The sequence below is a fragment of the Erpetoichthys calabaricus genome, chromosome 8 (assembly GCF_900747795.2).
Source record: "Erpetoichthys calabaricus chromosome 8, fErpCal1.3, whole genome shotgun sequence".
In the NCBI taxonomy this organism is placed as follows: domain Eukaryota; kingdom Metazoa; phylum Chordata; class Cladistia; order Polypteriformes; family Polypteridae; genus Erpetoichthys; species Erpetoichthys calabaricus.
Window position 1 is genome coordinate 53,761,315 of NC_041401.2, and position 144,179 is coordinate 53,905,493.

The window sequence follows — 144,179 nt, forward strand, 5'->3', positions numbered from 1 at the left end:
AGGCTTTGCATCTTGATGCTCCCACAATCTCCTGGATCACAGACTACTTGACTAACAGACATCAGTTTGTGAGGCTGAGGGACTGTGTGTCAGAAATGGTGGTGTGTAATACTGGAGCACCTTAGGGAACTATCCTGTCTCCCTTCCTATTTAACCTCAACACAATGAACTTTCACTATAATGCCTGTGGTCGCCAACTACAGAAACTGTCAGATGATTCCTCCATCATAGGCTGCATTAATAATGGAGATGAGTCAGGGTACAGGAAGGTTGTGGAGGACTTCATCTTGTGGTACAGGATGCAGAGCAGCAAGTACTTCGGGGTTAAGATAAACAATAAACTGGATTGGTCTGACAACACAGTGGCACTTTACAAGCAGGGCCAGAGCCGACGGTATTTTCTAAGGTGACTCAGGTTTGTTAATGTGTGCAGCAAGGTGCTTGTGTTATAGCAGGTCTGCGGCTCACTACTATTTGTTAACCTAAAGTATAGATAGATAGATAGATAGATAGATAGATAGATAGATAGATAGATAGATAGATAGATAGATAGATAGATAGATAGATAGATAGATAGATAGATAGATAGATAGATAGATAGATAGATAGATAGATAGATAGATAGATAGATATTTTATTAATCCCCAAGGGGAAAGTCACAGTAGTAAATTCTTCCAAAAATCTAAAAATAGTGAATTCCACAAATGAAGTAGATCTCATTTTGAAATCAATTAAAACATGATATGCTGTAAACATTTCTATTTAAAAAATATAGTTTTATAATCATATTTAACAATGTACAAAATATCAAATTCCAGAAATCCCTCAATCCATCTTCTAACCCGCTGAATCTAAACACAGGGTCACAGGGGTCTGCTAGAGCCAATCCCAGCCAACACAGGATGTATTACAAAAATTATCATTATAGCATGGGCCGCACAGTAAGGAGATCAGGGTTCATCTCCCAGTGCTGCCTGTATTCTCCCCATGTCTGCGTGGTTAATCCGATTTTCTCCCACCATTCAAACAAATGCAGGTTAGATGAGTTAGGGATGCTAATTTGGCCCATAAATTTGCTCTCTATGTTAGCTGAGATAGACTCCAGTACCCATAACCCTAGTCTGGATTAAGCAGGTTAGAAAATAACATGATATTACTATGATATTGTGGAATTATACTTTGTTGTTTTTTCTTTTTAATTTTGAAAATTTTAGTCTGTTTAAATTAAGGATGTTATACATCTTCTAATAATAACTGAATCACATATCTGACATGTTACTGTAATAGTCTCTTTTTGCATCATAAATATTATATGACATTTTCTGCATTTTTATTATTTATTTTGTAATAAAAGACTGGGATACACTTGTCTTTCTAACTTTCACATTTACAAGCTAAATATTGATTATAACGGATTAGCACTGAAGCTAAGTAATGTATAAATAGTTTCAGTATGTTACTCATTACATTAAGTGGACTCTTCTGTGGTCTTGGAACTGACAAAATGGATACATAAAATATTAATAATTCTGACTGGAATACTTCAGTATTTTTTACAAAGCAACATAAGTAAACATGCCCCGCTATGCATTGTATCTTAAAATAGGCATTTCAGTCAAACAATGCATCATACATTATACTGTAGTAGTGTAATCACTGACTCCGTATGTTTGTTCTTTGGGTAAACAGCTATAGTACAAAATATTAATAGGGAACAACTACAACAATCCTGTTGTCTGTTAAGAGAGGAGGGTCACGTAAGAGCACATATAACTTATTTGATTACCTGAAATGAGTATCATGCTAAAGAATACACTGCTTAGAAAACAAAGAAGAGAATTTGTGATTTACATTTACATTTACATCATTTAGCAGATGCTCTTATCCAGAGCGACTTACAACAGTGCTTAGTAGTCTATGACTGTTGTTCAGTCTTTAAGGCTAGGATTAAATCTACTGTCATTAAACAAGTTACCGCTGACCAAGTTGTACACAACCATGCTAGAAGAAAATAGTAAGTTGTTAAAAAAAAAAAAAAGTATGGGGACTTTAGTCCCCCAAGTGCTGTTTAAAGAAGTGTGTCTTCAGACGACGTTTGAAGACAGTGAGGGTCTCCGCTGTTCGTACAGCAAGAGGAAGTTCGTTCCACCACTGAGGAGCCAACACTGCAAAGAGTCTTGATGCATGTCGTCCTCTTCTTTTAAGTAAGGGTGGTTCGAGACGAGCAGTGCTTGATGTTCTGAGAGAGCGAGAAGTGACACGCTGCTTAACCAGTGCTGATATGTAAGGTGGTGCAGTTCCAGTTTTGGCCTTAAAGGCAAGGGTTAGGGTTTTGAACCTGATGCGGGCAGCCACAGGGAGCCAGTGCAGGTTCCGCAGCAGAGGTGTAGTGTGTGAGAATTTGGGAATATTAAAAATGAGTCTTGCAGCTGCATTCTGGATCAATTGAAGTGGTCGTGTTGCCTTTAGTGAAAGTCCAGACATCAGAGAGTTGCAGTAGTCCAGCTTAGAGATTACCAAGGTCTGGACGAGAAGCTGAGTAGCCTCTATAGTGAGAAAGGGGCGGATTCTCCTGATGTTGTAAAGAAGATATCTGCAGGACCTGGAGAGGTTGCTGATGTGTGGAGAAAAAGACAATTCTTCATCTAGAGTGACACCAAGACTTCTTGCCGTTTTTGAGGGGACGATAACCGAGTTGTCAAAAGAGATTGCAAGGTCAAGATTGGGAGATTTGGATTCGGAGATGAGTGATAAAGCCAATTGTGTATATAAAGATAGATGATAGACTTTAGTAATGTAGTTATTCCTTTTCCTCACTAAATGAAGTTTAGTGAAGTGTACAGCCCCCTACAATTGGTTGAGGCACAATGCTATGTTTGGGTAAGAAAAAACATATATTCTTTTTTAAGTACTAAAACTATTTAATATAGAGTTAACAACACAAAAAAAACGAGATACATATCTGTCAACACAAAGAATACAGGCTCGTAAAAGGGTGGCTTGGGATTGCGTTTCAAATTGAACGAGGCATTGGCACAACTAGAATTTGATGGGTCTTTGTGTTAAAAGTTTAATTAGGCTCCCCCTTGTATGAAATGAAATCAAATCCAATTCAAAATGACCAAATCCAGTTATGGCTTAACAACTAATGAATGAGACAAAGGAGATCTTAAATTCAATACCTCAGTCCCGTCTGAATGCATCTCCTGGACAAGAGCACTTTCTCAAAGTGGCTTATTTGACAATATTTTAGCCAAAATACATGTGTTTGGGATGGGTGGTGAGCATACAACTGAAAATCTGGCATTTCAGTTAGGTGACGAAAGTCTTTTTTTTTTGGATGTTTTGATATGGTTTTATGAGGTTTAGGTGGGGTCTCCATTGATATTCGTTGTATCAGGAATTTTGGGATCTTTATTCACCCTGCCATCACTACAAACAAGCCAGAGTAAGTACCATATATTAAAATTATACTTTTTGGATGGATTATTTCTTTAAAAAAAATAAAGATTTCCACATTTTCTCTATTTCAATTAATTTTGAAATACTTTTGCATTTCATACTCTAGTCTTACTGGTTTAAATCAATTATAGTATGTCGCAGGGTGGCACAGTGGTAGCCCTAATTTCTTGCACTAAAGAGACCAGACTTTGTATCCCAGGTGTTCCCTGTGTGCATTTGCTTGTTCTCCCCATGTCTGTGTGGGTTTCCTCCATGTGCTATAGCTGTGTCCAAAAGATATGTAGGGTTAGATGAGTTGGCATTGCTAAAATGGCCCAAGGGTGTGTGTGTGTTTGTGATGCAAAGGACTCTCCCTGGCGTCCACATGTTTTGCACGTGTCTTGTGCCCGATACTTGCTGAGATAGGCTCCAGTTACCCTGTGACCCTGCCTTGGATAAATGGATATTCTGCTCTAATACTTTGTTTTTAAATAAATGAAAAAATATTTCTAGTGTAGGTTTCTGCCTATGACTTTTGGAGGAGAGTACTGTTTTGGACTTGTAAATTTCTGGTGCTAAAATACCTGGACTTTGCTTTTTTCTTTCAAAAGATCATTACACTATGTATATGGAAAAAGTCACATTTTTGCACATCAACGCATGTACATTTTCCATGGCATTGATTATTTGAAAGTGTATAAGTTTATGTGTTTTAATTTTCTGTTTAGCACGTGCCTAACCATCATCTCTGTTAGAAATGACGTTCTCTAAAGAAAAAAGAAAACACTGGAGTCATTTTCTGCTACGTGCAGATGTTTTGTTAAACTCTTTGAGGTGTGTTGTGATGTAGTTGTTCTGCTACTACAGTATGATGTCTGATTTAGCTTTGTGGCATCAGTGTAACCAAAGGCATCCCTACACACAGCAGTGCTGTTACTGACATCAGTGACACAGAATTATGCTACTTGAAAAATAAACATTAACAGAAAATGTGCACATAAACCAAGCCACATATGGTCACAAAATTTGTTTTCCATTGTTGGTTTGTGAAAGCCTATTAACTTGCTCTTCTATTCAAGGAACTCATGGGAAAGAACTCTAGTCTTAGCTTGGGCTTCTCTGAGGTGGCATGAATGGGTTTGTGAAGAAGTACGGTTGTGAATAAAGCCATGAATAAAAAATAGTACCAAAATATCCTCCGGGAGCAACTTCTCCCAACCATCCAAGAACAGTTAGGTGATGAACAATGCCTTTCCTAGCAAGATGGAGCACCATGCCATAACGCACAAGTGATAACTAAGTGGCTCGGGGAACAAAACATCGAAATTTTGGGTCCATGGCCAGGAAACACCCCAGACCTTAATCACATTGAGAACTTGTGGTCAATCCTCAAGAGGTGAGTGGACAAATAAAAACCCACAAATTCTGACAAACTCCTAGCATTGATTATGCAAAAATGGGCTGCCATCAATTAGGATTTGGCCCAGAAGTTGATTGACAGCATGCCAGGGCAAACTGCAGAAGTCTTGAAAAAGAAGGGCCAACACTGCAAATACTGACTCTTTGCATGCACTTAATGTAATTGTCAAAAAAAGCCTTTGAAACTTATGAAATGCTTGTAATTATACTTTAGTTTACCATAGAAAAATCTGACAAAAAGATCTAAAAACAATGAAGCAGCAAACTTTGTGAAAACCAATACTTTTGTCATTCTCAAACCTTTTAGTCATGACTGTACTTCACAGCTTTGTTTGGTTTTGCTTTTCCTTAGCAGATTATTAAAGTCTCCTTTAGAAAGACATACATTTAAAATACTTTCTGGGCTTGTGGTCACCTTGCAGGAGTACACGGGAATGAGCTGTGGATTTTGTGTGCTCCTGTTCTTCTCCTGTTTGCGTGTCTTCAGGCAGCAAAGATTTTGGGGAATGCATGAACTGTCATTTCTGGAGCCTGTCTCTTCATACTGTAACACTGGTCTTTAGTCCCATTACTTGATGTCAGTGTCTCAGTGTCCCTATCCTCTGAGACACGTGTGACTTTGATAATGTCTGAGATATGCAGCTGCTGAAATATCTCAGGGAACTGCAGCAGTATGAATGTAGCCTGAGATTTATGAAGTACCATCTCTCCATCCCGGGATGGCTTCTGCCCTGGCCTGATGTTCCTGGGGTAAGTGTTTAATAGTCTTCAGTAAATGGATGAGAGCAGTTTGTGTTTTTGAATGTTGAACATTATAAGCTTTCCTTTTTAGCCCTCTCTTGTCTCACCAACCACACTAAATGCTGTAAGAGTTGCAGAATTATAATTAAGGCTGCATGATGAACGACCGCTAAGGAGGATATTATCAAGCTGTGACTCCCTGTGACCCTGAATTATTGGATTAAGCAAGACTGAAAATGTAAATGTAAATAAGTAAATGAATATATACTTTTTTATGAGTTACCTTTGTACTTTATACAAAGACATATTTCATCATCAAATATTACTCTCAAAGATAGCAATGCTCTCGGTTTAAAAGAGAAGAATATTTTGCATCAGATGAAAGGTTTCTGTCAAGCAAGATATACAGCTTTCTTCTTCTTGATCATTTTCTCAGGCACGATGCTACATTAAAAACTGCATTTTCTTCAGATTATCTTACTTAAATGTTACTGGTAAGCTATTTAAAATTCAAGAGGTAAGACAAAGTGACAGAATCCTAATTCCTACTGCAAAATGTATCTGATGTTTCTGAGCTTGTCATAGGTAAAATAAAATAAAAATTCCTTATACTGCATTTAAATTCTTCACATAATCAAGGAGAGGTTCAAAACTGTCAAGCATATATCACAAAAATACCTTATGAAAGCTGTTTCCCTTACTGTACATGCTTTGTATATATGTAATCTTTAAGCTGTCAAAGTACATATTCTGATCAATGAGGTAGAATGAGTGTGAAAAGAGATTATATTAATGAAAATATTGAGAAATATACATTGTAAAAGACGTTGCAAGGCCCACTGTCCAAAACTAGATAGATAGATAGATAGATAGATAGATAGATAGATAGATAGATAGATAGATAGATAGATAGATAGATAGATAGATAGATAGATAGATAGATAGATAGATAGATACTTTATTAATCCCAAGAGGAAATTCACATACTTCAGCAGCAGCGTACTGATACAAAAAACAATATTAAATTAAAGAGTAATAAAAATGAAGGTAAGCTAAACTAAAATAATATTTATGTTTAAAAAGGTCTGATGAAATTCAACTAGCAACGGTTTAGGTTCATATTCCTTTATTTGGTATATTTTGTGTAATTTCTTACAAAATTCTTTGATTGATTCCTTGTTAAAACTTTTTTCAAATGCTTTTACTCTATACAGTATTTCTTAGTTTAATGTCATGCCGAACCCTTTCCACTATTTTTTCCACCACATGATTTCATGTTTACTTATCTTTCACATTTTTTTCAGGGAATCTACCTCATATATATTTTTTTTTGTATTTGCTTTCTCATTTTCATATGTTTGACTGTTGTTTATTTGGAATTTTTGTAGAAATGTGATTGATAAAATTAATTAATCTAACCAAGAAACTGAAGAAGTGAAGACTGTAGGGTAGATTAAACAAAATAGTTGTTAAACAAAGATAAATCTAATTAGTCAATTTCATTTTGCATCAGATTGGTTTATAAAATGGGTGAATTGGTCTGGCTAAGACAGATTCAAGAAGCCTGAATGGTTTAACACAGGGTCCCAAGCAGAATGGTTGAAAAACTTGAGACTGAGAAATGAATGGAATGTCGAGTGATGATAACTGATTGAATGAAAGAATATGAGTTGTAGAATGTTGTTCTAATTTGTAAATATACCACACTTTAAGAGACATTTTTTAGTTATTTACATTATATTAAATGTTTGCCTATATATTAGTGCATAGTTTATGGGAGGTTTTTATAACCCCCACAAGCTGAATTGAATTGATATATTCTAACTATTTCTTGTCCCTCTGACCATAGATTATTCTCAGTTAGTGACCTGCCTTGCCGTGTGTAAGGCATGGAGGGCACACAGTTTCAAACTGGGCCTTAACGTGCTCAGTTGTATGTGCAGAGCTATACGTTTAGAACGTTCTGAATGTGAAGTAAAGCATAGTGAAATAATTCATCCATGAGTATAAAAACAATTGAAGTTTAACAAGAAGAAACATTTTTACTTTTTTTGCCTTTTTTTATGTGTCTAACAACTCATCTCTATTCTTGTGGGGACTGTTTCCTTGAATTTTCACTAAACCTTTTTAAAACAAACCTTTTTGGACTGAGAGACTTCTTTTGGCATGTGTCTGACCCATGCTTGATCCCACCTTACTTACCAGCAGCTACACATACCATACTATTTTCATAGCCTGAACAATTTAACATTTGTGATTTTTTGTTCTGTTATTAGTTTTTCCAGTTATGCTATTATTAACAATTGTGCATCTACACATGCTTTAGTAAGATGTGGCGTACTACCATCAGTTTAATTCCTATATGTATTTGCTGAGAAAGATGAGATCCTGTTTCCCTTTCTTTAATTTAAAGACAGTAGAACTGCAGCTTTATGGCAACTGCATAGTGTCTGTGTCTTTAAATTCTTTTCCCTTTTGCTTCTCTGCATTCCTAAAAACTTGATCAAGCTAATTTAAAAAAATAGATGGATAGATTGTTTGTAGGATGATTAGATGGATTAATAGTATAGTGAGCTGAATATTTAAAGAAATGTGTGGTACAATTAGCTTCAGTAGGATAAACACATTTTACAGAACTCTGTCCAGTTCTAAGTGAATGTTGAAGACAGCTCAGGAAAGAATCATGAAAATATGTATTTAAGGGCAAGTGAAGAGTTATGTCTGTATGCCTGTAATGGCAACATGGTCTACCAGATATCTGTCAAAGTATAATAAAGTTTACGTGCTAAGTGACAAGAAATTATTCTACACATATTCCATTTTGGCTAATATAAATAACATACCTCCACCCATTTCATTAGCCACTTATCAAGCTCAAGGTCCATAAGAAGCTGGAGCCAGAAGAGGCAGGTATTGAACTCTTTTTGTGGTGTCTTTGTCCAAGAGGGAACCAAACTGAAAACAGATAATGGGACACACAATTCAAAATTTTGGTGGCTATAAATCTTTTTTGTAAGTAATTATTTTTGCAGTTTGCATTAACATGAAGAATTTTCTTGAGTTTACAACTTCCTAAGTCATACATTATAAAAGATGCAAAAAAGAAAACATAAATAATGACATGATGTATACCAGAACATACAATTCCAGCACATGGTATACACATGGACTTGTGCTGTATCCATAAATAATTAAATTTGACAGTAGGAAACACGTACATATTTTACAACCACAAATAATAAAACAATAACTGTATTTCATTATATCCATAAACATCATTAAATAGAAGGAAGGTCATCCTGATGTAAATAATAATCATTGTGCAGGTTGATGAATGAATGAAAAGAAACACAGAACAGCAATTCTCTCACTACTTAACTGTTCAGTACAAGATCGATTCTTTGCTCAAAGTAAAGCGTTTGCATCAAATGCTGATGAATTTTTCCACAGCTACTTCAGCTGCCATTATTGATTTGTGTGGTTTCCCTGGATTTGTTTTCTGATTTTGGCACAGTATTTATTATTTTGCAGCTTTGGGTCTATTCCACATGCAAAAAATCAAAGCTGTTGCTGATGATCTACTGTTCTTAAATAAACTGTTTACTCTCAAACAGTAACTTCATGCCCAAAGAAAAAATGGCTGTGATGTGTTTTCTAGATCCATTACTACCAGATGCAAGTATCTTATCATTTGAGTAACAAAAGATGAAAGCATTGTTTACCATATCAGAAAATTGCAATCAAATTGTTTGTAAAGTATTAAAAAGACTGTGACAGAAGAAGAACCCGTGAGAAGAAGTAATTGTTTCAGGTACTTTGTTGAGGAAGTCTTCTAAATCAATATTAAAATGAACCTTTATATAGTTCCTAGGTTCAAACCTCATTGCTAACCATTGACATTTATGTGGAGTTTGTTCTCCCTTTCTTAGTTTGAGGTTTTCTCTCTAGGGTTTCCCATTTTTATCCCAAAGACTACTATTAGGTTATTGATGATTTTAAATTAGATCAACAATAACATTGATTAGCAAAATTCCCTCAAGATTTTTTTGCAGCATTATACGTTGTTTGCTAGTGACCTCATCGCCAATTATTTTCCTGGAAATTTGCCGTCCAGCTGGCTTACATTAAATTTTTTTTCTCAGTAACGTTTGATGCTATGCAAAGCCAGTAGCAACCATGCACAGAACTTCCATGCATCCTCTAAGGTCACTGCCTGATCTGCTTTGCACATACATGGTGCTTTTAAAAAAATCATATTGATTTGAAGGATACATTAGCTCAGTGCTTCTCAACCTTTATGGTGTCGCAACCTAGTTTTACTTCTGTATATTTATTCTGGTATATTTTGGCCTGTTAAGGCCTTTTAGCCTGCTGCATAAGTTGGGGGCCAGGTTGATTTTTGCTACTATGCTATATCTGGCCTAGCTTTTGATTAAAAAATTGGGTCTTGAGTTTCTGGAGGCCAGGAAGCATTGTGTTATAGTGTTATGTCATCATCATAATTTTTTTCAGGAAGCGCATGTCAAATTTTTAAGACTAAAGAACATTTAATCGCTTTGAAGGTTGTTCTCTACTTTGTTTCAAAAAAGCCTCTCAGCTTCTTTAATTCTTTATAAACCATCATTTGGCTTTTATTATGAATTGACTTTTGTTTTCAACAACATTATTTTGTCTGGCTTTGTTTTCAATAAAAATAGTCATTAGCATAAATGGAGTCTTGGCAAATACTGCAAGGCATTATGTGGTAGCCCATGGAGAATGCTGCACCTCTGTAGATGGCATTCTGTAGTCTGTCTATTATAAATCTTCTGAAGGTGGCTGTGACTGTAATAAATGTGTAAAGATAACTGTTTTCCTACCAGTCTTAGAAGATCTCACATCAAGATTGTTTTAGATCTGTTTTTTATTAAATTACAGTAGTTTTTATTTGTATACTATTTTAGTTTCATTTTACTTTTATGAACTTTTGACCATTTCTATTTTAGTTCATATTTTTGGTGACTGACCTCAATGAGTTTTTAATCTGAGGGAATCATTTAAGGTCAGTTTCTGTTTTAGTTTCCAAAATGGCTGTTCGTTGAAGATTAAGACATGCTCACTGTGTAAACAACAAAGGGATTGGTGCAGCATACAGATGTGCCAGTAAAGGACTCACTGCAGACAATTACCTTCGAAATGTTTTATAAAGTGGTTCCTCACTTGCGTTATAGCCATATCCATCTTTCTGTTAAAGTTTTACTTTAGTAGCACTGGCCATTTTAAACTTCGGATAAGGTACTTCACAGTATGCTCTGAAAGCAAGTAATTCACACAACCTCCCGTACTTTCAATAAATAGATGTGACAGCACACTTTCTCTCTTTTTATGTTTAATTGACTGAGATCACCAAATGGCAGCTTTCAGCAGTGGTAAAGTTAAAGTTTGTGGACCAGCACAGCCCATCATTTTACCTTCTTCAGTAGATCTGTACATTTCCTGCAGTTCACAGTCCTCAACTGCTATATATAAACTTCTTTATAAAAAAGGGTTCTCATTACTGTTAGTTTTGTACTTGAAGTACTCCCAAACATTACCTTCTAATTTAAAACAATTATTTTCTATGTATCCATGTTCAGAGAAACATTTTCTCTAGCCAGGTTACCCATCGTGCTCATCGGGCTACATTGCCATATAGTGTATAGCCATTTAGTGAAAAAGGAAGGACAAACAAGGTCTGTCTAAGAAGAGACTTGATTTGAGCAGAAAATGTTCAGTTCCATTACTTGGTAAGCATTACATGCTATTATACTGTATAATGATCTACTTATCCAGTACGTAATATTTGGAATTGTTTAATAAATACTTTTTCAGGTGCATGCTATAATTCAAAGCTACGAGGTGTGATCAAAAAATACAGTGAATGTTTTAAAAAAGAAACGTTTATTACAGTAAAAGATTTACAACTACTAGTCACCCTCAAAATACTCTCCTCCACTTTGAATGCACTTATCCCAATGCTCCTGCCACTTTGCGAGCAGTTCTGGAAGTTTTCTTTCGAGACTGTGTTTAGTTGGGCTGTCGTGGCTGCCTGGATGTCCTCAATGGATTGAAATTGTTTGCCTTTCATGGTCATTTTCAATTTAGGGAACAGCTAGAAGGCGCACGGTGCCAGATACGGCAAATAAGGTGAATGCGGATACATTATAATGTTTATATTCAACAAAAATTGTCGTACCAGAAGGGATGTGTGACAAGGAGCATTGTCATGATGAAGAATGAAACCGTTTCAACATTTTCCTCGATTATTGATGTTGAAGGACATCCTGATATTTTCTCATCTTCAACCGAGTCAGATCCATTACAAAATCGATCAAACCACTTGTAAATAGTATTAACTGTCAGTGCAGTGTCACCATAAACCGATTTTAACATCTGATGGGTTTCCTGAGCTTTTTGCAATTTGAAACAAAATTTCATGTTAATGCGTTGCTTGATATCCATTATTAACGACAAACTTGAAAAATATACTTTATCTCAACAGTGGCTCACAAACGACTGACAGTATCAAACAAGTCGAAACTTGTTACAAACTAGGCTCTAGGATGGACATGTCAGAACCTGCATTGAATTGTTTTGCATTGCTCTTGGATGGTGTTCTGCATCAACATTCACCGTACTTTTTGATCACACCTAGTATAATTCAACTATTTAGGCATAAAATTATTTGTTCATTCATCAAGCTGAACAGACACACTGAATGAATCTTAACTGTATAACTTTTTATTGGCAACATACACCAAGACTAATAAACATCATTTAGGTTTAAAAATTCTACAAATCACAACTCTGTTTACGTATCAGAGTTTAATATCAGAGTCAAATTGTGGAGTTGCAAAAATACTACCAGCAATGAAAAAAATATGTATATCTATTTGTTAGTAATGTTTTCCATCCATCTAATCATTCACGATCAGATCTGTATACAGTAGGTCACCTGCACTTAACCTGATGGTATCAGACACAAGACCAAAATCAAAATCAGACACAAAAAAGTTAGTTGTCAAAAAGGCAAACATAATACAGGAAACTAAGAAAAAAATTTATAGCAAAGAGCATTGGTAAGAAGATGTACAAGCTTACCAGAAACTGAATCTGATGAAGAGAACTTGAATTGGTGTACTGGTCATAATTAAGCAAGACTCATTGGTCACATTAATTAACACTAGAACTGCCATTGATGATGACTGTTTATTATTATTATTATCATTATTATTATTATTATTATTATTATTATTATTATTATTATTATTATTATTATTATTATTTAATTGTTGTGCATGTCATGCTTCTCTCTTCCTTGACTTTTCCTAAACAGCTATAATGCAAATACCCATGTTGTTGTAATACTAAAATTATTTTCAGAAAATGTGACTAATGATATTTTCTTTGTTTTTTCAAATGAAAGACCTCTATTAACTACCGTAAGCCATCTAATTGAATACTAGTACCCAGATGTGAAGCTAAGTCTACAGACATCGAGAAAATGATTACCAAAAGTGTTACACTTATGATCACTCATATTTTTCACTACGCATAATAAAGAAAATAATAGACAAATCTGAAAAAATGTTGGTGCTGCAGTTATTTCAGTTACATAAAAATGTAATGCAAACTCAGTTGACATGGAATCACATTTTTTTTTTCCTCAACTTGGAATGCAAAGTACAAAGACAGCATCAATGTGATGTAGGGCAAGGATAACACGCAAAATGGAAAAATATGGATTGAGGAAGCTATGAATAAAGAGTACAGTGGCTCATTCACATCATTTTCACAGACAGGGCAAACCGGACAATGTATGCAAATTTGAGTATAACCTGGTGAGTTTTTGCTTGTGCTACATGAAGATGCTGACAAACATCTGAGATTGAACCGGTCTGAAGCTGGAAGGTCTGAGGCACCATTATGAAAAAACAATCATCAAGTACAACTGTACTGGAATTGCACCACTTGTGTTGAATCACATACACACATAATGCGTTGACGTGTACTTACCATATGATTTTGCTTTATCTGACAATAAAGTACTTAATGTATTATTTTAACTTATTATTTTATGTTTTCAAATGATTATTTTTCTGCCTTTCATGATTAAACACTTAATTGGTGTTATGCTGAGATGCACTTTGAGTTTGGAAAGCTGCTTGTGTCATAACATCTCTTCAGGTTCCTCTTGCTCCTGGTAGAAGGATGCATTGGCAATTGGTAAGACACACATCCAATAAAAAGTTAAGAAAACTGTGTACAGTGTCACTATAAATATGCAAAAAATGTGTACTGACTGCAGATGCAATCTGCTTTGTAACAGGCCTACATGCCAAATTTTGTGTATCCATTGAAACAGAAGTATTTCTACACATGCGAGTAGGAGGCAGCTAAAGGGTCTGATTAATTGTAATAAAACATCCAACCAGGGGGCTGTGGACTGCACTGACTGTCTCAGTTCCCTACAGACCTTTCCTGGGAAATCCTGCAAGGTTCTGGCGCCTCAGAAGACATCACTTCCAGTGTTGACCCCTTTGCTGATGTCATTTCTGGACCAAAAGACATCACTTCCAATTCCGGCACTTCTTATGATGTCACTTCTATTACGGGCCTTTAAAGTCTCCATCTTTGTCTGTAATGATCAGTTCTGCTTTGAACTCTGTTCTATGCACATCATGCTTCAAAAACTCAACTTTTGCAGCCAGGAAAACAATATACGGGTGGCTGCCCCAAATCTTTATGATGTCTGTGTTGTATTATTATCACACGACATACATATGTTTCTACTTTGTTATTTTATGTGTCCAGTTGATTGGAACATGTTACTTTGCCTTTCACTAAGCAATAGAGACAAATACTGAAGTAGTTTTATTGCTGAGTAGCAGCACAATTCTGGAAGATGAGGCTAAAAGTTATTTCTAAACTGAAAGGGAAAGAAGATTAAAGATACAATATTTCATTCTCTCCTTTTCATCATGGAAATAGAATGTAACCATTTCTTCCTTTACAGATGCATGCTAAATCAGCCCTTTACTAAATCCTGGAAAGTACTTTTTATTGAAATTATTTTGTATAATTTAAAATGAAAATATATCCAAGCAATATTGGCTGAAATCATTTTTACACCCATTTAAGCTGTTTTAGGTTATGTATGTTTTTTGTGGGGATAGAACAATAGGGATGTGATTTCACAATGTTGAGCTAATGGACATTTTATAAGAACTAATGGATTTAAATGCCACGTGGAATAGTCTTGGTGACTAAAGTACTGAACATGTGTGGCAATTCTAGTGCTAGCATACTTAACACGTGAATGTGTATTTATTTAACAGAAAGCATCCCTTCCTGCTAACTTCAAACCAGTTACAGTTCACATATCCCTGCAAATAAAATCAGCACAATTTTTCAGAATATTCTGTTACAAATTTTTTCAGCTGGATACTGGCTCTAATTTACCATAAACCACTGTCTCTAGGGCTGTTCTCTAAGTTAATGGTTTAAACTTAGATCAGAACGTACAGGTTTCTTCTTCTGTTTGATGCAGTATTTGATCATTCAGTTTTGCTTCTCAGAGATTTACAAACTAAGTTGTTTCAAAATGAAAGGCCAAACTGTGCATAGATAACTTTCACTATTGGTATGCATAAGTCAAACTAATTGGGTCACTTTAGTGTCAATTTTTATAGGATTCGCCTATGAGCTTTCCATGCCAAATTTTAAACACTGATTGCAGGAGGTGGGCTATTGTGCCATCTTTTCTTTGCAAAATTACAGCAAGGAGATTTAATGACTCTTTTCTTTGCTGCACTAATGAAAAATATTATGCATGCACCTCAGAGGGAACATTAGTCAAGAATAGGCTACTGGCAACTGGTTTTAAAAATAGAAACAACAGAAAAGCAGACACAGAGTGGAAAGTGAGAGCTAAACAAAACACAAATATAAGGAAAAGAGATATGTCTCATTTTCAACAAAATAATTTAAGCAAGAAATATTACAAATTACATACTAATATAATAAAAAAAATGAAGTGTGTCCAAAGGGAGTGTGCACATTAATGTTATTTAAATTGGTTACTTAGAGGACACCATGCAGACAAGTAATGTGATGGGTTTGTGCTTTCTATTTATATTTTTTTCCTCCTAGACTTCCTTACAAAATTATAATGATTTAATGTAAGTTTATATTATATGGGTAGGGGTAGTCTTGGATTGGAGTTTAAGAGAACAATGGCAACAGCAAAAATTTGGAAGCTTTTTAAAACACCATTCCAATCCCCTTTTTGTGTTTAGGGGTGAGTTCTCTATCATTCACTTGAACATTTATGGGCTACGTGGGCCACAGACAAGCAGCTGATTGAAAAAACTTGGTATAAACATTGTATACTGTCAAGTAATACTTGTTTGTTTGCTGTTTGCCATTTATTAATACTGCTGTTTTATTACAATATATATGCATGTAATGTAAAGGATTGCCTAAAAATTGAGGTATTACTAAGACAAAAACTGGCTTTTGTAGGGTATGACGTTTACATTATCCCTCAAACTAACTGCAGTTGAAATGTATTACTGAAGCTCAACATCAGCATAATGTTCGCAATACTTCTGTACTGCAGATCATAATTAACCATATTCTTTAGTTAAAAAGGAGTGCTTTCCCTGTATGACCATGGTAATACATTGACCAGACTATCAAGTTAGAAATAGACCAAAGCCTCTCAACTGGCTTTGCCAATGTAATAGCAGTGCAGAAGATGAGACTTTCATTGTGGATTTTATCTCTCATGTTATTGAGGCCATCTTTTAAAATCAACTTGTGAAATGGGGAGGAGGGCATTAGTGGTGATATTTTATATTTTCAAAATGATTGTGCTTCATGATCATTGCTACTTTTTCACCCAAATGTAGATAGATAGATAGATAGATAGATAGATAGATAGATAGATAGATAGATAGATAGATAGATAGATAGATAGATAGATAGATAGATAGATAGATAGATAGATAGATAGATAGATAGATAGATAGATAGATAGATAGATAGATAGATAGATAGATACTTTATTAATCCCAAGGGGAAATTCACATACTCCAGCAGCAACATACTGATACAAAAAACAATATTAAATTAAAGATTGATAATAATGCAGGTAAAAACAGACAATAACTTTGTATAATGTTAACGTTTACCCCCCCGGGTGGAATTGAAGAGTCGCAAAGTTTGGGGGAGGAACGATCTTCTCAGTCTGTCAGTGGAGCAGGACAGTGACAGCAGTCTGTCGCTGAAGCTGCTCTTCTGTCTGGAGATGACACTGTTTAGTGGATGCAGTGGATTCTCCATAATTGATAGGAGCCTGCTGAGCGCCCGTCGCTCTGCTACAGATGTCAAACTGTCCAGCTCCATGCCAACAATAGAGCCTGCCTTCCTCACCAGTTTGTCCAGGCATGAGGTGTCCTTCTTCTTAATGCTGCCTCCCCAGCACACCACCGCGTAGAAGAGGGCGCTCGCCACAACCGTCTGATAGACCATCTGGAGTATCTTATTGCAGATGTTGAAGGACGCCAGCCTTCTAAGGAAGTATAACCGGCTCTGTCCTTTCTTACACAGAGCATCAGTATTGGCAGTCCAGTCTAATTTATCATCCAGCTGCACTCCCAGGTATTTATAGGTCTGCACCATCTGCACACAATCACCTCTGATGATCACTGGGTCCATGAGGGGTCTGGGCCTCCTAAAATCCACCACCAGCTCCTTGGTTTTGCTGGTGTTCAGGTGTAGGTGGTTTGAGTCGCACTATTTAACAAAGTCATTGATTAGGTCCCTATACTTCTCCTCCTGCCCACTCCTGATGCAGCCCACAATAGCAGTGTCGTCAGCGAACTTTTGCATGTGGCAGGACTCCGAGTTGTGTTGGAAGTCCGATGTATATGGGCTGAACAGGACCGGAGAAAGTACAGTCCCTTGTGGCACTCCTGTGTTGCTGACCACAATGTCAGACGTGCAGTTCCCAAGACACACATACTGAGGTCTGTCTTTAAGATAGTCCACGATCCATGCCACCAGGTATGAATCTACTCCCATCTCTGTCAGCTTGTCCCTAAAGAGCAGAGTTTGGATTGTGTTGAAGGCGCTAGAGAAGTCTAGAAACATAATTCTTACAGCACCACTGCCTCTGTCCAAGTGGGAGAGGGATTGGTGTAGCATATAGATGATGGCATCCTCCGCTCCCTCCTTCTCCTGATATGCAAACTGCAGAGGGTCGAGGGCGTGTTGAACCTGTGGCCTCAGGTGGTGAAGCAGCAGCCTCTCCATGGTCTTCATCACATGTGATGTCAGAGCAACAGGCCGAAAGTCATTCAGCTCACTAGGACGTGATACCTTTGGGACTGGGGTGATGCAAGATGTTTTCCAAAGCCTCGGGACTCTCCCCTGTTCCAGGCTCAGGTTGAAGATGCGCTGTAGAGGACCCCCCAGCTCCGATGCACAGACCTTCAGCAGTCGTGGCAATACTCCATCTGGACCCGCTGCTTTGCTGGCACGAAGTCTCCTCAGCTCTCTGCTCACCTGCGCTGTTGTAATTATGGATGGGGATGTCTCTCCTATGCTGGTATCAGCAGAAGGATGTGTGGACGGTGCAGTACTCTGAGGTGAGAGTGGGTTAGGGTGGTCAAACCTGTTAAAGAAGTTGTTCATTTGGTTTGCTCTCTTCACGTCTCTCTCGATGGTGGCACCCCGCTTTGAGTTGCAGCCAGTGATGATCTTCATCCCATCCCACACTTCCTTCATGCTGTTATTCTGCAAATTCTGCTCCAGCTTTCTCCTGTACTGCTCCTTCGCCTCCCTGAGCTGAACTCGGAGTTCCTTCTGCACGCGCTTGAGCTCATGCTGATCACCGCCTTTAAAAGCCCTTTACTTCTGGTTCAAAAGGCCCTCGATGTCACTTGTAATCCATGGCTTGTTGTTAGCATAGCAGTGTATAGTTCTTACTGGAACTACAATGTCCATACAGAAGCTGATGTAGTCAGTAGTGCAGTCAACAACCTCCTCAATGTTCTCACTATGTGATCCCTGCAGGATATCCCAGTCTGTAGTTCCAAAGCAGTCTCTCAGAGCCTGCTCTGCCTCAGGGGACCACTTCCTGAATGAGCATGTGGTTGTAGGTAGGACCCTCACTCTTGGTTTGTAGTGAGGCTGAAGCAGAACCAGGTTATGATCTGCTTTCCCAAGTGCAGGTAGCGGGGTGGCGCTGTATGTGTCTTTAACGTTTGCATACAGTAAATCAATAGTCTTATTTCCCCGGGTGTTACAGTCCACATACTGGGAGAAGGCAGGTAATGTTTTGTCCAGCGTCACATGGTTAAAGTCTCCAGCAATTAGCACAAGCGCCTCAGGATGCTGCGTTTGTAACTTAGCAACAGCAGAATGGATGATGTCACTCGCTATCTCCACATCCGCCCGAGGAGGGATGTAAACAATAACAACAATGACGTGTCCAAACTCTCTGGGCAAGTAATAGGGGCACAAACTTACGGCCAACAGTTCGATGTCCCTGCAGCAAGTGGAGACTTTGACGTTAACATGTCCAGAGTTACAACACCGTGTATTAACATAGAGAGCGAGTCCTCCTCCTTTGTGCTTCCCACAGGTACTTGCGTCTCTGTCCGCTCTAACTGTGCTAAACCCGGGTAGCTCCACATTAGCATCTGGGATGGTGGTAGTTAGCCACGTTTCGCAAAAGTACAACAAACTGCATTCTCTGTATGTTCTGACATTTTTCACCAGCGCAGCCAGTTCGTCGATCTTATTTGAGATTGAGTTCACATTTCCCAGAATCACAGAAGGCACCGAAGGCTTAAAACGCCATTTTTTCGCTAGCCGCTTCATTTTTAGCTTAGTGACAGCTCTGCTGCCACGATACCACCTTCTAACCTCGTCGGGTAAATAGGGAACCACACTGGCACTGGCATTTGTTCTCAGCGCTCGAAGTTGAGTACTTGAATAGATGAGTCTCGGCGTGTAAAAATCCATGCCCACACTGTAAAAGTAAGTGTGTCCAGGGAACGAATCCACATAAAATAAAGTGATAGGAGTGATCAATAAAAAAGAGAAAAATAAAAGTAGAAAAATAAAGTCGTACACGGAGCTGCTGAAAAGGCTGCCACTCTCGGGGCGCCTGAGTCAAAATGTATAGTAACCTGTCCAAAAATAACCTAAATCGGAGATGTAAAAAGTCCATTACTAACAAACCTTGTACAGTGGAATGACTAGGAAATATTTCCAATGGGTTACCAAATGGTATTCCCAATTTAATAGGCTGTGCTATGAAAAGATTATTGAATAAATGTTGAGTCTGGCCACGCCAGTGTGCCATTATGGTGTTTAAATTACAACATTTTCTTGTTACAGTGTAGTTTTAGGTGTATTTAACTGGAAGAAGTGGGATTAAAAAGGAATTCATGGTGGGGTCAAGGTTGTTCATCTGGATCATGGCCTTGTGGCTCGAGAACAGAAGAATGTGTAACATGCAAATTTCATACCAGGAAATCAACCCCCATAAAAGGCCCACTGTACTCACACATTTGACCGGGCCAATGTACAAATGAATAGCAGGGTTTCTTCACTGTAAAGCAATATTAGCCTAATTACTAATGCAATAACTACATCACTGATGTGCTTTTGTGTGCCCTGAAAAAGGCTGACAGTGTCTCATCAAGTGTGTTGTTTTATGTGAAGACTTATGGTGTAGAAAATTGATAACACTTTAAGCACTGAAAAAATGCATGCATTACTCACATACTGTTGTGTAACAAGACTTAAACAATAGTTTCTTTTGCTGTTAGTAAGATTTCAGTAAAGTGATAAGTAAGGTGGAGCAGTGTTAGCTCTGCTGCCTTGCTATAAGGAGACCAGGGTTGTTGTTCCCGGGTCCTCCCTGTGTAGAGTTTGCACGTTCAACCAGTATCTGCATGGGTTTTTTGGGGGGCTCTTAGGTGATTTGGCAATTCTAAATTGGCCCTAGTATGTTTTCGGGGTGTGTGTCAGTGTGTAAGTGTGTTTGCTCTATGATGGACTAGCACCCTGTCCAGGATTTGTTCCTGCCTTGCACCCTATGCTAGCTGGGATAGGCTCTTGCAGACCCCCGTGGCCCTTTTCAGGACTAAGCAGGTTAGAAGATGACTGACTCACAGTAAGGTGGTTGTTCACCTTTGTGCTGTGTGGCATATTAACATGGTGGTGAAATGAATTGTGAATATGAAGGATTCACATTTCGTATACTCAAATATGCAGTAGCAACAGAAACATGTCCCAGTTAAGCCATGGCAAACCATTCCAAAGTGAAGTTATTGTAGTAGACTGCATTGCAAAGATGAATAAACACTTAATTGATGCTTTGTAAGTGTTATCAAGACCAAAAAAGGTTTTTGGTTATGCTTTTATTACATAATAGTAAATGAGTAATATGCGTATTTGTACAATATCTAAGCTAATGTTATTATAAAATTTTGTCAAATCCTTAGGATATAATTGTCATTGGAAAAAACTACATGAAGATCTCTTAGTTTAACAGTGTCTTTATATTATGTGTATTGTCATTAATTTAACCGCCAACTCCCTAAATATTCCCCACGCCAGGCGAAATCTGAACAATTTTCGTTTTTTTACTTTTTTACTGTAAGTGGCCCTTCCACAACAATAAACTTTCATCAGCTGCAACTGACGGTCCTGGCATGTAGGGCAACTGAAATGCTTCAAATAAATGATCAATCAAAGGACGTAGCTTGAACAAGCGGTCGCGGTTTGGATCTTTCTTATCTGGCTCATTTCTGTTGTCATTCAAATGAAAGAATTTCAGCAGCAAAGAGAATCAGTTACGTGTCATGACAGCTGCAAAAATAGGTGTTGCATACATAGGATCTATAGACCAGTACATCTCAATATCTGGTTTTCTGATTATTCCCATCAACATCAAAATCCCAATGAATTTTTTCATTTCGTTTTCATCAATGTCAAACCAAGCACGAACACGGGAATGTGGAGGTAAATTGGGATTTTTCTCAATAAACTGTGCTGCATACAGATTTGTCTGATGAACAAAATGTCTGATCAAATCAGGTGACACAAACAGATCATAAAACTGCTCAGCAGTGTAATTGTTTACATCAACAATAAAGCCAGACGTTGCCTCAGACGGATGCAGAAAAGGTAGTTCACCTCGGGCAGCAGTCCAGCTGAGGTGCTGGGGATACACCCACTCAGCGCCGTCATCCGATGCGTCTTCATTCACAGTATCATGCAGCGCACGTTGCTGCTCATCATTGTCGCTAAAATCTTCTTCAGAACTGCTACAATCATGATCAGAATTGTCCAAAATCGCCTGCAAAGCCTCACTTGAAGTCAGTTTACGTTTCGCCATATTCACAGCTGTCACATGCGAATCACGTCACATGACCGGCCAAAACAACCACAGACTTGTCGAAATGCAATGTAGTAATAATACCCACGCCAAACCGTCAGTTATACTACTTGCCAGGCATTCATATAACCACAGGCAAATGTGCCGGATAATTCCGGCAGTATGGCGTTAGCAATAAAACAACGGTGCCGGATATATCCGGCAGAGAGCGGTTAAGGGGTTAACACCATTATGTGCAAATGTATTTATGTGTTGGGAAACTGGTTAGTCATTAATTCATTCAAATATGGTTTAAAAAGTAGACAATGGCAATCTTTGCTGTAGATGACAGCTTTAATTCTGAGCTGTCATTAGGCTTAGTGGAACACTGACTCTTTCACAATGTTCATCTGATTAAAATGACTTGAAATTTGAGAGTTCTTTTAATAGTGTGTGGTTATTTGTGGATGATACAGTATGAATTCATGCCACAACGAAGCACAAAAATGGTTTTAGGCCACCACAAAACACACATAAAGGTCAGACCTGTCCTATTTGCAAGACTGTGCCCACTGAATTGCCCACACACCAAGTGGCCAGGCTTCTACTCAGGCTTGCCTAGGCCTAAAATGAGGTACTGACTTTAGAAGTTCAAAAATACCTTAAAATGTTATTGAGAAAGGCACAAGGATCATATCAAATATCAGGCCCTCAATACCAGAACATAGTTTATTTATAATTAAAGGCTATATTTAAAGATTCAAAAGAAAGGGTCACAAAAGGCAAGGTAGGAAGGAAGGAGCAAAAAATAGGATTTACCTTTCAAGTCCAATATCACTAAACAAAGAGAGTACCTGTAACAAGAGCAGTTATCAGAAATCCAATAAATCCAAAGACCAAAACCAGGAACACAAAACCAGCAGTAAAAATCAAAACACAATGCCAAAACCTCAGAAGAAGCTGATGCTTTCTTTTAATACACCTGGGGCCACACCCCCAGCTGCTCTATCATTAGGCCCCGCCTCCCTGACCTTCACTTCAAGGAGACAAGGCAGATAACCAAAACTGAAACTTGCAGTATTAGCAAATTTCAAAATGGCAAAGTAATATGACCGTACTTAGCTGGCAGTACAGTGATTGCTACTACCAAAGGAGCTCTGTTACACTTTATTAGAGGCTTGTCTGAAGATGGAAAAGGGCAAAGATCTGAAGCAAGAATAAAAGTAAGATAGAAAAGTTACAGATTTGGTCTGTCTCTATATAAATAGAAATGTTCGATTACTTTTAAATAGGTTGAATGAACTGTCGCATTTCATGGTGAGCCATGGCGAGTTCAGGTACTGAGGAGAACTGGATTAAACTTCTTATACCAGAGTTTCATCTGGTACAATCGGATATCTGTTTGAATGAGCAATGGTGTAAAAATGATCACATTACAAATAGAACTCAAATGTATAATCCAGATTTGAAGTACTAATTGAATCCGTCCACGTTAGCCATCTATAGAGATAAGATACATCATCGTTATTAATGTTTATTAACTCAGCAACAGAAATGATTCAATCTGTTACCAAGTGTTGTGACTTGGAGTGCCAAAGCAAAAATTCCACTGAAAGGGGATTTAAGGGCAAACACATGATCTTTATAAAATAAAAGGTTTATTTTTTCAAAAATGTTCTGTAACAAAAGAAAGCTCCATAGAGCACAAAAGGCAAATGGAGTTGCAAGTAGCAAAGGCAATCCGGTAGCAAGCAAAGTCCTCACAGGTGGCGCAGTGGTAGTGCTGCTGCTTTGCAGTAAGGAGACTGTGGAAGATTGTGGGTTCACTTCCTGGTTCCTCCCTGTGTGGATAGTGCTTTGAGTACTGAGAAAAGCCCTATATAAATGTAATGAATTATTATTATTATTATTAAAATCCCAATATGGTAATGTAATGCTGAAGTCCAAAATAGAGTAGAAGGACAAAAATCCATAAAATCACAAGAACCACAAAGCACAGCAAAACACATAAGAACTCACCCACTCCAAAGCACATTCACATTGATCCACAAAGTACAGTGGAATACCATCCACCTTTATGGGCTAAGAACAGAACCTTAAAGTGATGGGCAGGTGGTCCCACCTCTTGGGGAACCACATATTAAAACAAATGGAACGTAACACAGACATATACACGTAGACATTAACAAAAACAAAAAAACGCATGTAATATAGAGAAATATTAACACAAACAATAGAATCGATAATGAACACAGACGACACAATAAAGGCAGTTGAACTCCAGCTTGGGGGGGATCTTGGCTGACACATAACACCAACACTCTAATAATGAATCATTCTGTCCCTAAAATGTTGATTAATTAAGCCAAGTGAACTTATAAGGAGCAAACTTCTATCAGCATGTTCCTTTGACACAATAGGCTGCACCTTCTGTCTCCAAAACCTTTGTCACAACTGGGAAGATCTTACCATATCTGGCTCGCACCTACAAACCTTTTATCAACTCTCTTATTATCCAAGCCAGACGTTCTTGTGTGTATATTGGGATCGAGGTTTGTTTCTATTTTTTACGTCTCATGAACATCTGTAAGATTTTAATTTCCAATTGGGAACAAATAAAGTGCTATCTATCTATCTATCTATCTATCTATCTATCTATCTATCTATCTATCTATCTATCTATCTATCTATCTATCTATCTATCTATCTATCTATCTATCTATCTATCTATCTATCTAATAGATACAAGCCTTATGATGATTTCCCCAAAAACCAATCATTAAAGTGAGTAAGAGGAAAGTAAATCACTTTCTTCTATGGTCCAAATGTTCAGGAATATTCTCCATAAAGTGATTTTAAACTACGCATTTATTTCATCTGTTTAAAGTAATTAAATACAACACAAAATAGTTCTTCAAGCCACAGTACAGGGCAAGGCGCTTTTGACTGTTTAATATGGATAAAATTGAATCACCACATTTTTGCTGCACTAAGCTATTGGTAATATGAGTTTAGTTATTAAATTGTATTCCACATTTAAAAAACTGCATTAATTTATCAGTTTCTTTGCTTCCTAAACAATTTATGAATGTATGCAGTGAATATGAGATGCTAGGTTTATCGATTCTTGGAGAACAGAAGCGAGGGTATGCAGTGACACGATTACTTGAAACCAGCAAAGTTTATTTATCCTGGGTCACATGAACTATAAATTCTGTAAGACAAAATTTTATTGTGATTATAAGAAAAACTTTAAAATTTACAATTGAACTCTTAAGAAATTATGGAACGATATTTTGCCCAATTTATGCACTTTAACATCTTAATTTGCAGAGAGAGATTAATTGACTGTGCTGTAAAATAAAAAAATAATTTTTTAGGTCATATGTTTAAATGATATAATGAGCATTTTTCTCCATTACTGCACTATCTAGTCTTTCAAAGTCAGACCCTGTCCTCATATTTCAAGTCTTTTCCTATCATGTTTGGCTCTGTGCTGCATGAATCACACAGTCAAAGCACACAGTCTTATGTAAATGTAAGCATTCTTCTAGTTTCATTAAACAACGCCACTGCTCTTCCCATATTGTACACATTCTTTCAGTACTCTTACTGAGTATCAATGAGGGTAAGAGAAATGTAATTTTTGCAACTAAATTGCCAGAATATATTCACTTAGATATTTGTGATTTTTTTCTGTTCCTGTAAGCCAATGTAGTGTCTTTATTTGAAGCTGCTAAGATTTAAATGCAGAGACCTTTGGTGATTTTACCAACAGGTAAACAGAGCATCTTTATATGCTAAATATCTCTGAAGCATCTAATATACTTAACAAAAAATGAAAAACATAAAACATGGAGTGTAATGTGCACCCAATATACAAGATCTATATTGCGATTTGTGATTTCATCTGTCACGTAATTCATTCAAAAACAACAAGCCTGCTACAAATAAGGTCTTATTGTCTGCTGAGATTCAAAGCTTGAGAAGAACCTTGATTCCTGACAAGAGAAGTCACTGCACACTCTAATATTATTTCTTTTATTTTCTGGGTCTGATGGCTTAGAGGGTTATGCGCCTGCCGCATACCCCCAGGGACCTTGGTTTGGACCTCACTCTGTCATTGTCTGAGTGGAAGTTGCAAGTCTTCCCTCTGTTTAATGGGTTTACCTTTAAATATTTCATTTTACCTCATGGCTTTTGTCAGCTGAGGTTAGATTTATCAAGCTTTAGGACTTGCAAATGACTAATTAGTTTTGTCTTAATATGTAAACCATGGAAAAAAGAAGGCTTATTGTTACTTTTTCCCATAACTGTATGATGGCTACAGGATTCGTAGCAAACTAAAGGATGAGACTAGCAAAGATACTTTCATTTCAAGACAGGCTGGAAGTTTTATTACTTTTCCTTAATAACTTTTTTTTCCCCAACATGATGTATGTCCTCTTAGCTTTAAATATTCAGACTGAGAGCTCTCTTGAAAAATAATTACCCCACAGGCAAAATAAGTATGAAGTTGTCTGCCTCCCTTTAACTCTCTTGGAATAAGTTGCCTGGAGCATTCTCTCAGGCTACATTCCTCTTTGAAGGAAGACGTGAATTGACCTCCTCTTCCATCACCAATTTTATACTCTTCTGGGGCCATATGACAAGGGAGGCGATCTTCTGTTTTCTTTCCAACCTCTCTGGACTGAGCTGAGTTTCTAGTAAACCCTCTGGGCTGTGCCCTATGTGAAGAACTCCAAGACAGCTACCGCTCTCAATTCCCCTTGAAGTATTACTCTTGTATGCAGGGTATTACTCATGCAGAATATATAAACATGGTCAACTGCTGTGTACAATCTAGTATATTTTGCAGTGCTTTTCAACAATCATATTTGGAACAAAGTTTGCAAGTACTGTAATGATGTTTACACCTGGCATTGACATGTTTTTGGTGATCGCATTAAGACTGGACAGAACCTGACACAATAAAAAAAAAGATGTATATGCATGGCTGATCAGATTGTAATTGGATCAGGTCAGTCATGGATAGTGACCCTTTTTAACACAAGTGTAAAGGCAAAGGTGCTTTCTGTCATATACAACAATCAAATAAGGAGACAAAAAACAAAGCGATCACATAGGGCAGTGGTAACAGACAAGGATGGCCAACATTGACAGCTGTGCAGCTTTAAAAAATGTGAATGGAATGGTAGCTCCACTTACCATTCTTGTGCGTATGTCCACTACATCTGTTCCGTTATCCTACAGCACTTAAGTTATCTAGGGAAATATGGTGCCCTTTTTCACTTTTGTGTTGGGTCATTAGTATCTGCAGTGTGCTGATCTGCATTGATCAAAGCAAGGAACCACCAAACCTCCAAATCTTGCACAACAACAGTACTGCGCAAGGGTGGAAAGTCCACTCCATTCATTCACACTCCAGACATGAAGCCAACCTTGGAGGTGCATTTTAATGCAAAGTGGAAATGTAATCCAACTAAATTACTATATACAGATATAATCCACGTTATGAGGTGGTTGTTAGTCTCAAGAGTAAATCATCAAAAAGCCGCAGAAGATCAACAGTCCACTCCATCTACAGTATAATTATAGGTATTTACTTTTATTTAAAAAAATCACTCAACAAACATTCATTGTTGTGCTAAGGTATTTGCACTTCTATTCTCAGGTATCTAACAAAATATACTGTCATAATAACCTGGGTAGTTCGGTTTTTGTTAGTGTTCCATGTTGTAGGAACATGGATTACTGTATATAATTATGGAGATTGACTGGCACATCCATTGTTGATATACAGGAACTGCTAAGGTGTGGTATACTCTTTCACAATAAAAATTGACTCAAAGGTGAAACCTTCAAGGGGTCCAAAGAGAGTATGCCACTATAGAGCAGGGGTCCTCGATCACAGTTTTCTCTAATATGCTGCAGGTTTTTATTCCAACTAGTTTGCTAATTAGAAAGCAGTCCATGCTGATAATGAAACGTGGTATTGAACTATTTAGCTTCTTAATGCTTGCATTCATCCAAGAGCAATTTTAATTGCACTGTACAGTTTCCTTCTCTGAGAACATTATCCATGTGTTTTGTGGACCAGAATAGATATAAACCTAATGGTCCTTCCAATTCCCCTCTCATTCATTTCTAAACATTTTTTATCACAGATACTTCATGGTAAGCACGTGTGCTGGAGAGCTGCTGGTTTAGTGGTTATCTGCATCTCATTATTAACTAATGTCTGATTAAGAAAACAGGCAACTATTACAACTTAAATGCAGTTGCTAAAATCTAAAATAGGTAATTAAGGGTTCTGAATGGTAACAGGCAAAAGAACTAAAATTAAGCCCAAAAAATGTATTGCTTTGGAAGTAAATAAAAGGGTTCTAATTAAGAAATTGGTTAAAGTGAAAACCTGCAGCCATAGCAGACCTCCAGGACTGTAACTGAGGACCTCTGATCTACAAAGTAACTAAAATTTGTCTTTGATAAATAAAGGCACTAACAAGGCATAGAATTAAACACCAGCTTTCATTATCAGCAAGGATTGAGTTCTAATTAGGACACTGGCTGGAATGAAAACCTATAGCCACTGCGGCCCTCTAGCACCGTAATTGAGGACCCCTGCCATAGAGGATCTGCAAGATTTCATATAACTTTTCCTTAGTACCAGATATTTAGTTCACAGCTGAGAAATGAAGGTTTTAAATCTTATTCTTCTTTGATTTTGAGAGATTCTGTGGGTATCTCCCCATATCAACTAGTAGGATCACCACACCAGTTCCAGAATTTGCTCAGAGATAAAGATCAATAATTGAAGTCGAAGTAATATTTCTACAGAACTAATCCTGCTTGTCAGGCAACTGCATCAGAATGTCCAACTGCCATTTCTCCAGAAACTGTGCTGAGACTTGATGACCAGGAAAGGCCACAGAAACCCTTACTACCTATAAAACTAAAGCTCTGATCAAAATCACTGATTGACACATCCTGTATGGCATGGGTGTTGAACTCCGGGCCTGAAGGGCCACAGTGGCTGCAGGGTTTCATTCTAACAATTAACCAGTTTTCACTGCTAATTAACTTATTTTCACTTCATTCTAATAGCCCTGTTATTAAGGATTTAGTCCTCTGAATTTAGTCCTTTCTTCATTAAATGGCAGCCAAACAGAAATGAGACGTGAAATAAGGCAACAGATGACCAGCTAAACTGGGGCTTCAAACTCCAACGAATTTCACTCCAACCAGTTCCTTAAAGAGAAGCCGATTCTTGTTGCTAATTAAGCCCGTTATTTATTTCCATGGCTCTTTGCTGCCGCTCTCATTCTGCTGCAGCAGACATTTCCAAAACTGTTGATTTTCTGTTTTTTCTAAGAACATCATCAAACTATTTTGGTGATCTGAGAGACCAACCTTACCGAGACCCTCACCTTTCTTTATGTTCAGATAATGTGGTTAGCTGGTCACATGGCAGCTCGTTTTGTGTCTCATTATTGTTTGGTTCCTAATTAAGGAAAAAGAAAGAACTAAGGGGTCTGAGTCGAGTTAATTAAAACTAAGGCAAAAGAAGTTATTTATAAAACAGGTCACATATTAGGAAGGTGGTTAGAATGAAAACCTGCCGCCATTGCAGCCCTCCTGGACCGGTGTTCGACACCACTGCTCTATGGCATTACTTGATTCATTAAGGACTTCACTTTGAGACTATGTAAAGTACAGTCCTTAAGAAACACCTACTTTAAATCTACAATAAAAGACATTTTTTCAGTAGGACAACCAGCAGCAGCGAGCACATAACACCCATCCTGCTCCATCTCCACTGGCTCCCTGTGTCATACAGAATCGAATATAAAATCCTACTAATAACTTACAAAGCCTTAAATAACCTTGCGCCAAACTACATCAGTGACCTTCTCCATCACTATGTGCCTGCCCACCCACTAAGGTCCTCTGATTCTGGCAATCTTGTTGTGCCCCTCACTAATCTACACTCCATGGGTGACAGGGCCTTCAGCTGTATAGCGCCCAGACTCTGGAATGACCTACCAAAATTAATCAGGTCAGCTGACTCCATGAATTCTTTTAAAAAACAACTCAAAACTCATCTGTTCAGGAAGGCTTTTAGCTCTACTTGACTTTATTACCCTTCTCTCAGTTTACTTCTCTGTCAAGATGCTAATGTAACCTGTGTGTGTGTGTGTGCTAGACCATCAATTATGTTGTCTGTTTCTTTTTTTTTTCAGAATTCACTGTCTTAATTTTCTTTATTTATTTATCTGGTTTGTACAATGCTATATACTGTATATGCTGCTGTTCTTTATTATATTCTGTAAGTGCCTTGAGCATGGGAAAGGCACTATATAAATAAAATGTATTATTATTATTATTATTATTATTGAAGTTCCTCACTGGCTCCATATTTTAAAGGTACCCCAGTGCTACACCAAACAGTCTGATAATGAAAGAGACAGAAAAAGACAATGCTACTCTCAGAATAAGAGAAAATATCTTGGATTACGGATTGTGCAGTAGAAACTACTAAGTGTGTTCTTTTGTGCTTTTACAAGCCTGATACAAAGACATAAATAGGGAGTCCTGGTAGATCCCAACATGTCAATTCTGCTTATTCTGCTTACTTACAAAGAAGCAATAATGATTAAGTTCATCTGCAGAGCAAGTAGGATGACTGATGGCAAAGTTAAACTTCTGCAAGAAACCCCACCCTTTTTGGTAGTATTTTTAAGTTCCATCTTGTCTGTGTAGAATGGTGGTTGCCCCTTTGACAGGATACAATTGGAGTTCCAGTGTATGTAAGTGACAAGCTCAGTTTAGCTTAGAGTGATGAGAGAACCTGAAAGCAAATCCAATATCAGTTAACCTGAAAACACAGCAGACTTTCATTTCCATTATGAAGTGAAGTGTTAATATTTAATAAAGCAGAAAATGTTGCCACAGTTATCAGACAAAGCAGTGCACATTTTCTTCAAGTGTAAATTATTTAGACTTCAGAGACTTAGCCTGGATTCTCCTTATACTGTTGTTTTATTGCATTTCGCCTCTAAGGCTCAACATTAAAATATATGCAGTTCTGATTTTGGCTAAGAAAGGCAGCAGCAAAAGTCTACTGACAGCCCAAAGAAAGGCGAATCTAGTCTGAATCAACAATGTCAGGAATAATTGAAGATATCTTCAAAAGGAGGCAATAAAATGAAAGAATCCACAAAGAAATCCTCTTGGGGTGAAACTAATTGGTGAGCGATGTCTGCACTGCCAAGCTAACCACCCCAAGCGGGCTTTTCATTTAAGAATAGCCTCTCTAGTGGGAGGCAGTGCATGATGTTCTACTTCTACCTGTACCTATGCAATTCGTAAGTAGAAAGTCACTTGAGTGTGTTACAGAAATACAGTAAGTGTGTATTGATGCTCAATTATTGTCACAGAACACAAGAAGATGAGAAAGGAGCCTTTTAGAGTTTTCTATTTTCCTCAGCTGGTGTTCCTTGTATAACAGGCCTCCAAACTTGACAGGCAGGACTATTAAAGCCAAACAAAAATAGTCTGCATTATCTCCCTTGAGGCCTAATTGTGAGAGAAGAAAAAAAAAACATTTTCTGGGGGATTGTTCTGTTCTTTTTCCATTTTTTTGACACTTTTTTACAAAAATAAAACATAGAATAGATTGTTAAAAAATGCTATGAAGTAAAAGCATTTTTTCTAAGAGTGGATTTTCTCATTCAGCACTCCTCTGCAGTGAACATCCTGTCCCCCAACTTGTCCATTTGTTTCATTGTTCAGAGTAGATCTCATATTTTTTAGGGTTTCTGAAGGGGATAGTAATGCTGATTGGTTGAAGGTGAATTATAGTTCTGGAACAGCTTCTAAGCTTAACATGCATCATGGGTATACAGTATTAAATGAAGGAATTATATAGAAGAAGATGGAGCAGCACATGGCAAGTTCAGAAGGGAGAGGCCGTGTTTTACTAATATTTTGGAATTCTATGAAGAAGCAACAAAAGTATACAATCAGGGAGGTGTATTTGATATTACTTATCTTCATTTTCAGAAAACATTTGATAAAATTCAAGACTATTCATTTGTCAAATGTGCACACTCGACGGTACAGTATATAGTAAAATGCAACTCAGTGAGCAGCCTGTACTGTGCAATCAAATATAAAAGTATATATTAAAAGTGATATAAAAGATTAATAGGCGCAGAAAGAGGTATAATAATTGAGCAGTTTTGAAGAATGCCTAACAAGATGACCATTAGTTATTTTTATCATCTGGGAAAATTAAGATCTTTCTCAGTCTTCCTGTTCTTGATTTGACGCAATGCAGATGCCTGCCAGATCTTAGCCATTTAAACTGGATGTAGTAAGGATGGGAATAGTCCTTCATAATCCTAGCTACCTTGGTAGTGCACCTTTTTGTATATACAGTAGGTCCTGTAGGGATGGTAATGATATCCCCATGATGCATTCAGCCAAGTTCACAACTTTCTGCAACATGGTGTAGTCCTTTTCTGGAGTCACCTCCATACCAGACAGTGACGATTTCTGCCAGTATGTTTTTGACAGCCACATGATAGAAGCACCTCTGGCCTCTTTTTGACACTCTGAATTTCTTAATTTGTCTGATATGATAAAGGCACTACATTGTCTTTCTCACCAGAACATCTGTGTGTGTGGACCATGTTAAGTTATTCCTGATGTTGATTCCCAGATATTTAGAACACTCAGTCCTCTCCACTGCAATACCATTAATGAACAGAGGTGAGCACTCAGTTCTTCACATCTTCCTACTGAAATCCACAATGAGCTCTTTTTGATGGACAGACACTTTTATTCACACCATTGTGGCTTCAATAGGGCTTCTTGTTGATGCTACTAATGAGGCCTACCACAGCTGTATTGTATTGTCAGGAATTGTTACAATGGTATTTCTGCTGTATATGGCTACACAATCATTTGTGTATAGTGAATTCAGTAGGGGGCTAAAAACACATCCTGGGGCAGGGTGATGATGTTCAGGATAATGGAGCTGGAGGTATGTTTTTGCACATGAGAGGATGAGCAACAAAGTAAAAGAAGCCGGAGTTCGGGGCATACTGTGTAAATGGATGCCACCAAATTTGATAAAACTCAGAAATCAAAGGTTTATGAAGTGGGAAATCTTATATCATAATTAAGTGTTAAAAATGGTGTCCCTCAGGGATCAATGCTGGGGTGCTTCAATATGTGTTGTCATTATCTAACCTGTTTAATCCAAACCAGGGTCACTGGATAAATGATTTAGATAGAAGTATAAATATAAAGCTTGTTAAGTTTGCAAATTATACCAATCAGTTGAATCATTACAGAGAGACTTGGACAGAATTCAAGCTTAATGTAAGTAAAAAAAATGTTTGATTTAAGGCATGAAACTTGAAAGTGCCCCTTATTCACTTGTCTCTATCAACATCTAGACAGTATACTGAAGCCGTTAAGAACTCTAACAGAACTTCAGGTTATGATGTGTGGACTACAAGTCAAAGGAGGTTATGCTTTAATCTTTATGACATACTGGTGAGGCCTCACCTGGAGTACTGTGTGCAGCAGCAATAGAAAAAGTCCAGAGAGGAGTGACTAGGCTGATTCCAGGACTGAGAGGTAGGAGCTACGAGGAGAGATTGAAGATGTTGAACCTTTTCAGTTTAATCAAATGGAGATTAAGAGGTGACATGATTGAAGTCTGTAAAATTATGAAAGGAATTAGTAAAGTGGATCCAGGTTGTAACTTTGAAATGTGTTTAACAGGAACGCAGGGAAACAGGTGGAAGCTTGTTAAGGGTAATTTTCACACAAACATTACAATTTTTTTCTTCATACAGAGAACTGGATGGATGGAGAACTGTCCATCCATCCATCCATTATCCAATCTGCTATATCCTAACTACATGGTCACGGGCGTCTGCTGGAGCCAATCCCAGCCAACACAGGGAGCAAGGAAGGAAACAAAATCCAAGCAGGGTGCCAACCCACCGCAGACAGAGAACTAGAGAAACATAAAATAGGTTACCAAGTAGTATGGTAAAGATTAAGACTTTAGGGAGCTTGAAATCTCAACTTAATATTATTTTGGAAAAATTCCCACAGCAACAATTACAACAACATTAATTTCTTTAGCACATTTTCATATACAGGATGTAGCTGAAAGTGCTTTACAAAATGTCAAAGATATAATTGCAAGAAAAAGAAAAAATTAATTAGTTAAGAACAATCATAAATAAATGATACAAAATAAATCAACAGCAGTTTACATAAAATAGATTCATAATTAATAGAAAGGTAGAGTCCATATATATCATATCGTATTGTATTCTAAATTTCTGACGTATGTATGATGGTCAGGTCAGACGGCCAGTAGGACAGGAAAAAATAAAAACAAAAACTTCTGATAAGCTAGAGAAGAAACAAAATCTGCAGAAGTGCCCAGGCCAAAAGACCATCCAGCACCAACAGGTCATTCTATCAAACTTAAATGTTCCTTATTCTTTCCAGGCTTCATCCCAGAGGATTTCATGCAGTAAGTGTTGTGCAAAGCTGGAGCAACCAGCATTCGAGCATCACAGGTGGCTACACAGAGCTTTGATCAGATGGTGGTGCAGTTAAACAACCAACACCACAGAAAAACTGGAAAAGAAAGTAGACAAAGGTAGAGATTAGTAATGTTTGCAAATTCATGGAGAATAGGATAATTCTGTGCAATTATAGTCTATAAGGAGTACAACTAAAATTTTGCTATGAAAAAGACAAATTATAAAAGACGTGTTTTTGGAAGTTTTTAAAATGTTCCACTGTGTTAGCCTGGTGCATCTCTATTAGTATTATAAGCACTTTGAGTTACAATTTTTGTATGAAAATGTGCTATATAAATAAATGTTGTTGTCCATCCATCCATCCATTGTCTCCCGCTTATCCGAGGTCGGGTCGCGGGGGCAGCAGCTTGAGCAGAGATGCCCAGACTTCCCTCTCCCCGGCCACTTCTTCTAGCTCTTCCGGGAGAATCCCAAGGCGTTCCCAGGCCAGTCAAGAGACATAGTCCCTCCAACATGTCCTGGGTCTTCCCCGGGGCCTCCTCCCGGTTAGACGTGCCTGGAACACCTCACCAGGGAGGCGTCCAGGAGGCATCCTGATCAGATGCCCGAGCCACCTCATCTGACTCCTCTCGATGCGGAGGAGCAGCGGCTCTACTCTGAGCCCCTCCCGGATGACTGAGCTTCTCACCCTATCTTTAAGGGAAAGCCCAGACACCCTGCGGAGGAAACTCATTTCAGCCGCTTGTATTCGCGATCTCGTTCTTTCGGTCACTACCCATAGCTCATGACCATAGGTGAGGGTAGGAACATAGATCGACTGGTAAATTGAGAGCTTCGCCTTGCGGCTCAGCTCCTTTTTCACCACGACAGACCGATGCAGAGCCCGCATTACTGCGGATGCCGCACCGATCCGCCTGTCGATCTCACGCTCCATTCTTCCCTCACTCGTGAACAAGACCCCAAGATACTTGAACTCCTCCACTTGGGGCAGGATCTCGCTACCAACCCTGAGAGGGCACTCCACCCTTTTCCGGCTGAGGACCATGGTCTCGGATTTGGAGGTACTGATTCTCATCCCAGCCGCTTCACACTCGGCTGCAAACCGATCCAGAGAGAGCTGAAGATCACGGCCTGATGAAGCAAACAGGACAACATCATCTGCAAAAAGCAGTGACCCAATCCTGAGCCCACCAAACCGGACCCCCTCAACGCCCTGGCTGCGCCTAGAAATTCTGTCCATAAAAGTTATGAACAGAATCGGTGACAAAGGGCAGCCCTGGCGGAGTCCAACTCTCACTGGAAACGAGTTCGACTTACTGCCGGCAATGCGGACCAGGCTCTGGCAATGATCGTACAGGGACCGAACAGCCCTTATCAAGGGGGCCGGTACCCCATACTCTCGGAGTACCCCCCACAGGATTCCCCGAGGGACACGGTCGAATGCCTTTTCCAAGTCCACAAAACACATGTAGACTGGTTGGGCAAACTCCCATGCACCCTCCAGGACCCTGCTAAGGGTGTAGAGCTGGTCCACTTTTCCGCGACCAGGACGAAAACCCCACTGTTCCTCCTGAATCCGAGGCTCGACTATCCGACGGACCCTCCTCTCCAGGACCCCTGAATAGACTTTTCCAGGGAGGCTGAGGAGTGTGATCCCTCTGTAGTTGGAACAAACCCTCCGATCCCCCTTCTTAAAGAGGTGGACCACCACCCCGGTCTGCCAATCCAGAGGCACTGTTCCTGATGTCCATGCGATGTTGCAGAGGCGTGTCAACCAAGACAGTCCTACAACATCCAGAGCCTTGAGGAACTCCGGGCGTATCTCATCCATCCCCGGGGCCCTGCCACCAAGGAGTTTTTTGACCACCTCGGTGACCTCAGTCCCAGAGATGGGGGAGCCCACCTCTGAGTCCCCAGGCTCTGCTTCCTCATTGGAAGGCATGTTAATGGGATTGAGGAGGTCTTCGAAGTACTCCCCCCACCGACCCACAACGTCCCGAGTCGAGGTCAGCAGTGCACCATCCCCACCATATACAGTGTTGACACTGCACTGCTTCCCCTTCCTGAGATGCCGGATGGTGGACCAGAATCTCCTCGAAGCCGTCTGAAAGTCGTTCTCCATGGCCTCCCCAAACTCCTCCCACGCCCGAGTTTTTGCCTCAGCAACCACCAAAGCCGCATTCCGCTTGGCCTGCCGGTACCTATTAGCTGCCTCCAGGGTCCCACAGGACAAAAGGGTCCTGTAGGACTCCTTCTTCAGCTTGACGGCATCCTTCACCGCCGGTGTCCACCAACGGGTTCGGGGATTGCCGCCACGACAGGCACCGACCACCTTACGGCCACAGCTCCGGTCAGCTGCCTCAACAATAGAGGCACAGAACATGGCCCATTCGGACTCAATGTCCCCCACCTCCCTCGGGATGTGGTCGAAGTTCTGCCGGAGGTGGGAGTTGAAGCTACTTCTGACAGGGGGCTCTGCCAGACGTTCCCAGCAGACCCTCACAACACGTTTGGGCCTACCACGCCTGACCGGCAATGTTGTTGTTGTTAGTAAAATTTTTGGTGCAGCAAAAGGCCACCTCACTACTTTTGTGCTTAGCTTTTGGAATAATAGGCAGACTGCTCTTAGATGATCTATGGTTACAACTTGCAGCATAGGGGGACAGGCATTCCAAAATATAGGAATGAGCAATGTTCTGCATCTCTCTTGGGACACCCTGAAAGGGTCTCAGATCCATCAGAATCAACATACAGTACATATTAGAGAAACCTCTAAAGACAAACCACCCTATACCTAAGAGCAGCTTCATACCACAAATGTTTAAGGAAAACACTTACCACATATTACTTTGCAAAGTTCTGAAACGTGTCTTTTTTCAAGACTCACATAACAACACAAATTTAGTAATTACCACTTAGAACAGTGAATTTCCAAGATTTAATTACTCAGGTGGCTTGGATAATGTGACATAGGATTCAAAAGGTTAAATCATTTACTTCCAAAGCCTGCAGAATGTTAAAAGTAGCTATATGTCAGAGGTTGACAATAAATCATTGTTAATATGAAAATTAACCAACGCATCAGTGTTGCCTTTTAACCTTGTAACCCAGCATTCAAGTGAGATTAATGGGTAAAAATGAATGATGCAGCAAACTGGAGAATTTGAACAGCAAGCTATAAGTCATTCTAGAAACTATTGTATAGTTAGGCTTCAAATGTATCTTACCTTCCATGCACAGTTTATCAGTTATATACAGTACCTGTAGAGCTTAAGTGATGGAATAGGATCCAGGACCCCATTGAATTTTGGATGGTTCACTAAATATTAATAAATACCCTTTCTTTCTTTCTTTCTTTCTTTCTTTCTTTCTTTCTTTCTTTCTTTCTTTCTTTCTTTCTTTCTTTCTTTCTTTCTTCAGTGATTTCAAAGCATGCTCAAAAGTAAACGTGTCCAGAGCATGTGAAAATAACAAACAGAAAACATGCAATTCAGACCAGAACTACTCAAGTTGTGAATTCTGTAGATTACTTTATTATTTTTTACTGTTATCTTTTTGATGAGGTGATTTTTTTTAAAGTGGCCATCTTGGTTGTGGCTTGATCAGTCACTCGTGACTCACGAGGTCATGGCTGCAGGTGTATAAAAGATGATGACATAGCACTCTGGTTATCCATGTTAGAAGATATTTCTTATGGCTGCTTTGCTCTTGTTTGGCCCCAAGATCCTACTAGTGATCTTTCCCACTCACTTTATCAGAGTGGCATGCACATTTAAGCAGAGCAAAACCCTTTTCTGATACCAGATCTTTGTGCCCTTACAGTCCTTGAGAAAGTTAGCTTTCTCTGCTTCTCATTTGCTTGCCTCTAATTTTAGACCATTGCCTCTTGTTTTGAAGTTATATTTTTGCATTCACTTATCCCAGCCTCCCAGTCGTCAGGTAAATTGTCATTAGGCTGTTTCTTTCCAAATTTCTTTATATAAATCATAAACCCATTATATTTGTTGCTGTGTTTTCTAATACACCTACATGAACCGCTGAGGAAACACCAGATCCATGACAAAATGGCTTTGATTTTCACCACAAGCTCAAATTTACTTCCTCTTTAAATCTCCATACCGCCGCTTTAAAACAGTAACTCTTTTTTACGTTTTATGAGAGTACTCTTTATTAATTTTTTCATTTAAGCTTTTTGCCATGGTTTTGTACAATTCTGTTTTTTTCATATTCATATTTGAAGTCAGATAGATAGATAGATAGATAGATAGATAGATAGATAGATAGATAGATAGATAGATAGATAGATAGATAGATAGATAGATAGATAGATAGATAGATAGATAGATAGATAGATAGATACTTTATTAATTCCAAGGGGAAATTCACATACTCCAGCAGCAGCATACTGATATAGAAACAATATTAAAGAGTGATAAAAATGCAGGTATAACAGACAATAACTTTGTATAATGTTAACATTTACCCCCCCGGGTGGAATTGAAGAGTCGCATAGTGTGGGGGAGGAACGATCTCCTCAGTCTGTCATTGGAGCAGGACATTGACAGCAGTCTGTCACTGAAGCTGCTCCATTGTCTGGAGATGATACTGTTTAGTGGATGCAGTGGATTCTCCATGATTGACAGGAGCCTGCTCAGCACCCGTCGCTCTGTCACAGATGTCAAACTGTCCAGCTCCATGCCTACAATAGAACCCGCCTTCCTCACCATTGACATTCAGTGCTTATTTAAATGTTCTGTTCCTGACACCATTTTGTTTTCATATAGAACTGTGATGCCCTGGGTTGCCTGCACCTTTGGCATCTTCTTAAAACTGGGACCTCGATATTAATGATTGAGATTGACTGGTGCAATGAGAACACAAAATAGCAAGTATGGTGCAAAGTGCTTTTTTAATTAACAACAATGTGTCCAAAAAGTGCGGTGCAGTTCAAAGTCTTTTGATAAATAAATTCCATAAAAACAGTGAAGTGAAGAGATAAAAGTAATAAATAAATCCAATAATCAAGAGCTAAAATCAGGAATAAAGAAAAGTGTAAGAATCAATTCTCTGTCATCTCATCTCTAGTGCTTCTCCCTTTCTTTCCTCACCTACCCTGCACACCTACGGGGTCTTTTCAGCAGGAGCTGAGGTCTCCCTTCTGGCTCCCATCCCAGCCAGTCAGTTATCTACTGGGATCCACTGAGTCTGGCTCCCTCTTCCTTCTACCTCAATCAGTCAGAGCCCATGATCGCCCCTGCTTGGTAAATGCTCAGCATCTTCAACTTCTAGCTTGATCATCCGATTCTACTTGTTCTCTCTCTCTCTCTTTCTCCCTCTTCCTTCTTTATTATTTCTTGTTGTTCTTTCTTCCTTTGTCTCCTTTTCCTATCCTGCTCAGACTCCTTTAATACCTTTGTGGGTGCAGGTGCTTAGCTTAACGACTGTCAGTGAGAAACAGCTGAGCCAATCACGTCTGCACGTTAAGAAGCAATCTGCAAGACGGCTTTCCAGCAGCATCCACCTAACACCCACAACCCTGAGCTACGTTGTTTTTATTTAAAAATCACGTCATGTCACAGACCCCTAATGTGTATCATCACAAGGGCACAGCCATTTGCTATTAAGGTGCTGCTCCAAGTTGCTGGAAGCTTGGACTTCTGACATCATTGACACAAAGGGAACGTATTTACTAGACACAACCTTTTCCAACTGAGATTGTAATGTAGATAACACAACTCTCTGCGATGGTATTATTTCTAAAATTTTTTTAGGTTTTTTCACCCTGAATTTTTACTTTGTTTTTTGTTTAACATTTTGGCCTTGACAACACTTAGTTTTGGCTACCCAGGTTTTTGGCTTATGTGTCTCTTATTCTGGTCTTTCTCCTTTAATTTTGCCAGCAGCTCATCTTTAGCATAATATCCAAAGATACCTTTTGAAATAAATAACACAAAATTCAATCATAGCTTAGAAGTCTAAAACCAAAGCCAAACCCATATGAAAAACCCTAAAAAACATTTTCCAGAAATGATTTCCTTGAATCAAATCCTTTCCCTTTATTTTTTTTTTATGTTTGGTACCAAGCTGCAGTGTATGGCCATTTTTATACCACAGCTGCCATGATGTCATGGGTCACATGGCACACACACACATCATGTGCCTAGCAACCATGCAACATCATAGTAACCAGATACACATAATGGGGACATCCTTGGGGTAACAGACCCACAAAAATGCCAATGTGATGATTTACCTTTCCCCCAAAAAAATTAGTAATTGAAATTGTTTTCACCAAATGAAGCAAACCTGGTACATAAATAAAATAAAATAAAAAAACTTTTGTAACGGTTGCACTTTTACTTTGAACGAGTCAAAATCAAACTTGGCAAGTAACTGTGCCCTTTCACCTTGTCTATTGCTTTGAAATGAATAACAACATTTACACATCCGATTAACACTATAGTGTATCAGTGGGTGGTAGTGGAGAGGGGAAGTAGTGGTATTGGTGTCTAAGCTACTTACAATGCATGCTCTGTCAGACTGAGCGGATTGAGTACATAGCCTCTGGAGCTCAAGGCTAAAGACCTGGCAACTGGCAAGAGATTACAACACCCCTGCTGCTCTAATATTGATATACAAGAAGATATGCACAGTACAGAAGAAAACCCAATAAAATGCTAGCTTGCAGTGTATCCTTTTAATTAAATAAGTCCTGCTTTAAAAGTGCATTTCAACCAGTGATTTTTCAATAAGGATATTAAACAGTCAAAACCATAGCCAACATGCAATTATATCACTCCTAGACAGCATTTCTAAAAGACATAAATGGGAATATTTTTCAAGCTGGAGGAATTTTGCCCTAGGAAGAGCTACAGCTGAATCTTTAGCATTAGGTGCAGAAATCTGGGCCAATTAAAAACAGTTTAAGTGTGCTACAATGAAATTAGTGTGAAGTCGGCGAGACTCAGGGTCATTCCTGTACAGTTCAAGCAGAAGGCTTAGCCCACAGAATACGGATCTGTCACTCTCTGGAGATTTTGTGGAAAAAAAATAAGTGACAGCTACACTGATGTGTCCTTAGGGACCATAATTGTCACTCTGGGCAGTTTCATGCCCATTTGGGCTATTTATAAATCTGTTGGGTAAGAAAAAGGGCTTGGGTGTGACTCTTCATTTTGGGCTCTATTTCCTCAAATTGTGCACAATTTTGTAAAAACTAAAAATGTCTGTTTGCACCTACAAGCCCCTTTAGCCTATGAAAGAGTCTCTGTTTCTTTCCAACCTATGACAGTGAAATGTCATACAAACCCCTTCATTTAAAGTTTAAAAACTGTCAATTTCAGCTCGTTCAACCAATAACTTTGCAGTCACAGCTCTTCCTTCCCAATTATCAATAAATCGGGTAATGCAGTAGGTGTCAACCAATTACAGCTGATAAAACAGAAGAGTATACATGCGTGTCCAAATCAGGAATGCAGAGGTAGAATAACTACAGAACAGAAATTATTTTTGCTGTAACTCTGCTTACTGTCAGAGAATGTTTTGTAAAATAGAAAGTATGGGAAGATTATCCTGACCTAAAACAATTGGTCACTTGGATTATTTGAAACAGTACAAAGGTTAAACCCTGCAGCATAGTTGGCAAGTAACTATTTCTTATTTTACTACAACATTTACAATAAACCTGCTTTCATTTGAATGTAAATTTTAAAAAAATAAGATGTTTTTAATTGTTTTGCTTGACTTTTTGTGTCATTTTTAGTGCCAGGGTGAGCTGGATTCTAATTATGCCTGTCAATTCCACAGGCTTTAGATGTTTTACATCTTTCTGTTCAGAATCTTAGTAGCAGATGTAGTCGATATGGCAATCGTGGTTGTATTAACATTATGATCTACTTCTGCTGTAAATGTTTAATTAGGAATTTGTTGCCCACCGTCACATAGAGGTGCAGCATGAAACATGAGTTAGAAGTCGTAGGTAAGTCATGAGTACTGCATAAAAATAGTTGTCTGTGCAAGTATTCATGAATAGATGATATTTCTTCTTTAAATGAGTGTGTTAATAAAGAAAAACTACTTAAAGGTTAAATCCACATTGAAGAAGAAAAGGAAATAAGTGATGCAACAATCTAGTGACACACCTGAAAATAGCGATACAGTTGAAACATTGTTTTTGAGCTTCTTCCCTTCCCAATACAGTGCAGAGATAATCTTTTATCTTTTTACTTTCTTGTATACAAAGTATAGGGAAAGTATTGTAATTGTCCAAAAATTCGACCTTGAGATTTTGATGAATCTCGATGTTTTAGACCTCCCTGAGTCCACTTTACTTTCTCGTAGGGAAAGTATTGTAATCGTCTAAAAATTTGATTTCAAGATATTGAAAATTTTTGAGTCAGAAAATACAATTTTTGGAATTATGCTTGTGTGTTTGTCTAATCCAGGCCTTTAATGACCTCTTGGGCACAGCCATCAGCAGTGTGTTTGTTTGCGGAGAGAATGTCGACCTTGTCGAGAGGTTTACTTCCCTTGGCAGTGACATTCATGTCTCTGGTGACTCTTCCTATGAAGTCAGTAGACAAATTGGGAGAGCATGGGGGGGTCATGAGGTCACTGGAAAGGGATGTGTGGCTCTCCCGATATCTATGCAAAAGGACAAAGGTCCAAGTCTTTAGAGTCCTGGTACTTCCTGTCTTGCTATATGGTTGCTAGACATGGACACTATCCAGTGACCTCAGATGAAGACTGGACTCTGGTACTGTGTCTCTCTGGAAAATCCTTGGGTACCGCTGGTTTGAATTTGTGTCAAATGAGCGGTTGCTCATGGAGTCCCGAATGAGGCACATTACCTGCATTGTGAGGGAGTGTCAGTTATGGCACTACGGCCATGTGGCGCATTTCCCTGAGGGTGATCCGGCTGGTAGGATCCTCATTGTTGGGGACCCGAATGGCTGGACCAGGCCAAGGGGTCGCCCACGTAACACCTGGCTGTGGCAGATAGAGGGTCATTTCTGTCTGTGTGTGTGTGTATGTAAACACGATAACTTGAGTACGTTTTCACTTAGGTCAACCAAACTTTGCATGCAAGTATGAGGTACAAAACGTAGATTTCTGTCAACATTTGACCTGTTTCCGCTAACCGGAAGTGGTACTTTTTTATTCATGCAGCCAATTTATTCCAATTTATTCAACTCCATTTTTGTAATAATTGTTCAATATATTATTCATTTGATTTGATTTGTTGTTGATGGTTCTTTATGGTATATAATATAAAAATATAATCATTGTCTTGTGGTTTATTCCTGAAATATCCATCCCCATATCTGAGTATATGAGAATGTCTATGGGAAACCACTCCCATTTTCTTTATTAGAAAACTGTCTTTTATGTTATGTTATTTCACCTGAAAGAAAACAAAAATGCAACACACATAGCCATTTGGGCTGTATTAATTTTTTTTCTGACCGTTCATCATATCTATTTAAAGAAATCAGTTTAAAGGCTTCACTCTGTTAGTTGCCATCCTAGGACCTTAGCCAAAAATGCTAAAAATGTAAAAATCCGACCCCACCTGCACATGCAAATGAAAGGCCAGTTTCCCAATCGGTGGAAGTTTGCTTGCTTGAAATGGACTAATAAATATTGGACTAGCGTTTGTAGGATTGGGTGAAATTTTGACTGTGATTGTGCTGTTAAGTGCCTGTCAAATATGGAAACCCTTTTTAGGACATGGCTTGTGTACAGTGTCCACTTCTGTTTGTACTTGAGTTTATTTGGTGGCGATTCATAAACCACTGGATGCTTTTTGGTATTGTATCGCATATAATTCATTTTAATTGTACCAATTACATTTAGATTAATGAGTGCAAAAAAGCCATGCAGAAGCTTTCATGTAATGCATGAAATTAATTTTGGTTGCAGTCGTAAAATTCAAAAGTTAACAAAAGAAATGTTGCCGAGTGTCATTATTACTTCCCATTGTGGACATCACATAGGGAGAGGGCATCTACTGCATCTACAGTAATAAGCTCCCAGTTGAGCTCCTTGCAGGCTTTGGAGTGCCTCCTTATTGTCTAAATTAAAGTTTATAGCTATGTGCTGCCTTATGAAAGCTTGCAAGCAATCTAATGTATGTGTGTGTATTATCCTTGTGGCATAGCTGGCATTATTGTCCTTATTAACTTATCATCCTAGGCTTTTAAATCTTTAGTCATCCAGTTTGCAGTTAATTGAGGTCTGGAGTTGTAAATGTAAAAGCTATCAATGGAATAAAGTAGAGGGACAGCACAAGTGGGCTGGCCAGTGGTATGTATGCTACTGTCTAATTTCTCGAAGGCCTTTGAGTGTTATTATGTAATACAACGTGTGTGAAGGTTTGTATAAACTTTCAATTTAAGTTAGATTCATGACCACTGGTCAGAAAGCACTTGTTTATGTAGTTGGGACAAAATCAAATAGTCCAAGGTCCCTGAGTCTGCTGTCACACATCATCAACTAAACTAAAGACAGTGTCGGAAAATCAGAGTTTTCAAATTAGTGTTGGAGACGTGCCTTGACTTCGTTGAGCTTGATTAATGTTCATATCAATGTTATGTATGCTAGGCCTGAAACTGAGGATCCAGTTTAAAATCTTAATCTCTTTGCTCTGTGAAATGTGTGCTTCAAAAGTTGTCAGAAGAAAAATTGTCCAGTGATAGTATCCTTCTGTTGCAAACATGCAACTGGAGTTCATTAAGCTTTCCTTGAATCATCCGAAAGCTTCAGTTTCACATTTGGTTTTAGGAATCTTTAGGAAACAAAAACATAATACAAACTAACTAGCAATCAGGTTTAGCTTGGCTTTTTCTAATTATTAGCACTCACAGAAAAGCAGAAAAAGCCTCAGATCGTACAAATGAGGTCATATCAAATATCATAAGGCTAATCCATATTTGTGAATTGCAAGTTCAAGAAGTGAACCTGTTACCACACTGAAGGCGCTAAAGGTTACACTGTGTCATCACACTGATTAAACACATTACATCAAAATGTTCTGGATTTTTAAATAGTCATGACAAATTAGCTATACAGTCACAGTTTCTCAAGCGCTATCTGTCTGATAATACCGTCAATCAGAAGGGACGCAAAGAATCCCCTCTGAGTGATTGCATTAATAATTATGAAATTAATTAAAGATCAGCCATACATAACAAAGAGAGCACATCCATTGGTGCCACTCTAATCTAACAAAGCAGTCACTACACATTTAAGATTTTGCAGATAATTTTTATTTGACTGAGCAACCTAAGCACAAATAGGCAAGGGAAAGCCATTAAATGAAAAAAACAAACATAAAGGATTATAACAATATATGGTTAGCAGATCTGCTTAAATAGCGTTACTAAAGGACACAGATGTTTCTCCTGCAGACACAGGTCTGAGAATGAATGCTTTCTTCCAGTTGGCTCTGGATTTATATGACTTACATGGCAGAGGAGTGGGGGTCTTCCAGGAGTAATGGGATGTGACATCAGAGACCCCCAGTATTTTCCTCATTGAGTCTAAAACCAGTAAAGGACTGTAAAGTAAAGTGAGCGACTGTGTCAAACCCGACTCAGTCCTACTTTTATTTACCTCAAAAGAGCCCACCAATTGCTCCCACAGTGTAAATGCTTGATGTTGCAAGTTTCTAACTTATTGTATATATCCATGGAAAAATATTTTGCACTGAATGGTGTAAGTAATACATTTGGGGGAATTGTTATAATGAATATATACGAATCTTAGAATTTCCATTTTGGTGTACCTTGTAATTTTGTGAACCTTGTTTGATAATAATCATTGATTGTGGTCAGGCTGTACACAACAGTCTAGGTGTAAATTATCTTTATCTACGTTATCCATTCATTTTCTTTAACCACTGGCTGTGCTACCGGTCTAAGGCGGGTTGAAATCTAAGTAATCAGCATAGACCATAGCATTAATATTTCCAGGGCACCATGTAATACCTATATCTCTGTTATATGCCATTTTTGTGTGGGATTCATAAAAGCAGTGTTAATGTATGTGATGTGGCATCTATTATAATGTCAAAAGCAGCGCATTTTCTTGCTAAAATTGTTTGTGATGTGCCAGACAGACACACAGATATTTACCCTTTCATTAATGTGGATTTTTCTTGATCACGATTGCTGGATGTACAGCTTTTTGTCACCTCTGTATTCCAAACTGAATACCAGAACATTACTCCCAGAACTAGCTATTTAAAATAGACAATTGTCTTAAGAGTTTTGTTAAGGTACAGGCCACTCCAAAGCAAATTCATATAAACACGGGAGAGAAAGCAAACCAGATATTTATTGAGTACATGCAGCCCATTGTGCCCCCCATACCAAATTTAATTAAACAAATAATTAAATTCAATGCTTCCCTTACATATTTGGTAGAAGAGTGTAGAGCTACTGTAATTCAATTTCACTTCTGATACTAGGAATAAACTAGCCACACAATGCAGAATTATTAAAAAGAGCTAATCTCAAAATGCTTTCATCCATCCACCTAACCAACTTCAAAACCTCTTTGACATCTAAAGAAAGAAATCCTCTCAGCGTTTTCTTGCAAATCTCACAGCTATTGAAGACATACGTATAGCTGTGTGTTCTTATTATAACTAAGCATTATCATCTTAAAGCAGTAATACTACAAAAATTCTGTTTGTTTGTGTCTGATATTTCATGCATGTCTACCCTTTTTCTTAAGCTGATAGTCCATGAAAAATGCTGATACCCACCTACTGCTTCTTATTATCCACTGTACTGTCAGAAGAGTTGAGATGCTGAGGAAAAACTAAGAGACGCTGAAATACCTGCTGCCAATGCTGGCGTCAAAATTTGAGAAGATAACCAAACCAGATTTTCATTAGTCTGTGCACTCACTTCAGAAACTATTTTTCTGTTCAGATTATATCTTAGCACCACATGTAATTTTTGTATTATCATTGTTATTGCGCAAAAAACAAATAATAGACTTTTAAGATCCTCAGGCATCCCAAAAACCCTCATGTCAAATTATTTTTGTACTTTTAATAAGAAAGATGGAAAAACATTTTTAAAAGCAATTAAGTTTTTAAAAAGCAAAGAATGCTTGCTGGCAGTTTGACAAAGAGCAATAGAGAATTGACACCATGGTATGCTAGGTCATCACATTTTAGCCTGTATAATGCTGACAGGAAATCTGATCCTGGATCAGGCCTTGTAGGCACAATCTATTCAGACTGAAGAGGATTGAAATAAAGCTCCTTATGTCACAATGTAATGACACCCCTCCAGGCGATTGTGGGCATGCTGGACAGACACTAAAAGCCTCCTTAGCTACAATATGGAAGCCATACTACTTATAGAAAGACCTTTGTGTTATATACACCATAGAAATATTTTACATTTATTTAAACACTGTTACGAAGTGTTAGAGAATCCAGGCACAACTAGAAATAAGATAGAAGACTAGTGGGCACAAGGCAACACAGATCATTAATGTTTATGAAATAATTGTACACATAACATTAAAGTCTCCAATCCACTTGATATGATTCAGGTTTGCAAGAGTCAAAGCGTATCCTAGAAGCACTAGATCTCAAGGCTCAAAACAACCATGGACAGGATACCAGTTCATCATCAGTGCTGAGGGTTACATACGTTAAAAGTAACGAGGGTTACATAGTCAGATTGCTTCTTAAAGGAATGAGTACCGCAATACAATTCTTACCTTAAAGAAGTAAAAATACCCACATTGCTTAAAATAAAAGCTTTTCTGTGTTACTACAGAAGTTTATTCCCAACACTCCAAAAAAAAATGCTATCAGAATAGATGTAATTCTGAATGTACTAAGGGGTAAATTTAATACGCCCAGTTTAGAATCACGGGGAGCCAGTGGTTATCACAGCAGCTCTGGCAAGATGTTGTGGATGGTATGGGCCTTTTCCCAGCTCAATTGCAGAAAAGAGTGTGCTGCATGCAATCCTGTAACCGAAACCTATTAATAAAGTGTTAGCTTAGCTTTCGCCCAGCTATTTGTTAAAGATACGTTGAAATAGTGTGATCTACTGACACAGAGGCCAGTGTTCAAACCGTGAACCTTTTAGAGCTTAAGTTGGGAATGGAAAAAGGAGATGAATGTTATTTAATTCTCATCTCATGAAGGATTAAGCATATTTATAAAACACAAGAAGGTTCATGTCTGGGCTTAGGATTTAATCAGTGCCTAAAGTGGAAGCATATAAGTGGTGGTAATTTCTGTTTTTGTCAGCTTCTTGGTTCTTTGTCCTTCTCGCAATGCATTTAAAAAGTTTAAGTGATTTGTTAATTACATGGGGTTGTTTACCCCCTCAGAGTTTCATGATAACATATGTAGATGTAATTGGAGGACAGAACAGGGTGGTGGGAGTTGTTCCCTCTTGGTGTGTCAATCGGGATGTTTTTCATAAATTAGATTGGAGAGCACAGGTGTGGATGGTTAGATGTTGTCCCATTAAAGGTCTGAGCAGGATATGCTGATACTCAACCACCACTGCTGGTGGGCTGACACAAAAAATGGAATAATGCCGGTATGCCGTATGCCTACTTCAAGTACTGGATTTAATAACAAATGCTGGCCAATAAGATGTGCAGTTTTTCATACAAAAAAGGAAAAAGTAATTCAAAGTAACAGTTTATAATGCATTACATTTTATTATCTGTATCAACTGTATATAACATACTTAGTTCTGTTTTGTATGAAATGAGTACTGTAACTAAGTTAATGTAACTAGAACTGCAGGGGACACATGCAACCACCCACTCTGGGAAAAAATCCAGATTCTCCAGTTAACCTAATGTCAAATCCATGGGATACTGTATGACAGAAAACCTAGCGTACCTGGAGGAAAGAGAATGTGAAGTCCATATAAACAACAGCTTGGTATTGGATGAATTCCAGGATACTGAATCTGTGAAGATAGACTGTTAATCACAACAACATTGTGCCATCCATACAGTATCTCTCGCTTCACTCGCCAACCCCCAGGCCTGCGCTACACGCTAGCCTCTTTACGGTTCTACTGCTCGTGTATAGGAGATGCGGATGTACAATTTAAACAGATTGTTATTTTCATGGGAATTCTTACATACCGTATGCATAATAGAACTATTTTACATTACAGTGAGTAATTAACCATATTAAAAAATAGTAAAATGTAATAATTTGAAAGTAAATTCTGTTTTATGTTACGTTAGAGTTATTTGTTGCGTAATAGAATTTTGTTCTGTTTGGCTTTGAAATTAACACCCAAATACTTTTTAAATGTACACTTTTACTGTAAAACTTCAGTAAAAACAATTTTTTGAATTAAATTTTCGTCAAAATTGCATTGAATTTTGATTCTGTGTTTTGACTTTCATTGTGACAACACAACAAATAACTGCCCGTGATTGAATTTTGTTTTTTTCTCTCTATTAAATAAAATGACTTATTTGAATGTTTGGCTCTGAGATCAGTTAATTGTCTTTGCAAAAGCTATTCTAACAGGAAACTGTTAATGTTTTAATACGAATGGCATATCAAGATCTCCTTTGTTGTCTAATGTTATCTGTGGAAGATGTACTACATTACCTTTCTTGGATAACTTCCTTCTTTCTACAGTAATTTTTGCGGTGGATGACCGGACGATATTAACAGTTACAGATATTCTTCAGGATATTATAAGTTGATGTTTTCATCTTCCGCATGATCACCACCAACTGTTTCAGCATAGTCTATTGATACGCATTTAACCAATTTGCTGTGTAATCGATCGTCATTTTTGGCGTTAATTCTTTTGACTTCATCATTTCTCAGTACTAGGACTGCCCGTGTACTCATTTTTTCTGTTGGTAACCCTTTGTGATAAAATTCTTTAATAAGATTTGGACATAATACGGCTTCTTTAATTGGGAACTTAATGTGAGGAAAACGTTAAAATTTATAAGAGCTGAGAGGTGAGAGTACCATGTGCGTGGTTGAATATGGTTGAGAGGAGGGCGTGAATTGAAAAAATCTCTTGAAAAAAGTCTCACCTCGTCCCAGGATTTTTTTATATAATAGAGAGTGTGACAGGCGGCCGGGTCCCATGCCCGGCCGGGATGCCCCTTCTGTATATGTTCCAGGGGAGCAGCTATGGACATCTCACTACCTCCCCCGGGACGCTTGGTGGCAGCCTCCCTGGCTGACGATGGTGCCTCAGTTTCCCACAGGGTTTCCTGGGAGATGGAGTTCTCCTCAACCCTGTGGGGAGCTGGAGTGGCTGCCAGGGGGTGCTGCATGGAGCCAGGAACCCACCTGGACATCTCTGCAGCCCCACCCAGAAGTGCAATTAACCACAGGTGATCAAGCACCTGGAGCACTTCCGGGTGGGCTATAAAAAGGGCCAGCATCCACCACTCAGGAGCCAGAATCGGGAGAAAGAGGATGAGGTTGCCTGGGAGGAGTGGTGGTGCCAAGGTGGAGAGAAGAAGTGTTGTTTATGCTATATTAAGTGCTTGTGGGACTGTGTTGTGGCTGGAGGGATTACGGGGAAGACGTACCCTCCAGCTGAAGAGAAATAAAGAAACTGTTTATTTTACACGTGCCTCTGCGTAAGTCTGTGCCGGGTCGGGCGCTATATAGCACCTTATTACAAGAGATAAATAACAAATATGAAATAGTTTTGGGAACACTTTGGATTGTCTCTTTTATGTACGCTGTAATTACCCATTTATTACCAGCAAAAATGTAGTCTAATTAGGCATTATTACAACATACTGTGCAATGTCAGCCACAGAACAGGTAAGTAAACATTTTTCATTCATATACAGTTAGGTCCATAAATATTTGGACAGAGACAACTTTTTTCTAATTTTGGTTCTGTACATTGTGTACATTACCACAATGAATTTTAAATGAAGCAACTCAAATGCAGTTGAAGTGCAGACTTTCAGCTTTAATTCAGTGGGGTGAACAAAATGATTGCATAAAAATGTGAGGCAACTAAAGCATTTTTTTAACACAATCCCTTCATTTCAGGGGTTCAAAAGTAATTGGACAATTGACTCAAAGGCTATTTCATGGGCAGGTGTGGGCAAGTCCGTCGTTATGTCATTATCAATTAAGCAGATAAAAGGCCTGGAGTTGATTTGAGGTGTGGTGATTGCATGTGGAAGATTTTGCTGTGAACAGACAACATGTGGTCAAAGGAGCTCTCCATGCAGGTGAAAGTAGCCATCCTTAAGCTGCGAAAACAGAAAAAACCCATCCGAGAAATTGCTGCAATATTACGAGTGGCAAAATCTACAGTTTGGTACATCCTGAGAAAGAAACAAGCACTGGTGAACTCAGCAACGCAAAAAGACCTGGACATCCACGGAAGACAACAGTGGTGGATGAACAACACTCTCCAGGGGGTAGGTATATCGATATCCAAGTCTACCATAAAGAGAAGACTGCATGAAAGTAAATACAGGGGGCCTGGCAGAGCATTAAAAAGGAGGAAACCCAGCATCTGGTGATGTCCATGAGTTCAAGACTTAAGGCTGTCATTGCCAGCAAAGGGTTTTCAACCAAGTATTAGAAATGAACATTTTATTTCCAGTTATTTAATTTGTCCAATTTCTTTTGAGCCCCTGAAATGAAGGGATTGTGTTAAAAAATGCTTTAGTTGCCTCACATTTTTATGCAATCATTTTGTTCACCCCACTGAATTAAAGCTGAAAGTCTGCAATTCAACTGCATCTGAGTTGTTTCATTTAAAATTCATTGTGGTAATGTACAGAACCAAAATTAGAAAAAAGTTGTCTCTGTCCAAATATTTATGGACATAACTGTATGTACATGCATATACCTGCTTGTGAAGTTACCTATACCATTATGGAGGAATATTAATTAAATAAGTAAATACTCAAACAAATAAATGTACTGTGAAACATGATGATAAATAAATAAAAACAATCAAAAGTTTTCATAAATAATTTGATTAGATTAGATGACATTAGATATACTTTACTGATCCCCAAGGGAAAATTCAATTGCATACTTTAATTGTAAAATTGACAAGTTAGACAATGTTTGCATTGCGTAACATGCAGGTGCATTAGGCAACTAAGTCAAATGATAGGCGCTATATAAATAAAATGTATTATTATTTTTATTATTATTATTATTATATGAAAGTTGGAGCATTTCACATTTTTATTTACTTCATCCAAGAGTCAGTTATTATTTGTTTATTAAATATTTTAGTAACAATGATTTTTCACTTGAAGTGGTCCTTCTCACTACCAAGAACAAATCAACGTGAGACTAGTAATGTTTCAAAGCTTCACAAACCCAGGACATCTGATGGGTCTGATGTCATCAGTTTCAAACAGATCTGAGATGACTGGTGACTGCTATTAGTGTACAGATGTACCTAACAAGGTGCTGCATGCAACAAAGTGAATAATTCAGTTGCATTACATTACTACACTGACAAATGAGTTACTGTATATTTAAAATAAGGGATAAAAAAGAATTTGTTAAGTATAAGTCAAGGCATCTAGATTATCTCTGAAAAATCAAGGATGTCTAGAACATAGAGGAGTGTGTTATAAAATAAAGCAGGTTTTCTTATCCTATTAGTATATGGTGATGGTAATTGTGGTCACAATAGTGATAATACCTAGACTGCAATGGAAGCCAACTGTGCTCACTGATCAGTATTTTTAACAATTTCGGCAGACTTCTCATTGCAAAAGAGAACTTGTTTGTACCTTAAAAATATAAAATTCACATGCATACTGCATGTCTTTTCTGATTTGACACAGCATCAATATTTTAAGTATCCAAAGGTCAGCTGAGCTGCATCTTTGTATAATTATCGGTTCAGAATAAGGATGCTGTTCTTAACTTCAGCCATCATGTACACCAGTGTTTCTCAACCTTTAAGTATTTGCGACCCGAGTTTTCATAACAGTTTTAATCGCGCCCCCCTAACGTTTTTTTGAAACCCTAATAAAATTTATTCCTATATTTTTTGCTGCCGATACACCGCTACAAGTTTAAAATTTCCCTACAAATAGCGAAATTACACCACATATGGCAACATTCGCGCCTCCTTTTTTGTTACTGCCCCACTGTTTGAGAACCGCTGACGTACACTAATGCCCTTTTGAAACAGCTTTGGTGTAAGATAATGAAAAATTCTTGATCAGAAAATGAATATAAAATAATCCAAGAGTTATGGAACACGACAGAGACTATAGCAATGCCTTTTACCTAAAATTTGCCCGGACACTCCCTTGAATCTGGCAAGCAGAAGTCCAATAAATGTCCTTTCACATCCCATGACTTCTCCAGTGATTTTTAGCCACAGACTTTATTTACATTGTCTTAGCGAGTCAGAGACAGTCATGGAGCGATCCTGTGACCAACGGACGTGTAGTCTGTAATAACTTAGTCCTACTAATCTTTTACTCAACACAATAAAATAGAACAGGTTTGAATAATTGTAGGGACAGTCTCTGTGTGTGCGCCAGTCGAGAACCAATGAGTGCTTAATTGGAAGTACAATGTATGTAATGTAGCTACAAAGAATAAGTCAAGCAGGAGTTTGGACCTGGCAAACTGAAGATGGGTTCGTCTGTCTGATGTCTCATGTTTTACATATGTACCATAAGTGAATGGAAAAAGGAAAAAAGAGCTGTGATTGTGACCGAACTCATTGCACTTGGAAAGCATTTGTATAACAGCAGCTCTGTCACCAGCACATTATTGGATGCCTAAAAAAGGAACGAGTTTTGGATACTTCGAAAATGTGAAATTGTGCTGAAAAATCATCAGAGAGTTGCATAATTCGTCAGGCTCTGTGATTACTAGTCTTGTAGCCTGACATATTCAGGTGATAAGAGCACTAACTGGAGCTGTCAAGTTTGATATCACTTCCAACTAAATTGCATCATAGCAAAGTTAAGGTTATCACTGAAGCAGACTGTGAACCCTTGGACTGAGAACATTTTGGAGATGGGAGATAAATTATAATGTAATGATAAAAAATGCAAGATGTTTGCCCTTTAAATGACATGGTAAGGCAGATGGTAAAATGTGTTTTGATCAGGTTGATAAAGATAAATGCAATAAGTCTAAAATAAAGAATACAATGTCACCCAACCATCAACATGATAAAGCAAGTCTATCCCAAATAGCGTATTAGTTTAAAATAAAAAATGTTTTTGATCTTTCTAGGAAGTTATGTTCAGGATTATTCTTACACCAGTAATGGCACGCTGCATGATAATGCACAGTGAATACACTTGGCATGAGCATTCATAGTTTTCATCCTCTTTCTCTGTATGTTTAGTATTTGTTTGCTCAGAGGATGATGCGCTTGCTGCTTCCTGAGCAGCTCTTCTTTTATCCACCCTAGTGGCCCGCTTCGTCTCTTCTTTCGCTGGCATCTTTTTGCATTAAAACTGATTAAATCAGTGTTTGTGTTTCAATTACTTAGTATGTTTTCTTTCATTTTTTACTTAAGCTAGCACTTAAGTCTTCAATTTGCCTCAAGAATGATTTAAGATATGAAGAGATATGGGAAGTGACGGCAAAGGTGGTAGGGAAGAAAATGGCGCCTGTACAGTACACCATGTGCCGCACGGCTGCCATGCTGGCTGCTGCTGAGAGTTGATTCTACAATAAAATAAAAATAAAAAGAGGAATAACCTTGGAGGTCAATCATCACCCCAAAAGTGCATAGTAGATGTCACGTACAGTAGTATATGTGTACCAAGTTTCAGGTCAATAGGTCAAATGGTTTCCGAGCTCCAGGTGATTTAAAATCCTGGACAGACAAATGAACAGCCATGGTAGTGTATTATTTATAAAGACTTTAATAACATTCCAGCATTGTGAATGTTATTATTTTCAAGGCCGATTATATGTAAATTTCATTATTATTAAATATAATTAGGAATCATTAAATCTGGCCTCTATTTAGTACTACGAAAGATGTGATTTCACAATACAAATGCATGGTATTATTCCTGAGAACACAAAATTCTAGTAAAACAAAGCTTAGCTGGGATCTTTTAAATGCAGTTTTTGCTTAACAAAAATAGTTAGCGGTTTAGTTCCCAGGCACAGTTTAAATGCTAATTTTGAGTGTTGTTACATTGCAAACCTGCAGCCTCTGTCCTCCATCTAGAACTAATATCAGACACCCCTGCTGTACATGATCTACAGACCTTGGTGTGAAACTATTAAGTCCAATTTTCAGCTGATCAAATTTTATATGACAAGCAAGTGCTGTATCAGTAGGGGTCTGCGTAAAAGTAACCTGCAGTCAATACAGTGATGAAATTCAGAGAGCTTAAATGCTAAATCATTATTCTGATGTTAAAATTAATAATGTAATTAGCCCAAGCATAAATTTTCTTTAATTACCAGTTCCCACAGAGCCAAGGGAACATTCCTCTGAGTCAGCTGATGGCTAATACGCACTCTCCGGAAAGCTAATTACACACAAAAGGAGAGCGAGTTAACCCTGATTTATGACCTCTCCATATATGTACCTTTTAAATGATAACAAGTATAATGAAAAACTATTTTTGCCTCTTTTGAAATGTAAAAGATGATTTAAAAGGTAAAAGTAATCTGTCTTCAAAGACGGATGAAATGCAGAGGAACTGCTGGGAATGAAAGAAGAGTTTGATAAAAGCAAAAATGTTTAAGGACAATTAAGGTGATTTGCTAAGGTTGTTCGAGATCTCAATTTCCATTTTAACTGCTATGAGGAATATTTGTAGTGTTTATCTTCAAACAAACCCTGTTAAATCTAAACTGTAACTTTGTCCAGGAGTTCTCATTGTACGTGGAGAGCTAGCAAAATGCACAGTACAATTTTCTCACCTAGAAAAATGTACAGTATTTATCAGTACAAAATTGAAGTTAACTGTATAAAAATAATCCTCAAGTTAAAGAAGGTGGAATAATGGAGAGCTTTAAAGCCATTCCTTCACCGGTTTATAGCAGTGCTTCCTCTTTTTGGAATAATCCCAGCCTACATAGGCACAAGTAAAGAGCCTGATTCAGGACTATCATACCATTCACCATTTTCCCAGGGTCTATAAATATTATTGTCATTCTCACAATGCCTTTCTCTTTACGTTCCTTCCCCTGGCTACTATAGTAAGGGTGTGTACTCTTCGGGCAATTGTAGTAGCTGAAGTTTTTCATCGGCAGACCAACGACGAGAAATTTCGCCTGGGATCGAGGACGCCACTTCCGGCACTGGGGCCCAATGACATCACTTCCGGTTCTGGGCTCAATGACATTACTTCCCCAGCCCTGCTTTAAAACCGCCATCTTTGCCTGTTATCATTGTTCTATTGTTGGACTAAAGTCTGTTGAGACCTGTGCTATGGAACCAACCTTTCAATTTTGGCAGCCTAATTCAAGTTGTTGTTTGGGGTTGCCCCCAAACCTCTTCCTGTGTCTGTCCAATCTTTTTACAATAATAACTTTCTCACTTTAATTAGTAATGTCTGCAGGTCACTGTCATGTTGCTAGACTCGAGCTGACTGTGGAGTGACTTATAACCCTTTGATTTTTTTTGGTACAGAAGGAGAGAGATACTTGAGATTTACTTGAACTAAACTTTCCTTTGTTGCTCAGCTTAGACTGAATACCACCTCAGAACCTTGTATTTTTTTTTAAATTTTATTTATTAATTTTATTGTAATCATTCCATACAAATAGATCAATTTATAACAAAAAAAATTGACGACAAATCAAACCCCACCCCTGAGGAGGAGAGCTTAGCCAAAGGAGAATTGCTTAGGGCTTTTTAATAAGGCAACAATAAACAAAAGAAAGGAAGAAATATATATAGGTAAATAAAAAATGGAGAAGGGAAATAAATGTGGTAATAGTTATTTCTCTTATTCTAAAATAATATTGATTATATCCTGCCAGGTTTTGAAAAAATTCTGTACAGAACCTTGTATTTCATTTGAAGATCTAATACTGTATTATTAGCTATCTGTTGCTCTTGAAACAACGTCAGAGTTATTGTTCTAGGACAGTAATTCACTTTCAACCAGTCAGGCATTTTTTAAGTGTTCACATGATAATTATGAAGAGAAAAAAAAACTGTAAGCCCAGATTCCACCTATTCCCTAAAGAGCACCATTTTAAATTTTAGCATGTTACAACAAAGTGATTTATCACGTTGCTGTCTTCTTCTCCTTCTTTCAGCTGCTCCCGTTAGGGGTTGCCACAGCAGATCATCTTTTTCCATATCTTCCTGTCTCCTGTATCTTGCTCTGTTTCACCATCACCTGCATGTCTTCTCTCACCACATCCATAAACCTTCTATTAGGCCTTCCTCTTTTCCTCTTGCCTTAAGCTCTATCCTTAGCATCCTTTTCCCAATATACTCAGCATCTCTCCTCTGCACATGTCCAAACCAACACATACAACATAACTGATCTCACTACCATCCTGTAGACCTTCCCTTTCACTCTTGTTGATACCTGTCTGTCTCAAATTACTCCAGACACTCTTCTTCACCCATTCCACCCTGCCTGCACTCTGTCTTTCACCTCTCTTCTACTATCCCCATTACTCTGCACTGTTGATCCCAAGTATTTAAACTCATCCACCTTCGCCAACTCTACTCCTTGCATTCTCACCATTCCACTGACCTCCCTCTGATTTACACACATGCATTCTGTCTTGTTCCTACAGACCTTCATTCCTCTCCTCTCTAGAGCATATCTCCACCTCTCTAGGGTCTCCTCAACCTGCTCCCTACTATCGCTACTGATCATAATGTCATCAGCAAACATCATACGCCATGGGGGTTCTTGTCTAATCTCATCTGAAAACCTGTCCATCACCATTGCAAATAAGAAAGGGCTCAGAGCCGATCCCTGATGTAATCCAACCTCCACGTTGAATGCATCAGTCACTCCTACTGCAGACCTCACCACGGTCACACTTCCCTTGTACATATCCTGTACAACTCTTACGTACTTCTCTGTCACTCTCGACTTCCTCATACAATACCACAACTCCTCTCGAGGCACCCTGTCATATGCTTTCTCCAGGTCCACAAAGACGCAATGCAACTCCTTCTGGCCTTCTCTATACTTCGCCATCAACATCCTCAGAGCAAACATCACATCTGTGGTGCTGTTTCTTGGCATGAAACTATACTGGTGCTCACTAATCATCACCTCACTTCTTAACCTAGCTTCCACTACTATGTTCCATAACTTCATGCTGTGGCTTATCAATTGTATGCCCCTGTAGTTACTACAGTTCTGCACATCCCCCTTATTTTTAAAAATCTGCACCACTACACTTCTTCTCCACTCCTCAGGCATCCTCTCACTTTCCAAGATTGCATTAAACAATCTGGTTAAAAACTTCACTGCCATCTCTCCTAAACTCCTCCATGCTTCCACAGGTTATGTCATCTGGACCAATGGCTTTTCCATTTTTCATCCTCTTCATAGTTGTCCTTACTTCCTCCTTGCTAATCCGTTGCACTTCCTGATTCACTATGTCCACATCATCCAACCTTCTCTCTGTCTTGTTCTCTTCATTCATCAACCTCTCAAAGTACTCTTTCCATCTGCTTAACACACTCTCCTAGCTTGTGAGTATGTTTCCATCTTTATCCTTTATCACCCTAACCTGCTGCACATGTTTTCCCATCATTCGCCTTTTCTTTAGCCTTTGACACCTTTCTTTTCATTTTACGCCTTATCTCCTTGTACTCTTGTCTACTTTCTGCATCTCTCTGACTATCCCACTTCTTCTTCGCCATCCTCTTTCTCTGTATACTCTCCTGTACTTCCTCATTCTACCACCAGGTTTCCTTTTCCTCCTTTCTCTTTCCAGATGTCACCCCAAGCACCCTTCTTGCTGTCACCCTTACTACATCTGATGTAGTTTCCCAACTGTCTGGTAACTCTTCACTGCCACCCAGTGTCTGTCTCACTTCCTCCCTAAACTCAACCTTGCAGTCTTCCATTTTCAACTTCCACCATTTGATCCTTGGCTTTGTGAAGGCCACTCTCTTCCTCTTTTTGATCTCCAATGTCATCCTACAGACTACCATCCTATGCTGCTTAACTACACTTTCCCCTACCACCACTTTGCAGTCATTAATCTCTATCAAATTGACAAATCTGCATAGGATGTAATCTACCTGTGTGCATCTTCCTCCACTGTTGTATGCCACCCTATGTTCCTCCCTCTTCTTAAAATATGTATTCACCACAGCCATGTCCATCCTGTTAGCAGAAACCACTATCATCTGACCTTCTTCATTCCTCTCCTTGACATCATAACTACCCATCACCTCCTCCTCTCATCTGTTCCCTTCACCAGCATGTCCATTGAAATCTGCTCCAGTCACCACTTTCTGTCCCTTGGGTACACTGTTCTTCACTTCATCCAACTCACTCCAAAAATCTTCTTTCTCATCCATTGCACACCCAACTTGCGGGGCATATGCATTAACAATATTCAGCATCACACCTCCAATTTCCAGCTTCATAATCATTACTCTGTCTGACACTCTTTTCACTCTCTTGACATACTGCTCCTTCAGTATAACCCCTACCCCATTTCTAATCCCATTCACAACATGATAGAACAGTTTGAATCCACCTCCAATCTACCTGGCCTTATTCCCGTTCCATTCAGTCTCTTGCACGCACAATATATCAACCTTCCTTCTCTCTATCATATCTGCTAACTCTCTCCCCTTACCAGTCATACTGCCAATATTCAAAGTTCCTACCCTCAGTTCCAGTCTCTTTACCTTCCTCCTCCTGCCCCTCCGGACATGTCTCCCTCCTTTTCTTCTCCTTCTTCAGACAACAGTAGCCCAAATTCCACCAGCACCCTGTTGGCTAACAGTACTGGTACCGGTTGTTGTTAACCCGGGGCTCGATCGATAAAGTATGGAAATCTGTCTTTTTCTCTGCATATTAATTTGGCAAAATTTTACACTGGATGCCCTTCCTGACGTAGCACTCCCCATAGCAACGACAACTCCGACAAAGAACTCGGCGGATTTCAGCTATGCAGGCGGGGGTTCAAGGCTAGAACACCTCCATCAGCACAGGCAAGCATTTTGACGCAGAACCGGTTCGACCCTCTCTGCTTCCCCAGTTTGCCTTCAGCCCCTGGTGATGTAATAGTGGTAGGTGATTCTGTAGTTAGAAACCTCAATATCGCATGCCCTAATCGAAAATCGTTTCTTTCTTGTTTTCCCGGTGCTCGTGTCCGAGATGTGATGAGACGCGCGCCGGCAATCTACGAGAAGCACAAGGAGAGGGCATTTGGAATGATTGTGTCGTGAACGACATAAGGCATCGACAGTCGGAAATCCTCAAGGCTGATTTCGCAGCTTTAATTAAAGACACGAAGGAGAGGACCCCATCGGCAAAGATCTTCATTTCGGGTCCACTACCTCTCGTCAGACGATCAAACGAGTACTACAGTCGTCTGCTAGGATTAAACAACTGGCTGCAATGTTTCTGCAAGAATCAAAGATATCGGATTCATCAACAACTGGGACCTCTTTTGGGAAAGGCTGCGTTTGTTCAAGAGAGATGGCCTGCATCCGAACAGTTTCGGCGCCCTGGTCCTCTCCAAAAACATATCTAAAGTAATTCGTTTATCTTGACTATCTATCTCTACTCTAAACCCCTTCCGAAATGCTATTGCTGTGCTAGGACATGATAATTGTTTAATAAAATCTTCCGTAAAAGTGCACAACATTAATACTCTAATAACCAATCTCAATGCACGTAGAAAATCTAGGCAATACGGCATAAACACCAATAATTTAATTAAAATTACTACTTTAGATGAACAATGTATTAAAACTATAAAAACAGAGTATAGATTAAACAAAAAATACACACAGAGCGGCGCTGATAAAAATAACTTAGTTCCTGTACCAAGTATCATTAACGCACATAGTATTTATCTCTGCCCCTCCAAAACATTAAATATGGCACTATTAAATGTTAGAGCTTTAACTAACAAGACGTTTTTTATCAGCGATCTTATTAGTGATAGAAAAATTGATTTCATTGCACTAAGTGAAACGTGGCTTAGCTCAGATGGCGCGGCTGTTTTAATCGAATCTGTGCATCCGGATTACAGTTTTACTCGTGCGGACCGCCAAGGAAAAAGAGGCGGCGGCTTAGCAAACATTTACTCGAGCCAGTTAAAATGTAAAGATGCCAGTTTTGGTAAATTCAAATCCTTTGAGTATCTCGCCATTGTTATTCATGGAGATTCTCACGTTCTAGTATTATCTGTGTATAGACCTCCTAAATTCAACGCATCTTTCTTTGAGGAATTCTCTGACTTAATGTCAATTTTAATTACGAACTATGACACGCTCTTAATAGTTGGCGACTTAAATTTTCATTTAGATAATCAGTGTGACGAAAAAGTAAAAGAATTCATGAACAATCTGGACTCTTTTGATTTGAGACAGCTCATTAATCAACCTACACATAAAGCAGGTCATACGTTAGACTTAGTGATTACTAAAGGACTAAAAGTTGATATACAGTAAAGCAGATCATTGATACGGGTCTATCAGACCATTTTCTTCTACTTTTTAATTTAGAAATAATGTTAGAAAACACTCACGAGAAGCATTTTGTTAAAAAACGCTTCTTTGACTCATCAGCAGCTTTAAAACTTACAAACATTCTAAACAATCAATCCGTTTATAGTGCCAACTATAATAGCGAGGATAATGTAAATAATAAGGTGGAAAGATTTAATACTAAGGTGAGAGCTGCCATTGACATAGTTGCACCTGTAAAGACAGTTAAAAAATCTTCTAGCATTGTTATACCATGGAAGACCCAAAGAGTGTCTGATTTAAAGAGAACATGCCTTGGAGCTGAGCGTAAATGGAGGAAGACTAAACTAACTATCCACTATGAAATATTAAAAGTTAAAATAACAGAATACAATAACACAGTCCGTCTTGAGAGGCGTTGCTATTTCTCTAAGATTATAAATAACAATGCTAGTAATCCCAGAGTCTTATTCTCGACAATTGATCGTTTGCTAAACCCAGGTAACTCAAAGGAATGCCTCCTAAGTACTTCCAGTAAAACCTGTGAGTCTTTTGATTTATTTTTCAATCAAAAAATTAATGATATTAGAAATAAAATAGTATATCTCCCCAACACTAAGGATCCTCCTAAACCCCAGTATTCCGTTGTAAACAAATTAAACTCTTTCACCAGGATAGAGTTACCTGATTTACATAAAATAATTTCTCAGCTGAAACCCTCCACCTGCGCCCTTGACCCAATACCAACAAATTTTTTCAAAGAAGTATCGGACATGCTAATTGATAATATTCTTGACATAGTAAATTTGTCGTTAGATACGGGGGTGTTCCCAGACTGTCTTAAGACTGCTGTATTTAAACCCCTACTTAAGAAAAATAATCTTGACCCCTCTGCTCTTGAAAATTTTAGACCCATCTCTAACCTACCTTTCTTAAGTAAAATTTTAGAGAAGGCAGTCATTATGCAGTTAAATGACAACCTCAATAAACATGCTATTCTTGATAAATTTCAGTCAGGTTTTAGAACAAATCACAGCACAGAAACTGCACTCGTTAAAGTAGTAAATGACTTGCGGGTAAATGCAGACAGAGGCCATTTATCTGTTCTCATCCTCTTAGATCTGAGTGCCGCATTTGACATCACTGATCATAATATTCTTAGAAATCGCCTTAGTCAATGTGTGGGCCTCCCTGGCAGTGTCTTAAATTGGTTTGAATCCTACCTGGTAGGGAGAAAATTCTTTGTTAGTTGTGGTAATTACAACTCAAGGACACATGATATTCTATATGGTGTTCCACAAGGCTCTATCCTGGGTCTGCTGCTCTTCTCAATCTACATGCTTCCGTTAGGTCAGATTATCTCAGGGCACAACGTGAGCTACCTCAGCTATGCTGATGACACACAGCTGTATTTATCAATAGCACCTGATGACCCCGATTCTATTGATTCACTAACACAATGTCTGACTTGTACTTCAGAATGGATGAATAGTAACTTTCTCAACCTAAATAAAGAGAAAACCGAAATCTTAGTGATTGGCAATAATGGATACAATGAGGCTATTAGAAATAAACTGGATATATTAGGATTAGAAGTCAAGACGGAGGTAAAAAGCTTAGGGGTAACTGTTGACTGTAATCTGAATTTTAAATCGCATATTAATCAGATCCCTAGGACAGCATTTTTCACTTAAGAAACATAGCAAAAGTTAGACTTCTAATATCATTGAAAGATGCTGAGAAATTAATTCACGCGTTTGTTTTCAGTCAACTAGATTACTGTAACACAGTCCTCTCAGGAATACCCAAAAAAGACATAAATCGTTTGCAACTAATGCAGAATGCTGCTGCTAGAATCCTAACAAGGAAAAGAAAATCGAGCACATTTCTCCAGTTTTGATGTCACTACACTGGTTACCTGTGTCATTCAGGATTGACTTTAAAATTCTGCTTATGGTTTATAAAGCCTTAAATAATCTCACCCCATCTTATATATCGGAATGTCTGACATCTTATATTCCAAATCGTAATCTCAGATCCTCAAATGAGTGTCTCCTTAGAATTCCGAGAGCAAAACTTAAAAGAAGTGGTGAGGCGGCCTTCTGCTGTTATACACCTAAAATCTGGAATAGCCTACCAATAGGAATTCGCCAGGCTAATATAGTGGAGCACTTCAAAAACCTGCTGAAAACATATTATTTTAACATGGCCTTCTCATAATTTCACTATAATTTAATCCTGATACTCTGTATATCCAATTCATTATAATAACTATTCATGGTAACTATAAAATCTGTACTAACCCCTATTCTCTCTTCTGTTTCTTTTTCCGGTGTCCTTTTGGTGGTGGCTTTTGCCACCACCATCTACTCAAAGCACCATGATGTTCCAACAGTGAAGAATTAAAAGCCAGAAGTCTGCATGACCATCATCATCAAGTCCTTCTGTGATAACCCTAGACACAAGAGGACTATTTCATTTATGTTAGGTAGAATGCCCAGAGGGGACTGGGCAGTCTCGTGGTCTGGAACCCCTGCAGATTTTATTTTTTTCTCCAGCTGTCTGGAGTTTTTTTTTTGTTTTGTTTTTTCTGTCCACCCTGGCCATCGGACCTTACTCTTTTTTTTATGTTAACTAATATTGTCTTATTTTAATTTCTTATGTTGTTATATTTTTTTTTATTTACTGTTCTTCATTATGTAAAGCACTTTGAGCTACTTTTTTGTATGAAAATGTGCTATACAAATAAATGTTATTATTATTATTATTATTTATTTGGGCTTGGGACCGGTACGAAGAAACACACTGGTTTGTTCATCCCCTGTGGCTGAGTTATTTATCACATTTCTGTACACACTGAAAATCATGTGAAAGTTACAAACTACACAAAATCTTCTTGTTTGTGGGCATATAGCTTTCGAACCTGCAGAGTAGAATATTGTGGTCACTCCAGGATATTTACACTGTTGTTTTTTAAGCCATTCCTGTGTAGAGGAAGGAGAGGTTGGGAGCAGGCGCTGATAGCTTGTTGCTGCACCTACCACACGGCGAACCATCTGGATTGGGACCCAAGCACAGTGAATGACACCTCAGCACCACACTGGAACAGTGACAGGTTTTTACAGTGGCTGGAGTGCCAATCTGCTTACAGGGATGGATGCAGATTAACATCATACCCCGGACAGAGCAATTGCAGGTTAAGATCCTACCTCATTGGCCCAACGGAGTAGAGTCACTTCAGGCATTTACCCCCTAGCTTCAGAGCCACCACTCCAGTGTAGCTTTGCCTTTAAGGTTAGGGTTTTTGTCTTGCTGGAAAATACATCTTCTCTTCATGGTTTCCAGCTGAATTCAAAGTCTCCCATGAGCCTTCTGGCAAGCTTTAGCTGAGCTGTCATGTTCTTTTTGTTTTAACAGTGGCTTTCTCTTTGCCACTCTAACATGAAACTGTGATTGGTGAATCACCTGGGCAACAGTTGTATGCACAGGCTCTACAATCTCATCAACTGTACCTTGTAACTCCTTCAGTGTTCTCACAGGTCTCTTGGTGGCCTCCCTCACTTGTCTTCGTCTTGCATAATCACTCAGTTTTTGTGACTGTGCTGCACAGAGCAGATTTCCAGTTCTTTATGACTGATTTAACTGGCTTCAAAGGGATATTCTTCAAATGACTTGTGCTTTTCAGTCACCTTTTCACAGAGAGCTTGGAGAGTGTTCTTTTTGTCCTCATTCTGTAGGTTAGTCCACCATACTGAGTCAGCACAAGTCGGACCTTCCAGATAAGATGAATTTATACAATAATCAATTAAAACTCCTCGACTACAGACAGGCAGTCTCCATTGAACTAGTTATGTGATCATAAAACCTATTGGGGTCACCAGAGATGGTTTAGGTATATCATATAAAAAGGGGTCCATAGTTATGTAATTAGTTATTTTGTATTTTATATTTCCCTAATTAGTTTAGAACACTTTGGAGAGATTGGGATTCACTTTGACATTAAAGAGTCATTTTTTCTTTGTTAGTGTCAAAATGGAAAAACTAAACCTACTGTAGTTCAATATCGTATAAGAATAAAATTTGAAAAATTTAAATGAAAACTTTTATAGGCTCTGTATCTGTAGTGGGCAACTAACATTTCAACTAATCAGCTTCACCATCCTGCTAAATGGGTAGGACTGGTATCAGCGGCCATGCTGTTACATTCACTCAGCATGTCCTGCATAATTAACGATTCATCAAAGAGCCGCTTTAGATGGGCTGTCTTGTCATGTACAGTAATTGTCCGAGTTGAGTACAGCCGAGTGTTGTGTTTCAAAGATTATCTTCAGAACATAATATTGTTCTTGCTAGATTTTTTTGGATTGGATTGTGTTATTGTTTAAATAAAGAAGAGCAATGTGAACTCCTTAAAAAATTTGAAAGTCCAACAATAATGTAAGCAAACTAGCATCTCTAGCATCTAGAAACATAAAGATGCCAATTTACTACCCTCAAATATATTTTAGGCAGTATGAAATTTAGATAGATTGGAATATTTGTAATGCTGTTGGTATAGAAATTGTTTTTTTTTCAATTTCTGCATTCTTATGAACGTCAAACATCCATGCTATAAATGTTTCTCTCATTCTTGGATTTGCTGTTTTTTTTAAATGAATTAAATAAGCAAGAAAGCTTTTCTTTTTCCTTCTCAATTATATTCAATAAAAACAACCCTATAATGGAGTTGCTGTCTGCCTACAGGATTTCAGTGAATGTTTTTTCTAAATGACATAAATACCAATAATAATGGCAAGGATACATCTATAGATTAGCAATGAAAAAAACTCATTTGTGTTAGTCTTATATAATTGAAATTATTGCATAAGTCAAACTTAAAGAAGTAATAGTGGAAACAGGGAGCAGCAAAGAAAATTATATATAAAGAAATGGATTGTTTCAGAAGTGAAATGTGATTGAAACTGTTTGTTGAAGAAAATGAAGATAAGCTATCTAAGGGATAATACAATGGCATTGCTTTAATAACAATAAGGGAGCAACAAAGCACATCCACAAGTGCCGAACTGAAAGACATTTGCTGTTCTTTATTGCTAGTTATCCTTTATGAAGGTACTATAAAATTATTTAAATGAAACCAAACACTAACGTTTTATGTATGACGTTATCAGACAATCATTTGAAGACATGTACATAACAAGGCATATCTTACAGAATATTAAAATCATTAACCAATTTATTAATAGGAAGAGTTTTTTTTTTCCTTCCTAGAATTTGCACTTTCAATTTTCTTTAAAATGGCAGCATTTTCCTATGGCAAGAAGCGAATTAAACCTTAGATTGTTATATGTGTTAAATTACAAAATCAAATATTTCTGTGAAGAATAGATTTACAATACAATATGATACAATACAATTTAGTTTTTGTATAGCCCAAAATCACACAAGAAGTGCTGCAACGGGCTTTAACAGGCCCGGCCTTTTGACAGACCCCCAGCCTTGACTCTCTAAGAAGACAAGGAAAAACTCCCAAAAAAACCCTTGTAAGGAAAAAATGGAAGTAACCTTGGGAAAGGCAGTTCAAAGAGAGACCCCTTTCCAGGTAGGTTGGGCGTGCAGTGGGTGTCAAAAAAGAAGGGGGTCAATACAATACAATACAATACAATACACAGAACAGAACAAAACCTCAATACAGTATAAAAATAAAAATTTTACAAGTATAGAGCAGAATTTAACAGTAGATGATATCCCATAATATGATTTGGATTAGTTCAGAGTTCTGGAGGCCTCAGCCATCAAGCTGCCTCCCCCAATTGGCCATTCCACAGCTCAAACAGTGCTGGGCCAGCCAATCCGATGAAAGGACCCCTCTACCCCACGATTCCTGCGATCCTCCATCAGGGATGAGCAAAGTGCATTTATGTGCAAAGTGTTTAGGCAACCATTCAAAGTTTCTACAGGTCTATTTTAATTAATACAAAGGAAAAAGCATTTTAATACCAAGAGCCAGGTCTGTGTAGGTGGATATATGTAAAACACAACAAAGGGCTAGTGTAGGAGGATACAAGCAAGGTAAATGTTAATGTCAAATATAGATCATTAATAACACAAAAAATATTATTTCTTGTGTGTTCATCCCAAAGACACTACATCACTGCCAGATTATGTCTGAGAGGTCTTTGTTGAATCGATACTCTCAACATGATGCAAAGTCAAGATATTAAAATAAAAAACAGTATGTGAAAGCAAAAAGGGGAGCACTGTCTGCTGTGTGGGAGATTGTGAGAGTTTCCCACAGTCTACCTTATAGACAGGCAGCGACAGCCCATTGACTGTTTTCATTCAATGTACCCAAAAAGCTGTTTATATTCAGGTTACTACAGAGCCCTTTCAGACGGATCACATGTGGTACCCACTTAAAATTCATTTAGCAGGTCATCTTAAAAACATTGTAGTGCATACTTAATGTCTAACATAGGCTTCTGTAGGAAGTTCCAAATCGTTTCTTTAAAGAAATGTGCAGTATCACACTGTGCCATAAGTACATTGTAATAATGCATAATTACAATGTATTCCCTGAAGCAGTTATTACTTCTGATGAACATTGTAATCTTGGGAAATCTAAATATCTATTTTCAAAATAAACAGTGAAGTATGTATTCAGTCTATTTCATGCTATTGTTATGAGTTTCTGAAGTTAATAATGCTTTTTTCCAGCCTCTGGTGAGGTTTTAATAACAATTAATTTTGTGTAACGCCACATAGAAAATTTCTAGCATCATTGATTGTTATTGTGAGTTCAGATTAAAGGTGCTTTTGTGTTGGTTATTCTTATCGACGCAGCCATTTCATGAACTTTGCTGTTAGGATGCTGTTCCTAGCTGCCAGGTGTAGCGTGGTGTACCGTGTTAGCCATAGATTGATACAGGAGAAAGTAGGGTGAAATGACACCTTTTATTGGCTAGCTAAATAGATTCCATGTGAATCCGGTACACCTTGCCTGATGAAGGGGTCTTAGCTGCCTCGAAAGCTTACATTTGTAATCTATTTAGTTAGCCAATAAAAGGTGTCATTTCACCCTACTAGTTGCCAGGAGGTAAGACTCGTAGGATTTAAAACTTGACATTAATTACGCAACAACATTTTCACTAGTGCAACTCATAACTCAGCGTTTGTGATTTGGTTTCAATACAAAAAAAAACCTCTTGGAGAATTTTTTGAACTTTTTCTGACATCTTTCTCTTTGTTTCTTACTTTTGATTTTGACCTCTATTCTTACGATCTCTTTGTCTTACAGTTTTAAATTATTTTTTGATTTTTGACCAGGTCTTCTTTTATTTCCCAGTTGCGGGTGTTCCAATATTTTTGTCTGCTCAGTTTGCTAACACCTACATTAATAAAGGCTGACTAGGCAGCTAGAAGATCTAGAGTTCACAGACAACCTTGCCTTTCTGTCACACCACCTGCAAGATATGCAAGGAAAAATCGACTCCCTGGAAGAGACTGCACAACACTTCAGCTTTAAGATTAGCCAAGAGAAAACCAAAGTAGTGCGGATTAACAACAGGCAGGAAACACCAATTATGATCGGGGAGAAGGCAGTAGAGAATGTAAATGAGTTCACCTATCTAAGCCGTAAGATCAGCCAGTACAGAGGGACAGATGAGGATATCAAGGCTAGGATTAAGAAAGCTCCACAAGCCTTTGCTACCCTCCACCCAGTCTGGAAATCCACCACCTTCTCCTTCAGCATTATCCTCCTATTTTTTGGCTCAAATGTGAAATCTGTTTTCATCTATGGGTCAGAAACATGGAGAATCAGCAGCAATAGTTCCAAAAAGATCCAGTCCTTCATTAACAAATGCCTCCGACAGATTCTCCACATACACTGGTTTGATAGAGTGCAAAACAGGTAATAGAATAATTTAAAAACATTTGTAATCTGTTGCCCAACACGTACCTTCAGCAGCATTCCTCTGTATTTGCATGTGTCTGAACCTCTCTTTGACCAGTGCACCCGCTCTCGAGCATGTTCTTGTGAAGTCTGCCTCTATAAGTTGTCTCCTGTCCACTTTTGTATTTTGTAGTCTTTGAAGGCAGCTCTCTTGGCAAGACTCCTATACCTTTTCACCTACTCTTGTGTTTCACACTTGCACTTCCTCTTTCATCACGCCACCAAAGCCAAAGGGACTGGACAGGGTCATGGGGGTCTGCTCGAGCCAATCCCAGCCAACACAGGGCGCAAGGCAGGAACAAATCCCGGGCAGGGTGCCAGCCCACCGCAGGACACACACACACACCAAGCACACACTAGGAACAATTTAGGATCACCAATGCACCTAACCTGCACGTCTTTGGACTGTGGGAGGAAACCAGAGCACCCGGAGGAAACCCATGCAGACATGGGGACAACATGCAAACTCCATGCATGGAGGACCTGGGAAGCGAACCCAGGTCTCCTTACTGCAAGGCAGCAGTGCTACCACTGGGCCACTGGGCCACCCTGTATCGTGCTATGGATTCTGTTAAAGTTAAACAACTTATCATCTGGAGTCACTCTGTAAAAAACAAGTTTCTAGTCATCAAATTGGGATGATAAAACCAGTTTTTCAACTTAAGGCCACACATTACAGTCTTCCTGGGAAAGCATAATGGAAAGTTGTGTGTCAAAAACATACAATTACCAAGTGTATGAACACTCGGTACATATACTGTATATTTCTGAAAGTATACACATTGCAAAGGAATCAATTGCATGAATTGATCAGTTACACAGTTCGCAATATGTGATACATTGCTGACACTTTTGTTTCTGCTTGTTGCTACAGACTACAGTTTATGCTTCTCTTTCACACAGGTGTCAGGAAAATGATGAAACAGGAATATTCTACATATTTGTTTTTCTCCACAGTCATCAGTTCAAAAGCACTCACAGGAAAAAAAAACAAACAATTTGAAATAATTAACTGGCTCATAGACCACCCAGGGTTGGTTCTAATGGTGGTTCTCTATATAGTCTTTCCAAAATACAGTTGCAGTAATTTATACGGTTTTATATCTACTTTTACTCATGCTTGGAGACATTACAGCAGCTCTCCCTTTTGTTGCTCTCTTCTGACAGAACAAAATCACCATCTAACAGTACAGAATGCAAGGTTATTATACTTGGGAGTTCCTCAGCACACAGTCTAGAAAACACCCAAAAAATAATAATATTAATAATAATAAGGGCAAACACAGGATCTTTATAAAATAAAAAGATTTATTTCACTAAAATGCCCTTGGGCACAAAGAAGCTCCATGGATCACAAAAGTGAAAGGGGTTGCCTATGCAATAAGGCAGTCCAGTGGCAAACATAGTCTCAATACCGAATCCAGGATGTGAAGTTAAAAAACAGCACAAAAAGGTCAAAAATCCAGTAAATCACAAAGCACACAAACAGACATACTGTAATCACAACAGTTACCAACTCCCAGGCACGTATGAAATGAATCAGAAGAGACTGTGGTTTGCCTCTGCCTTTATAGGGCTGAAGACACTCCTTTGTGTTGAAGGGCAGGCAGCCCTGCCTCTTGGGTAACCACTTACAAAAAAACATGGCACATAACACAAGATACATAAAGACATAGAAACTAAATAGCCTACAATATTACCATAAATAAAAGACTGAAAAATGACCAAAAAAAGGCATTTAACAGGACTTTGAACCTCAGCAAGGTGAGAAATCCTCACTGAAATACACAATGAGTCATCAACAAAACAGGGTTTCTTTTTTGACAAAAGTGACAGTCAGAATTTGATGCCATGCTGTAAGGAAAACGATGCCTGACATGTATTGGTCCTTTTTTTACTTTGCTGTCTTTACTACCATCTAGCAGATAAAACCAAACAATACATGATAGGTGACCTTTTTTTTGACATTTAGCCATCTACCTCTTAATGTCAACTTTTGTTGATACCTGCCTTTTACTTTTTATGTTAAGTTTTGACAATACCTGTTCATCCATCCATCCATCCATCCATTTTCCAACCCGCTGAATCCGAACACAGGGTCACGGGGGTCTGCTGGAGCCAATCCCAGCCAACACAGGGCACAAGGCAGGAACCAATCCCGGGCAGGGTGCCAACCCACCGCAGCAATACCTGTTCTGAAAGTACTAGGGGGCTCCGCCCCCTGCTCGCTTCGCTCGCCAACCCCTGGCGTTGGGGCATGACAAAGAGTGAGATGTATGAATTAGATATAGAATAGTGTGCAGGTTTGGATGATGCCTATATAAATACAAAATAGAGTGTTTGGCATAGAGTAATGTTTTATTGGAATATTTCTCTGTATACAACATTAGTAGTAAAGATGGTGTCTTGTCTTTGAATGAGTCTTCCTTGGCATGTATCATTTTCAATTTTAACTTTATTGTGAGATGAACGTCGAACACATGAGAAGGCAAAATAAAGTTGTGCATGTCCAAAAACGGGTTCAGAGAGGTAGATGCCAACCTTGTCCATGGTTTGTTCTTGTGATTTTTTGCTGGTCATGGCAAATGCAGGTTTAATGGGGAACTGTCGGTGTTTCAATGTAAAAGGTAATTCTAGGTCAGAACTCGTAAGGTCAATTCCAAGAATGAGAACAGTATTGTTAGCATGTGAATCTGAAAGAACTGTTGCTTGAATAACATCGTGTGTTATGGTGTTGACGACTAACCGTGTGCCATTGCATAAACCCTGTTTAGTGTTAAGGTTTCTTAATAGCATGATTATTGTTCCGTTTTTAAGGGTAAGGTTGTGTTGTGGTCATCCATCCGGGTTAATAGTGTCCAAATATTCTAATGGGAAATTCAGATGTTCATTGTCGTCATCAGAGTCAACTTTGTCAGAGCTTAGAAAGAGCCGTGTCTCTCCAGGAAGTAATGAAATGACCTGGTTAATAATGTGATTAACATTAATATTTTTTGGACATAATATAGTGCGTTGTGTTAACCACATATGCGAAAGCAGTATGGGCCATTGCCTTTTGGTGTCCTGTTATGTTCTCTGGTAGATGCAAAAGCAAATGAACTATTGTAGGATCTAATGTAGTTCATAAAGTTTTTACTTTCAGGCACATCGTTAGTTAGAAGCTTCTGTAGATATGCAGGATATGAATGTAAAGGAGGCAGTCTAATCTGCCCCTTTTGACAACAACGTGTAAATTCATTATTTGTATTGCCAGTTGTTTCTTCTGTGAAGTTAAGTGAATGACAATGATTGCAAATGACATTCATTAATCCCAATGAATTTTCCTCAATAGTGGACTCATTATTGAAAGCGTTGTCAGCCAACTGGCGTAAGAGTTTAGCAGACGTCTGGTGTTGATGTCTGCGACGGGCATGTTTTGCTTGTGGTGTTTGAGTGCCGCGTTGTTGCATGTCCATTATTTGTGACGCGCTATTTTTGAGTTTTAATTGATCCGCCTCCGCTTTGCGCAAAGTCCGTTTCACTCTACGTCGTGCATTGTTTGTATCGTGCCTTGTCCGTTTTTGTATGTCGGTCAGTTGAGCTTTCTGCTTTTTGAGTCCTGCTTGCTTGTTTTCTGGCCGGTCATATGCGCGTTGCTTTGCTCCCTTTTTTGTATGTCTGAGTCGCAAGCTCTTTCTTTTGAAATCGTGCTTGTTTTGATGCAGCACTTTGAGACGCGCGCTGTATGCATCTACGTTCAATGTGTCTGTCCATTTGGGCACGTCTCTGTAACGGGGTTACTTGAGCTTTGCGTTTTTTGATCCGAGACATTTTTTCTCACGTATTTTCCGAAGCGCATTGTATGCGCCGCCGTGTATTCTTTTTGTTTCATTCGTGTTCGTGTGTTTTGTTCCGTTATCCGATCCGAATAGTTTTGTACCCGTGACCGTGTATGCATGACTTGTTTGTTCCTCAGCGTGCGAAATATGGATAAGTATTTAGTAGGATCGTACTCACTGTTAATATGGAGCCTTTTCTCCAGTTGAACGGTTAATAGTGCTTTCTTTTAATGAGATCCACCTTTGCTGCCTAGTGTGAAGGTTTTGAGATGACGTATGTTTAATATGGACGTTTACTTTAGATATGTGGCTTTGGGTGTCACTTCTTATTGATTGGGGGGGGGGGTGTGTGGGTGAGGATTGTTGTTGAGCGAGCGTCTTCTTTCGTTTTGTGTTCCAGGGGCTTGTTGAATCCCCCTCTTTGTGTGTGTCCCGTCCGTTGCTTGTAGGGTGTGTGGGGCGGTTTTGTGTTCTTTTTTTTTGTGTTCCAGGGGCTTGTTAAATCCCCCTCTTGGTGTGTATCCCGTCCGCCCTTTCTTGCGCCTGCGCAGTACGTCTTTTTGCAGCTACGGCCCATGGCCGGATGTGCCTGCGTCCATCATCCGGTTTAGCATTCTCGGTTAGTAATATGGATTATTGTCCCATGTTTTCAAGTCAGATCTACCACTTGTAAATACACACCCTGGACCTTACCCTTGTAACCTTGCATAATGTTGAGTAACTTGCTGTCATGTCTCAGCTAGGGTCCCTCCCCGTCCTGTTACTAGTTGGGTCAGACGGTTTCCCCTTTAGTGAGCATTTTTGGGACTACATGCTTTGGAACTGTTTAGTGATTGAGACTTCCAGTCCACAACACATGTTCTCTTACACCTTGAAAAACTGAATGTTTCCTCCTCACTCTAATCTCTCTGCTTCCCAGCTTGCATCTCCACTAAAACTTCTAGGGCATTCAATGTATGTACAGAACATTCTGCCCTCTGCAGTGCCATTCTCTATGAACTGTTAGGACATCATATTTCTGAACTGTCATGACAACATATTTCATCTCTGCCAGTGGCTGGTTCTATCTCTCTCTCTCTCCCACTGCCTATTCCATGTGCCACTCTTTCTTGTCCATGAAATCACTTACCACAAGAACCATTTCCAGAAGACCTGAGTTGCTTGGATTCAGCCATTTCTATTACACTTGAAAGTAAGCATTTCAGATGCTACAGAAGTGTTGAGGTCTGACGCTTGGACTAATACACAGAAGCATTTGTACTACAAAAATAAGTATGACGTCTGCAGGCAGCTTCCCACCTAACAGAAGGGGAATGCTTTATATTCCATTTGGTTCTTCTGAGATTGAAATTCACCACTAGAACATGATTAGGTAACAATACTGGCAACTTTTGGACTCTAGGAACTCTTGCTCTGTGATCTCTATCTACCTCATGCGCAGTAATAAGAAAGCAACCCATGCTGTCACTTATACGTTGCATATGAGGAATTTTATAATGCAAAAATTCCTGACATCAAATTTTGACAACATATTGATGTCTTTCTAGACTCCATCCATCCATCCATCCATTTTTTAACCTGTATATCCAGGGTAGGGTCATGGGGCAGCTGGGGTCTATCCCAGCAATCATCGACTGAAAAGCAGAAAAGACACCTGGACAGGCTGCAACTCCACTAAGATGAACCTTGTTTTGCTTCCTAATGAAATGGCTTCACAACTACAAGATGGCACTGAGTCATTTGCCAACGTTCATTCATCTCTGACTTACCCAATGCCTGATCTTGAATTGTAGTAATGGATAAGAGTTGTACTGTAGGTTTTAGGCACTTTTGGGATAATGTCCACTGCATAAGGTGATATATACAGTTCCACAAGATTTCAGGAACTGGGAACATAACTACATGTGATATGGAAACCAGGGGAAAGGAAGACATCAGGTAAGCTGATTTGGTGTTTTCTATTAAGTAGTAATGTTTGTTTGGTGTTATCATTTAGGTCTTAAAGTCCTAACTATGTATGAAATTACACTAACACAGAAACATCCATCCATCCATCCATTATCCAACCCGCTCTACAGGGTCACGGGGGTCTGCTGGAGTTAATCCCAGACAACACAGGGCGCAAGGCAGGAAACTAACCCCGGGCAGGGCGCCAGCCCACCGCAGAACACACAAACAGGACTAATTCAAACTAAACAGGAGATGAAAAGTGTGTAAACTAAAAGGTAAGCTAATTATAATATCAATAATAAGAATAATAATGTTTGTACTATTCTCCATTGTATGAAATGCCCTGTGCTAATCTTTGGTCCAGTTAGTGCTCCACTGTTGGCTGAGCACTGTATTTTTATGCTATGTTCCATTTACCTTGGAAGTCCGATGTCAAAGCTGGGAAGGATGTCACACCTGAGTGACCCAAGTTCCAGTAAAACATTCAGGAAACCAATATAGACACCTCCAGAAAAACTTGTTGTGCTTACTTTTTCGGAATAAACACCAGCTGATAACAACTGGTTATGTGGTATTTTGCCCATGTAATCACATCCAAAGATAGAAGCTGGACAGTACTATGCATATGACTAATTAAAGAGACACAAATGGACAGAAGTGCAAATAAACAATATAATACTACAGGTTTCACTAAAGTGTGTGGTGTTTATTGCCATTTTGGATTGACATCTGAAGTCGAACAAACGTGGACTTAACAGACCAGGCCCGAGAAGTAAATCTGACTAGGGGCATTCCAGTTGAAAATTCCAACATTCAAAAGGATTCAAAAGGAATATAGCAGAGAGAGAATGCCATTAGTAAGAATGAATCACATCACACATGCAGACGCAATCTGCAAACAAAAGCTACAACACCACATACGTCTGAGCAACATTACATGTAACAGTCTCTTTTTTTTTGAAAACCTGCACAACCTGCACCTGTATGCAAAGACTGCTGCATCTCTGCGCTGATCCTTTATCTCTATGCTGATTCCCTTCACAATGTATGCCTATCAAAGCCTCCATCTCCTGTGCACCTTTGCAGACTTCTTGGAATCGAAGTCCTCTTGCTGGTACTGTCAAAGGTTAATTTTGAATAATGGGCTTGTTTATTGAACTACAGTAAACAGCAATGACTTACTCTAAGAGCCTGAGACTGATGACTTAACTTTCCCATTTTTATAGGAGAGAGGAAACATGGCTTAAACTAAAGAAGAACAAATTTAGAACAAGATGTGTGCAAGCCTCATGCTAGGCAAGCCACTATCCTGAACACTGTTGGTATCGTGGCATCAGCAATTGTCATCACACTCCTCATATCACTGAAATGATGCCCTGACACAGTACTTGGCACTTTCATATATTCCTTCTATTTTGAAAGTCTCCAATCTCTAAAGTTTTAATGGATGCACTCCTCTTCAGTCCTGGCCATCTGTTGCCACTCAGACATCTAGCCTTGTCAAACCTGTGATGAGCTTTCTGCAGGGTGCTACGATATTCCCTTGCAACCCCAGTAATGAGCACTGAATGATTTATCATGTGTGGTCTGTTATTGAGCACAGTGCCGTTCACAAATCAAAAACACTTCAGAAAGATCCTTGTAATGAAAAAAAGTCGGGAAAAATATACCCCTTCCATCTTTCCATTTTCCTTATCCTTGTCCTCCATTTCTGACTCCAATTGCCTGGTCAAGGAAGTGAGGCTCCTTCTTAAGACAGATTAAGAAGTGATTCCAGCACATCCCAGATGACAAGGCAGCCTCCCAGCAGCTCCCTCTAGCAGCTGAAGTTGGGGCATATGAATAGCCTGTGGCCCATATACAGTATGGCCTCCTAAGACAAATCTCGTCGGTGATGATGCTAGTACATACAGTAGCATAGGTGACCTAGTATACCAAAGGCATTTTGACATTAAAGTGTTTATAAAAAGCATACACCCCTCATCACTGAATGCCATGGCTTAACACTGCACCATAAATAAAGAGCTGCCTGGGGTAATACTTGCATTGGAGCTGGCTCTGAGTCTTCACAGCTATTAAACATTTTGTCTCATTGCTTCAATGATTAGACACTCTTTCATGTAGTTAGTTATCAATATCTTCAGTAGGAGGCAAATCAAATAATTGTTATGAGTACTTACTGTATAAAGTGAATAAAAAAATATGCAGTGAAGATTGAAATATTGATAGCTTAAAACTGCAGTCTTTATTACCCTCTGAGTTGATATGTCCTGAGCCAGTATGTTGCACATACAGATTTTAAAGTCTGAATTATTGGTAAAGGTGTAGCAATATAAGCAATCAATTGCAATTGTGTCTGCTTTATTATTTATGTTAAAATAATGAGAGGATCTCTGCTTTTATTTAAAATGAAATGTTGCAGGGTATTTTCCTGACTTAATAATCCCAGTGAACACATTATAGAAGCTGGTGTCTTCATAAGCTCATCAAGGCTGGACTTATTTTCTCATGTGTGTGTATATACAGCTCCAGGTCACGTACAGTAATTGCTATGTGCTGGCATTCTGTTGTGCTGAGGCAATTCCCAGTCAGCGGATTAAATTCTGGCAGAGATGCATGAGGGAATTCATTTTAGCGGAGCACTGAAAAATGATGTATACTACAATGAAGTGACCACATGGGAATTTATAGACACAAAATCCTTCACATAGGTAATGTGCTTAGGAAATGACTCTCTCAGACATCCTTAGAATCAACTACCTTTGTTATAAAGCACTCTGTGTGTGTTTTTTTTTTTCTTTTTCTTGGAGATGTTTTTCCTTGTGGGGCCTTTTTGCTCACACAAGACAGTTTTAAGTCTGACAGCTTTAAGTAAGGATGAAAAGTGCCTATTTGTTTCCACAATGACTTGTGATAAAGACATATGGCTTGTTTTAAGCAGGTCTTTAGTTTTCATTGTTACACTCAGTGTGGAATAACTAAATACTACTGTAGTAATTAACCAAATACATTTTTTTCATCATTAAATACTCTGTAAACTACAGTATTCTTTTGATTCATGAAACACACTATTAGTCACTATTTGCTTTGGTATCAAGTATAAGTTCTATAGTATGTCAGGCAAAAGTTCATTCAGGGACTACTTTTTTATATATATATATATATATATATATATATATATATATATATATATATATATATATATATTGTGATATGTGGCCGGCTGTTCATCCCGGCCAATACCCCCAGACCTCCAGGTGGAGCCCTCCCTGCAGCATGGAGGTGCCCCGAATGCCAGCAGGGAATTCTGGACAATGCAGTTTTTATCACTAACCCTGCTGGATACCGTGGGGGCCGCTAGGGGATGCTGCAGGGAGGAACAAGGATTATTTGCCCTATGCCCCGGAAGTACATCCAAGTCACATGGACAGGAGGAATGACATGTTTCTGGGGTGAAGAAGAAAGGATTTTTATCTGACCCAGAAGTGTTCCTAGTCACGTGGACAGAGAGGGTGAAACACTTCCGGGTCAAGGATTATAAAAGGACTGTGGGAAATCCCAGACGTCAAGCTGAGCTGGGTGGAAGGGTGGCAACGTGTCTGGGAGTGGAGGATTGTTTATTGTAGTGTATTGATTATTGGTTTATTATATGAGTATTGTGGAGTGTAGGTGCTTTGTGCACATTATTAGTGTCCAAATAAAAAATTATTGGACTTTTACCTGGTGTCTGAAGAGTGGTCTGAGGGTTCAAGGGGTCGAGAGGACCGCAATCTGTCACAATATACATATATATATATATATATATATATATATATATATATATATATATATATATATATATATATATATATATATATATATATATATATATATATATATATACATACAGGATCATGACTATTACATATTGTTTCTCATCAAGCAAAAATGAAACATTCATTTGGAAACTACAAGAAACTAGTAAGAGCATGAAATTAAGATAAGTATAGGGAAGAGACAGAAGAATGGTCAAGAGAAAGGCTGAGGAACAAAACCATTAAGTACAAGAAGGCCAAACGTCAAATCTAAAACATGAGACAACATTCATAGTCAAGAATTAAACAAATCATAGTTCTGGGCTGATACGAAGAATAGTCTGATATTGATGTGCATCTGTTTTTCTCATTTTTCTATGTGTTTTTTCCTATTGTATTCTTCTTCTTCATCTTCTGTAAGCATTCCCATTTTTATATAACGTTGGTATTACTACATGATTTTTTATTATTATGACACAATTTTATTCAACTTGCCATTTCTGTTTGTCAATTTTTTACCTACTTTTCCCCCAACTGATTTCCTTCAGACTTTGCATGCATGCTAATCTCTGACAACGATGCAATATTTCATCAGTTTTGACCCGGTGGTTGTATGTTAATTACGTCAAATTGAAATTTCTCACTTCTTTATATTAGACTTTTACACCCACATATACTGTATATATATATATATATAGAAAGAGAGAGAGAGAGAGCTTTTAGCCAACAAACATATATGAAAAATTGGCGGTGTTTATCAAGTGGTTAGCATTTTGGACTTTCAGTCAAACAGTCTAAGGTTCAAGACCAATGTAGACAAATTAATGAAAAATAAATAATTTTGATCAATTCATATTGAAGTTGTGTCAAATTACTTCAATATGACAATTAAGCAGCATTGGTAAAGTGGTTAGCGTGTTGGACATTCAATCAAATGGCTGAAGGTTCGAGATCATTGTACACAAACTAATTTTTTTTTTTAATTTTACAAATTTTCATAATTTATATAGAAATTTGGCAAAATACTATTTTCAGTGATTTGGCAATATTGGCTCACTGGATAAAGTGTTGGGCTTTTCTAAGAAAGATTGAAGGTTTGATTCTCCAATAGACAGCAGCACATTTCCAGTACTTCACACATGTAAGGTTTCACCATGGTTAGGATTTCGGAAATGAGAAATGAACATGAATGAATGATCGTAGATTTGATTTCACACCGTCCCTAATGTCATTTCTGTCAAATCACCTTCCCACCCAAGTCAATGTTTTTGTAACATGCAGAGGACTGTGTGGCATTGGGGTGGCTAAAAATATAAAAAAAAAAGATTTTTAAGTGACACGATTTTATTCGCTATGCACTAAAATGAAAATACAAATTTTTTTCTTGTACTAAGATTTTGTTGGTCATATGTGTAAAATCGTGGGGTGCCCATAAAAGAATTAAGTTAATTCAATTAAAATGCATCGATTCGTTAAACTGAAATTTAAAAAAGAAATTCAGGAAATACAGGAAAAGGGGTGTTGTCAGCATCAGAAAAGTGTCAAAAACCATTGATACACATTGTCAAATCCAAAACGACTAGCAAAAGTTGAAGTCAGAAAACCACTGGAAAGAGTTGAAACCAAAAGGAAACAAAGCAGAGAGAATAACTAATCACAAACTTGAGCATCAAAACAGTTTTATTAATCTGTAAACTCGAATAGGGAAATTACATCATGAGTGACCTTTTAAAACCAATGCATTGCAAAACGACCTGTGCTTTAATGACAGGAAGACAAAAGAATGGCGATCATAAATAACCAAAATAGCATGAAAACAAAAAAGTACATTTTAGATAATGAAACAAATGAAAGATTCAGAATCTGGGGCTTACAAAACCTCAAACCAAGTACTCAAACTCGTAAACTGATGCTGAAAAACACATACAAAATAATAATGAACCTATTCATAACTGTAAGGACCTTCCTTATAGTTTTTTGACTTCAGTTTCTGTTTATAAGTATTGGGCTTTTGTATTCCGTCTGGTCCTTGGTACTCTGACTTTTACACTTTTTTTGTTCCTGATCATGTATAAGCCTTTTCCCTCATAAATTATTTATCTCCTGATCTTTATTCTTTTTTCTTTGTTTCCATACACGTAAGGCCTTTTACATATTCATAAAACTAACCACCTAAATAACCACAGCAAACAAAGCTTTGAGTTTTTCTTTGAGAATTTCAGTCACAGCCTTGGAAAGAAATAGTACTGTGCCACCATCTTAAACAAGGAGGACATAATAACATCAAAAATGATGGTGACACCAAGACGTGCACAACAACAACAACATTTATTTATATAGCACATTTTCATTCAAATGATGTAGCTCAAAGTGCTTTACATAATGAAGAAAGAGAAAAAAGACAAAATAAATAAGAAAATAGAATTCGGGAACACTAATTAACATAGCATAAAAGTAAGGTCCGATGCTCAGGGAGGACAGGAAAAACAAAAAAACTCCAGAGAGCTGGAGAAAAAAATAAAATCTGTAGGGGTTCAGAGGCCATGAGACCACCCAGCACCCCCTAGGCATTCTACGTAACATAAATGACCTCAATCAGTCCTCATTGTATTCAGGGTTCACATGGAAGAACTTGATGATGATGGTCATGTCGACTTCTGGCCTTTAATCCATCAATGTAGGGACATCACGGTGCTTTGATCAGGTGGTGGTGGCACAGATCACCACCACAGAAAACTAGAAAAAGAACAGAAAAGAGAGTAGGGGTTAGTATGGATTATGGAGCCACCAGGAATGATGTAAAATGTAAAAAATGTAAAAAAATGTTACCAACTACAACCTCCTTGCCAACAGCAGTCATGAGGTATAGATCCAAAGTGGTGCCAAAATGACATCACAGATAAAAAAATAAAATAAGAAATAACTATTAATAGTAAATAGAAAATGTAAAAGAAAAAACTGAATGTGAATACCACAAAACTAAAATTTTTATCTGCAGCAAGGGATCTCCAAAGATATTAATGTTCAGTTTTTGAAGACTACAGGAGGTAACTTGGCAAAGCAAGAAGTAGAGGGACATCTTCTGACACTTCATGTCACTTTTCCAAAAGGTGTATTGGCCTCAAACTATTGGAATCCATTTGGACTTCCCTCTTGGGCGTCACTATGTCACCTTTCTGAGCACCGTGAACATTTCTAGTCTGACATAATTTCTGGAACATGCCAGTGTTTTGTAAAAACATCTTTTGTTTCTTTCAGTATCAACGATAAAAACTGATCCGTCCCAGGTGTTTTGCTTTTATTGTGCCTAGTTCTTCAAGGACATCTGACTGACTGTATTTTAAAATTTTTACATGTTGAACTCCCTCCTTGCCTGAGAGATGCCGTGTATTTCTTTGATTGTAAATTCTTAGGTAAAAAAGGTATGTAGTTCATTGATACATTTCTTTTCATTTTGTATTCTCTCGTCTTCATGAATCTCTGAGACTTATTGTCTTACTGTCTGCTGTTTTTTCATCTTCTCTTTTCATTTTTCAAAAGATTTTCCAGTAATTCTAAGTACTTTGCTCCTTTTTAAAGGAACTAGCTGTGCTACCAACCTAAGATGGGTAGAAATCTAAATAATCAATGCAGACCTTATTGTTAATGTCAATGTCAATGTATTTATATAGCACATTTAAAACAATATAGGAATGCCGTGGCCAAAGTGCTTTACAATAATAGAATAAAAGAAAAAAATGAACAAATAACATAAATAAAATAAACAGAAATAAAACTATATGAACATAAATAAAAATAAAATAAATAATAAATAGAAGTGATGTTATATAATCACAATGAGGAAACCATCAGTATTACTGAAGGTCACGGAATGCAAGTGAATAGAAATGAGTCTTTTAACTTGTTTTGAACAGTTCAATTGTAGACGACTCCTTTATGTAATGAGGTAAAGAGTTCCACAGGCGAGGAGCAGCAGCTGCAAAAGCCCTGTCCCCCTTAGTTTTACACTTGGTACGAGGGACAACAAGAGACAACTGACCAGAAGATCTAAGCACTCTAGATGGCTGGTGTAAAATACACAATACGGATAAATAGGCAGGAGCAAGCCCATGTAAAGATTTAAAAACTAGCAACAAGATTTTAAAATACATTCGAAAACTGACAGGCAGCCAGTGTAAAGAAGCTAAAATAGGAGAAACAGAATCAGACTTTCTTGCCCCAAGAGCAAAACATAAAAGAAGTGGTGAGGCGGCCTTCTGCTGTTATGCACCTAAAATCTGGAATAGCCTGCCAGTAGGAATTCACCAGGCTAATACAGTGGAGCACTTTAAAAAACTACTGAAAACACATTATTTTAACATGGCCTTCTCATAACTTCACTGTAATTTAATCCTGATACTCTGTATATCCAATTCATTATAATAACTATTCATTCAAAATCTGTACTAACCCCTACTCTCTCTTCTGTTTCCTTTTCCGGTGTTCTGTTGTACCCAAAGCACCATGATGTTCCAACAATGATGGATGGATTAAAAGCCAGAAGTCTGTATGACCATCAGCATCAAGTGACTCCGTGAAAAACCCGAACTACAAAGAGGACTATTTCATTTATGTTAGGTAGAATGCCCAAAGGGGACTGGGCGGTCTCGTGGCCTGGAACCCCTACAGATTTTATTTTTTTCTCCAGCCTTCTGGAGTTTTTTTTTGTTTTTTCTGTCCACCCTGGCCATCGGACCTTACTCCTTTCTATGTTAACTAATGTTGTCTTATTTTAATTTATTTTGTCTTTTATTTTTCTTCTCTTCATTATGTAAAGCACTTTGAGCTACTTTTTGTATGAAAATGTGCTATATAAGTAAATGTTGTTGTTGTTGTTGCCCCAACCAGAAACCGAGCGGCAGCATTTTGGACCAACTGTAACCTGTGTAATAGGGATTTGTTAATCCCAGAATACAGCGAGTTGCAGTAATCAAGGTGAGAAAAAATAAAAGCATGAGTAGCTTTCTCAAGATCTCTAGAAGATAAAAAAGGCCTGATCTTACCTAATAGACGAAGCTGGAAAAAGCAACTCTTGACTACAGAACTTACTTGTTTCTCAAAAGAGAGGTTACTGTCAAAGATTACGCCAAGATTGCGGACTTGAGGTTTTCAAAAGACAGAGAAAGAGCCGAGAAGTCCAAGACCAATTTGGGCTTTAGCTGATGGACCCACTATAAGCACCTCCATTTTATTTTGATTCAGATCAAGAAAATTATTAGCCATCCAGGATCTTAGTTCAGAAAGACAGTTGTGTAGCTGATTTATTGCAAAGTTGCAGACAGGAATATAAACCTGTGTATCATCTGCATAGCAGTTAAAAGAAATGTTAAATTTCCTAAAAATAGCTCCAATAGGATGAAGGTATATAGAGAATAAAATAGGACCCAAAATGGATCCCTGAGGAACACCATATTTAAGAGGAGTAGTAGATGAAAAAGAGGAATTTAAAGTCACTGAAAAGTGTCTACCAGTTAAAGATGACCTGAACCAGTTAAGAGCAGCCCCTTTATGCCTCATAAGATGTTCAAGCCGCATCAGGAATATCTCATGGTCAATAGTGTCAAAGACAACGGACAGGTCAAGGAGGAGAAGGACTGCCGCGTCATCTGAATCCGTAATAATAGAGATGTCATTGAATACTTTCGGGAGGGCCGTTTCAAAACCATGAAAACGCCTAAAGCCAGATTGGTAGATCTCATATAAATTATTGGAGTTAAGGTGATCGACCAATTGATTATAAATAGTTCTTTCTAGAATTTTAGCCAGAAATGGCAGTTGGGAAATTGGGAGAAAATTGGCTAAAACTCCAGGATCTAATTCTGCCTTTTTTAGACAGGGATGGACCGCAGCATGTTTAAAAAATGAGAGCACAACCCCCGCACTTATGAAATCATTGATAATGGCTAGTAAAGATGGGCCCAAAACATCAAAGGCCTCCACTAAGAGATGTGGTGGAACAATATCCAGAGGACTGGGGGCTGGTTTAAGGGTGTCAATAGTTCTTTTTAACTGTGAAAGTGAGACTAGATCAAAGGATTCCAAGACAATGTCATGATTAACAGTAGGACGTTCATAGCCAGTTTGAACAATGCCACAGTGGATAGTATCAATTTTGTTGACAAAAGAATGATAGAAACTGCTCACATGAATGAACAATGCTATTTAATCCCATCACAGAATGAGGGTGAATGGCCGCATGAATTGAATTAAATAAGACCCTAGGATTCTTAGAATGATGTTGTGGCGTAGCTACAATGGGGCAAGGGGTGCAATGCACCCGGGCCCCGGGCCTCGGGAGGGCCCATCAGGCCTCTTTTTTTTTTTTTTTTTTTTTTTTGCGAGCGCACAAAGCACGCAGGTTTGGGGGCCCATTCAATGATGATTGCACCCGGGCCCCTGTGAACCTTGCTACGCCGTTGGAATGATGGGATACTAAATCAGCAAAGAAATCATGTTTAGATTTCTTAACAGCTGCCTGGAAGTTGAATAGAGAAGTCCTTAAAATCTGTTTAGAAACAATGAGTCCATCTTTTTTCCAACGCCATTCAGCAGTTCGACAGGCGCGGCGTAGCGATCGCGTAGTATCATTTAGCCAGGGAACAGGTCTTCCCTTATTACTGCGTATCTTGGACGGAGCAATTGAGTCTAAAACCGTTTTACAAGAAGAATTAAAATTTAAGACAGAATCATCGATCCCATCATATTGAATATGGTTTTAAATTTGGATATAATAGAAGAATTTAAAAAGCGAGCGCAGCGTGGAGCACAGCTAGTAGACGGGACATCAACAGTAATATTCAAATCCATCATTATAGAAAAGTGATCAGTGAAAGAAACATCACATAAATCAATATTATTACCTGAAATATCACGAGTAAGAACAAGATCAAGGGTGTGACTGAGAGAGTGAGTTGGCGTATTAATATGCTGGATAAAATCAAATGAGTCCAAAAGTGATAAAAAGTAATTAACCAAAGGTTTCGATTGACAAAAAACGTGAATGTTAAAATCACCAACAATAAATACTTTGTCATGGGAGAGGGTAATATCAGCCAGAAGATCAGAGAATTCAGAAATGAAGATATCATTAATTACAGGAGGTCTATAAACCACGGCAAACAACAAAGAAGGGGAGCTGCATACCTTGAAAAGTTGCAGTTCAAAGCTGCTAAACTGACCCTTTGTAAGGCTCTGACACAAAAACATACTTTTAAAAACAATGGCAATGCCCCCACCACAACGAGTCAGCCGCGGAGAGTTTAAAAATGAATAACCTGATGGTACCAAGTCAGTAAAACATGAAGAGTCACCATTTAAAATCCAGGTTTCAGTGATGAAAAAGAAATCCAGATTATTTGACGTAATAGAGTCTTGCAGAATAAAAGAATAGCAGCCTTGAAAGAAGTAGAAGAGCTCATTACGGGATGAGCACTGGTGAGCGTGCGAAGATTTGTGGCGTTTAATCCCCGAGAGCACACCGAGGAAAAGTGATACCGCCTAGAAATGGAGAACGTAAATCCGGTGTCCAGCACTCATGAACCAGGGATGGAGGCCTGAGCAAGAGAAGATGGGTCATAGACGACTCACAGGCATCGGAAATCAAAGCTCTGGGACTTGAGTCGGCGTTGTTTAACAGCAATTCCGGCTCTTTTTCCACGACGGCGGCTTGTGCATTTCCGTCTCCGAGGGGCATTCAACTCACTGATACAGGTGAACACCGGCATCCAGGTGAAGAAGTCAGGAGATGAATAAAACAAAGGTGGAGGTTCACAAAAAATCCCATCAGGAAATGAAAATTGACAGGAAAGCAAGCCAGAAAATATGTTGAGTAAAGACTCACGATCGTAGGACAGTGGCCATTGGGATAAACTAAAACATAAAAACAAAGTTAAAACATAGACTGGCGAGACGAGCAGACAGCCAGCCACAACAGTCAGCTCCATCTTAATGTTTGTAGTGCACCATGGTCTCTGTTTTATGCCATTTGATGTGGGATTCATAAATGCAGATTTAATGTGTGCGATGTGCCACCTACTGTATTGGAATAACAAATGCAAATTATTTTATTACTAAAAATGTTTGTGATGTGCCATCTTTTGAATGACACTTATCCTTTTATTCAGGTGGATACTCCACCCACAAAATGTCATGTTTTTTTCTTTTGTATATATATATATTTTATTAAAAACAAAAAACATTCCATACATGCAAGACAAGTTTAACAAAACTGGTTTGAAACAAATCAACCCCCATCCATGAGAAAGAGAGCTATGTCAGCAGAGTAGCACTTTAATAATAGTAAAAATATGTACATTTTCTAACCTGCTTAATCCAGGTAACAGTCACAGGGGGTGGGGTGCTGGAATTTAACCCAGCAAGCATAGGTAGGAACAAACCCTGGACAGGGGTTTGTTGTATAATCCATATGTCAGTTATCCAGTCACTTGCTCAAATTGTGCAAAATGTATGCCTTTTTTGCTAAAATATTGTTAAATAATTCCCTCTATATTAATTGGAGCAATCATAAACAGGAAACTAAAAGGCTCATGGGAGTCACTTTTTGAATTGAAGACCCGCCTCTCCCTGTCATTCATTGGTCAAGAGTTCTGTCTTTTTTTTTTTCCATGGATGATTTTCACGTCATTTGACATTGTCCAGCATTGGTCACTATAGAGTCCTGTTATCAAAAACGCTATGATGTCCTTTCTCCATGAAAACATGGGATTAAAAATATGTTCTTAGCCTCCACTGCAAACTATATGGGGTAAGTCACATGTAAAAAAAAACAGTGCTTGGATGGAGAATTCTTTAAAGTCAATTTACCAGTCGATCAACTTTACCAGACAGCAATGATGAAATTGTCATGTTATCAAAATTGATCTTAATTTAGCAGCAGCAATTAATCAATTTCAAACTAAAAAAAGCGCTACCAAAGTCTTCAGCTGCCTCATTCATTACTCCCCATTAACTCTGGCTGTACCATTGTTTAACCCTTAACTATTCGCACCATTTATCATCTCATAAGTACTCATGCGGCGTACTTTATGCACCAGTGTTGAAATAACTATTTACATGCTCGCTGTGAGGTTGTAATAATTTTAAATTGTACATGTTTTTAATGTAATTTAATACCATATTACTGAACAGTATCACACAGTCTAGAACTATCTGAACATAACCCTGATCCACTTCTCCAGTGCTCATTTATCACCGGTCACACTTTCATCCACTGCAGGGTTTGCACATGGATCACATTTCACTTCAGCTGTTGAATGTTCTTTGCAGACAAAGTCATTGCAAGAAGAACATCTCATCATTGTCATATATACATAAGTACCCACGCGGTGTAACAAATGCACCATATGGAACTTGCAACTGCGCATCCACTCATAAAGCTGGCCGGGGGCACACTGCCATTGAGACACTGTACTTGTAGTGAATCGATCTGAGGATAGATGGCAGATGCTGCTGGTAGGTTCAAGTAAAAGGATGGTAGACACAAATAACTGAGATTGGTGTACAAAATGCACCAGTGTGACTAGCTAAGGGTTAACTGCATCATAATATGTCTTTGAAATGCCAAAGGTAAGTCCACATTGAAGTGGCAGTCTGCACTGGGGACTGCAGCACCACTTCTCGGCAGTACAGCACCCTTATTTTCTATGAAGTGTAAAAGACACTCCTTTCTTAAAAGAGATTCCCAGCTGTTTGGTGCCTTTGAGTTGCACTGAATAGTATATTAGCCAATCAGGAACCAAAACTCGAAATTTGTTTTTAGTAAACATACAAAAATGAGGTCACAATGGAGGTAACATCGTAAGTACTAAAACTCCACTGCAATTCTTACCTACTACTTCATCCGAGGAAAAAAAAGTATTTGCATGCATTGTAAAATGTTGTTTTTCATTTGCTATTTTCAGCAGAGAAAAGGGATAATCGACTGGCAGCACCCTACAAATTCAGATAACTGAAGGAATACAAAACAGTCACCAAGTAATAGAAACCCTCCAGAGAGCTTCTTCAGATCAGATTGTACACAATCGAAGATGGTAATCCTCTGTAAGTGAGAAAGCCTAGAAGATTTAACGGAGAGAAAGAAGGATTTGTATTTGTTTGAGAAAACTGAGGACAGTGCTTGCTTTTCTTATCCTTCTATTTTGATGCTGCCTTTATTCTCTTGAATAAATCAAGTCCGGTAGCCCAAGACTTAAAACATTCCCATTATTTCAAGTTTTTTTTCTTTTTATTTTAATCGTGCCTCTATTCATGAATTGTTTAGATGGGGCAGGACACAGATAAGAATGGCCGTCTTTGTATGAACTTATGAGACAGTGCAAGGCTTCAAAAGAAAGATACCCTGAAAGAATTTTTATCAGGTTTTTATTGTTCTTTTACACCTTCCTTTGGATTTGTTTGCTGTACTTCTCTCTTTCTGTGATATTCCCATTGGCTCTCAGTTTATTTTTATTCATGACTCCTAACAACAACCAAGCAAACGTTCACATCTTTAGAAAGTGAAAACGAATGAAATCATGCAGCAGGTTTGCCTTAAAAAGCTAATTTATTTCGGAAAGAATCTTTTTTAAACACCACCCACTATTGGTATATGGATTTTTTTCGTGAGATAATTTTTAGTGTGGTCATTTTTTAATGCGTGCCCTCAAGAACACAGGCACATTGCTATTGTTCCTGCATTTGTGAAAAAAAAAACAGTAAATATTATCAAGTGGCGACACTGGAGGCAAAACATGAACTGCGACTCAGGATAAATCTGTTGCACGGTGTTTGTGTTAAAATGCTGATGAGAGTGTGTTACAGATGCTCTTTAAATAGGAACAAGGTGTCAGATGTGTTTGAAAGCTTCTACTGCTATAAAATTATTCTCAGTTGGAGTACATTTTACACTGATGACAACATGCACTGTAATGAAAATCATACGCAGCTGCGTGACGGCAGGGCTGTCTGGCACGAAAAAGATCTATTTGCTCTGCAAAGGGTATTAAAATTATAGAAGATCAGATGATGCCTCGGTAAGAGTGCTTGACTGTGGATGTTTTAGAGGAATTTAAAACCTGAAATATAATCTTACATGACCATGAGTACAGACATCAAGAGTCAACGTATAATTTTGGAGTAACTAACACACTAATAAAATGTGACTAATGTTTTCTTAAAATAACATGCACAATTATATAAGAGGACTTGTTTTTCTGCTGGAGATGAAAGCTCACGGTTTAACATTTACCTCAAGCAAACCGATTAATAATTCAAAAGCATTCAACACAAATTGCATTTTTATAAGTCTTCCATCAAAGTCATTCAGCCTGTCTTTACAATATTACTCGGGTATATTTGCACAATCTGTGTTTTATTATTCTCTTCCAGCTCAAAGTTTGTTAAGAGCAGATAACAAATTCTAGCCTTACAAGAGGTGCAGTATGTCTGTGATCAGGTGTTTTATCCCAAGTTGTTTAAAACAGATGGCACTTTTTAATATCTTGCACCAAATCTGGCAGCCAACAGCAGCTGGTCAAAAATCTGCTGTCTTCAGAAAACTAATATTACCTGTAAAGTGTATGACATGTGCAAGAACCAGCTTGTAAATATCTTTTTTATAATGACAGTTGCTATATTAGTGAGCAGACAAGTCTGGACAAACTTAGAAGCAGCTAACCAGTAGTATTACTTACCTCTATATTGTTAATATGAAAAAGCAGAGTGGAATTATTGTAAGAATAAATAGTAGGATCTAATGAAATAATGGTTAGTGATGAAATTGAATTTGCAGTGAAAGCAAAATAAATTGTGTTTTTGCTTCCTGCAAAAGAAGAAAGGTGCATACTTCCTGAAAGTGTTTTCAAGCAATAATTCCGCATGCATCTGGCAGTCATTTAGCATTTAAATAAAGATCTCTAGTGAAAAGGGGCGATATGGTGGCACGGTGGTAGCGCTGCTGCCTCACAGTAAGGAGACCCAGGTTCACTTCCCGGGTCCTCCCTGCGTGGAGTTTGCATATTCTCCCCGTGTCTGCGTGGGTTTCCTCTGGGCGCTCCGGTTTCCTCCCACAGTCCAAAGACATACAGGTTAGGTGGATTGGCGATTCTAAATTGGCCCTAGTGTGTGCTTGGTGTGGGGGTGTGTTTGTGTGTGTCCTGCGGTGGGTTGGCACCCTGCCCGGGATTGGTTCCTGCCTTGTGCCCTGTGTTGGCTGGAATTGGCTCCAGCAGACCTCCATGACCCTGTGTTCGGATTCAGCGGGTTGGATAATGGATGGATGGATAAAGATCTCTAGTGAAAGGGGCAATATGGTTGCACAGTGGGTAGCGCTGCTGCCTCGCAGTAAGGAGACCCGGGTTCACTTCCAGGGTCCTCCCTGAGTGGAGTTTGCATGGTCTCCCCGTGTCTGTGTGGGTTTCCTCCGGGCGCTCCGGTTTCCTCCCACAGTCCAAAGACATGCAGGTTAGGTGCATTGGCAATCCTAAATTGTCCCCAGTGTGTGCTTGGTGTGTGTGTGTGTGTGCCCTACAGTAGGCTGGCGCACTGCCCGGGGTTTGTTTCCTTCCTTGTACCCTGTGTTGGCTGGGATTGGCTCCAGCAGACCCCCGTGACCCTGTAATTAGGATATTATGGGTTGGATAATGGATGGATGGATGGATAGATAGTGAAACGGTCACCAGATTCATTTCCTGTTGCATGAAGACATTCTGTTGAATCATCAGCCATGTCTACTACAAATGATCACAAGACAGTTTTGGCGATCACAATCCTAAAAATATATCAGAAACATGGAATAGGTTTGGAGTTCCATGGCGTATTTAGTGTGCATATCCTTAACCAGAATAAGCTGGTTGCTAAGTAACAGCAGGGTGGTCTGCAAAGGAGGCCTTAGGGGTGTGCGGAACCTAGGGCTGACCAACTCCTCGTGGGGCCGGTTATGTCAAACGCTATTACCGGTATGCGTGGACTGTATAAACATGCGCGCAAATTAATAAAAATAATGTTAACATACACCGGATTTTCTCATTACAGTATTCAGCTAAATTTTTGCAAGATAACACGTGGACTTTATCAAAATATAACTGGAGAATATAACTTGACAAATCTGCTTGAACAGGACACGCGGACCTCAAAAGCAGGGCCTGGGGCAGTTGCCCTTCTTGCCACACCGCTCTTGGTGGTCTGGGGCTTTTGGCAGCAGTGACTTTCCGTGGAAAAAACACAATAATGTGTCCAGTAGTGCATCTTGGTGTGTCTTTGTGCAAAAAATAACAGCATGTCACATTTAAAAAAAAAAACAACTGCACTCCTCCATGGGGATGTGAACAAGAGGCATAAAGAGAATTGACTTTACTGTTTTACAATGTAGTACTAGGGTGTTGTACCGTGTTAGCCATTATGGATGTAGTGAGAAGTTAAGCAAAATGACACCTTTTATTGGCTAACTAAAAAGATTGCAATATGCAAGCTTTTGAGGCAACTCAGGCCCCTTCTTCAGGCAAGATGCTTACATCTTGGGGCCTGAGTTGCCTCAAAAGCTTGCATACTGTAATCTTTTTAGTTAGCCAATAAAAGGTGTCATTTTGTTTAACTTCTCACTGGTTTACAATGGATTACATGCATTACGCAGCTGCGTGAAAGAAAATAGAAGTGTGAATGAGGCTTTAGGAAGCAACATTCCTTGTTTTCCACCCTAAAAAACTCTTTTTTTTAAGTTTCACATTTCACAATTGCTAAATTGTTTGCAAAATAAATTCAGTTTGCAAAACTGTATATGAATTGGAAGTTACCTGTTTTGTTCATCACTAGTATTGGCAACTGCGGTGGGCTGGCACCCTGCCCGGGATTTGTTTCTTGCCTTGCGCCCTGTGTTGGCTGGGATTGGCTCCAGCAGACCCCCGTGACCCTGTAGTTAGGATATAGCGGGTTGGATAATGGATGGATAGTATTGGCAACTAATACACATGGCCTTTGCCAGAACTTTGAAATCTGATTCTTTTGAATAACATCCACGATATGCATCTTTTCTCTATAACGAATAATCTACTGTATATATTGTGAAAGAAGTCACAAAGAGATAAAATAATTTGTGGTTTACTGCAGACTCTCCATTTTTTCATGAAAAATAGAGTGTTTCAGATTAGACATGGGCGTCACTGTCAGCACTCCGGCTAGACACCATGTTGAAGAGATGGTGGATTTAATCTCACGGAGACTGGGAAAAGTCGAGTAAGAGGCAGGGTGTAAGTGAGTTTACCGCCAGGGTCATCAGCTTCCTGGCTGGCGATGAAAAGGACAGGGATGTGAACTGTGATGCACTCTCATAATCTTTGGCTTGTGTCCCTGATAAGTCAATTCCTGTAAGGATTGCAGAACATTCTTACACATAACATTATCAATGAAAGATCTCTACTATAGCCTTTTAGATTTTCTTAATGCTGGAGCAGACAAGGGCATATTAGATGGATCTGAAGTGGTCTACATTAGGAGGCAAAGTCACTATTATATTGTTTAGAATCTTCATATGCACGGGTTTGACCAAAGTTTAGAGGACAAGACGGACATCAAAGGCGACATAAGGAGGAACCAAAAGACCACGTAATTTTATATTTTTTGTAGTTAGGGCTTTCAGGTTCAAAAACTAACCACTTGTGCTCACCCTTACCCACGCACCTGAATGTGATAGCCATATATTTTAGAAATTACAAGTCTGTAAAAGCAGGATATTTTTAAGCTTGTTCTTCATTCTATCCCTCATAAAAGGTATGATTTTCTTAAATGTTTTAAAAACTGGCATTGTTATCCTTTATTGTTGACGTTTCGTGTTCTCATTCTATATTATCCCTTCATTAATAACTTCCAGTAGGGTGCAACAGTAAGAAATAGTCAGACTTTAAACCAAGAGAAAGTGAAAACGTTAATGACAAGTCAAAAATGCAGAATTGAAATATAGTATAGTCAGGCTTGCACCTCACTAACAGGCAAAATAAAAGAAGGCACCAGAAGAACCAATACACTGGCCTAATGAATTACCAGCAAGCCACCAGGGCTTGGCCTGTCAAAGAAAGCTCAACAGCACATTTGGGTTACTTCTAGCACCAGTAAAAATGAAAAACATTTAGTCATTGAAAAAATATTTTCTTGATGTCATACATTTTGATTATAAAAACAAAGTGTCACCGACGTGCGCATGGGAGGCAGCTAAAGGGCTTGAGTGACGGCAGTACTGAGAGGTGCCGGGAGGTGGCAGAGTGCACTGACTCTTTTTCTTTCTTGCCTGCAGACCATTCCCGGGAGATTCCACCTGACTCTTGTGACATCATTTCCGGGACCGAGCCAATGGAAGGAGTCCTTACTGGCTCTGGCTCCTCTGTCGTCACGCCCGGGCCCGAACCAATGGAGAATGAACACATCTCTGATCCTTATGACCTCACTTCCTGTCTTCCCCTTTAAAACCCTGCCCTTTGTCCTTATTCCTCAGTCTGATCTTGGACTCGATTGTATGCACTTCAGTGCTACCGTTTTGTTCATTACAACTTTGCAGCCAAGGATTTGAGATTATATGGGTGGCTGCCCCAAACCTTTTTCTGTCTCGGACTCGTTTTGTGACAAAAGATAAAAACAATATAGGCATATTAATTACCATTATATTACTAAATTGATGTGGTCATAAGGCTCAGCTCAACAATAATGTCCAATACAGGTGGCATCAGATGCATAGCAGTTAGCATTTTCCTATGATGTGGGCATCACTATCGCATGCACACACACACACACACGCAGCAACATAGCACACCACAGATGCCTTTTTATTTTTTTTAATCTATGTAACAAGCAGAGCTAAGGTATTAGAACTTTTCTTACTGTAAGCAGAGGCAGCCCTCACATATTTTACAGAGAGGCAATGTAGTAAACAAACAGAAATTCTATTTGTTAAATTCAACCAAGAAACAGTTGAATATTTCAAGAAGGGGTGTAAGAGCAAAGAAAAAAAATGACTGTAAATACCTGTCTGTTAAACCAATCCACCTAACCTGTATGTCTTTGGACTGTGGGAGGAAACCCACTCACACACAGGAAGAACATGCAAACTCCACGCAGGGAGGACCCAGCGAACCCAGGTCCCCAGATCTCCCAACTGCAAGGCAGCAGTGCTACCCACTGCGCCACCGTGCCGCCATATATATATATATATATATATATATATATATATATAGTAACAAGGCGCTATATAGGCGCCTGACCCGACACAGAAGGACACAGAGGCACGCAATAAACCAGAGATTGCCCAGGAGGTCCATTGAGGTTCGATATCCTAGTACCTGTAGGGGTCTTAATCTGGCCTTGAGCAAGAAGGATAACAAAAGCGTGATTTTGGGTAGATGAAAAAAGACTTACACAAGTGTTTAATAATAAGGAGGTAAAAAGTGTAAGTGTAAAGTTAGGGGGCTATGAACAGTAAAAATATTACTCCATCCGGTCATCTGTTTTTGCATGTGCATTTCTCATTATTTTCTTGCTGATCAGCATTCTGATGATGCCATTTATTTGTTTATTTATTTTGCTGAAATATGGTCACCACCATTTTTTGCATAGACATGTCCATATTGTGGTAAAGTATATTAGTTCATCTCACTCTACCTGCAAAAGGTGACAACACACAGCTCAGCCTTTCCAGTATTGGATCAAAGAACAAACAGCAGACATTGTGAGTTTGGGTCAAATACTCATTTGAAATTAGTACTTTGCTTTATATCTTCTGACAACAAGTCTGGTTTTGTGTTTTGGTTTTCATAATTGGTTTTGAAGGTTCTTTTGTTTTTGTTTTTTTTTAACTGTGGCTAGTATCCCTGACTATGACTATGCTTTGCTGTTTAAGCTCTCTTCGTCTCCTTGGGCATTTTCACATCATTTCTGAGCATTGGTTTTCTCTTAGGTGGTCATAACACTTAACAGTGAAACAAAGTGTGCAAATCAAAAGGAAAGACAAGGTGCTAGAAATCATTTTGATTTGTTTTCTAGTCATTATTCTTGGCACTTGTTAGAGTCTAATTTCAAAACATCTAAAAATAATGACATCATCATGGTAGTGTTTCGCTTAGGGGATTCTCAAGAAGTGCTGGCATTTTTGTCTTATTTTTACAGACACTGCTATATCAGTGCCTGTAAATATTATGTCATCCAAATCATCCATTGCAAGCAACATGGCCAGCAACAAAAGCAGCATGTGACATCACTGAACTCACCCTATAAAGTATGATGCCATGCGCAGAACTGGGTTTGTATTCTGGATCCTCCAAAACACAAACCTGACACAACCATGTTCTTGAACCTCTTCAAAACATAAGGAAAAAGAAACAAACTCTGATTTAGCTTTGCAACAACTTTATTTCTGATTGACTTTGGTGAAAAAGTTTTGCTGAATAGTGATAAGCGAAAGAATGAAGTTGTGTTTCTTGTGTAACTTAAAGTAAACACATCTGTGTTTTTTGAGCAGCTGCATAAAGCTGGTTACCCACAGCACGTCAGATTAGTTCTTTTGGTATATTTTATAGATATAGTTTTGACATAAATGTTTTGCTCAAGGGAAAATATTTTGCTTTCAATATCTAAATATCTGATAAGGAAAGTCACCTTGCCATATGCATTATATGCAAAGTGGCACCGGTGATAGTAAATGTGAGCACATCTGTAGTTGCAGTAAGGCTCAAGGTAAACAGCAATAGCAACAATCATTGGAGCATAATGTTGTTAGAATTAAAATATTGAAAAAGTAGTAATAAAAAAACTATTGTTTAAAACAGGTACAAAAAAACAACTTACATGGTGTGAAAACATGCACAGGTGATTCTAGTCATTGATAATGTCTGTCTCACAATTGCTACCTATGACACTATAAAAAATTATGTTTATATATCCATGAAGTTACTAAATTGTATATGATCTTTGTTGGGTACTCAGACTACCAACAAGAAATATTATGCCAAAATTGGTCAATCTTTAATTGGAGAAATGTTTTTTATTTTAAGACAGACACAGTCCCAGGAGTGTTTTAACAGTTCTTTGGTTAACCAAAGTCATTGCTTCCAAGTAATAAAAGGAGTCACTCTTTCCTTTAATTCCAAAAGTGAAATGAGTCTCTCTTTTCTTTAATTATAAAGTTTCTTCAGAAGGTGCTTTGGAGGGTGTAGCAACAGTTTTTTCCAGCACTGCTTTGATATGGGCAGAAGGTTTGTAAGTAATCAAAAAATGTTAGGACACCTGTAGGAATTGTTTGCATCAGCTTTCAAGGCTTAAATAACTTCCAGTTCTTCAGAAAAGCCATAAGTTGTTAAGCAATTACTTGTTCCCTTAAAAGACCTTTTTGTATAATGCTGAAGATTACATTATTTTTCAATTTTTGATATCCTAAACCTAAATTTTTTTTAACCCCTGGAAGTTTACCACAAACATTTGCACCATTTTAAGTTATTCACTGGACTTGAACTGCTTAAATTTTATTTTAAAAACTGGAAAAATAGGGGTGTTCTATAACATTTGACTTGTAGTGTATTTTCAAATATTACCGCAGTTATTGTTTTTCAAGTTAACTGGTTAGGTTTTGCCTAACTAACTAACGTCTAAAGCAAGATTTTCCTCACTATGCAAGATTCATGATGTTACCCAACACTCTGCTAAGTTAGACTGACTGCATAAACATGAGCTCATCCATTGGTAAGTGCGATGGTGGTCAGTATGATGATTCCTTTATTGCAATGAAACTTTATCTCACCCTCAGCAACAGCAGCTGATAACATCAAATCAATATGCTCTGGCAGCCGTGAGAGGTCTGCAGTGAAGTGAAGTGACAGACTTTCTGTTTCATCCTTGTATGTTTAGGCAGTAACTGACAGTTTCAAGCATTCTAGCCATTTAATGGGAGCCATCTGCGAATCTCATTGTAAATTACGTTTTTGTAATTGAAAACAAAATACAAATATGAAAGTGTCAATACAAATACCAGATGTACACTCTCCTTGTGTATAGTTTTGCTAGTTTGTTTTTTTCATGATAATTCTAACTGTTAAAGATAAGGTAAATTTATTTTTATCGGCTACTTTATTAGGTACATTCATTACCGCCAACAGCTTGCTCCTATAAACAGCCAATTTATGCGGGTGCATCTCAGAATTTATAACATTAACAGTAGATACAGTTAATAGGTTTAGCTGTTGTTCAACCCATTGGTTCCATGTGTGATCGAAGTGACTTTGACCATGGTATGACTGTTGGTGCCTGATATGGTCTTTCTAGCATCCCAGTTACCCTGCTTGGACATTTCGCCCTCTATACATTCTATGATTTGCACAGAATGTTACAATAAAGAAAAAAATATGAAGTACCGTAGATACTTGCGTATTAGTCGAAAAATGTATGCCTTAAAATTCATTCAAAAAACAGGGTCGACTTATCCGCGGGGCAACACAATTTAATAATTATAAGCCAGCAATGGGCCTTTTTACTTCTGGTACATGCTTCCTCAGTTGGTTTGCCTAGTTGATTTCATACAAGGGACGCTATTGGCGGATGGCTGAGAAGCTATCCAATTAAAGCAAGCAGTTAAGTTCCTGTGTGCTGATTGGCTCAGCGACGGAGCGCCAAATTCGATTCTGCTGCATTAACCAGGAAGTCTCGTCTCGCTCATTCAGCATCAATGTGTTTCGCTGTGTAAAGAGTTAACTTTTGTGCTCTTTTGTGTTTATCTTTGTGCATAGTTAAGCCCTTCGTTATGGCTCCAAATCGATCTGCTCCTGCTACTGCTTCAGAGGCCGTGCCCAAGCGCCAACGGAAGATGTGAACGATTGCCATAATTATAATTATTTATAATTAGTTTTACCCTCGACTTATACGCGGGTCATAACAAATTTCGTAATTTTCTGCTTAAAAAATACTCTTGACTTATCTGTGAGATCGACTAATACGCGAGTATCTACGGTAAATAACAGTTCTGCTACAGTTTGCTATGACATGCACATGGTACAGTCAGAAAGGATCCCTCCTGTCTTGTGACAAAATTAAAGGCAGGTGGTAGTAGTGTCATGGATTGAGGGCATGTCTTCTTGGCATTTTTTATTGCATGTAAGTGTAATTGTGTGCTGCAGTGTACCTATGAATTATTGATTAACATCTGCATCCCTTCATGGCTACAGCTTGCCCTTTTGTCAAATAGATTCTCCTAGTGAGATAGTATGTCATGCCACAAAACACACATCACCTTAGGATGGATCCACAAACTTGACTTCTGTTTATTCCAATGGCCTGCACTTTTCACAGATCTTAACCCAACTGAATATTTTTGAGATGAGGTGGAATAGGTTTAACAGTATGAAAAATCGGTAGGAATTACCTGTTGTCACAATAACGAGTCACAGACATCTTAAAGATTTGGGGCTGCCCCCGTATATTGTTTCCTGGCTGCAAAAGTTGATTTAAATTTGAACAGAGATGTTCATAGAGCAGAGTCCAAAACAGAATTCATTTGTATTGAGGCAAAATGGCAGTTTTAAAGGACAGTATGAGAAAAGACGTCATCGGCACCGGAACCGGAAGTGATGTCATCATTGGCCCCAGGACTGGAAGTGCCGTCATCAGCAACAGAACCAGAAGTGATGTCATCATTAGCTCCGGAACCGGAAGTGACATCTTCGAGGGCCGGAAATTATGTCATCAGTGGAGCCAGGACTATGTGGGTTTTCCCGTGGATGTCCTGCAAGAGACTGAGAGACAGTTAGCACACTCCACCACCCCCTGGTCTGGCGTAGAATTACTATTATTTAGGCCCATCAGCTGTATCCTAATCGCACAGTGTGTGACACTGTATATAATACCGTCATATAATACCGTTTCTAAGATCCAGTAAGAATGCTTCCAGTACTCTGTTGAATCCTTGTCTTGAAAGATTTAGGCTATTCTAGGTGCAAAAGTGTCTCATAGATGTCACTAGACTGTTTTACCTAATAAAGTAGCCACTGATGCCATCAGAAAACAACATTCTGAAACCCATCTAATTCAGTGTGTGCATACTTTATACATGCACTAAACTGAATAAGTACTGTAGATTAGAAAATGGATAGACATGCTGTTATGTGTACATATTTATCAATATATCAATCTATGTATCTAAATAGATAGATAGCTTCCACAGCACTCTTTTCCTCTTTCTTCATATTGTAATCGATTTCACTGACATCTCTTTAGTCTGGCATTCTGCCTGCCTAAGTAGTTAGCCTTATGTGGGCTTTTTGCCAGTTATTGATCTGTCCTCTGCAATGACCATCTTGTATCAGCTCCCCGTTCTTTCAATAACCATAGTATGGCAAAAGCTATCAGACAAGAAGTCAATGAATGCAGGTGATTGTTTTTTTTTTTTGTACAAATTGACCATCCATTTTCTGTCTGAACTTAGGTTTAATTGAATTGCTCCCAACAATTTCAGATTAAGTTCAATGATAATGTAAAGTTTGTGTGTGTGGATGCTGCTATCGAGATTCTAATTTTTTGTCATTTAGTAGACATAGATTCCCAGATCAAATATATACAGCACATGAGGTATTTAATGTCTTTGTTAATCAGGTCTTAATGATACAATAGTTTTTACTCACTAATATATTAAAATAGCATGATTAAATATTTTAGTGAAATTAGCAGGTTGTATTTTTATTTTAGTAATAGTCCATGTCATCTTAAGATCTTTTAGTCGTCAAACATAATGATCTGCCTAAAAGACCCTTTTTTTCCTTTCCAGTAAATCTTAGATGCCTTTATTCGATCACTGGTTAGTCCTTGAATAATTAATTCTAGTTGTATACAATAATGTGTTACACAAGAGAATATTTTGACCTCAGGAGAGAAAATTGGCTGAGATAAATAAACACAGCACTTGCCTTTGTAGTTTGCATTAGTTGTTCATTTTTGGGAATGCATTTTATTATAGTAAGATTGTGTTTAATGTCTGAATTTTATTGTTAATTATGATTAGTGTGATAATTACTTATTGTTGATCAAAATACTGACATTTGTTAACTGTCTTTGACCTTGCAGCATTACACTGCTATATACATTCTTAAATATACTGGTTCTTTAGAGGAACTGGATTGCATGGTTCCTCGTAGAACCATTTCTTGACATGGAACTATTTAATTCTGGGAAAGATTCTTTGCATATGAAATTGAGTCTTTGGACTTTGAAAAAGTCCCTAATATGTGACCAAACAGAAATCTTTAAGTAGTGGGCATACAATAGATCACTAAGGTCTTAACTTAGTTTGTGTTATTGTGCAGTAAGACTTCTTTTAACATCATGAGCTCATTGGTATTTCAAAAATCAGTTATCTATTTATAGTTATTTATAAAGAGTGTTATAGATCTAAATAAAGAAAGGTTCTTTCTGCAAGCTTCACGTGGATAGTTCATTTGAGAACCAAAATGGTTACCCTATACTATAGCATCACTCTGAAGAATTACTTGTCACCTTTATTTTTAAGTGTATACACAGAAATCGCCACAGCAAAGATTCAACAAGGTCTCAAATGTCCAGCACAGAAAGACTGGCCCATGTGAATTCCAACATATCCCATAGTTGAAAATTAGGTAGTTGTGGATCTCTAATCCAAATAGTTTCATCTCAACCCACTGGATTGAAAATAGTTAACTGGGGAGGCAACTGTGAGTTAATGACTTTATTTTGGCAGTCTTGTTTCCAAACACACTATTAAGTAGACGTTTTAAAGATAGTAGTCCCTTCTCAGTACACCTGTGACACTGGCACAAATTTCAGGAGGGTGGCTGTTCCTAATAAACACATGCCAAAGAATCTGCCACCCAATTACAAAGTCAGTTCTACAGCTCCTTAAATCTTTGATTTTGTTTACTTCCTGCCTGAATTGGATACACCATTGCACGCTGAATTGGACAACTCCTGAACCCAAAACAACAACATCAGAGCATTTTATGAAGGTGATTTCATGATGAAGCTTAATGATCACTACTCACCATCACATAATAGAATCTGGAGTGGATGGAAACATGGGAGCTAGGTTTCTGAACAAAGCTTTCCAACTGCCTCCCATGGTGGTAGTGTACTAGGCCCACTGGGAGTTAAAACTGTCTTAGTGGAGCTGGAACCCCACCCTTGGTTCTTTAATTTTTTTCCACTTTTGACTTTTGTTTCTTTATGTTCTGGTTAATTTTTAACTGTTTTTATTTGTTTCATTTAAGAGTCGAGCGTGAGAAGCAGACCCTCTAATTGCTGCCAGTTCCCCAGTTGTTGCTGTTGGTATTGGCAGCCACCTGCATTTTGATAATAAGGCTAGTCCAAGGCTAGTTCTTTGCTGAGACAATGTGTGCGTGAAGTCTGTCCTTACCAACAGCCCTACTTTTAATTCTCATTTCACCTTCCATCTTTTAATATTTAGGTTTAGTTCCTCTAATCAAAGAATTGGTGTAGGAGCAGCAGTTTTATTAAAAGTATAGCAGACCGTGGTGCAGCCTTTGGTTTACTGATTAGTCTACATTGAGATCAGCAACAATGGTTAGTAGCAGAGACAAAAAGTGCAAGTAAAGTGGCTGAAAATAGGTTCTTATGCAAGGTTGTTGAGCCCCCTTACCATCACAGAGTAAGGAGTTTAGCAATTCCTGAGCAGTGGATCAAGAGAAGTCAGTTTGGGTGGTTTAGGCATTCACTTAAGATGCCTCCTGTGTACATCTCACACAGGGTGTAGGTGGCATGGCCTATTGTGAAAAGATCCAGGACACCCTGGATGGATATCTCCCTATTTTTTTTTGGGGGGGGGGGGAGTTTTTCCTTGTCTTCTTAGAGAGTCAAGGCTGGGGGGCTGTCAAGAGGCATGGCCTGTTAAAGCCCATTGCGGCACTTCTTGTGTGATTTTGGGCTATACAAAAATAAATTGTATTGTATTGTATATCTCATGATTGATCTGGAAGCATCAGAGAATTTCCCATATGAACTGGAGATAGAGGTCAATTGGGCATAGAGCACCTGGTAGGAATAAAGAGAGGTCAGAAGTTCTAAAGAAAAGAGGGGGAGTTCTTAGTGGAGATATCAGCAGACAGAAAAGTGGGGGAAGCTGCACTACCTGACAGATAAGGACAATAGTAGGACAGCACAATGTTTTTTTTGGAGACTTCTATCTTGGTTCATACTTTCCTTGCCTATCCAAACTTAAAAAATACATTGGCACTATTCCATATGTAAAGAGAGACCCCATGACAATGTGTGCAAAGCAAAGTCGTGCCACTCTCAAGAGATTTACTTATTAAATGTCTGTTTCGTTACATTTATTCATCACCCATTTAAAAGAATCTTGTACAAAATGGTTCAAGTGTTATTACAATTCAGCAATCAGCCATTTGTTGATAATGAGATAATCATCTGTAAGAACATGAAGTGAGTAAAAATGAATGTGGGCATGATGTAACATTTTAATGTAACAGGTTTTGATGTAACAGGTTGATATTGGTATTGAGTGCTTGATCACATGCAAAGGATTTTTGAAGTAGTTATTGCAGCATTTAAAAGAAGAACCTTGAAATATTTCAGAATTTAGAATCAGAATGTATTCTATCTTGGGATCTAATTTTTATTTAAGTTAAACAAAGAAATAACAACCTTAAAAGTCTATGTAATTAAATAAGTTAAACTCAAAATAAGTAATGAAGGAGATAAAACAAACCCCACACAACAATCCATCTCTTGCTGAACCCCTGTTTAATGACCTTCCCATTTAGTTGCTAACTGGAAGTACACTTTGCCCTGTGTAGAGGAAAGGAAACATGTTGCATCTTTTTGACTCAGACCTTTAAAGGCTTTTAAGAATTCAGAGTTGTACAGATATTGGACACCATTACAGGGAGCTCAAACCTGCTGTTACTGAAGCCAAAGAAGAGCCACCCTTGACCACCACATTAATATTAGGGTTTGATTGGAATGACCTTGTGAGGCAGTTGCAGGTCTCCTCATTTAGACTGTTAAGTTTAGATTTGGCACAACAAATACAGCAAAGACTCACAGGCATGAGAAAAAGGCCCAGGTCACGAGGCAGAGAGAAACTGGTAGCGCTTTAGTAATGCTAGAGTGGTGAGTAAGGGCATGAATCACCTCACTCTGTACACAGGACCAATGGATCTGTTATAATCACTCCAGTGAAAAAGAGAGTGAAAGAGAGTGATCAGACATATTATATTGTTTAATAGATAGCAATAAAAAATGGGAAATAGGGAAAGCCAAAAGGAGCGGGCTGGAGCATGGTATGAAAAACAGGTAAGAATCTAAGAAAAAGTAAAAACCAAAAACACAAAAGTAGTGTTATAGTCAAAAAAAATAGTTGCAAAAAAGGTCCTCAAACTACATTGTTTAATTTTACTTGTAACTAATGCTAAAGTTCAGTCCAATAGACAGATAACAAGTTATATGTGCTATCATGGGTGCTGTTAAAAAGTATGGTCATGACCAGGAGAGGAAGAGTTAACCAAAGCCAAAGTCAAGACCAGAGATCTGTCTTGTCAGTCATCACTTCCCAAATGTTAAACAAAGAATCGTTGTAAGGAAATAAAAACAAAGTGTAAGCAACCGGGAATACGAAAGAACTGGAAATACACACACACGGACAAAAGGTTGGCTTTTCAGAGAAATCTGTAAACTCAGATAATGATGCATTTGATATCCGTCTTTTTCTATAATAGCATCGATACCATTAGATATGTCATTTCCAGTGATGTACATAGTAACAATCAACACCGCATCATAATGATGGTGGTAAAAATGGCACAATAAGTTTTTATTAATAATTAAAAAATAAAAATATTTTGAAAAATATTAATATTAATAAATAACTACAAAATACTATATGACGCACCACTCCAGAATATCCAAAACCTGACACTTGTGAACAAAAAGAAGTTGAAACAAGTGCACTGGAATTTTTTTGAAGTTCACAGAACTTTATGAACTTCGTGATCTCTGCTTCACATGACTAGCAACTATAAACAAGATGACTTTTCCCATTAAGCTGCATTTAAAAATTGTACACCCAAGAACATACTGTACTTACAAAACGACAGTATGTTAACATCACTATCATAATGATAAAAAGATGAAACAGTTGAATAATCATTTAAAAATTTCAAAAGTGAGAGAAACCAATCCTATATATGCCCAAAGAAATGCTCATAACGCTAGCTATACCCAATTGAGGAGCAAAGCTTTGTTTTCCCTGTTCTGTTTATCCATGGTAACTTGTCAGATACCTGCTCATCCCTTCCTTTTGTGCTTAATTACAAAGTACATATTTTTGTATCTTGGGCTCCTTTTCTGCTATTCTGAGTGTGGAGAGACGCCATGCGAGTGCTCTTTCTTGTTAAAGTGGTTAAAGCAGAAGGAAAAAAGCAGACATGAGACTAAATAAGAGGAAAACAAGATTCACTTTAAATGTTGTGGGATTGATGTTACTTGGACTTGTGTAAAGTAGTGTATGAGCAAGTTCAAACTAGTGTGTAGCCTGACAGCTAAGACATTAGAGAGTAAACGACAAGACCACCCGTTTAATCCCCACTAACGCCTCACTGTGTGATATTGTGGGCGTCAATTCACTTGTCACGTATCTCCGATAATGGAACACAGTTATGATTTGAAAGAGGCTTTGGGTGAAAGTGTCAGAACCATAAATTTAAATTTAATGCATAGATAGATAGATAGATAGATAGATAGATAGATAGATAGATAGATAGATAGATAGATAGATAGATAGATAGATAGATAGATAGATAGATAGATAGATAGATAGATAGATAGATAGATAGATAGTGAAAGGCACTATATAACAATAGATAGATAGATAGATAGATAGATAGATAGATAGATAGATAGATAGATAGATAGATAGATAGATAGATAGATAGATAGATAGATAGATAGATAGATAGATAGATAGATAGATAGATAGATAGATAGATAGATAGATAGATAGATAGATAGATGTGTAGGGCATTTTCAAGACTCTACAGAGGTAAGAACAGCGGCTCCTGAGGTGGTGTAGTTGCTAACTACATCTCCCTTTCTGCGTGTAAAACTGAAGACGGGCAGCTGGAATACGGCTGGCATCACTTTCTCCTCTGGCCCAGAAGTTCTGCCTCTTCAACCTCTCCCACAATTTAAGAACGCACAGAATCAGAAGTTGCCATTCAGTCATAAACCTACATCTAAGAGAGACAAAGCCTCTCTGCAGATGCAACTTAAGTTAAAGTGTTAGTTTAGCCTTGAGACTGCAACAATCTCCTTACTCTGTTTAATTTATGCTGACCTCTTTCTTTTTATCATTAAACAGGTTTTCACAATGGAGGTACCCCATCTCTTTATCTTTTTTTCTTGGATTTTATTACTACTTTTATAATTAATACATAGATAGATACAGTTAGGTCCATAAATATTTGGACAGAGACAACTTTTTTTCTAATTTTGGTTCTGTACATGACCACAATGAATTTTAAATGAAACAACTCAGATGCAGTTTAAGTGCAGACTTTCAGCTTTAATTCAGTGGGGTGAACAAAATGATTGCATAAAAATGTGAGGCAACTAAAGCATTTTTTTAACACAAACCCTTCATTTCAGGGGCTCAAAAGTAATTGGACAAATTAAATAACTGGAAATAAAATGTTAATTTCTAATACTTGGCTGAAAACCCTTTGCTGGCAATGACAGCCTGAAGTCTTGAACTCCTGGACATCACCAGATGCTGGGTTTCCTCCTTTTTAATGCTCTGCCAGGCCTTTACTGCAGTGGCTTTCAGTCGCTGTTTGTTTGTGGGCCTTTCTGTTTGAAGTTTAATCTTCAACAAGTGAAATGCATGCTCAGTTGGGTTAAGATCAGGTGACTGACTTGGCCATTCAAGAATTTTCCACTTCTTTGCTTTAATAAACTCCTGGGCTGCTTTGGCTGTATGTTTTGGGTCATTGTCCATCTGTATCATGAAACACCGCCCAATCAATTTGACTGCATTTAGCTGGATTTCAGCAGACATAATGTCTCTGAACACCTCAGAATTCATTCGTCTGCTTCTGTCCTGTGTCACATCATCAATAAACACTAGTGTCCCAGTGCCACTGGCAGCCATGCACGTCCAAGCCATCACACTGCCTCCACTGTGTTTTACAGATGATGTGGTATGCTTTGGATAATGAGCTGTTCCACGCCTTCTACATACTTTTTTCTTGCCATCATTCTGGTAGAGGTTGATCTTGGTTTCATCTGTCCAAAGAATGTTTTTCCAGAACTGTGCTGGCTTTTTTAGATGTTCTTTAGCAAAGTCCAATCTGGCCTTTCTATTCTTGAGGCTTATGAGTGGCTTGCACCTTGCAGTGCACCCTCTGTATTTACTTTCATGCAGTCTTCTCTTTATGGTAGACTTGGTTATCGATAACCCTGGAGAGTGTTGTTCACTTGGTTGGCTGTTGTGAAGGGGTTTCTCTTCACCATGGAAATGATTCTTGCGATCATCCACCACTGTTGTCTTCCATGGACGTCCAGGACTTGCTGAGTTCACCAGTGCTTGCTTTCTTTCTCAGGATGTACCAAACGGTAGATTTTGCCACTCGTAATATTGTAGCAATTTCTCGGATGGGTTTTTTCTGTTTTTGCAACTTAAGGATGGCTTCTTTCACCTGCATGGAAAGCTCCTTTGACCGCATGTTGTCTGTTCACAGCAAAATCTTCCACATGCAAGCACCACACCTCAAATTAACTCCAGGCCTTTTATCTGCTTAATTTATAATGACATAACAACGGACTTGCCCACACCTGCCCATGAAATAGCCTTTGAGTCAATTGTCCAATTACTTTTGAGCCCCTGAAATGAAGGGATTGTGTTAAAAAAATGCTTTAGTTGCCTCACATTTTTATGCAATCGTTTTGTTCACCCCACTGAATTAAAGCTGAAAGTCTGCACTTCAACTGCATCTGAGTTGTTTCATTTAAAATTCATTGTGGTAATGTACAGAACCAAAATTAGAAAAAAGATGTTTCTGTCCAAATATTTATGGACCTAACTGTATGTGGCCATAAATAATATATTTTTGTGCATAAGCTATTGGTTTTCATGTACACATAATTGGTTTATAAATATTTGCTATTGGTTTGCATACATACTTCATTGGTTTACATTCGTACAATACTGGTTTCATTCATATAGTAGATCAGTTTATAATGATGCTGATTAATGTACACATTGTAGAATATTTGGCATTGTTGTGAACAGAATAAGAAACTGTTTTGCAAAAGCTATGCTAAAATGTAGCTGACTGCAAGGGAATATGTAGCTAGGAGCGAATAAAAAGGAAGATGAGTACATACCTAACTGCAGTCTCATGTTCATTTCAGACTTAAGGGAAAATAATATTAAATATAATTAGATATAATTACAATCAATCCTTTTCACAAATGTATTGTGTGAAAACGTAAATGTTGAGCTGTTTAATCATGTAACTCCTACATGCTCATCTTCGCGCTCTTAAAATGACTGTTCCTCCTCTTGATTTCCTATCTCCTGCCCCTCTCATTGTCGCTGAAGATCATGTCAACAATTAATATAGTTTGCACACAGAACCAGAGTTGTTCAATCCATTAGGTGAAATAGGAGACTGTATAAGGTGCTGTCACCTGAAGGGTGCCATTTATGAAAATTAATGTGTGCACGCTTCAGACAGCATAGGGTACGTGCTCCATAAAGTCAGTTTTATGTATACAAAGGGGTGGTATTTGTGTTACTGAAGGGGTGTGTGCTCCGGACACCAAGGGGGAAAGGTCGGTGAAATTTGATAGTACTAACTGTGGCGTTACCCTCTGGGCACCATTTATTAAAAAGAAAGGGTACACATTCTGTACAACAAGGAGCATACGCTCCATTAAGTTTGAGGTATGTATACAAGGGGTCCACGCTCTGGACACCAAGGCGGACCCCCTTCCACAATGTTGTCAAATAAGCCTAATAATATCTACTACACCGAGGCACCCTAGGGCCCTGTCTAGGGCTCCAAATGGGCTTCGACCTGTAACTGCTGCACAAAACCAATAGAATTCTCACACAAAGCTGCTTCAGGGTGCATACATAAAACCAATGTGTTGCACATGAAACTGATATAGTACCCACATAAAACCAACATGTCACATTCATGAAACATGCATGCTAAACACATAAAACCAGTATAATTCTCAAATGTAATTACTCTACTGCTTATATAAAACCAATAGAGATCAGACGCGAAACCAATATATTACCTGTATGAAACCAGTATAAGACATGCATGAGACCAATATAGTGCATACACAAAACCATTGCTAGATGAGCAGACCAGTAGTATATGAATGCAAACCAATAACATTCAAACGCAAACCAATGCAGTTCACTCAGAAACCAATAACGTAATTTACAAGTGCAATCAATATATTTCATTTGCAAATCAGTAGTATACAAACACAAACTAATATAGTTCATACACAAGCTGAAAATATACAGACAAGAACCAGTATAGTTTAAATAAATGAAACCAGTACTGAACACACACAAACCAATGAAGTATACCCGTCAACCAGTAGTAAATGCTCAAAAACTAATAGTGCTTACATGAAAACCAATCGATTACCTACAAAAATATATGATTTATGGCCTGTTTGGCCATTCATAGATATGAAAAGTCTAGTATAATGCATAGGTAGATACTGTAGATGTGGGTGATGCTATGTAAAGTGCATCCGGAAAGTATTCACAGCGCATCACTTTTTCCACATTTTGTTATGTTACAGCCTTATTCCAAAATGGATTAAATTCATTTTTTTCCTCAGAATTCTACACACAACCCTGCCAAAGGTGCATCAACAAAGTAATGAGCAAATGCTGTGAATACTTATATACATGTGATTTCTCAGTTTTTTTATTTTTAATAAATTTGCAAAAACCTCAAGTAAACTTTTATCACGTTGTCATTATGGGGTGTTGTGTGTAGAATTCTGAGGAAAAAAATGAATTTAATCCATTTTGGAATAAGGCTGTAACATAACAAAATGTGGAAAAAGTGATGCGCTGTGAATACTTTCCGGATGCACTGTAAATAATTTATGAAACTTGCTGTATAACAAAGATATATAATGAGATGACTAAGGAAGGCTCTATAAGATTGATAGATTGATTTGAAAGGCTCTTCATGATAGATTATAAAAATAATAATAATAATAACAATAATAATAATGATAACAGTAATTGTTTACATTTATATTGTGCTTTCTCACTATTCTATGTGCTACCATACAGGGAGAACCAGGACACAAACCCATCAAATCTCCTTACAGTGAAACAGCAGCACTACCCCGCACCACCTGTAGATAGATAGATAGATAGATAGATAGATAGATAGATAGATAGATAGATAGATAGATAGATAGATAGATAGATAGATAGATAGATAGATATGAAATAGTCTCTTTCATAGACAAAAGATGTGAAAGATGCTGTGTAAGACAAATGCAGAAATGATACTGTACATAGGATATAAAGATTGATAGACAAATATTAAAAGCGCCATATGACAATTATTTCTCTCCTTGTGTTTCTTTCAATTTTCAGTTATTTATTTCTGATAGCTGATGTTAACAATAAGTACATATTTCTTTCCAGCATCAGTTTTATGTTTACTTGACACTGATGCTTTAGTGCAGCACTTTAGAAATCGTGAAACTTTATACATTTGGCTGTCAAATGATAACCATCTATGGTTAGAGGGTAATGACTAGTGCTCTTCCTATGCCCATCATCCACACCTGCCAGTGCCTTGTCCTTCGCTGGCCTCTTATTAGCTGCAGGAGTTGTTGTTTTATTCCCTGGTAATAATTCATAGCTTTCTCTGGTGTTTCCTGTTTTCAAAGTTACACAAATCTTCATGATGAGCTCTCCAGAGGTACTGTTCACAAAATCAATGTGTCCATCATTGTCTTAAAAAATAACCTCTCAAGGCTTTAATATATTTTATATAACCCAGATAGGCCTTTTGTTTTTCCTAAGCTACACCTCCAGTTGTTACACAGTAAAAGCAACATTCCAGTATCTGATCGTTATACCACAAATAACACTCTGCTGTTGTGGCACACGTATAAAAAGTATCTAATGACAAATGAGAATAAATATTTAATGGATAAAGAATTCAGTTTAATCAATAAAGTATGCATTTACACCAGAGAAGATTATTCTTCAGCCATGGATAGCCTTTATTTATTGCTAGTCAAAGAGACCAGCATTGCCCAAGTTAAAATAATCATCTTTATGGAAATGCAGACTGAGAAATTATCTGATCTATTGGCCAATGAATTTAATCTTTGGAAGTCCTGCTCAGTGTAAATAGTACTGCCTGACGTCATTCATGTGACTTCCCAGGGTTCATTTAGGTCTGACTTGCAGCCTTTCATAGCTACTGTACATGCAAGTCCATTCTTTGAATGGAAAAGCTGAAAAATTTGTACGGTCTAGAAAGTCAGGGTGGACTCATACCTGCCTGAATCCTGCTAGCGGTCACATCCCCTTTGATCATGAAATTCAGCACAATTTATGTGGGGGCATTTGAGCTTTTCTCGTTCAGGGACTCTTGTACAAGTAGCTGTGCCTTGACCTGTATAAAGTATAGCCGGGGCTGAAACTGTAAGCTCTTTGCATCATTAACCGTTCTCTTAGTATTCAAATATACTATTGAACATGATCAAAATCCCATCAGTTTAATGTATAAGATTTAAAGGGTGATGACTATGACAAATTAAACTTAATTTTCCATTATTCTTTACTGCAATCATTTAATTTCCTGGTACAATCAGTTCTGGTTGGCTTCTCACTCATTGGTTGCTTTCAGGAGCAACTTGTATCTGGGTAACATATCCAAGGACGACCCGAGCAAATAAAAAGTGCAGTACAATATTATTCTTCAATAAATAAATATATAATCCATAATATGTGGAGGTTAAAATATTCAGTAAATAAATCCTCTAACAACAAGATTAAAATTAAGGGTAAAAATTATCCTTCTTTAAAAACCATGAGCCTCGGTGCTTCTCTCTAAAACTGATGTCTCCTCGGCTTACCTTTTCCTGGATTCCTCAGCATAAGGAGATGCCCACCAATAGGTGCAGGCAACCCTTAAGTTCAGTTTGGGTCCCTGTTGCCAGTCCTGCTGTGTTTGCAGGGTGCCATGCTGAGCTCTGCTCTTTGCTCCCTCCAAGCTGCAGTCCATCGGGCCTCCATGGAAGCCTCACAGAGCACTTGGTGCCTCCTGCTTCTTAGGGCGCTCAGCAGGAGTAGCCCCTCTGCCCCACTTTCAGCCATGTGCTCCTCTCACAGTGCTCACTTTCCCATTTCATATCGCTCTGTCCCGTTCCTGACCTGTTCTCCTTTCATTTAACCTCCATTCCTCATTGTTCTTTTATTTCTCTCCCATTTCTCACTGCTCAGTTCCCTTTTAAAACCCCGTGGGATGCAGTCATGGCTCCATCACTAACGAGTAACCAGGACAATTCTGCATATGTGCACATAAATGTGGAATTGGCTGCTCCCACATTCATCTCTAGAACTGCTCCGGCGCACTACCTATGCCACACCAAAAACGTGACCGCATTATTTATTTATCTAAAATGTACAAGCCACAGACCCTTTATATCACAACCTTGAAAAATTCAGCGAGCCCTGGACAAGGTGCCAGTCTGTTTCTGGGAAGACTCACACTGATCTTTGCAATGTGGGAGATAAAATACATTAGGAAAAAACCCAGGCATATACAGGAAGAATGTGCAAATTCAAAAGTACTCTGTCTGAGATTAAAATCCAATCTCCTGAAACTTATAGCAGTCCTAGCCCTGCATTATATCATTTTACTTTGTGGCTACCTAATTTTAATAGATATTGGTGTACTGTATGTGAGAATATGGTCATGCTGTGCAAGGATGCAATTTAAGATATATTTTCTCAAACATAATGTGCACATTCAGCTCAAAGAGGCTGACCTGGTGCTTCATGGGTTGCCTTGTCCACTGATGCTGAGCTTAGGCGATGTACAACCTCATGTAAATTCCATCATACAACATCATTTAACTCTATGCTAGAGAAAGCCACAACAACTCCAAGCCTCTAAAATCATTTAGCATTTAAGAAACATAAAATTCCATTAACTCTTTTGTCGTTTCTTGAACGCCACTTTCCATTATTAGAAGCTGCCGTACCTTCCAAAAACGCATCAGTCACACTTTGAAGACACGCCCACTGATCCACGCAAATTAAAATATATTTGCATGTGGAGAACTCGAAAAAGAAAATGCAAAGTGGAAAATGAAACTTCACTGAGCAGCAGGAGGTGCCACTGCATATTTACATTTGGCTTTTCATTTTTGCAGCCTCATTACTGTTCTTGCTGAAAATGAATATCCAAACAGGGAGTTTACTATTGATTTTTTTTTTTTTTGTTTGTTTGTTTAAATTTTGTAACATATCTACTGCAAACCTAATGTAAAAGAAAATATGAAGGAAATATTGAATTTTCATTTTCATTTTAGCAGTTATTATGCATGTCATGAAGAAAAAAGTAAATCTGAAGTGGGGATTGCATTTTCATTTTAATTATGACACTGACACACTAAAACGAGCATGGAAAATGAAATGACAAAAGGGTGATTTAATTTTATTTTTTAGATTTTCACAAATGATTCTTACGTGTGTGGAAAATAAAAATCGCAAGTGGTGTTATTTCATTTTATTCTTAATTTTTGCAGTATCCTTGCTCATAAAGTTTGAAAAATAAATGGCAAAAGAGAGATTCCATTTTAGTTTTATAATTTTTATTTAGTTTTTAGCAGAAAATACCTCCCATATATATGAAGCCATAAACAAATGATTTATTAAACAGTATGAAAAGGATTGAATGTAACTCAGGGGTTAAGTAAATGTAACTTAAAGCTGAAAGTGCAGGAGGTCTCTGCCTCGTTTTAGATAAGCTACCAATGTAATTGTCCAAGGTTTGATTGAAGTAAATGAGTTACGAATACCCCTCCAGAAAGCCCATACGTTCATCCTATGAAGTGGTGCTAAGATCAATAGGTCAATCTACTAAACACCGGTGTTCAGAGTAATGGAAGAATCGACATGAGCCAGAAATTACTGGTGGCGTTAGTTGATTGGAATAGGTAAGAAAGTTCTGCATATTAAGAATCAGATGATGTGATGTATTAGATGAGGTAATGGTAATTAGAAAGATGTATTAAAGCAGGCTAATTGTTTAATTGATTACCCACTCCATGGTCTGAGACATTTGTGCATAACTTAGTGCAAATAAAGAAATGTTCTGCATTTTCATCTGTGCTCTGTGGCTGCCTTCTTTCAAGATAGAGGAAAGTTTTTCCTCAACAATAGTCAAGGAGTGGGTGGCGTGTGTTAAGATCAGTAAGGCTGAAATTAAACAGTCAGAAAAAGTTATGGCAAATACAGTACATATTATTTGTATTATTTGTATTTTTTCTGAAATTTTCACTTCTTAGGTCAGTAATGTGCTTGTAGTTACACAGAATATTAATTAAACTAGTGAAACATGTGGACCGCTGGCCTTCAAATAAAAGACAATTGAAAGGGGTGTAATACACTATTATAATGATAAACCTTAATACTGAATACATTTTGAATATGAAGGCACCATGTTGTGGTGGGTGATATCATTACATCTGTAATCAATGGAAAAGATAAGGAGTTCTTGATACCATATATGTGCTTGTGTAGTCCTCAAATAAAAGGGAATGGAAAAAAGCTCTCAAAGGCAGTGTAATATGGAAGTCTAAAGCGAAAGAAGCGTGTTTTTGTGATAAGGATAAAAGTATGAAGAATACAAAGACAAATTAATACAAAAATCAGATAACAACAACAACAACATTTATTTATATAGCACATTTTCTTACAAAGAATGTAGCTCAAAACGCTTTACATGATGAAGAAAGAGAAAAAAGACATTAAACGAAAAGCTTGAGATACTGTGTGTTCTAACGGAGTTGATCATGTGTAAAGGGGGCCATGGAGGACTGTCAGAAATATTAGCATTCGTAAGTTTTATAAAGGTGACTGAAAGTTAATTTTTGAAACTAAAAAACTAGACAAATGGTTGGAAAAAATGTCTACCAACCAAAAAAAAGTAAAGTTAGTAATTAGTTGAAGTCACTGAAAAGCACGGCCTGTTTCTATCAAAATCTAAAAACATCCTACCTACATGAGCTACAGAGGAAATCGTGGCCCACTCTGGCCTATTATGGCTTAGGTCAATTGCATAATGTGATACTTGAATTAAAATAGCAAAAAAATATATTGACATTTAAAACAAAAAGTTGAGCCAAATACATTTTTTATTGCAAAAACAGCCCAACAGGGTCAGCAGGTTTAAAGGACCTTCTGATGGCCAGATGTCCTTAAAAATGAGGCTTCCCAGCAGGGTTTCAACGCCCTGATTGACCCCAGCTCAATCACTAAATATTCTGTGTAAGCATAACAATATGTTGATTGTAACTATAAACTTGTCAGAGATCATATACCAAATCTGTTTCTGTAGTGAAAATGACAACAAAAAAAAGAACAAATGAAAAGAGTTTATTTCTAGATGTAGACAGTGGTGATGAAACTGAACATTGCATAACATACATTACATAACTGCTTAATTCAGTTGAGGGTAGTGGGGGGCACAAAAGAGGACACTGGGCACTGCAAAGCCCCCTGACACACACATCTTAATAGGGCTAATTTAGAATCACCCATTAACCTAACTTGCATGTTTTTACGGATGTAGAAAGAAAGCGCATACAGACACAGGAAGAATGTGCATACTCCATGACTTGAATGTACCTGATGTTTGTTTCTTGTATGTACTGATAGAAAAAAAAAATTACAACACCCTTTTTGAAATGAAATTTTACCCATCATTTCTGAAATACTAAGAAATAAATGGGAATAATCTATATTACTAACCGAGAATGCTAAACCGGATGATGGACGCAGGCACATCCGGCCATGGGCCGTAGCTGCAAAAAGACGTACTGCGCAGGCGCAAAAAGAGTCCGCGAGAGTCGTCTGAGGAGCCGAGAAAGGCGGACAAAAGAGGGCGAGAGAGGCGGATGAGGGTCCGCGAGAGGCGCAGGCACAAAAAGAGTCCACGAGAGTTGGAGAAAGGCGGACAAAAGAGGGCGACAAAGGCGGATGAGGGGCCGCGAGTGGTGGACAAGACCACAGAAAAAAGGAGTGAGCACATACAAAAAGGAGTCACACGAAACTAAACACACCAAAAAAAAAGAACAGACGAGCGCACAACAGCAAGGCACGACCACACACCCCCCCACCCTACAGGCACGGGACGGGACGGGACGGGACACACACCAAGAGGGGGATTCAACAAGCCCATGGAAGACAAAAAAAAAGAACACAAAACCACCCCACAGACCCTACAAGCAAGGGACAGGACACACACACACCCAAAGCCACATCTTCTAAAGTGAACGTCGACACCTTCACACTAGGCAGCATAGGTGTCGGCATAGGTGTCAAGCCCATGGAACACAAAAAGAAAGAAGACGCTCGCGCAACAACAATCCTCAACCCCCCCCCCCCCCATCATCAATAAGAAGTGACACCCAAAACCACATTTCTAAAGGAAACGTCCATATTAAACATACGTCATCTGAACACCTTCACACTAGGCAGCATAGGTGTGAGCATAGGTGGATCTCCTTACAATATAGCACTATTAACCGTTCAACTGCAGAAAAGGCTACATATTAACAGTGAGTGCGATCCTCCTTATTACTTATCCAATGTACGACGTAGACTGAAACGGACTTTTCGCAAAGCGGTGGCAAATCAATTAAAACTACAAAATAGCGCGTCACAAATAATGTACATGCAACAACGCGGCAGTCAAACGCCACAAGCAAAACATGCCCGTCGTGGACATCAACGCCAGACACCTGCTAAATGCTTACGCCAGTTGGCTGACAACGCCTTCAATAATGAGTCCACTATTGAGGAAAATTCATTGGGATTAATGAATGTTATTTGCAATCATTGTCATTCACTTAACTTCCCAGAAGAAACAACTGGCAATACAAATAATGAATTTACACGTTGTTGTCAAAAGGGGAAAATTAGACTGCCTCCTTTACATATAATCACCACGGACCAAGTGTCATTGAAACAAAACCAGAATAAAGCATGGTCAGAAATTAAAGACAGAGTAGAAAGGAAACTAAAACGTCATAAACAGGTTGAACAAGGGGGCCACGCACATGGACAGCAGGTTACAGATAATGAAGACCGGAATTCAAAAGCTTGAAAAACATGAGCTCAACTGACCACAGATACAAACTGAAACGAGAAAAACTACGGGGTCCGCAGTAGTCCACAATGCACCACGTAATAGTACGGACGAAGCTCTGTATTACCGGTGGGGGACTCCAGAATGACACGGGCAAACGCGCCGTATTAAACGTGCGTCATCCGGACACGTAGCTGCCCAGCGGGCACGGGTTCAAAACACCGGGGGTAGGCGAGCGAAGCGAGCAGGGGGCGAAGCCCCCTTGTAGGAAGACTAAATGGTACAACAATCTGGAATAGTGAGTTAGTGGCTAAGCAGCATGGGGTCTGTTTTTAAATAAATAAATATTTGAATAGCCAGCTTGATCTCCGTGGGTGTGTGTGCTCACACAGCTGCAACAGGTTAGTGGGGCAGATGAGTCGGAGCACACCTGCACGTGAAGGCTTGGTCTGTCTTGATTGCTCCATTGGCTTTCCATGGTCTGAGAATGAGGTGCTCCACCCACAGAGGCATATATGGGGGAGCCAATAAGAGACAGAAAAACAGACTGAAAGAAGAGGATAAGAACTGAGACAGAGGTTAGAGAATGGAGAGAAGGCAGGAGGCAGAGAGAGCTGGTGCAAGCATGCAAGGGAAAGAGAGAGAAGGCAGGCAGGCGGGAGGAAGACCCTAGAAGAGCGTGCAGCCGATGCTCAGGGCTGAAGTAGATTACTCCAGCTTAGTGATCAGGGAGCTGGAGTGATATGGTGCTCGATGGAGTGACTTGCCATGTAAGTTCGGGAGAAAGGCAGCGAGAGCTGCAGATGAAGGATGGCTTGGTGTGTTATCCTGCGGCAGAGCCATGGACTGCAGTGATGCGAATCTGGCAGCAGGAGTTGGAGGCTCAGCATGGTGCTTGCCAGGGCCACAGTCAGCTGTGGGGGCCTGAGCCTTGGAGCAATGTTGTTCAGTGTGGCACCCTGCCGGAAGCCATAGGTTGCAGGGATCCAAACCTAGTGGAGAAGTTTGGCTGAACTTTCGGTTAGGCATCTCCTCAGCTACAAGACCCCATTTGCAACATCCATATTAAAGGGACCCATCAGGGACTATGATTTTAAAGAAATGATTTCTGCCGTGTTTATCCTTGTTTTTATGGATTATTTATGGAGCTTGTTTTAACCTGCATAGAACACTTCATTTTTATTGGATTATCTATTTATTTATTGAATGTCTGAAGTACTGCACTTTAATTTTAACACTGTTTTGGTTTTGGATTATAATAAAATCATTGTATCACTTTTGCATCTACGCCTTGGCTGGGTGTTTGTGTCCTCATATGCCCGGCTCATCTTGGTTACAGTATCAATGATGGCTGATTCAAGAGGCTCCCGAAGAAGATTGGAAGCATGAAGCAAAACTGCACCATTACAAAAAACAAAAACAACAGGAAAACTGTACCAACTTTGAAGAGTTTCTTACATTCCTTCAGTATTTTGTGTAACTGAAGGAAGCAACTACAACTTCTTTACACCACTGGCATGCAGAGACAAACACCCTCAGATTCTACACTTGTGGGATGTTATCTCATACCTGCAGAATGATCTGATGACCTTGCTGGCTACTGGCAGGCAGAGAGCCATGTATCTGAATGTTGCAATCTAGAGCATCTCAAATTTCTCTTCTTTGGGTTTAAGGGCAAAAGAAAAGGCAGGCGAGGTCATCAATTGAAAAGCAGCATTCCTTAGGACAGTTATAACACAGCTGATGTGTATATGAGATTGTCCTGCTGTAGGGCTTAAGGTCAGGAGAGAAGGACAGTCAAGGCTGCACCTGCACACCAGCATTCCACAGGACAGTTACAACTATTCAGCTGTGAAATACCTGGTATTGCTCTTCTGTAGGGTCAGATGCCTAAAGGGATGAGCAGATGGCCTCTAACAGGTCACCTAACTCTAAGATCAGTAGCATGGAGCCTCTCACTCACAGCCCTATCACTGACGCTGAACCAGTCTAATGTGAAGGTTCTACTCTGGTGTGGTCTCTTGAGGTCAATCTAGACAGTTATTTGCCCTGCCGTTCTACTGAAATCTTGTCTTCAGTCAGGACCCAGTAATAGCTTAAACAATAGTTTGTGGCTACCCTGGCATATGGCAACCCTGCCTGCAGCATACTCATGGTTATCTCCTTCTGCCTCTTGTGGCATTTGCAGCTTCATGGAATGCACAGAAAACTAGGTGTGACCTTTGTCTTGCAGTGAGGACTTTGCTCTATACATGGCAGAGTGTTGGTCAGAACACAGGATAGGATATTTCAGGAAATGCTTTCTTATTTAAGCACTAGAGCAGAATTGCAAAGACCAGCTGCTGCTTTCTTATTCTTTTTCATCTTTAGTCAAATGTGCATGTATCCTGTAAGCATTTTGAACTCCACAATATGGGCTTGGCGTGTCAAAGATATATCCATGGAATAATAAAAGAGAAACATCAATATAAGGGGATCAAAATTCAAATAACCTAGCATCTCAATTTCATCTCTAAACACAACTATGAATTGAAACAATGCTAAACATAGTTATATGCATAATTATATATACATATATAATTATTATCAGCATGTCACACTGCTGACTTCTTTGCACTGTGCCACCCACTGTAAAATAATTCCTTCTCACCCACACATTCCAACACACTTATTTCCACTGTTATCAGACCTGGAAACCTTTTCTAACCATTGCTGTGACCAGGACTTTTACATGAGGCCTTTATAAAGGTGACCTGATCAGGCCTTGTTCCATCCTCATCTCATTGAGCAAATGTGCACCTCAGAAGCTTTCACACATTTTGAAAGTTGCAATGCCTCACTGCGAAAACTGAATTGCTGGTTTTGTACCTATACACAAGCTATAAACATGATGATGCATTTGGTGAGCATCTGCAGGAGACAATCAAGTAAGTATCTTGTTGTACTGTCTACACTTGACAAAACTTTAATTAGTCTTAGAATTCAAACCCAAGATGCTGGATTGATGAGGCAGCAGCACTAAGCATTGTGCCACCATGGCACCCATGAGGAAGACAGACAAACTTACAGCCATATGAAAAACTAAGCACATCCCATGGAAAGTGTTTATTTTTTAACATATTTGAACAGGCAAACAGTGCTTACAGATAAAAAGGTGATATTTTTGACCAAAACGCACATAAACCTAACATGGTGTAATAATTCTCATAATCTGAATTAATAAAAATGCAGATTTGTGAAGCGGAAAAAGTAAGAACACCACTACATTTATTAACTGATGAAACACACAATGAAAATTTGGGAAAGGGTCGTAGAGAGAAGACTTAGGGAAGAGACCACCATAAGCGATGAGCAGTTTAGTTTTATGCTAGGGAGAGGAATAACTAACGCATTCTTTGCATTGAGACAGGTCATAGAGAAGCACCGAGAAAGGGATGCATATGGTGTTTATTGATTTGGAGAAGGCTTATGATAGAGTGCCACATCAAGAGCTCTGGATGTGCATGAGAGTGAAAGGAGTAACAGAGAAATATGTTCAGGATATGCATGAGGGAGTGAGGACTTGGGTTAAAAGCTGTGTGAGCTGGGGTAATAGACAAGATCCCAGTTTGAGTAGGGATCTTCTTTATGTCCTTACCTCTTTGATTGGGTTATGAATGTGTTGACTTTTGGGATGATAGAACAGTCCCCCTGGTGCTTGCTTTTTGCTGATGACATTGTGTTGTGTAGCACCAGAAAAGAGGAAGTGGATAAGAATCAAGAAGGGCTTTATAAGATAGAGGACTGAAGATAAATAGAAAGAAGCTGTAATACATGAGGTTTACTAATGATCAGGATTTGGAAGTTAGACTACAGCCTATAAATTTAAGTATCTTGGATCAGTAGTAGCCTGAAATGAAAAATTAGATGCAGAGATAACTCATAGAGATAGATAGATAGATAGATAGATAGATAGATAGATAGATAGATAGATAGATAGATAGATAGATAGATAGATAGATAGATAGATAGATAGATAGATAGATAGATAGATAGATAGATAGATAGATAGATAGATAGATAGATAGATAGATAGATAGATAGATAGATAGATAGATAGATAGATACTTTATTAATCCCAATGGGAAATTCACAAGAATAGAGGGCAGTGTGGATGAAACAGTTGGAAGAAGGTGCTGTATCAGGAGTATTGTGTGATCAAAGAGTTAATGAAAAGGTTAAAGATAAGGTTTTAAAGTTGGTGGTAAGACCAGCAATGATGTTCGAAGCTGAGACATGGGCAGTAAACGGAGCACCCGAGGAAAAGTTAGATGTGGCAGAAATGAAAATGTTGAGATGAATGTGTGGAGATACATAAAAGGACATAATAAGAAATGAGACAATCAGAGGTACAACTAATGTGGGAGAGACATCTAAGAAAGGCCAGGAAAGTAGTTTGATTTACTATGGACATGTGATGAGGAGAGACAATGAAGATATGGGCAAAAGAGTGATGGCAATTGAAGTACAGAGGAAGAGAAAGTGAGTGAGGCCAAAGAAGTGGTGGATGGATAAAGTAAAATAAGATCTGAAGGAGAAGGGCTTGACTGAGCAGGAGGTGCAGAAAAGGAAAAGGTTTATCAAGCACATCGATCCCACATAGAAGTGGGAAAAGATGTAGAGGAAGACGAAGACTGAGAACTCAGACAAAAGAAGATGTCATTTTAAAGGTGTTCCTGTCTTAGTTGTTGTCTTAGCAATACTTAAAAATAATTTACTATGAAATCTAAGCAATAGTAGCTCAGTTATTCCCTGAACAGTCTGAGGTGATAAAAAGTACAATTCATAAGCTAATTTAGCATGATCTACCCTGTCAAGAGAATGATTTTGTTCTTAGATAGTACTCTTTTTGCCTTACGAATCAATCTAAAGGAAAACTCACAGTTATGTGTTTAAGGCCATGCAGTGCAGTGGCCAAGGGTTCAAATTCCAGGCTAGGTGCTGTCTATATGGTGTTTGACCACTCTTTCGATGCGCCCACAGGTTTTCTTCTAAAATGGACCAGTACCCTGCCTAGGGGTGATTGCTGCACTACACTTGATGCTGTCAAGAAAGACTTTATAGCCCCCTGTAGCAATATATTAGAATAAGCAAGTTCAGAAAATGACTTGTTCTATATTTAAAGGATTTCACAAAAAAATGTGATTGGAATTGCTTCAGTAGTTTCCAGATTCACAGGCACACATCATTATAGAAATGCATATGGAATATTACCACTTCATCTAAAAATATTCTGCTGATTTTTATGACAGTTATGAAAATCATTATAGTTTGTTTGCTCATCTATGACATGTGAGTTTATCTTAATTCTAAGAATCTAAAAGCTATGCACTTCTCCTAGAGACTGAAATGATAGCAGCTAATTTACTCAGGCATCTGCATAAAATTGGTCCCCAGGGAAAGCAGCAGGAAGAAATTTCAATCTCCTGCAAAGATCAGAGTTTCGGAACCGACTTTAGACAGCAGGTCAAGGTGGCATATGCCTGTGGCAATACTGGTATTGATATTGTGAACACCCTGGTCCATTATTATCTTACTATATCATTGACCAACATAAAAACAGCAAGATTTGTGTTTCATTAAGAATGGAGTGAAGCTCAACAACATTATACTGTTACAAGAGCTAATTGAACTTGGAAAATATGGTGCACTTCTGTTCTATTTACCAAAAAAGTGTGATGTTTATTATGACTGAAAACAAACATCATGAACTAAATAAAGAATACTAATAAGCATGTGGGAGAAGTGTTGAGATAATCTTTTAATTAGCAGACTACTTCCAGAAGGTGTTGCCATGTATAAATTTGTGGGTTGTATTTTGAGACAGAGGTACAGTAACAAGGGAACATTTGCCTTTTTCTGTAAATTGCAAAAATAAAAGAAAATAAAAACAAATAAAGTTTTCCATTACAGGCCTTTATAATGGCACTTCAAAGGATGTCTCCAACTTGTACTCTGAAAGAACACTGGCATCCAAAAAATCAGCAGTCCATTTTCAAATTCTAATTGGCGTTCAGTACAGAGGATTTACAAGTAACAAATGATCCCAAAACCAGTCCAAAGGAAGGGTTTGTAGATTCAGAACAGAAGTACATGTTAAGAGTGTTGGGTAAAGTCCCTATAGTTGGTGGCACATGAATCTGTGTGTCACATTAATGAGTCATGCTGATATTAAATTGTGCCTATTGCTAAGACAATCCACATACTGTGTAGCTGCTCTTCCAAAAAGGTAGTGGACCATAGAGGTTGTGGAACAGACTGTACCTGGCTTTTCTGAATGTCCCACGTGTCTTTTGGCAAAAAGTTGCTGAAATTGAATATACATATCCTGGAAATGATAGTTGTGCTTCTCTTTCAGCATTACCTTACTAGAAAATGAACATCAGACCGGCTTGCTAAAAAACATCTAAAGCTGAATGACAGAATCTCCTTACAATATACTCAAATGGTTCAACTGCCCCTGATATCCTATAGAAGTGACTGGTTTAAGTATCTTTCCATCAATGAGTCTTCATCCCACCTCTTTTCTTTACTTTAATTTCATTGAAACTGTAATACTACACCAGACCAGGGGGTGGCAGAATGTGCTGACTGTCTCTCTCAGTTTCTTGCAGACCATTCCCGGGAAATCTCACCAGGTTCCAGCACCTCTGATGATGTCACTTCCGGCGCCTCTGATGACGTCACTTCCGGATCTGGACTAGATGACATCATTTCCTTTCCCAGCCCTTAAAACCGCCATCTTACCTCCAAATGTTCAGTTTTGTTTTGGACTCAGTCTTGTGAACATCTCTTTTCAACTATGTCAAAACTTTTGCAGCTGGGAAATAATATACGGGTGGCTGCCCCAAACCTTTATGATGTCTGAAGACTCATTCTTATCACAGGGCCTTTGTGTACTTTTTTACTTTGGTAAGGGTATGTTAATATGCTAGAGGATTATTGTAAATAATAGGGAGACCAGGAGATGAGAGCGGAGCTGAAAGATGTTGTCAAGGAAAGCAAAGAGTCAATAAGAATCAAAGAACCAGAACCAAAAGGATGACATAAGTGCAAAGGTCAAAGCCAGAAACAAAGTCGAGACCAAAATAATAGAATTGTAATTCTATGCTATTGCTGCTACTGTATATTTACATTGTTATATCCTGTGATGTCATAATTGGTGGTGATCATGGTCACTTGATTAGAGCCGATAAGGTGTTCTGTAAAAAAAAAACCAGTGCAGAAAAACATGAAACTAACCTCAAGAATGAACTCTTTGGGTAATTAAATCCCAAAGTAGGCAAGAACTTACTTATACAACGTGTAAAATGCTGTGTTTATAATAACCTTTTGAACATCAGAATAATCTAGACAAGAACAGGCCATTCAGCATAACAAAGCTCGCAAATCCTATCCACTTAATTCTTCCAAGATAACATCAAGTCGAGTTTTGAAAGTTCCTAAAGTCCTGCTGTCTACCACACAACTTGGTAACTTATTCCAAGTGTCTGTGGTTGTCTTTGTGAAGCAAAACTTCCTAATGCTTGTGTGTTTCTCATGTATTTTTTATTCTGACACTTTGTCTTTTGTTTGTTGGGTGGTCACTGCCATTTTCTGGCTAATTCTGCATTGCCACAGCCATGTTCTTTACATTTGCTATACCTGTTTCTAGTCATGTCACACAGAGGTCAAGGGACAGTTTGGTTTATCATGTCTAGTCTATGAAAGATGGTAAAACACAGTCTGCATCATCCCTGTCTTGGATTAAGAAAGCAATCTTTTTTTTCCTCTCAGCTTGCATTAGAAGTCAGGAAAAGGATATTGGACCAGACATTAAATATTTTGACTTCTGCCTTTTCTTAGACTATTCTTTGTCTCAGCATTTTTAACAATTAGCATTTCCTGATTGATCTAAATTTAACTGAAGTGGTTCTGGTCTTCCATCTTTTGGCCAGGTTTGCCACAACTCTATGGCCTCACTCTCTCATCAAACAGAAGAGCATTGTTAACCAGGATTCCGCCTCCATTCTCGCATTCTGGGGAAGTCCCCTTCAGGCGAAAGTTCCTCTCTCAATGTTCTGATGCCACTGGAAGTTTAACTTCTAGGGCACCAAGCATTGACGCACCTGTTACAGTCCACTGACCCCTGTCTTCCCGCAATGACATAAAGAAGTGCTTTGCTCTTACCAATGCAGTGGTCTTTCTCCTATCAAGGCTGTTATGGGACCTTTCTATGTGTCCCGCCATTCTTGAAGTATTTTTGCCCCAAGCAACCTCTTGCCAGCTATGCACCCCTTAAAATAGTAAATAAGTAAATGCATTTCTTTGTCAAGATACTTTAAGAAGTAGTTTTCCTCTTTCTCAATGTTTATATAACATATTTTAAGGCATGTGTATTATATCTGCATTGGCAGCAAAAGCACACATAAGCCATCTGTTTACCTTAACACATTTTCAAAATGTGTTATAGGGCTTAATTTATTAAATATACACTAATTAATTGAAAATAAAATCCCTATTTTGATTTGTTTAAAATAAGCAAAATAACTATTTGGATAAAAAAAATCGTTTTTCATTTTATGGAATGCTTCCCCATTCTATTTACATTTTTAGACTTTTTTAGTTCTCAAGAAAGACCTTTTGTTCCTCAGAACTGTAGAAAATGTTTTAAAATGTTCAGTGTACATTCAGTGCTTTGCAATGCAACATAAAGAATAATGTATTTTTATATACTGTACAACTGTTCTCTGAAACCTGACTGAAAGCAAAGGTATGACTGCTCTTGGCCAAGTCAGATTTCCTATTGTAACACATGTGTGAATGGAGGACATCTTCAATGTTTGTCTATTGACTGCAACACCACTCGAAGCTATGGGCTGGCACTCTTGCTCACACCTTTACTTCTTTTAACTCAGACTGGAAGAATGGAGGCTCAAGGAGTAATGCCTCTGCCATAATTACCATCCCTTCCGGTTCTGAACCAGATACGAAGCAGTACCACCAGAACATAATAATAATAATAATAATAATAATTCATTACATTTATATAGTGCTTTTCAGATGGCAGTCTGTAGATCAGTGTTTCTCAACCTTTAAGTATTTGCGACCCGAGTTTTCATAACATTTTTAATCGCGCCCCCCTAACGTTTTTTTGAAAGGAGCCCACTAATACCAATTTGTTCTTTTTTAATTAATGATATGTCATAGATGCATATTTTATTATACCTACTTAACTTTTATCAACATTTATCTAACTCTATATTTATTTTTCTAGTATCAGAATGTAGTTTAAGTTAATTTGTTTTGGTTTCAATAGATGTATTTTTTTATATTTTTGATTCTTGTTTTCTTCATTCACATCTTTGCGCCCCTTTTTTGTTACTTCGGTTCGCCCCACAGTTTGAGAACCGCTGCTGTAGATTATCATCTGAGAAGATGCATCAGTGCAGCACTGGCTGATACAAACAATTGTTTTTGTCTTGTCACTTGTTTTGTGAACCATCTGCCAGTTACACAGGGTTCACTGGCTGGTGCCTCAAACCTTTATCTGTGTTTATTCTATTTATTACAATGCCAACACATGGTGATAGTCCTTTGACCTTGGCTAGGCTATACTAGCCAAAATGCTTCACAGCAAAGCATTGATGGGCTGCAATAGGATAAGGTGCTATTCATTGTTAAAAAGTGTCATAAAGGTAGCTCAAAGCTAGGCTTATGTTAGATGCAAACTTAAAATCTTTCCTCTTGTGCACAGCTCAGTCTTTGCCACTTATGATTTCTCAAAGACGTGATGCTGTGTGAAGATTGAAGGAACTGGAGCCACACCACAGTGGAGAGAGGAAAGCCGCCAGCAATTAGCTAATGGTGCACAAAAATGAGAAAGTTGTTCTGCTAAGCAGACTTGATCATTTAAATAGACCAGAGGATGAATCATAAATCTTAAAAGCCAGAGAAGAGTCAAAACCAGAAAGTCAAAATAATATTACCAAAGCCTGGACACTAACCAAACTCAAATTTTAAAGGAAAAGTATTCAGGATCAAAAATTCTGTTAATAAAAGTAACAGTCTTTTAGAAAATCCAATTTTAGATGATGCTTATCCTTAAAGTGATGGCTATTATACCATCGCATTCATGACGCAATTGTCACACATAAAGCCAAACGCTAGAAACAGGCATTCATGTCTTGCTGATGGTCACATTTCCCAGAAACAAAATAGTTGTAATGTAAATGTTTAATGAAACAAGAATAAAAATGAACACTAATAAATATACATCCAAGATGGAAAATATTAAAGAGACTTAAATTTCTGTCATCAAAAGTCACTGAAACCACCTTCGTAAGCTGGCAGAACAATTTATGAACATAGAAGTACATTTTTAAATGCCATAAATCATAACAAAAAGAATTTATAGTTTTAGTTTTGGGTTTTCCCAAGGGATACCAGTTTTTCTGTGTCCATGTGCCTCTCTATTAGCAGTGAGAAGCTGCACAGGGCCCTGTTCCTTTCCTTTTCACGTTCTCACACTGAGTGGTTAGCCATGAACCCAGGACCTAAGCTTATTCAGATGAGAGGGCAGAGAACTTCCTCCACACAAGGGAGCAAGTGGACTTCTGACATTTACTGCAAGCTGCAAATGTGTCACATTATACAGCAGCAAGCTCTCTGTCTCTTTTCAGCATTGTGGCCCCCTCACTATACCCTTCACAAAGCACTATATGTTACTGCAAGATGGGTATACAACACCTACTAAACATCTTAATATTTAAATTAGACATTTAAGAAAATTGTTCTACTTATAAAGTGCTCAACCTTGGCATTTCCAGTTTCTCACTTGTTTTTTGTTTTTTCTCATGCCTCATGGTTTTTGACTTCATTCTGTGTACAGATACTTCTCAGGTCTGACTGTATATAAAACGTTGTCTGTATTTCTTCCAATTCCAAATTCAAAATAAGAAATTATGCTGTGGTTTCCCATTGTAGGAACCTGTGCAACGCTCAACCCAATAATAAACTGATGGGTGATAGAGAAAATAGAACGATCTCAGCAGTCTTGTGGACCTCTTAGCTGTCTGAGATCTTCATCTGTCATAATCTAAAAACTCTTCAAAAGGTTACTCACTTTCATAGCATTGTTTCAAGAGCAGTACTTGGAATAGTAAGGAATAATTATTACAGAATCAAAGATTCTTTAATTTAAGATAATCAGTGAACACCATACCAAATAGAAAGCCTTTAGTCCATCCATTTACCAAAACAATGTTTTGCAATACAATAATAATAATAATTTTTATTTATGTAGCGCCTTTCATACACTCAAGGACACTTTACAATTCAATACACACATTAACAAGACAGTAGAAATTACATACACGAAAAAGAATAATACTCATTGAAAATATGTGTTTTTAACAGATGTTTGAAATTAATAATAGATTTTTCCTCGCGAAGGCTGAGAGGGAGAGAATTCCAAATTTTAGGGGCTATCATTCTGAAAGCTCTGCCAACCATAGTTACAAACCTGCATTTAGGTACAGTGAGTAACTTAGCATCCGATGATCATAATGCACGGGCAGGAATGTAAGGAAGCAGAAGCTTCGACAGATAATGAGGGGCTAACCCATGAATGGCTTAAAGGTGAGAAGGATAATTTTATATTTGATTCTTGAAGAAACTGGTAACCAATGTAAATCATAGAGGACAGGAGTGATGTGAGCAGATTTTTTAGTGTGTGTAAATAAACGAGCAGCAGAATTCTGAACATATTGTAATCTATTGATATATTTAATCAGGAGGCCATAAAACAATGCATTGCAATAGTCCAGATGGGTAGTGATGAAAGCGTGAATGAGTGTCTCAGTATCTTTCACAGTGAGGAAAGAATGCAGATAAGCAATGTTGCGAAGATTAAAAAAAGCTGTCTGTACTATTGAGCTAATGTGTGATTGAAAAGTAAGAAGCTGATCAAAGATGACACCCAAATTACAGACTGATGCTGAGGGTTGAACCAGGATCCCATCAATGTCAATTTTTGGCCCACGAAGGGTAGAGAGGACTGATTTGGTACCAACTAATAAGATTTCTGTTTTATCAGAATTGAGTTGTAAAAAATTATCTGTTATCCAATGATTGATTTCCCGAATGCAGTCGGTCAGTGCAACAGGTGAAGATGTTGCAGTTGCATCAACGCATACATACAGTTGTGTGTCATTAGCATAGAAGTGGAAGCTCAATCCATACCGACGGATAATTTCACCTAATGGGAGCATATAGATGGTGACCCTTGAGGGATACCTTGTGTGAATGAAGTAGTGGCAGATTTGTATTCCCTAATGAAGACGCAATACTGGCGATCACTGAGGTATGATGTGAACCAAGAAAGAGCGGCACCAGAGATACCAATAGCTGAATGTTCAGACAGTAAAATATTATGGTTAACTGTATCAAATGCTGCGCTCAAGTCAAAAAGAACTAGGATAGCGGTTTGAGGTTACATGAAGCTTGAGTCTGTCCACTGCACTTCAGGCCTGAGGCTGTAACTAAGCATTAAGTTCAGTCAAACTCTCCTTTTCATTATTCTTGCTCCTCCCATCACGTGACTTAAATGCAGTTAATGTTGCTAGACAACAGAATGAGAAGGGAGGAGCCTAGGAAACTGTAAGTAAGAGGAGGGGTTGGGGGCAGAGCCCCACACCAGTCCTAACAGCTAACAATTACTGCAAAAAGTTAGCACAAAGCCTCTGTAAGCACGTGTCCAGAGGCTCTTTGCTAGAATCCAAACACCAAAAAAGTAAAGAAATTATATTTTGCTCTGTACTTTATCCACTTAAGTATTCATTTGTAACAAAATAATTACCAACAACGGTAGCACAGTGGTAGTGTTGCTTGCTCAAGTCCTGGATGCTCTCTGCATGTAGTCTGCACATTTTCCATGTCTGTGTGGGTTTCCTCCTGGTGTTCCAGGAGACATTTAGGTTGGGTAAATTAGCTCTGGTGGGTGGTTGTGTGTGTGTTCTGCGATGGACTGGTGCATGTAAAGGAAAAATGTATTGTATGAAGTGTAAAAATGCTTCAAATTGTTCAGATTGTGCCTGTCTGTTAAACTAGGTTATTCTGACTTTATTTGTAATGCGCACCAAGTTAGAAATTAGATCATATGATATTTTAACTTTTTATTTTTTGATAATCAAAAATGTATAAGAAATTTTATTCTGTAAACTAAATATTTACATAAGACATTTATTTTTTTAAACTATTTTGGGACCTTTACATAATGTTAAGCCATAAAGATGTTCAAAAAGATCATACCATTTATGTGCTCTCTGATTAGTGTGATTACAAATGAACCTTACTAACAAAAGAAACTGTTCTGTTAGATTAGGCTGTCTTGCCATAGAGAACTCAGCCTGGTGCAATATAAAGGATGTCCATCCTTAGATTCATTTGTAATAGTGACTGTTCTTTATTTACAAAGTATTTTCCCTAACATGCACTTGTGCAGGTGTTGTTCATATGTTGTGCCAGATGATTACTTGGATGGGTTCCAGCTGTCCTGCAGTTCTATGGGATAAGTACTATATAAATAAAATGTGTTATTATTATTATTATTATTAGCTTTGGTAAGTGGGTGAGCAAAATAGATGGATGTCTGTTTTTGCCTTTATAAAATATACATTTTTAAATTCACATCAAAGGCATTATACACCAGAAAGGAGTCTTGCTTTAGATAATAATAGTATGAATAAAATAAGAATACTGTTGGCAAAGACGTTTTGTTTAGACAGAATAATAAAGTAGCAACTTTTTCTGAGCCATGTCGCTTGCAGCATGATTCATTATTCATTTTAACTTCTTTTCACCTTTTATGATTACAAGAGGCAGAACATATCTTTTTATTAACATTAACAATATGATTTGATTTCACTGTCACACAGCTATTGACATTTAATTTTTATTTTCAACTTTACCTAATATGACTTTAACATAACATATTATTCTCAACTCTTTTTAACACAATTCAGGGCCACGGGGGCCCGAGCTAATCCTGATGACACTGTGCATTAGGCAGAAAACAGTCCATTGCAAGGCCCCCTTACTCTCTCCCAGGGCAATCTAGAATTGGCAGGTGACCCAACCAGCAGATCTTTGGGCAGATGGGAGTGAACTGGAGTACACAGAGGAAAGGCCACACCGGCATGGAGAGCAGGTGCAAACTCAAACTCAAACTCAGAAGGGTGGATTTTGAAGCAGCAGTTCTAAGCAGTGTGGTCAATGTTTAGAACTGAGAAACTTAAAAAATTGTTGGCACTTTGCATATTATTTTTTAGTTTACAAGAATTTAGCAATTTTAAAAATTAATTTACAAGCTCCATTTTCATTTATGAGTTTGAATTTATTTTCTAACTTGAGATTTTTTTTTTTCATTTAAATTTTAACTGCTTTACACAGCCACTTTGAAAGCAGATACCAGCTGATATATTATAGTGCGACAGCATGTGCTCCCTTGTTCGAGATACGGATTCAGTCAGTGCTATTAAGAAAATCTTTTCAGTAATGTGGTTTTTGACTCTTGCTAGTTTGCCTCGACTTGATTTTTCTGTAGTGACTTGGTTGTAGTTATATAATAAGGATTTTTTTGAAGAACTCTTTGTAATTCTTTCCTGACAATCGCTTACAGTTAAGCCCTCTAATTTAGAAAAACAAATTACCATGATCAGAAAAGTTCTCCCTTTGCTTTTGATTTTATTTTTAATTTTTAAGAAAGGAATCTTTTATTTTGCTTCTAAAAGAAACATCTACAGCTTATTCCCTTCACTGAAATTTTTTTGTTAATTATTTCCCAAACGAATTGCATTATTTTGTAAATATATTGCATTATTTCACAATAATTATTGAATTATTGCACAAAAGTATTGCATTATTGAGTTATTTTACCAAGATATTACCTAATGTGATCCATATCATTATATTTCAGACTGTCCTGTGATGGCTAGCGAGGGAGAGGTTAAGGATGCATATAGTGTGCAATCAAGTGGCGAGACCTGAACAAATGTCATAGGTAAACATTTAATCCTGCATATGCTGAGGGGTAAATTTAATCCACCCAGTTTAGGGTCACTGGGAGCCAGCGATTATCGCAGCAACATGTAACACATAAAGCAACCGCAGTGGACGGTACTCCTGTCCTTTACTAGGGCACAATCGCACAGTCAATGTGGTACAGAATTAAAGTCAGTAAACAAGCAAACATCAAAAAAGAGTCATGGATACTTCAGTTCTTAATGTTTGGGTATTCCATTTTACTTCTTATGTCATGGTTCACTCTGCTTCCCCCTGACACCCTGATTCGGAGCACAGAAAAGCCCAGTAGTGAAGCTCTAGATCAGGGGTCTCCAACACATCGCTCACAAGCTACCGGTAGCTCGCAACCCCTTTCCAAGTAGCTCACCAAAGGGTTAATGAATCCTACATAAATCTGAAAACTTGATTAGTCAAATTAGGGGTGGCCAATCTTTCCAAAAAATCATATCACAATCCACAATCTGAATTGCAATCTATCTTTTCAATGCGGCATACGCTTAAGAGAATATCTGGACTCAAACTCATCAAGACCTAAGTAACACTTTATTTTAAATATCAAACAAAGTTGAATTCAATTGTTCTCTCGTTTGCTAGCTAAGCGGAGTTAAGAAACACGCCCCCAAAGCTGGTGAGTGAGTGAAGAAGGCCCCTACCCTCAGTCCACTGTGTGTCTCTGGGATTTGCGCAAATAAATCAGTACCGCAAGCGAACTATGACTCTTAGCACAATGAGGGAAGTCACAAAATTAACCAGAATGTTCATAGCAAATTATAGAAAAAAACCCTGATCTAAACTCTTTAAGTAGTTCTCTCGTTGGCTAGCTAAGTGGGGGTAAGGTATACGCCCCAAGGCTACAGCGTGAGTGAGGAGGGCCCCACCCCACTCCCCTCTGCCCGATGGGTATCACTTGGATTCGCTCAAATAAATTGATACCGCAAGTGAACTATGATACATAGCGAAATGAGAGCAGTCGCAAAATCAACCGGAATGTTCAAGCAAATTATAGAAAAAAAAACGATCTAAATCCTAATCTAAATCTAAATTTCTGGAGCTTTGTAAAGCCAGATAACTATAAGAATCTTCACCAAGCAGCTCTTAAAATGTCTGCTTTGTTTGGGTCTCCATACCTCTGTGTGTCTGACATGAATGTCATGAAATCAAAGTTCAGAACAAGACTGACAGATGAACTTTGACTCCATAAGAGTGAACCTAAGTGACTCCACTCCACCATACACCTCTCTTGTTGACTCCATGCAGTGCCAGTCATCTCACTAACTAAAAAACACATCACACAAGCAACTGGACATGTGAATACTCTTGTGAAGTGAAACAGTGACATGTAACAAAATGACAAATGAATATGTAATATCTGTGTATTTGGAATTGCATTGTTTTGTTTTGACAACATTCATGTTTTAATTCAATAGTGTGAGATACACTAGAAAATGCATACAGACATACAAAATGCACTGGCAGGTGAACTAAATATTTTTTGTGATGTTTTAATGCAAAATGTGAGTTGTGGACACCAACATTTTGTAAATGTTCAGGCAAAACAAGCTCATTCAGTTTGAGCATGAGTAGCTCTCGGCCATTTTCATTTTGTAAAAGTACCTCTCAGGGGAATAAAGGTTGGAGACCCCGGCTCTAGATACTTCATAGTGTGTTCTCTGTTCTTCTCAGAAAGGGGACTGGAGGTCAGCACAAAATTCCCCACACTCACAAGGGTTGAAGAGCCATCCATACGAAAGACACAGCCTGTGTGACTAACTACTAAAGCACTTAAAACCACCTTTTTCATCCACAGGACCGGGGCTGCAGGGATAATAGGAACAACTGAAAAAGGGGCAGGAAATCCACTTCCTGCAGTTGTACATAAAGGAACTCAACCCTGTGAAGGGTGTTCTTTCTGTATAGAAAGGTTTCTAGCCTTTGGAAAAGTCTGAGAGACTGAAATAAAATAAAAGAGTGTAAAAGCATTGACAAGTTACAACAGCCAAGGATGTGTCACCCACAGTATGATCTGGCATTCTATCATGAAAATGAACAGCTTCACAGCCAGCTGCTGGGCACCAATAAAAATAGCAAGCAAGCAAACAGAATTCCAACTATTACAGCAAAAATTAACTGTCATTTTAAGGACAGCAACCCACCTAAAAGAGCCACATAAAGATCAGAGAATCTATTGTGGCGTTGGGCACAAGCGCTATATTGGTGTCAGAAGTGGGACAAAAATAAGACCTGCTATCTGATTTTAGCAAGTCCTGAGTGCTGCAGTAGACTGGCCTGGTTCTTCTGAGGGGAGTCTCAAGGCTGAAATTTGTGATCTGGAATTCGGTTTGCAGTCTAAGTACACAGAGGAAGACAGCTGAGAGACTGCTACTTCTGCCGCTCCAGCAAGATTTCTCCATCTGCTAAGGTCGATTGGCTCTGGGTGTGCGGATGCTGAAGTAGCTTCCAGATCATGAAGCTCAGAAAAACGTTCTGGCAGATCAAGTTGTTACTGACCACAGGTGATCTGTATGAAGCAGAACTGGTAGACCAGTATACTGAATGTGCAGCTCCACACAAGAGGGTTCATCTACTCACTTGTAATCAACAGATCACCACATAGCAGTACAGCATTCAACACCCTGCTGCATCATCTAAGAACAAAGCGCCCAGGACCCCTGCTGATGTGACATCGCCCTGCTGTTCTGAAGAGTTGTTGCAGACAGAATGCCAACTAATGTGGCAATGGCAAGCAATCTTTTAAAGAATGGTAAGCCACTTAAAAAAGCCATGTAAAGAGCAAAAAATCCATTCTAGCACTCGGTGCCAGCACTGAATCAGTGAAGTGAAGCTCTACGAGAACATATCTTGTTATCGTGTATACTCCTGTTTAAGCTTATTTAAAATAAACTATTTACTTTCTTCCCCTGTGGGCACACGTCTTCCCTGTGACCCACAGGTAATACACAGTCCCAGAACTAGTGACACCAGTTCAACAAGCACTTTCCTCTCCTTGGCACCAACACTCCTCCCAAGCAACCTTGTCCTCCTCCACCAGACTCTGGCCACTGAGTGGTGGTTGCTGGCTCCTTTTATAGTTCACCCGGAAGTGCTCCAGGTGCTTGATCACCAAGTTCCAGCTGCACTTCCGGGTGTGATGAATCTGCTGCCCACACCGGCCCAAACACAGCACCCCTTGGCGGTGCCTGCGGGACCCAACAGGTCTGCACCCAACTCCAATTCCCAGGGAGCCTTGCGGGAAACCGAGGCACTGTTCCACCCCAGGGGGGTGGCCATCTAGCATCCAGGGGGAGGTATTGCACTGTCCAGGGCTGCTCCCCCTGAATACAGTGTGCAAGGGTGTCCCAGCTGGGCATGGACGCCAGCCGCCTGCCACAACCTTTATCGTAAGAGCATCCCTTATCTGCGATGGAGCATTCGATCAGAAGAAAATATGAAGCTGGATTTAAATTAAATGTCATGAAGTGACAAAACAAATTGGTAACTGCACTGCTGCAACAAAATTCGATGTGTCTGAGAAACTGGTGCGAGATTGGGGGAAGCAAGAAGATGTAAAAAAAAAAATTTTAAGTTTTGTATTTTTGGACGGGCGTATAAGTCGGGGTCTGATTTTATGATAGATCTTTAGGGTTTCAAGACCCAAATTATACGTGAATATATACAGTATTTAAAGAGCCTTAAGGCTATTATAACTATTATAAAATGATATGGCAGTGTGAGGCTCACTAAAACTAATTTCAAATTTTTGTTTTAGTTGGCTTGTATGTTGGGTGAGTTCTCTTCCCCTAGCAGCCAATTATCCACCTTACTGGTAACGCTCTTAAAATTTAAATAAAAAAACTGTAATCTTTCTCAAACAAATAAATAAAATTCAAACTCATATATAAAAATAAAGCTTGAAAATTAAGCTTTTAAAATATAAAAACCTTGAGAATCAAATAATAATCTGAAGCATAAAAATGTTTTCTTCCTACCACTTATATTTTTGTAATGGTGCTTAATGTGAAAGATACTGTATAAATTGTGCTTGTTTGTTCTTTTTTTATTTAACACTTAAAATGTTATGGCCTAATTTATACTGTAAACAGAAAGCTTCCCCTGATTAAACCATGGTTGGTTGTTCTTCTTCAACCATGTGTTTTTACTGCCTGGATTGGCACCCCTTCCAGAGTTAGTTTCTGCTTTGCACCCCCCATAATCCAGAACTGAACATTCCTTGTCGTTCATCATACAAAAAACACTTTTTAAATAAACTGTTTGCTTAGATAAAAGCAAAATCAAAAAAAGGTTGAAACTCTAAATGTTGACATTTTTGCCATGTTGCCAGGCGTAAGAAGACAGTAGTTGAGGTCAGGAGCAAACAGCACAAGATAGCAGGAGCCACAGCTGGAGAATATGCCATATACAGATAATCTGCTCTCTCTGTTAGGTGGGATGGCTGGTCTATCTCCGTTTTCAATACCAAACCAAACTCACTTCTTCTCTCACCTCGTGCACCTCTTTCCTTAATCCCTAGCCTTGCATTCTCCTACCAGTAGAGGCACTGCTTGACTTCCCTTGTGACGCCTAGATTTCCGAGAGATATTGTTGTAAAATGTACTCAGGGATGACATACGGTTTCTGGATTATCCTTTGAAACTCCTGGAAGTATCTTCCTAAAATTCCTCAGGTGTTGGTGTGGTCCGAAGCCCCAGCTGACATCCAAAGAAGAAAACTCCAGATGGCCTTTAAACTATAATAAATAGCAGGGAGCCACACATAACGTTCCAAGTAAAGAAATTTCAATTAAAATGCACTTGCTGTTTCTGTACCCATGTGATTGTTATGTGCGGGGCATTCTCTTAAGATAGATAGATAGATAGATAGATAGATAGATAGATAGATAGATAGATAGATAGATAGATAGATAGATAGATAGATAGATAGATAGATAGATAGATAGATAGATAGATAGATAGATAGATAGATAGATAGATAGATAGATAGATAGATAGATAGATAGATAGATAGATAGATAGATAGATAGATACTTTATTAATCCCAAGGGGAAATTCACATACTCCAGCAGCAGCATACTGATAAAGAACAATATTAAATTAAAGAGTGATAACAATGCCGATAACAATGCAGGTATACAAACAGACAATAACTTTGTATAATTTTAACGTTTACCTCCACCCCGGGTGGAATTGAAGAGTCACATAGTGTGGGGGAGGAACAATCTTCTCAGTCTGTCAGCGGAGCAGGACAGCGACAGCAGTTTGTCACTGAAGCTGCTCCTCTGTCTGGAGATGACACTGTTTAGTGGATGCAGTAGATTTTCCATAATTGATAGGAGCCTGCTGAGCGCCCATCGCTCTGCCACGGATGTCAAACTGTCCAGCTCCGTGCCTACAATAGAGCCTGCCTTCCTCACCAGTTTGTCCAGGCGTGTGGCATCCCTCTTCTTTATGCTGCTTCCCCAGCACACCACTGTGTAGAAGAGGGCGCTCGCCACAACCGTCTGATAGAACATCTGCAGCATCTTATTGCAGATGTTGAAGGACGCCAGCCTTCTAAGGAAGTATAGTCAGATCTGTCCTTTCTTACACAGAGCATCAGTATTGGCAGTCCAGTCCAATTTATCATCCAGCTGCACTCCCAGGTATTTATAGGTTTGCACCCTCTGCACACAGTCACCGCTGATGATCACGGGTCCATGAGGGGCCTGGTCCTCCTAAAATCCACCATCAGCTCCTTGATTTTGCTGGTGTTCAGTTATAGATGGTTTGAGTTGCACCATTTAACAAAGTCCTTGGTTAAGTTCCTATCCTCCTCTTCCTGCCCATTCCTGATGCAGCCCACGATCGCAATGTTGTCAGCGAACTTTTGCACGTGGCAGGACTCCGAGTTGTATTGGAAGTCCAATGTATATAGGCTGAACAGGACCGGAGAAAGTACAGTCCCCTGCTGCACTCCTGTATTGCTGACCACAATGTCAGACCTGCAGTTCCTGAGACATCCTTAAGGACATGATTTCCTTCCCGTTGGTGGAAGTTCTTCAAATTTACAGAAGTGACGATATGTGTCATTCTATTTAGACATTTCATTATAGCTGGACACTGTCTCTTCCCTGAAGTACCCCCCTCCCCATTTACAGGCCATTTTTAACATGGTCATCAGACAACCATCTGATGATGTTTCAGATTTTATTTCACTGCATTACATTAGTGCTGAGTCCTGCCTTTCTCTGTTAACGCTGGAATGAGCTCCAGCCCACCTGAGAATTTCATCCAGATAATCAGAACCCAGTAGATGGATGGATGCATTAGGCTACTGGACAGACATTTAATTGACTGGGGTTTTTACTGAACCTTGGTAAATTCTGATGGCACTCATACTCCAGCACAAGTTAAAGTGGTTTCCATTGTTTGTCATCAGCTGTAGTCTCAATATATATTGGCCACAGGCTAGTAATTCAATTGTGAGGCTCCTTCTGGCCCCTGTGATCTCCAAATGGAACTAAATACACTCCCATTCTACCCACCCTTCCACAGTGCCTGTCATTTTGCTTTCCTTTTCCAAAAATATTAAACTTGTTTTTAAATGTCCTTATGAATGTATACAATCTTGCTGCTCAGGTGTGTTGGGAAAAGTGAAAATATCTGTCTGTTTGGTTTACCGGATAACAGCTATTCTTCCCTCCATTCTTCTCAGATCCTTTCTCTGCCTTGAATTTATAACTTGTCATTCAATGGACCTGTCAGGGGCTAAAAAAAGTCTCTACAGAGATTTCCTTATCATTACATCCCAACCTTTAATGCAACATACTGGTAATTGAGTAAGCACAGTTCCATGTAAGGAATGTAGTTAACTTGTCAGTTGGGGGCTATTGAGATTGCCCATTGCATTAATGCACTTGCTATAAGGCTTCATGCTTGACGTTTATACTGTATTAAAAGCAATGGAGAGATTACTTGAAGTGCCTACGGAGCATTTCCTCTTTTATACATCCTCTGTGTCCATAAAGCACAAACTCTGTTTGGCTGTTTGTGCTTGATGCACTGCTTTGTATTTTAAGCTACAGGCTTGAAATTTAGCACACAGGTACTTCTCACCATAAGTCAGGTTTTTGGCATATAACATATGGCCTTGACAGGTGGTGATGATGGCTCAGTGTCAGAGTAAATAATATTTGCTAATGAAGATAATACTGTATATGCTAGCACAGTGAAAAGCTTCTATATTAAAACAGGCTTCTTCTTTCGGCTGCTCCCATTAGGGTTTGCCACAGTGGATCATCTTTTTCCATATCTACTTGTCCTCTGCATTAGGCTCTGTTACACCCATCACCTGCATGTCCTCTCTCAACACATCTATAAACCTCCTTTTAGGCCTTCCTGTTTTTCTCTTGCCTGGTAGCTCAATCCTTAGCATCCTTCTCCCAATATACCCAGCATCTATTCTCTGCACATCTCCAAACCAACACAATCTTGCCTCTCTGACTTTGTCTCCCAACCGTCCAACCTGAACTGACCCTCTAATGTCCTCATTTCTAATCCTGTCATCCTCATCACACCCAATGCAAATCGTAGCATCTTTAACTCTGCCACCTCAAGCTCTGTCTCCTGTTTTCTAGTCAGTGCCACCGTCTCCAACCTATGTAACATTGCTGGTCTCACTACTGTCCTGTAGACCTTCCTTTTCACTCTTGCTGATACCCATCTCATTCAAATTACTCCTGACACTCTTCTCCACCCATTCCACTTTGCCTGCACTCTCTTTTTCACTTCTCTTCCACAATCCCCATTACTCTTTACTGTTGATCCCAAGTATTTAAACTCATCCACCTTCGCCAACTCTACTGCCTGCATCCTCACCATTCTGCTGACTTCCCTCTCATTTACACACATGTATTCTGTCTTGTTCCTACTGACCTTCATTCCTCTCCTCTCTACAGCATATCTGAACCTCTCCAAGGTCTCCTCAACCTGCTCCCTACTATCGCTACAGATCATAATGTCAAACACCATAGTCCATGGGGACTCCTATCTAATCTCGTCCGTCAACCTGTCCATCACCATTGCAAATAAGAAACGGCTCACAGCCAATCCCTGATGTAATCCCACTTCCACCATGAATACATCTGTCACTTCTACCGCAGACCTCACCACTGTCACACTCTCCTCGTACATATCCTGTACGACTCTTACATACTTCTCTGCCACTCCCGACTTCCTCATACAATACCACAGCTCCTCTTGAGGCACCCTGTCATATGCTCTCTTTACTTTCCTCCTCTCCTCCTGCCTCCAGACACGTCTCCCCCCTCTTCTTCTACTTTTTCTTCTTTGACCAACTGTAGCCCAATTTCTGCCAGCACCCTGTTGGCTAACAGTACTGGTGGCGGTCGTTGTTAACCCCGGGTTTGACCGATCCGGTATGGAAATTTGTATTGTTGCCCTTCCTGACGTAACCCTCCCCATATATCCGGGCTTGGGACTGGCACAAAGAAACACACTGGTTTGTGCATCCCCTGTGGCTGGGTTACAGAGGAATCTCAATAAGGATTAACTTTTGCCTCAGAGATCTCAGGGTGATCAGTTTGTAAATGTCCAGCCAAATTAAAGTTTCCTCTCATATTTTTGATAAAGGGACCAGTAACAGTACATTTTAGGTTGAGACGAGTAGAAAGAGAAAAATAAGCAAGTTAAATTTAGAGTTGGCATATACACTTCACAGCTATTTACTTTCTATTCTTACGTGCAACCCTGCTGGATTACAGTCATTTGTGATATCATGCTTCTTACTGGTTTAATTTATAACCTTTAAACTACTATAACCCCAGCACTGCTCCTTGAAAACAACAAGATATAAACAGGTACTGAATGTTATGTTGTGCTCTTTAACTAGCTGAATATGTTGTACCCTTCAATTTGTACCATGTATGAGGCGGTAAAAAATGCATGCCATATATTTCAATAGTTCTGTGGGAACAGTAATTAGGTAGAAATGTCATTCATTAAATATAACATACTGTACTGAATTGTACTTAATGTAAGACCAGAAGGTGGAGGAGTTTAAATACTTGGGATCAACAGTACAGAGTAATGGGGATTGTGGAAGAGAGGTGAAAAAGAGAGTGCAGGCAGGGTGGAATGGATGGAGAAGAGTGTCAGGAGTAATTTGTGACAGATGGGTATCAGAGTGAAAGGAAAGGTCTACAGGATGGTAGTGAGACCAGCTATGTTATATGGGTTGGAGACGGTGGCACTGACCAGAAAGCAGGAGACAGAACTGAAGGTAGCAGAGTTAAAGATGCTAAGATTTGCACTCGGTGTGATGAGGATGGATAGGATTAGAAATGAGTACATTAGAGGGTCAGCTCTATTTGGACGGTTGTGAGACAAAGTCAGAGAGGCGAGATTGCGTTGGTTTGGTCATGTGCAGAGGAGAGATGCTGGGTATATTGCAAGAAGGATGCTAAGGATAGAGCTGCCAGGGAAGAGGAAAAGAGGAAGGCCTAAGCGAAGGTTTATGGATGTGGTGAGAGAGGACGTGCAGGTGATGGGTGTAACAAAACAAGATGCAGAGGACAGAAAGATATGAGGGACGATGATCCACTGTGGCAACCCCTAACGGGGGAGTAGCCGAAAGAAGAAGAAGAGTGAGATGCCTCTGTGGTGGCAAGAGTAACTATAATGACAGAGAGACTGCAGGACAAGTAGGAATGTTAAGTAAAAAAGTGAATGGAGGGACCAATAATGAATCCATTTCTATTCAGTGAGATGACATGTCCACCATGTATTGCACACTGTACTTCCCTTTTACCTCTCTCCTCTTTCTCTTTATTTCTTTTTTACCTCTGACGTCTGTCTTCCTCCTCAAAATCTGAGTGCTTGTTTCAATTCATCTTTCAATTTCACACTGAAAGAGTGCAAAATGCTGAAGCAACCATTTACTTCCAACGCAAACCGTAAAATCAACTCTGGATCTGTAAGTCCAGAGGCCATCTCTCCAGTGCTCTCCCTATCATCCCAGTTATCTCTGCAGCTAAGAACCCCATAACATTTAAAGGGTCAGCCTTCTTCAGCATCCCTGACCTCACCTGAACCTCATAATGGGACACAGGGGCTTCGACTGCATCAATAAGGTTTATTGTGCTGCCACATAGAAGTGAAATCTCCCAGGGCCATTTTAACAGCATTATAGGCCCGCGGGCAAATCTGTGCACTGTGGCCCCTACCTGCACAACCACTCAGCATTTGCATGGGCCACTATGCTTGTGGGGCCCCGGTGCAACTGCCCAGTGTGCCCTTGCGTTAAGACGGTCCTGTCTCTACCTATGCTCCATATCTTTTTTTTTTTGGATCAGAGGGGTAGATAGACCCAACAACTGCTTGAGTCACTTGTCCTCTACTGCCCTGGGCTACAGTCCTCTCAGTCCTCTGCTCATACAGGACATTGTGCTTTCTTCTGGCAGTTTACCCAAACAAGTGCTTGAGAAGCTCTCCTGCCACCAGTGTGTGTTGTTCTTTTCCAGCAAAGGCTTGGCTGGTCCATACCACGTCTTACTGTTAATTCCCAGCTTCATCCAAGGACCTCCTTTTCCTACCCAGTAATAACATCACACTATGTAGAGGAATTCACACTAGACCGAGCAAAATCAATAGAAATCTTTATATTTTTGTAATGAGTGTTGTTTAGATATCTATTTGTTTTACATTATTTTGAATATTAATTTAATTTAATGTGAAATATGAACATGTTTTTTAAAAAACTTGTTGAATCGGTACCATAACATTTATGTTATGTACACGTTAAATAAGAAATGCATATCACATTATGGTGAATTTGCTATTTTTAGTGACTTAATTGATACTTTGAGCTGGTGGCAAAAACAC